The sequence below is a fragment of the Cnephaeus nilssonii genome (assembly GCF_951640355.1).
Source record: "Cnephaeus nilssonii genome assembly, chromosome: 6".
Classification (NCBI taxonomy): Eukaryota; Metazoa; Chordata; class Mammalia; order Chiroptera; family Vespertilionidae; genus Cnephaeus; species Cnephaeus nilssonii.
The window spans coordinates 33,379,812-33,523,990 of record NC_137077.1 but is presented as its reverse complement, the minus strand read 5'-3'; the positions used below and the strand labels follow the sequence as shown (position 1 = coordinate 33,523,990).

Below are 144,179 nucleotides of genomic sequence, written 5' to 3'. Positions count from 1 at the left end.
ATAATAGTAATACGTGAAAACACCCTTCGCGTTTTTAAGGGAGGAAGTGTAATAGATGCACGCCGGGCTTTAAAAACAAAACAGGTGTTTTGTGTACATGTGGAGTTCCTGTTTTGCTCATCTTTCGCCACCCCACCCTCCACACACTAACATCTCTTCCCCACCAGCTGTAAAAGGACCTCTGCGCTAGATACTCTTTTTTTTTTTTTAAAGAACTCCCCCAAATAAGTTTTGCCTGCCTTGAGGCCTGTTTCATTATCTTTTGAAATACAGACCCTGATTCTCTAGGAAGTCAGAAGGGTCTGCTCTGCGGTGAGCCAATTGCACCGGGGTGGGAGGGGGGTGGGGGGTGGGGGGTGGGGGGGTGGGGGACGGTGGCCAAGGAGCTGACGTGGAACCGCAGAGTTATCTGTCAGTGACTCAAAGCTGTCCTGGCTGCTTCAGGAGGCTTTCCGCAAACAGAGTGATCTTTTAGAGTTGAGTTTACTCTTCAGTATTTTGTAATGTTTAGCTTTTTAAAAGACGTTATTTTTCCAAGAGGAAGAGGAGAGAGGATGCAGTTGCTCACGTCGCAACCTATTCTGAAGTGGTTTGAATGGTATCCCTTAGTAACTTGCACTTGTTTAAACAGACGCGGAGTTGGGCCATTGTCAGAACTAAGTCAGGGAAGTGCCTGGGTGAGGAAGGCCAGAATCATTCTTAGTACATTTGCTGGCACTTTAAGAAACTGACCATGAATCAATTGACCCATCTTCATTATATAAATACTTACCTAGAGCGAGAGAGCATCTATTCCCACCCTGCCATTATTTAATCCATCCTTTTCCTAAGTTTTTATAATCTTCCTGTAAAAAAAAAATTAAGAAAAGGAATGTGCACTGAATCTAAAAACATACAAACAAACAAACAAAAAGAAAAGTCCAAAATGCTTTGTCCTTTATTCTGTTAGATCACAGAAGTGGAGGAAAGCATTAAACTAGTCAGTTTTCATTGGAAATGCTGTAAAGATTTGAATGAAGTCCTGTGAGGCCTTCCTATCTCCAAGTCTATGTATTTTCTGGAGACCAAACCAGATACCAGATAATCACAAAGAAAGCTTTTTTTAATAAGGCTTAAACCAAGACCTTGTCTAGATATTTTTAGTTTGTTGCCAAGGTAGCGCTGTGAGAAATCTCACTTGAATGTTATGTAAGGGGTGAGACACAACAGTCTATGAGTGAAGAAAATATCTGGGTCTTTTAGTCAGTTTGGTGCATTTGCTGCTGCTGTTGCTACTGTTTGCCTCAAACGCTGTGTTTAAACAACGTTAAACTCTTAGCCTACAAGGTGGCTCTTATGTACATAGTTGTTAATATATTCAATTAATGATGTCTGACATGCTATTTTTGTAGGGAGAAAATATGTGCTAATGATATTTTGAGTTAAAATATCTTTTGGGGAGGATTTGCTGAAAAGTTGCACTTTTGTTACAATGCTTATGCTTGGTACAAGCTTATGCTGTCTTAAATTATTTTAAAAAAATAAATACTGTCTGCAAGAAACCAGCTGGTTTAGAAAAATTTAGTATGTGAAGATAAACTACAAGTTACCTTGATATTCTAGTATTTTCAGCACTCCATAAATTCTATTACATAAATATTGCCACACTATTTTGTGATCTTAAAATTCTTACCAAGGAATAAAAACTTTAATATGCAATATGAGATTGTCTAATAATTAAAAAGACATAATGGATGCTCGATTAATTTTAAAATGTCTATGAATACAGGGATGAAAGTCATCCCGTTTCTCAAATATACAACTTTGTCATTGGCATGATATCACACGTTTCCAATCTCTTTCGAGCCTACAGGCTCTGGCTGTGTTTACCTGCTTGTTCCCAATGTATCTTAATGAAAAGTGCAAAAGAAACAACTACCAATAACTTGTGTGGTTTGTTTATGTTAGCCCCAACTCGCTAATGTTTTTTAGGATTGGTGAATTTTTCACTTTTCTCAACTTTGACACCAGATAGCTTCTGTTGTAAAGATCTGGTACGTATCTCTTTCACTGGGACCTGTATAAATATGCTACCACGTAGGGGTGCTGCATTTCTCAGTGTATGTGAGCTCCTTAACCTTTATAAACTAAATCTCTTGTGGGGCTTCATCATGGAACTCAAATAACAGAAGTCATTTCTAGATTTTTCTCAGATTTATAATCAGACTTGTGATCTGATACCAACTGTGTGGCTGGTTGTCAATGTTTAGTTTCAATAGTGTTCTTCACCAGCCCCTTAATTGTTGAAAGGTGTTGAAATAATAGTCAAAATGTATGAGAGGCAGAAAGAGTGCTCCCTCTGCTGACTTGATGACAACAGAACTGCAAGTCATAGAAAGTGGAGCCGGAAGGAACCTCAGAGATGAGTTTGTCCAGCTCCTTGCATTTTATAACGTGAGGGAAATGAAGCCCAGAGATATCAGATATCTCCCAAAGTCACACACCTACCTGGAACTAGCTTCAGGGGCCAGATACGTTGTATCCCCCTTGTCAGCAAACCCAGCGCTGTATGCATCTTGAACCAAATAAATTCAATTTGGGCAGTATTCACGAAATGTCATGAATAAACTACAGGAACAGGTGAAATAAAAATTAGAAATCCAGAATGATAAAATGTTCCAACATTTGTATAACTTTCATGTAATAAAAAACCTTAGGGTTGGACCAGATATTCTAGGTTAGTTTAGTCTGAATGTATATATCCCTGCAATGGTGAAATTTTAGCCAAATTTCTTTATAGTATGGGATTTTTCAATGTAAGACAAATATGAGTCTTGAGTCAACAATCCTTCTTACATACAGTATTACACCAGTCAAGTTTACATACATCTATTTCTCAGCAAACTTTATAATGAATCGATAAATGGCCTTTTCCCCCAGAAGAGCTAAGCATATTTTTAAGACACTAGAAACCATAATTTAATGGCTATTTAAAGTATTTAGTCCTATCATTGTGAAAACTATTTTTCATTTAGTTCTCTGTGGCCGGTGATGCAGGCCAAAACTTTGGTGACGGCCCATCAACTGAGATTTGTTCAAATGTATGTAAAAGAAGCCTCAGCCTGTTTCTATGTCAAGGGTCAATTTTGAACTTCTCGGTGGGAGGTGATTGGCAAATTGAGGGTCTAGGAAGGCATGGCTGGGCAAACAGACAAAGACCTTTTACTTCGTAGAAATGTACAGAGCTCTCGTGAATGAATTAAGACCATTTGAATGAATTAAGACCATTAGAATGCCAAAAAGCGGCTGTACTATTATGACAATAGTATTTCACTTCATATTGCAATCTAATGTGTTTCCTTAAAATCTGTTGGCCCCTCAGATCAATATATTTAGGCACACCCATTGTTTTGTGTTGTTTTAATGAAGTTCAAAATCATCATACAGTGCATATTGAAGTCCAATGAAGGTTCCAGTTTTGCATAGAATTTAATAGGGGGCTGACATGGAAAATTATCACATATTTTCTGTGAGGAAGGTGGGGTTTATACTAAAACCATGTGCAGCATGTACTATAAAAATATGCTCTTAGAAAGGAGTTGGACATTTGTCTTAACCTTTTGCACTCGGATGTCGAGTGTGACTCGACACGGTTAGCATTAGAATAAAGGAATCGAGAAAAAAGCAAGCGAGTGCAAAGGGTTAAAATTAGATTTCTTGCACTTGTTTAGTGATTCCATCTTGAAAACTCCAAGCAAGTATAAAACTAGACCTTGTTTAAAGTTGGCACTAAAAAATTCTCATTTTAGTAATGCCTAATTTATCTGACCTCAGAGAACGATACGTGCCCATGAAACACTGGTTCAGACATTGAACTTTCTGTGTTCAAGTGCCAACATTGTGGGGTTTTTTTTTCCTTCTTATTGTAGTGGAAAGCCTACTGAAGTATGTTACACATATATCTTACACTATGTCTTAGAAAAAAATACCCTGTCCATAGTTAACCTCTCTCAATAATTCAGGGTCGTCATTATAAACATCACTTTTGTACTCTGGGTGTCATCTGGGAGTATTGGCACCTGCATTAAATTCTTTTTTAGTTCTTCTATCTGCTTTTTATAGGTTTTTCAGTCTCTACTCATGGTCAGGCTCCCAGCTGTCACTTCTTGATGTGTCAGAGAGCCTGCCTCTAACTCTTATCTAATTTGCCACTTACCTCTGACTTACTGAGGCCTGAGAAATCATTTAACCAAAACCACACCCATCTAAAATATGTCTAAAATTAGAATAAATAGACTGTAACAGAGAACCTGTTGGGCACTTCTCTAAATTGTGTGAGCTTGCAGAAACAGTGAAATGTTTTTCCTCTCAACCTTTTTTTCTTCATTTCTTTTAACTTTCACATTCTTAGCAGTGTTCCATTTCAGAACACTATGCAAAAGCCTTCAGATACTTTATATTTTTTTGGTCATTTTATTTCATAAAAAAAAACAACACACAACAGCTTGCTCATGGTTTTTTTCCACAACTAACCACAAAATAAATTTCCATTCCAGAAACAAATTATTTGATTTGATGAACACTTCTGTCAGGTTAATCGGAGTAGGAGACTCAGGATCATTAGTGAAAACTGATTCAGCTCTCACGTTGATTCATGGATGGCCCTGGACCCTGCTTCTGGTGTGTAATCTCCACCTCTGGGTTTTGGACATCTTGATTGGCAGGTCCAGCGAAAGCATTCTGGGGAACTGGCAGGGAGGGTGTGTAGGCCCAGATGCTGCCTCTGAATTTAGACATACTCACTGGCCAGCCTCTGGTGAGAGGTGTCATACTCACCCCCCCCCCCCCCGACTACAACACACCCCTTTTCTCCTTGAGCCTGTAAATTCAATAAATGGGTGTGAGTTACAGATACATGTTTTGCTCCTACTGTAAGTGTTTTGCTGTGGTCAGTGTTGAAGAATAAAATATTAATAATCTCAGAGGATCTCCCAAGTCTAGTGGGGGTGACAGACCCACACTAAAATGGATTATAATGAAACATGGTAAGTGGTTATTTGGGGGTGAATACAATACTTGGAAGTGAGGGTAGCTAACTTCATCTGGGTGGGTCAGATGAGGCTGTTAGAATAGCTGGGTTTTACAGAATAAACAGGTAAGAGTCCATGGGGCTCTCCCCAAGGAGAAGGCTCTGGCACACTCTGGTCCCGTACTAAGAACCAGGACAGTTTAATTGATTGTATTTTGAGTCTGAGCAAGGATCTCCTAACTTCTCAGTCTTTAGAACTTGACTGTCATACTGGTTCTCACCATCATCTTCTCCTGAGGATCTAAACCATAAACTTGGCCTAGGGGGTCATGGTATGTCCTATTGCAAAGGATATAGCATTCATAGGAAAAAACAACAGTATCTTGAAAGCAGCTGTCTCACCTTATCCACCTGTCTTACAAAGAAACAAAGGTGACTTCTTTCCCTTCTAATAAGGGGAATAACATGATGATCCATGTTCTCCATTCACTACCCAAAGGGGGGTGGGGGAGGGGGGGAGGGAGAGAGAGAGACCTAGATCTAGAGAAAGAAGGAATCCCAAGGCCTGTTTTCCAAAATCTCTTGGACAAAACTGAGGCAAGCAATTTAGCCCAAGGTCACAAAGCTCAGTAAGTAGCAGAACCAGGATTGGAACCAGATTATTTGGTCCTGAGTCCACTGGTCTTTATTTATACTGTTGCCCCATAGTAATGGTAACAAGGAGGGGGCAGGTTGAGGTTTTCTCAGGGAATGAGTTCAGTTAGTCCACGCCAGGTCCTAAGAGGCCAAAGTATACTCTGTTGGTGGCAAATGAAAGATTATCAAGGTAATGGCCTTTCGAAATTATGGCATAGAACATGCAATGATTATGACAGAGAAATTCTGGAGTAACAATTTCCAAGGTCCCCTACAAAGAACCACATGATTTTACTGTCTACTCACTTTGGAGATACCCCGAAATGTGCCTTCCCTGGGTTGGAAGTCCCCACCTGATCTGATGAGCGGTTCACGTCTACCTCTAGCCCCCCTCCCCCTGTCCCTCTCACCCACTCTAAAGGTTCTCCAGTAAAGAAGGGGTCAAAACAAGTTAAGGAGCTGGACAGAGGGAACCTTTAGAGGTGAGGAAGTAGGAAAGAGAGCAACTTGTCGCAGCTTCTATGGAATATTGAGGGTACTATAAAATTAGCTACGGTTTCCATTGGAAGCCTTTTACAGAAGGATACGCACACGTGTATACATAGAATATCAAATGCTTCGCCACGGAGGTATTGAGTATCTGCCACATGCCTCTTTACTATGGCCACTGTACAGGCTCCACACTGTGTTTCGAAAATTAGCTTTAACAGGGAAACTTCAGCCTGGATCCGATCCCCGAAGATTTGTTACACGGAGTAATCAGATCAGACTCTGTAACATGACATTTTAAACTTCTCTTTCTGTGATCCCTTAAGCAGAGCTTGGTTTGCAAGTCTCTCGTTTTGAACAGGCTCATCTGCACCGCTCGAGCACAGCTGTGTGATCCGCATATGACCGGACAGGTGAAGAACCCTGGCAGCACGCCCGCACCCTGGCCAGCCCTGCAGACACACGTGGGCGTGATGGAGGACCTTGTTCAGAGCACTGGGTAGGAAACCTGCTCGTTTCAAAGCTGCTCCACCAACCCTGGCTCCCTAAATCGCACTTCCAGCGCGGCGCGCGGGGGAATTAAAGCAGAAGGGGATAATACCAGCTCGGAGATCCTCCAGGAGCTCCGGGGTTGGAAAGAGAGCAGCATGCTGAGGTTGCCTAGCGATCCGTCTACCCGTGACATTCTCCGGGAGGCCGGCCTCCCCCTCCCGCCCGCTCCCAGCCCGGCTTTCCTTCCTCCCTCCCCCCCACTTCCCTCTCCCACGCCGCCGGGGTTCAAAGTGCTGCCGCGCGGGGTGAGGGAGCCAGAGCCGGACGCGGCGCTGTCACGTGCGCCCGCACATGCTGGGGTGCACGCTGCGCGGCACGTGAGAGGGGGCGGGGGCGGGGGCAGGCGAGGGGGGGGGGGATCGAGGGGGTGCGGGCTCCCGGTCTAACGCGCGTGCGCGCTGGCCCCCCGCGCCCGCCACCCTGGGGACGCGGGCGGGGAGGAGCGGGCGGGCTGCGGGGACGACAGGGTCGGGGGGTGGCGGGGCTGAGGCCCGGGCGGGGCCCGGGACCGGGACGGGGACGCGCCCTCTGACAGCTGCGCCACACCCTGTCCCGCTGCGTCCTAGCGGGCCGGCCCGGGATAGTCATTCCTCCCGAATTAAAGCTGGCTCCCGTCGGGGCTCCTGGGGCCAGCCTGACGCAGCAGTTTCTGAGCCACCCTCCTGGGCGCGGGTTAGAGGAAGGTCGGCCGCCCTGGGCGGGCCTCGGGGCGGGCACTTCTCCGAGCCGGGGGTGCCAGGCTGTGCTGCACCCGGCGGCCGGCGCCAGGATGCGGACCAGACCGCGGTCTGTCTGGGTACCTGGACCACGTCTTCTGGAGAACCCCCGGCTGTGGGTGGGGGGTGGGAGGCTGTGCGAGAGCAGAGCTCTGTGCAAAAGGGGGAGCACTACCGGCTGGTGGAGGCATTGCATCTTTCACTGGTTTCAGTTTTGCACATTGAAATCCCACTGATTACGCACTAGGGAAATGATTTACTTGTGATACAATAGATTGGGACTTCCCCTGCAAGGTGTAAAGCAAAAGAAATGATTTTCTAGCACTCATGGATTCTGCATGCTGCAGGAAAGTGGAGAAAATTAGTGTAGTCGGGCTGAAGGATGGATTTTTTTAATTTATAGATTTAAAAAAAAAATGTACAAACCACTTCTCTTAGGAAAAAGGATCAAGCCTGACAGTAACTTTCTGAAGTGGCCACGTTTTGTGATTTTGTAACACTTTCCAGAAACGTGCATGTTTATAAACTTATCTAAAATGAATAGATGGAATTTGGAGTTCATGATGCCCTTTAGTTACACCCAACCTTGTTACAAAAGTAGAGAAGCGCCACCACCTGCAAATAGGGTTTTGGTCATGTGATGGAAAGCGATCTCGGCGTTGCCAGTAATATTTAGACAGGTCAGGTGCCAGTATTTGCTAAGATAGAGTGGTTGTGAACTCTCCAGTCTAAAGGGCACAGTGAATGCCGCCCTGGAGACAGACTGCTATAAGCTGACAGACCTTCACAAAACACAGGACAAATGCATTGCTTTTTGTTTGTCTTTTAATGATGTGTATGCATACTGCCCTATGACTGAGTTTGAATAATTCTCCCATACCCCCCTCCCGGACCCCAAATGTTAGGCTGTTTGCAAGCGACAGCTTAGCTATTAATAATATCCTGAAAGTGTAAAAAGGAAAGATAGACTTCAAACATTCACTCAGCAAATAGATATTGATCTCTCACTAGGTGCCAGGCATTGGGGATACAGCGGTGACCCATACAAACAAATTCATCACTCATCATGGTGCTTAAAACTCCTCGTAATCAAGCTTCACAAGTTCCCAGGCATTTGCCAAGCAGTTGTTATTTATGTCAACTAGTGATCATATCCCTCTGCACTGTTTTTTGTGTGTGTGTGTGTGTTTTTTTCCCCAACTGGTGCATTTGAAGAACGCCAGGTGAAAGGACTGAATCTCCAGTCTTATCAATTGCCCCGCCCTTTCTCTTTCCCCCTCTCCTCTTCCCTCACCTCTTTGGAGCCAGCTAGCCTTCCTGCTGGCCTTCTAACAGGAGAGGCTTGATCCTTTCCCAGAATAGTTGTACTTGCTCCTCCATCTGTCTACAACACTCAACCCCCAGATGTCTGGATGGCTGATTCCACCCCCACCCCCCAACCCTTTTTTTAGGTCTCTGCTCAAATGCCACTTCTTCAAAGAGCAGCCCATAGGCAAAATATAAAATACCACCCCACGACATCATTCTTATTTTTACTTTTTTTATATTTTATTGATTTTTTTACAGAGAGGAAGAGAGAGGGATAGAGAGTTAGAAACATCGATGAGAGAGAAACATCGATCAGCTGCCTCTTGCACACCCCCTACCGGGGATGTGCCCGCAACCAAGGTACATGCCCTTGACCGGAATTGAACCTGGGGCCCTTAAGTCCACAGGCCGACGCTCTACCCACTGAGCCAAACCGGTTTTGGCTACTTTTTTATTTCTTCATAGCAGGTATCACTGTGTGGTATCATGTTGTGTGTATATGCATATATAAACACACACATATAAATAATTAGTTGATTGCTCGTCTCTCTCACTAGGATGAACAGGGACTTTGTTTTGTTTATCACTGCTTTGACCACTGCTAAGAATGGTGCCTGGCAATAAACAAGTATTTATTTGCCTTTTATAAACAAACATGTATCGATTCTCAATACATATTTGCTGGATGAATAAGTGAATATCTCTGACAGCACTTTGGCTTGATTGCCTCACCAAAGGCAACAGCACAACTCAAAGCGCCCCGCTCCATATTATGAATCTATTTCCTCAGAACACACCTGCTATGTTTCAGGCACTGTGTGACCTAGAGATGTCAACCGTGGCAAGGAGTCAAAGGCAGTTAACATCCCTTACCTGCAAATGGGAAACGACTTAAGAGTGATCTGGAAACAGAATGAATTTTATTGTCGCAATAAAATTATAGATATGTTACTTAAGCATTAATAGAATTCTGCTAACAGTCCAAATGATTACAACTTCAATTGTCCATTTAACTGAAGTACCTTCTTTGAAATTTAAATGAAAGATTCTGATCATTCCCCATCCTCTGAGTCAGACCGCACAAGCTGCAGTAGCCTTGTGGAAGTGAGTTTCAAAACAGGTTGGAACTCAGCTCCCAGATGGCCCTGGGCCTGCGTAGAACTGAGTGGGACCCTCTGAATGTGACCCATAAGGGAATACACAACACGTGTAACTAAGGCTTGACAATCCCAGATGCTTCAGCTCTTTGCTGGCTCAGCCAGGTGTGGTAAACTTTGTCCCTTCGTCAACGATTTTCTTCAAGGCAAGAGCTGGTATCTGTATTTATCAGTGTATCCACAATGCCTGGTACACAGTAAGCACAAATCCCTATGTGTTGAAATCCAAACCTCCTCTCCATTCCCACAAACATTGTCCTAGTTGCAAGCTGTATCATCCCTCACCTGAATTATTGTAAGAGCCTTCTCAGTGGCCTTTGTCCAGTCTTGGTCTCCCCAAGTATTGCCCACACCACTGGCACAATTAACTTCCTAAACACAGATGGTATGCTAAAGAATAAAGACTCCCCATGAAGAAGGCATGAAGGCTTAAACCTTCCCTCCCAGTTCCTCCCTCTTTCTACTCTCTCCTTTCTCCTGTACCCACCCACCCCCCCCCCCGCCAGAAAATGGGCCTCGAATGCCCTATTTGCACTGAACTACCACAAGTTCCTGAACATGCTTTGCACTCTCAAATGCTTGTCTTCTGGTGGAAAAACCACCTTTTGGAGGCCTCCTACTCGTGCTACAAAGCTCAGCTCAAATTACATCTCCTCTGTGAAGTTCCAAAAACCCATCTTAGTCAAAACTTTACCTCACCCACTTCTTTACTTTGTGTTCTGTTAGCCCTTTCTGTAAATCTCCACTTGGGTGTTTAAAATCTTATTCCACAAATGTGCATGTGCAAGAAGTGGTATGTGTCCTTATTTTCCCTCATTTAGTCTAATTTCAAGCTGCATCCCCAAAGGCTGGTAGAAAATCATCTCAGTCTCTGCAGCCTCCCCCACTCCCACCCCCTTTAGGATTTCACAAGCCAGGATAGCGGGGGAAGGGCCCCTTCATTCTTAGACTGTCCCAGGTAATTGTCAGTGTCCAAGCCTGCTGCTTGGTATCCTGCCTCATCTTCTGTTTTCTAGGTAGGAGTCCTGGCTGAGGCTGGAAGATCTAGGCCTTCGGGGTATCGGGTCCCCATTCCTCTCTAGGCCTTTGCCACACCCAAGGAACTGCAGACCTGTGACCCACGGCCTATTGCTTCTCTCTATTCTTTTCTCCTAACATAATTTCCAACTTTAGAGACGGTTACAGGGATCAGGCAGTTAACCTAAATGAGTGGTTTTGGCTCCGTGTAAGACCAGAGAGTATGGTAAGGACCACAGTGAACTGGAGGCTGTGCCCCCTTAAAAGGGGGCAGACGTTACTCAGCTCCAACTAATGGTAGCCAGGTGAACATGTAGCCCAGTATTGCCAGGTCATCTGATTTTCCCAGGAGAGGCTGAAATCTAGATTCTAATGTGAAATCTACTTTCAAAATGTTGGCAGCTATTTTTTAAACCTTCAATATACTATTCATTACAAATGAAGCATATCTGTCCAAGTATTAGCCTGGAGGAGGCCACTTTGGGGTCTCTGCTTGAAAAGAAAATGCCAGGCAAAAGGTTTCTTTCAAGCATTGAACCCAAAACTTCCCCTGAAATCCGTCTTGAAAGTGGGTGGAAGGGAAAATGCAATGTGAACAGACACAGATTCATGTCTCAATAAATTATCGTGTCCCACGAGGACTCTTCACGTTGCATTGTAATTAACTGTGTCTCTCACCTGGACACCCAAAGCCCGTTGCTACTGCAGCTGGCACCACCTCCAGCCTCTGCTTGGCCCTCTCCGCTGTGAGTCTGACTGTTTACTTGTCTTAGCTCCTTCTCAAGTTTCCTTAATGCCTCTTCCAGACCTCTCTCTCTCCCACTTACCTCAGAGACCTCTGCTTATCTCCAGACTCCGCACTCTCCGGAAAACCCCTACTTCATCAAGAGCATTCAGCCCACTCAATCTCCCCGAATCTCAACCCTTCCTACCTACCTCCTCCCACACCCTCCTGCTCCGTCCTACTGCTGCCCAGCGAAAGGTCGCCCTCCTGTTCAGAGCCAACTCTTCTTCTCTCTGTGCCATTGATGATGTATTAAAACTGTCTATTAAAACTCCACTTTCCTCTCCATGCAGTGAGACTAAATCTCGGTTAAGGAAGTGTTGTTACTCATTCATCATTGTGTTCCTGGGGTACAGTACAATGCACACTAAACATTTATTGAATAAAGGCTTTTCTTTTTTTAAATCTGGGGCTGTACCACAGTTCCTAACAATTTTTCTAGAGACATAAAACAAGAGTTGACACCTGATGCGTTGTAGGTTATTGATCTACAGAGAGTAGTTTCCCTTGACTCCAAGCATGGGCTAAATTTAGAGGAGATAATCCAGGAGGGAATGTAGCTGGCAGGCTAGGGAGTTCTCCTGGGTCAGGTTGGTGCCATCCAGCTGTGAGTTTGCTGTATTAATACCTCCTATCTGTGGTCTCTGATTACTGCTGGTGAGGCTGGCCTTTGGCATTGCTGAGGGGAGCAAGAGGGAAGCCTCTGTGACCAAGGTGTCACATTGCTCTGTCCCCTTAGGTTCTACCCGAAGACACCACTGCTTGTTCAGCAGATAGTCTCTTGGAAAAAGACTGATAATTGCCAAGCCCTCTTACTCCTTGTATGTTTCAAGAAATGTTTCTCTTCTCTTTTTTTCTAACTCAAAAATAATTTTTAAATACATTTTTATTGATTTCAGAGATGAAGGGAGAGAGAAAAAGAAATAGAAACATCAATGATGAGAGAGAATCATTGATCAGCTGCCTCCTGCACGCCCCCTTCTGGGGATTGAGCCTGCAACACAGACATGTGCCCTGACCAAAAATCAAACCATGACCTCCTGGTTCATAGATTGACGCTCAACCACTGAGCCACGCCGGCCAGGCCTAAGTTTTAAACTTTTAATATTTTTATATTTTGATGTTATTTTTAATCTATATAAATTATCTAAATATATTTATCGTGAATCCTATTCTCATGTTTTAAATAAGTATCTCATATTCTATTTTATATTTTCCTTATTGTTGGCTTTCAACAGTTACTTAATTTGAATTTAATCTATTTAAAATAATTTCATAACTGACTTTATTTTGATTTTAACAAGTTATCTCAACCTTCTGATTTTCTTTTAACTTTTATTTTCTTGCTCTAATCTTTATTTGGCTTATTTGATAGCCCATGTTGTACTTCTGTTTTATGAGTTTTTATAATTCTCTTGGTTTAAAATTTTGCCTATTACTTTAAGATTTTTTTATTTCTCAATTGTCAGCTTTTAATCGGTTTCAAGTCTTCCAGAATCCTTTGGCATCACATTTTAATCTTTATTCTCTCTTCCCTTCTTTGTGGCACTGTGACTTTTCATCACTTTTCTCTTGCTTGTTATCTGTCAATCAATCTAGTTCAAATAATGACTTGTAAGAAGCACATTGAAATTAGGAAAACTTCTCTGCTCCTGCCCTCCTTTCTGCCAACCATTCTGTAAGGAATTTTTTTTAATTAATATTGATTTTGATACATCATTTTATGCAACCATTATTGTCACATTGCCTATTTTTAAATCTATACCTTCTAATTGTTTTAATTAATTTCTTTTGGTTGCAAGGAACAGACTCATTCCAATTAGCTAAAGTGATGGGCATTTTATTGTAAGAATGAATGTGCAAAAGAGGAAACAAATCTCAGCCACTATGTGGGACAAGTATTCTGCCAGTCTTACAGGAAGTCCTCAAGAAGAGCTGGACTGTTGTGGATTTGGGCCTCACGGGCACTGGAACCAAAAAAGAAAAATAATCAGAAGCAGATGCAATATCCGTGGGGGACTCTTCACTCTCCACTTTGTTAATACATGTAACCTTACTAAACCTGAATTTCAAAGGTAAGAAGGGAACCAGATGGACACCCAGGAAGAAGAATAAAGCCACCCAAAGGGGGAAAAGTCCCATAGCAGGTAGCTCCAGATTCCTCCACAGCAGAAGACAGAGAAATAAGGTTTATACTCGGAAGTGTGGCCTATGAACCAAGCAGCACTGACCTCACTTGGGAGTTTGCTAGAAGCGCAGAATCTCAGTTGCCATTTCATACTCATTGAATCAGACTTTCAAGTGATTCCTATGCACATTAAAGTTCTGAGGGAACAAAACTGCAATTTTTAAAAACCCACCCAAGGAGTCTCTAGTGTAGAGACAACAAATTAACATTCTCAAGTCCGAAATAACTACAGCAATGGTTCTCAACTCAGGCTGATTCTTTGAACCTTGCTTGAAACTGTCTTTGGTCTTTTTATTTTCTAAGAGAGCCTATTTATGTAATTTCCTTGAGATTAGAGATATCTGTCTGCCACATTAGAACCACTTGAGAAATTTTAAAAATTTTAATGCTGTTGCATGGATCACACCCTTAGAGAACTTGATTGAATTGGTCCAGGATGCATTGTAATGACCTTGGAAGTTTCTGAATAACTATACGCTGTCAAAGTCATTATAATATGCAGCTAAAATCCAGAATCACTGAATCAAGGGAAACAAAATCCATGATCCCTTTTTGAAAAAGTTACTGAAAGATGCACACCGGACAACAAAGAAATGAATCAAAATAAAGAGCTAAAGATGAAGAAACTGTGTTGAGTGGTAATTATTGAATTCACTTAAAAATAAACTGCAACTAAATAACTTGGAATTTTGGTTAAAGAACACAATGATAGAGCTCTAGAAGGCAAATATGCTATTGTCTGCCCCCTATATTTGTTTTTTTATATATTTTTTTATTGATTTCAGAGAGGAATGAAGAGGGAGAGAGAGAAATATCAATGATGAGAGAGAATTATTGATTGGCTGCCTCCTGCAGGCCCCACACTGGGTTGATAAAGCCCAAAACCCAGGCATGTGCCCTGACCGAGAATCGAACAGTGACCTCCTAGTTCATAGGTCGGCGCTCAACCACTGAGCAACTCGGGCCAGGCTGCCCCCAATATTTGTATTAATGTTTGGTGCACTCTCCCACAAAACCCATTACTTTCTGTGTTTTAGCCTCATTAGTTCTAGGGTTCCACACAGTGATGGTTGCTGCATGTCCCTCCTTTTGCCCACCTCACCACAGGCAGACTTTTCCTCAGGTGGGAGACTTGATCATGAAAATAGTGACTTAGCTTGTCATTCTGCTCTCAGACTGAGTTTCTGGAAATATGGAATAGGAGACGACCAGGGAAAGCCTTGTGATGCTGGGCCAGAATTAAAGGTATCACCGTGAACTCATGATGATATTTATGTGAACTGCACAGCTCCTGCCTCTCTGGGGCCTGCCTCGCCCTCGGGTCTCCTCTTCCTCAGCTCGGAGGGACTGCCCTCTCTGCCTGAATCCCAGACTGCTACGCAGCAGTCAGGGCATGTTCCCCAGGCCGAGGGCCAGGCCCGTCATCAGGTCCCTCTTACGTTTCCCTGCCTCCAGGGATTGATTGCAGTCTTTCATTGCCTACTCTGCCTATGTTGCTTTTTCTCCAATGTCTGAAAACACTTGCCTGAAGCATTTGTCTCGTTTTATAGTTAAGGCAAGAGGGCTGCTACCAGATACTCCATCATAAACAAAAGCAGAAATGCTGCTTTTGTTATCTCTTACTTGTTATCTGTCAATCGATCTGATTTTTTAAAAAAACCTATATATTTGATGTTTATTTTGATTATATTGTTAAATTATTGAAATTGATCATTATATTGTGATTACAAAAGAACTTTTCTTCGATATATGCTGAAGTACTTAAGATAAAAAGTTACATTGTCTACAACTCACTCTCAAGTGGTTTTGTCAATAATATGAATCACAATAATATGTGGATATATAGAAGGAACAAGAGAGTGATAAAGAATATGTGACAAATGCTATCAGCTGCAAACCTAGATGGGGTGTAAATGGAAGTTCATCACACTGGTTTTTGTTAACTCTTCTTCTAGAAGTTTGAAACATTTTCAGAATAAATAGTAAATGAAAGTGAGCTGGATTTAGTGATTCACATCCAAAGTTAGAGTATGGAAAGGAAAAAAAAAAAGTAACTTTACAATCAATGAAAAAATCTGGCACACACCACCTTTAACTAAGTGATCAAGGTTAACATCACTGGTGAGAAGTCATGTGGTTATTATGTACCCACTTCTATAATGTGATAAACAGATTTTCTTACTCACATTTACAACACAAATTAAATACAAATGAATACCCGTAACTACACCATTCCTTAAATACCTTTTCAGATTGGGTAAATGTTAGATATTTCACTTAATGTCTGCCTAGTTTCAACAGCAACTATCTCTAGAGAAATGAGGATATGTGTTTATTTTTCAATTTTATTCTAATATAGTCCAGAGAAATTTATGAGATTTATAGAATACACTAGAGGCTCAGTGCACATATTCATGCATGGCTGGGGTTCCTCTGGGTGGTCTGCGGGGATTGGGCCAAAACCCGCAGCCCAATGCTGCCTGCAGCTCCTACTCATCCCAGCCCCACTGCTCCTGCCACAGCTCTCGCCCAATCAGTCCCAATCGGGAGAGGCTTGCACCTCTGCAGCCTCGATCACCAGCGATGAGCCCTGCCTCTGGCACCCTCCCGAGGGGAGTAGCCTGCAGGATGGGGCCAAAACCAGCTTTCTGACATCCCCCGAGGGGTCCGGGATTGCAAGAGGGTACAGGCCCGGCCGAGGGACCCCACCAGTGCATGAGAACAGCAAGTGCAAAGGCCCTGCGTTCAGAGCATGTACAGCATGCCCAAGGAAGAGCAAGGAGGCCAGCATGGCCAGTACAGAGTGCCTAGGAAAAGATTCGTAGGAGATGACACCAGATCAGGAGGGCTTGCCTTTTCTATTGATCTCTGAGAAATTAGGTGCTCGGGCCACTGTCCACCACTGCCCACCACTGCCCAACTTCATTCATGCCAGTGAGTGTGAAGCCACTCACTATTTGGCTACTTCACCTTTGAAAGCCCACTCTCATATAGTCGACTGAGCTAGAACCCACATTCCTCAGTTTCAAGGAGCTGGTTATCTGGCCACTTTGAGGGTTAGTGTGGCTCTATTTCTTTATAGTCAGCTCTCTAATACCTGCCTGTGGAGACGAGGATTCCTTTCCTGGAAAGTTGGTTGAGGTAAGAACCCTGATGTGCTGGTGTTCCTCACAGGATTTAGCATCAGCCCTCAAGACATCTAGAATTTTTAATATTCAACTCCCCTCCACACGTGTGGCTTTAATCATGTTACCTTTCTGGCTGTCAGGGAATATCTGTTTTAGCAGAGGTTAAGGTGAATGGCCAATCTACATCTGTCAAGCTTCAAAGCACCCAAGGCCATGTTTTAGGAATCTCTTTCCTTCAATTTGGATCTAGGCCTATCATAAATTTTGTGATTTATCTTAACGTTGACAGTTTCTGCCCGAGGCACATGTGGTTGGTTTAGGGTACATGACACCCCTTTCCACACACTGTGGCAGAATATGTGCCCTCCAGCTCACATGAGAACAAAATAATTGAACCAGAAAAAGATAAAAATAACATATCCTAAATTCTAGTTTTGCATTTTCCTTGGAATTCTCCAGTTAAGATACTTCTAATAGTGACATTTCTTGTTCCTGTTCATAAAATGATATTGATGTCAAGGGTGTGTTATTGTGTTTTGGTTAATTATTAATTCAGGCATCTCCAGTATCTAGCACCATACCTAGCATTCAGTAAATATTTTTTTAAAATTAATTAACTCCTCTATTCACTCAAAATGACCCTTTAAATTTTGAATGTCTCCAGTATTGGACATAGGTAAAATTTGTTGGTACAGACCATTAGCTATGTAGTTGAGAAAAGCATTACATTACTTTTAACATCATGGGTTGAAAATATTTTTGCAGAAGTCTTATCTCATGAGAATAATATACTCTATATTTATTAGAAGTTGACAATAAATTAAGAGAAAGTTAAATTTTACAATTGAACCTAAAGGGATAAACTGGAAAAAAAAACAGTGTTCTAAATGCATAGATTCAGTGCCCTGTAAGGTGAGAAATGAGGTAAAACGTGTGAGGTAACTGATCCCAGTAACTCTTCTTCCTCTTGTTGCTGAGGCCTCTGTATGATTGCAGACATTACCAAGCTCGCAGAACTTCTCGGGAATCCTGCCAGAGTTATGAGACCAGTCAACACGGTGTCTCAAGTGCAGCTCAGTAGAGTGAACCTTGACAGAGATCTATATAGGTTATTTCCTTTCTCACACTGAGCTTCTTCTCAATCCAGCTACCCTCCTGCCAACTCAGCTACCGTTCTTTCACCAGACCTTCTGAAATCCATAACAAGCAGCAGGTAATTAGATAAAAGTAGTGGAGTAAGTCTGAAAATGGCATCCCCCTAAAAAAATGTGTATCCTCTGAGAAGATGGAAAGTTCCCATTGTGTGATCCCCTTCTGGGTCTTGGCATCATGGACAGATAGTATTTGCTTACTAACCCTGGGGAAGGGGGTTTCCGTGTGGACCTGAGTATTCTTGACATGTTACTTCAAGGATACTGCTTAAATCCAAAAGTGCTTTCTTCAATACTCATCTTCAACAGAGGAGACATTTCCAGATTATACAAACCCACATATCATCTAGAGAAAGGTAATATATCTAGAGTGGACAGTTGCAGTAATTGGGATGCAGGTTGTCATCAGATAATTCTATTCATGTAAAAGCAGTGTCTGGGCAGACAAAGGAAAGACAAAAACAGGCTAAGGCCCTGACCTCAGAACTCTTTCCCTTTCAACTGGGAACTCAGCATAGCTGGCTCCATTATGTTTCACTCCATGATGTTTGAGCATCCCTATGGTAAATTCTACTTCGATTCAAAAGACCTGGGGTGCAAATCCTGGCTCTGCTACCTAGTTGCATAAACTTGGGGGAACCACATGTATATATTTTGTCTGCTTCCTTATCTACATAATGGAAATTGTGATGAAATAAGGTCCCCGGGTGTTGGGAGCTTCGTGAATGTTAAAACCCTAAACAAACATTGGTTGTCATTTGTTCCTAGGAAACCATCGAGCAGAGAGGTCAAGAGCATGGAATCCGAAGTGAGATAGCCTGGTTTGAGTCTCACTTACCAGCTATGTGACCTTAAGTGTTATTTCTCTAAATCTGTTTCCTTGCCTATTAAAAGGATGGTTTTAATGAGATGGGATAGTTATGAAGATTACATGACATAATCTAGAATCCCCTTGTATTTGCGTTTCCTGCCGGGCGAGTTCAGTGGCCATGTAATGCTGTGGAAAGAGTAGGAGGAGGGAGACAGATGTAGCTTCCATTTGGTATATGGGCCTGCATGTCCCAGCTGCATTAGGTCCTTTCTGGGGCCATGAAACCGCTGAGTTCTGGGCCTTGTCTCCTCCCCCCAACCCCCCCCCCCACCCCAATTCAATGTATTCTACGCCGAGGCCCCTGTGAAATGTAATGGCTCTGCTCTTCCTGCTCCCCAGACAATGTGACCAACCTTTAGCCACCTGATAGGTTGTAAAACTAGTTTTCTTGGCGGTGTGCCACCTAATCACTTCTCACGTGAGTTTCTTTCTGGGTCAGAGGAACATGAGTTCTTGAGTTCACTGTGGTAAGAGTCAATAGCCACTGATTAGGAAGTTGCTTCCCTAATGAGATCATTCAGGATTTCTCCCTGAACTTCAGTCTGTTGCTGGGTAACAAACCCCAGTATCTAAAATCCACATAGCTTTCCCATTTTCCCCACTTGAACAATTAAACATAGCTTAGTCAGAAACATCTTAGGGTTCCCGGACTGTCAAACACTCTGAATTACATTTGGACTGGTTGGCATTTCTCACATCGAGAGCCCTGAAGTACTAAGCAAGTCACGTGGCTGTCTAGTCCACGTGATGGCCTGCCTGTTAGGCTATTGTTCCCACGAATAGTTTTCATGTTTCCAGTATGGAAAAGAGATATGCTAATGGGTATTTGCTATTTGCCTCTTACTATATATGCTGAACACTGTACTAAGCATGGAACATGAACTAATTCATTTAATTTATGAGGTAGGTGCTGCCATATAAAGAAACCCAGGCACGGAGAGGTCACACAACTTGTTCCTTAGTCGCACAGCCACCCTTCCCTAAGCTGTTTTGCTTTTTTGCTATTCCATACTTTATTTTAGCAACCAGTCAGAGGGAAGGAAAAATTGTTTCTAATAATTACAGAGGATCATTTCTTTTTATTACTAAATTTGCTATATAAAATTTGATTCCAGCAGTCATACATAAGAGCTCTAACAGGGAAATAGTGTGGTGATTGCCCAGGGGTGGGTGTGGGATGGAGGAAGGTGGAGGAGGATGAAAGGAGACTTGGCATGGGCTGGTGACCATACAATGCAGTGTACAGATAATGGGCTGTGGAATTGTACACCCAAACCTATATAATTTTGTTAACCAGTATCACCCTAATAAATTAAATTAAAAGGAAAAGAAAAAAGGAGCTTTCAAAATGACTAATTTTACAGTCATATAATTCTGATTCTTAAAAAATGCGTATTTGGGTAAAAAATAATGAGATCCTCACCATTCTAAGAGTTTTTTCCCTTAATAATTGTTTTATTCCCCCTAACGTGATTTTTTTTTTAAGTTTTAGCTTTATTTTTTCTTGCATAGCTACGCTGATTTGGCTTATTGGGACTTAACCTGCCTGATATGGATGGGATACAAATACATGCTCCCAAACTCTCCAGTTGAAAATTTCACCCAGTCAGTTGTTTTGTCACCTATTGTAATGTCCTTGTTAAACCCATGCTTGTTTGGTCACTTTCCAGAAAGAGGTTTTCTTTAGGTTATCAATGATTTTTTTGTGTGCTATTTGTGTGCTATTTTTGTGTGTGTGTGTGTGTGTTAAACTATGTGTTTAACAGCAAAATGCCTTACACCTAGTAAGGACTTAGTAATATTCAATGAATAAATAAATTAATTAATTTGTACTTTTCATAGCCCTATATTTACATCCATATCACACAAGAATGCTCAAGTTACAACTTGCCAGAGAGTCTATTTACCATTTCTTGTGACTGACCATGCCTTTCTGTGTAAATGGCAGGGGTTGGATAGGGAGGCGGGAGGAATTGTGAGGGGAGCCCCCGAAGTCTTGGCTCTCAAACCTATGAGGCCCAGAGTCCCTTTCTATAATAAAGATGCTCCTTCACTACGATGAAATGAAATCTATATAATATAGTATATAATACACATATTTTAAAATATGTATAATTAATGCCAGACGTTGGGCGCCATTTAACGCCGGTGGTCTTGATCCAGCATCTAGAAGGGTTCAGGAATGCGTAATTAAATAAGAGTCCAGAGCCGAAACCGGTTTGGCTCAGTGGATAGAGCGTCGGCCTGCGGACTCAAGGGTCCCAGGTTCGATTCCGGTCAAGGGCATGTACCTTGGTTGCAGGCACATCCCCCGTAGGGGGTGTGCAAGAGGCAGCTGATCCATGTTTCTAACTCTCTATCCCTCTCTCTTCCTCTCTGTAAAAAATCAATAAAATATATTTAAAAAAATAAATAAATAAATAAATAAAATAAGAATCCAGAGATGAAACATAATTTTGAAACGCATATTGGCGGGGGCAGAAGAGCCTGGCTAAAGAAACCAAGATCTCCTTGTCTCAGGACCCATTGCTATTTATTAACACAAATTGTCCTAAGGCAGAGGTCAGCAAACTGCGGCTCGCGAGCCACGGTTTGCCGCTCTGTTGACTAATGAGTTTGCCGACCACTGTCATATACTACCCTTTACCTCTTTGCACACAATGTGCCACAATTGCCTAATCCTCACAGCTTTCAACTACATGGTAACATTTAGTCTAGCAGTGGTCGGCAAACTCATTAGTCAATAGAGCGGCAAACTGCGTGGCTTACGAGCCACAGTTTGCCGACCACTGTCCTAAGGCAAGGTGGAGATATATACATCAAAGGGTAGGGTTTCGTACAGAATCCATTGTCAGATTGGGGAATTACCTTCGGCTGTTCAGGTGTTTGGCCAGTAGGAGGCAATAACATGTAGATTAAGATGCCCTCAGCTGTCTGGCAGCAAGCAATCATCCTTTTCGGGTTTGGGGAAATGCCTTTAGCCATTCCAGCAGGAGATAACATATGTGACTCAGCCCTTGGTGAGTCCCCAAGTTCCATCAACATTTCCATGAAACTCTTGCAATTATGACATGCTGGAATTGGCTTCCGGCATATAATGCCTTCACTGTAATATAAAGGAGAAATAAGAGAAATAAACATATATTTAAGTATAGTCATACTGTGGAACACAATGAGATGGTCAGGTGCTTATACTCAGAATGAATATGTTGGAATTGAAGAGATGCAGGAATATCTTCAAGTTGATTCTTACAGACTGCTGATGGTAAGTTCTACTGGGGACTCAGTTCCACAAACTGAGATGCAGCTAGTGACACGATCTCCAGAGACAGTTAACAATTCTTCCTGGTCAAGGTCTGAAATGAAATATAATAAAGCGTAGTCTTCCTTGCGCTTACCTGGCAGTGATATGCTTGGAACACTCAATGTTATTAAAACCATTCTAAAAATGATGCGTGCTTATGTGTAAAATAGATTTAGTGCCTAAGCTTTAAAAATTACACAACAGTTTCTCACCTTGTAAATTTAAGGCAGGGCACTGAAGGCCGTGAGAGATTGTGTGACCGTCCTTTTTCGTTGTTTGGGGCTGCCCTACGCATTGCAGGGGGTTTCCCTGGAGGTTTGTGATAAGCTGGGATAAAAGGAACTTTTTTACTTGTTTGTCAGAGTGTCTGGAATTCACAACAGTGGTTTCCTAGCATATTGTTTCATAGAACTTTCAATTCACTTTGTTATACAATTTTTATTTGGAAAACCTTGTTGGAAGAACTGAATGCAATACTGCAAGTTATGTTTGATCCAACTCGTCTGGAAGGTGATGCTAATCTCATCTTTAGGCTAACTAATTTTCCATATCTTGGCAAATATAGTCACCTTTGCAAATTATTTCCTTTAAAATATGGACTTCCAGATTCTTGTTTCTGTTTAGGACAGTCTGACTCTTCAGCAGTTCAAGACAAGGCAAGGGACTGAGTGTGGGTTTTGTAAAGGTGAACTAATTCCTCGACTTGGCAGATTCCCTCGGAAACCGGCACACTGAATTGTCGTCACTTGATGAGCTGTTACGTGGCCTCAGTAAAATGAGTTGTTTCTTTTGATCAAATCCGTAGTAGATAAAAATGATCAATCACTACTAGGCCGTACAGAGAAGCGAAGTCTAAAATGATCTTTCAGACGATGAGTCATAGAGTGAGAGAAGATGAAATGTGTTCACTGCTACTTCTTCTCAGGCAAAGAAACAACTCAAGTTTTTGTAGTAAGAGGCCCAGCTCCCGCCCTCTCTCCTCTCTCTCTCCCCTTTAAAGTACATTTGTTTTTTTAAATATATTGATTTCAGAGAAAAATGGAGAGGGAGAGAGGTCGAAACATCAATGATGAGAGAGAATCATTGGCTGACTGCCTTCTGCACACCCCCTACTGGGGATTGAGCCTGCAACCCGGGCATCTGCCCTGACCAGGAATCTAACCTTGACCTCTTGGTTCATAGGTCGATACTCAACCACTGAGCCACCGTGGCCAGGTGAGGCCCAGCCTCTCTTAAAAACAGTGCAGCAAAGCAAATTAATATAAAGATGAACAGCAAACTTCTTAGGTAGTGAGTCTATTCTTCATTGTCTCAGGGTGTCAAGTGATAAATCACACCAAATCTGCTGCTTTGGAGCCTTAAGAGGTTTGCAAGGGTAGCTGCTGCCCCCTCGTGGAGGACTGGTTCCTGCAGCCGTTGGGCTGAAATAGCCAATGCCTGGGGAGTGAACAAAGGTACTTTGTAAATGATGCAGGTAATTGAGGACTTTTTGTATATCATTCTCTTGGCACAAGAAGTTATAACACTTTGTTGTAATTGCCTGAAAAAGCAGTCGTTTAAATATTTTCCTGCCATTGCTTTGAGTTTGACTTTCTCATCATTTTCTGCCTTTCCCACTTCAGGGCTGGCTGTCTGATTCGCAGGGCCCACTGCTCCATGAAAACGTGGGACCCCCCCTAGTAACAAAACAAGAAAATAGTGCCATTGGAGGTGCTATAATACCTTTTCCTTTCTTCCACAATCTTTCTCTTGACTTGCTGTGGTATTTTTATTTGCTCTTGTGGGGGCACCAAAAAATGTAGCTTTTCTCCCACATTCTAAGTTCTTCTCTCTGGGATAATAATCAAGTGAACAGAGACAGACTAACAAGAGAAAATGTCCAAAGTTTATTATACGAAGGTACGTTCTGGGGCCCATAAGAACGTGACACTGAGGTGTTGAGGCTTACATGCCATTCTGGACCAAGGAGAAGGGGACCCGCGGCCTGGGATTCCATGGGAAAGGACTTAATTTACAGGCAGGACAAAGAGCAGACGCACAGGAAAAAAATTCTTGCTGGGACAGGCTTTGCTAGATTTCTTCCTGTCTGCCACATACCTGCTAACCCCTACATGCTAAGGCTCCCTTCCTGAAGCAGCTTGTCCATCGGAATTCCTTCAGGCAGGAAGAGGGAGAGTCCAAGGTTCTTCCGGAATCCTCTGTTCCTAAATAACCAGCTTAAAATCCACATCTCCAGAGGCACATTTCAACACTTTGGCCCCTTCACTACTTAATGTCATTCTCCAGTAAAAACACGTTAAAACTTTTAAATATTAGCATGAATTTTATCCTTCATCTTTTATCTTGTGCAATGCAAATTATTCGTGCAAATACGAGAACAACTATGATTGTATTAGGGGCAAATATAACTCATACTGTGAAGTTACTGAGATTACACGAACCATATTTTGCAGTGCCTACATGTATACTAGTGTGTCCATTGTTCTTTCAAGAACAGTGAATATGCTGAACAGCAGTATTTCAATTGTTTTTATTGCGCTTCCTGATTCGTGCACATTAAACCAACACTCTCTCCCTTTGCCTTCCTGATAAGTAAGGACCGAAAGGTAAGGGGACTATGGGTTTCCCTATCTGCTCCTTTTCTTCTGTGTCAAGAGAGGCAGCAGAAGTGGCTAGCTAAGTAAAAGGAGTAAGAAAGACGATGATGGGGTTTCTTGGTCATTTGTTTTCCTTAAAACACCATTGCCTTCTATCTGCGTTAGAAACAGGTTGTGGTTCCAAAGGCAAGGCCGGCCTCTCGCGGCTCCAGTTCCTCGTGTACTCAGTCACAGACGCCCCACACCAGCCTTGTGCGCGCTGGGAGCCTTGCTAACTCCCTGGCGGCGTGGGCCCACTGGGGTTCTGTGCTCACAGGACGCGTGAATGCTGCGGGTGGGTGGGGAAAGAAGAACTGGTGGACGTGCATGTTAAGCGCATCTCCTCTGCTCACACACTCTGTCTCTCTCTTCCGTCCTCTCTCTAAAAACAATACACTTATCCTCGGTGAGGATTTAAAAAAAAAGAAGGAAGAAACCAGGCCAAGTGTCATTCAGACTCCACTCCCGCCCTCCACCTGGGTCTCAGCGTCCCCGGCCAGCCGCGGCCGCCTGATGAGAATCATGGATCCCAGTTCTGGATGGTGGACAAATGGTGGTAATGCAGGTCCAGCCCTCTCTGGTTTGGTCCTGGGCATATCATTGTTGACATGTACACATAAGGAACTGTTCGACATTGAGACTGGGACTCAAAAGAACTGTTGGCCCAGAAAGAAACTCACTACAGACTGATTCATTTGCCTCTCAGCATAACCATTATTGCTTGTCTCATTTTCGGTTCTTACAAGTGTATTTCTTGTATCACATGATCTCACTCACCTAGGGGAAATAATGAACGTAGACTGATGAACAAGAACAGACCCGGAGACAGGGAAGCATGGATCAGACCGTCAAACCTCAGAGGGAAGGTAGGGGAGGGTGGGGGTAATGGGGAGAGGTCAACCAAAGGACTTGTGTGCATGCATATGAGCCCAACCAAAGGACACAGACAACAGGGGGATGGGGGCATACGTGGAGAGGGGTTTGGGATGAGAATGGGGGGATGAGGACAAATATGTGGCACCTTAATCAATAAAGAAATTAAAAAAATAAATGAGAAAAAGGACCAAAAAAAAAAGAGAGAGAGAGAGAATCATGGATCCCAGAAGAGAGGCGCCCCCAGGGGCAGAGCCAAAGGAAGGCGAGGGTGCGGGCTGCAGCATGAGCCTCAGTAAAAGGGGGGAAGCTCGCCCCGCCCACAGCGCACCACCAGCCAGGACGCCACCGCCAAGGGGGTGGGGGTGGGGGAGGTGGGGGTGTGAACCACGGCGCGAGCCCAGGCCCCGTGGATGAAAGGTTCATCCCTCTGTGTGGATCCATGTTTCTAACTGGCATCGTTTTCTATCTGCCCGAAGGACTTCCTTTACCATTTCGCGTCCTGCAGGCCCTCTGGTGATGCATTCCTGCAGCTTCGTTATTTCTGAAATCATGTGCCCCTGTTTCAATGAAGTGGTTCCCACTGATCCTGTAGCCTCCGCCCAAGCATCTACCACCGCAGCTCCGAAATAGGCATGGCTAGGCTTGTATTCGGTTTCCCTACAATGGAAGCCTTGGCGGAGTTTGCTCAATTTCTATTAGATTTTATGAAGCAAAATTCTGTCCCTTAATTATTAGAAACATTACATAATTGAACTCGTGAGTCCAAACAACAGGACCGTAAGAGAATGAATCCTAGGATCCTATCGTCGGATCTCTGTTCCACGGCCACAAATATTCGTATTCTACAGATAAGAAGGTAAAGCAATCATGTAAGAATGAAGTTTATTTGCTGCATATTTACTACAGAAGCCGTGTTTTATGTACCAAGACCATGTTCCTCTGCCTTAGATTGTTTGCTAACAGTGAGGAGTGTAGATTTCAATATGATGTCCTTGAGGTCAGTTTTAGAATAGAACAGGGGTAATGAGGAGTAGGCAGCAGCACATTAACTTCTAAACACACAGGGACATTTTCTTTTAGCCTTCGTTACAAAGCCCAGTGTTTGTTTGTCTTTGTATTCATACCAGTGAGCAGAATGCCTGACACTGCTCAATAAATGTGTTTATTGTTGGGTGCTAAAGATTATTAAGTATCATCCCTGGTGAAGAGATTGATGCAGGATACTAAAAATACTACAGAGTGCAGAAACATCTAAATTATAAATCATTTCATTGTAAGGGGACAATGAAAAAAATTGATTTTTGAAATTTAAAAACGTGACCACTATGACTGTTCTATTGTTTTTCTTGAATGATCTCTATGTAAAATTATTGATCTCTGTTTAAGAGAATACGGCAAATACAACAGAGTTATAGATATGACTATAAAAAGGAAAAAAAAAAAAGACTAGTTGGGAAATGAAACCACTTTATATGACTTTTAAAAGAGGAATACGTGTTACTATTCGGAGGTGAGCAATCTTCGGAGCTGAAGGAAACCTTGGGAACCACCCTGGCCAGCCCTTTAACTTGTCAGGAGATAGCACTAGAGCCCAGAGGAGTGAAATGGCACTTCAAGGTCACACGATACATAGCAGAAAACGAACCCCTAACCTAGTTTATCCCTCCCCACAATCTATTTACTCTTTAACTCAGCCGGTCCTTAATGTTTTCTCTTCAACATGGGGGATCAAATAAAAATATAATCTTGGAACAAAAATCCAGAACAAAGGGAAACCAAGTTCTATATGCCAAGGTGTTTTGTTTTTTTTTTTTTAAAAAGTAAATTAAAAATCAGAATATTAATATCCACGTCAGACCCCCCTCCTTCAAATGTGAAAGTCTTCCAAGCACTAGGGTTTCTCAGTGGAAGTAGAAATTGTGGTAACATGAGCACAAGTCCCCAAGTTTGAACAGGAATGTGAGGGTTAATTAACGGTAATATTCACAATGTCACCAGATCAAGGGCAAGTTTTATCAAGACCAAAGGAGCAAAGCTTCAGAGAGCTCTGGCTACAACAGCCAAAACAGAGTCCTCCTGCAGAGGGCGTCAGATGACCAGGCAGGGGAGCCGGGCTTGGTCCGGTGAATCACCCTGGGAGGAGAAGCCCTTGAATCACACTGACAGAGACCGGACAAGGCCTATGGCAACTGGAGAAGAAGGGACCTCGCAGCGTCAGGCTCTGAGTGCTCTGCGCAGGCAAACATTCCCACTCGGCTGCACACATTCTCCGTGCTGCAGGCTGGTTTGGAGAATTAGGCCTTTTAACAAACAGTTCACCCAGGGTGAGCAAAGTCTATTGAGAAATCATTTTCTCTTCGTTGTGATAAATAGGACGTATATGTAAGAGAATCATTAAAAACCGTTCAAACTTTGAGAATTTGCTTTGATGACATTATAAAGTGATGAAAAATAGGTAAGGTAAACGTATTTACATTTGGGCAGGAGTGTTTATTCTGCTTATCTTAAATGAGAGATATTAAGCTTCATGGACTTTTGAAGAAATAATTCAATAAGAGGGAGTTGTGGGCTTGGAAGAGAGAGCAGGATAAGACAGAGCAGATGGAGCGGACATGGTGAGGAATGTAGCCCTGGGCAAGAGAAAGGAAATTGAGGCAAGGGACACCTGGGCTCTGGAAATGGACCTGGAGCTTGGCATGGGTGGATCAAGGTGACCTCTGGTTATATATGTCAAGGATCTGGGCAGAGATGGGATTTCTGCATTCGGAAGGAGAGGTGAGCCTCAACTGAACCCATAGGGAGAAATACAAATACCATATTTTCCCAACTTGGATGTTCATGTTCTGGAATCCATGATATAGATGAAGGCAGATGAGAGGTGAGAGGTCATAGTAGTGAATACCTCACTATGGTCCTCCCCGTGAGAGTAAGAACAAATGCAGACGTCTAAGTAGGTGCCGAGTGTATCGGCATAAAGTATATACTGAGCATCGGTGAACAAAGAAGAGCAAAGTCAAGTGAGAGGGGACCAGGGCCACAGCCATCTATTGTCATCGCCGTGCCTGCTTCCCCCTCCTTACCTCCCCCAGCACCTGTGTTAGTGCAGGAGAGTGAGGTCTAGGACACCTGGAGTGAAGAACGTATAGGCCGTGGAGCCGGTGCGAACAAACCTGTGTTTTTGTTATCTCACTTGTTAATGACTTGACTCGGCTAATGAGTCTTCATCTTTCATATGCCAGATGGAATCCATTCATTTGTCTTTTCAATCAATTATTATTTAATACATATCATATGCCAGGGCCTATGGTAGGTACTGGGAATGGACGGGTAACAGTCATAGTCCTTTTCCTTGTGGTGTGTACAGTATAGTGACGATAGATGTTAAGTAATTAGAAAATCACCCTCTAGTTATGATAACTGCTGTGATAGGAGATAAAGGACACTATCCTATATAATAAAGAGCTAATATGCTAATTAGACGAAACAACAGAATGACCGTCCGGACGGCCTTCCAGACAAAGCCGGGGCTGCGAGGGCCGAGCCCCTTGCACGAATTTCATGCATCGGGCCTCTAGTTAGCATATAATAGGTGAACCTAATCGGGGAGGGAAGAGAGGATATCAAATAAAGTTTTTTAGCTAAAAAACTGGCTCTAGGTCTGAGAATTGGAGACACAGGGGCCTCTTCATGCAGGATCAATTTTTTGTTTTAATCCCCACCCAAGGATATGTTTTTATTGAGTTTTAGAGAGGAAGTGAGAGAGAGAAAGATTGATTGGTTCCCTCCTATACACCTGTACACGTCCTAACCCATGCTCCTCAAGTCCAATTTGCCCTCTGTTTTGCTGGCCTGTTATCTTTAGAACATAAAGATCCTTTGCAGAGCAGTCTACTCCTATCTCAAAATTCTCTTCACTCACCACCCAAAATCACCCACATATAAACATTAGCAATTTGCCATCCCAAGAGGTTAGGAGAGTCCAGATACGTGATGCTCTTTTCTCCTCTCTGGGGCTGGAGGCCGGAGGAGCAGGGAAGGGTGACACTGTCCATATTCTCTAGAAAACCTGGAGTTGCTAAAAACGAAAGCGAAAGAGACTGAAAATTAAAAGACATTGGTTACATGTATCCTCCTATCACCCTGTAAGCTAAATGCAATTCTGTGTAGTGTTCTATGCACCTGCTTTTAATTGGCCCTTCTCCCTAGATTTCTGTGGATTCCTCATGGTCTCCCTCTTTGGTCTCTTCTGTCAGCCTGGAAATGCAGATGTCTGTCCAGCTGCTGTTGCCGGCCCTCTTCCTGGTGTCCTCCAGCATTCCTCCAACTTGAACGTGCAGATGAATAATGCGAGGACCTTGCCAAAATTCAAATTCTTATTAAGTCCAGGGTGGGACCTGAGACTCTGCATTTATGGCCACTCCTGGTGACACCAAGACTGCCAGTCCTCTGACTATACTGAGTAACACGTGTTTACACTTCTCCCTGAGAAAATTTACCTCTTCTTTATTTTAAAACTAGAGGCCCAGTGCATGAAATTCGTGCACTGAGGGGGAGGGGTCCCTTAGCCCAGCTTGCACCCTCTCCAATTTGGTCCCTCCCAACTGCCCCACAGGGATCTGGCCTAAACCGGCAGTCAGACATCCCTCTCACAATCTGGGACTGCTGGCTCCCAACTGCTCACCTGCCTGCCAGCCTGATCACCCCTAACCAATCCCCTGCCAGCCTGATGGACACCTAACTGCTCCCCTGCTGGCCCAATTGCCCCCAACTGCCCTCCCCTGCAGGCCTGGTCCCCCCCAACTGCCCTCCCCTGCTGGCCTGGTCACCCCCAACTGCCCTCCCCTACTGGCCTGGTCGCTCCTAACTGCCCTCCCCTGCTGGCCTGATCGCCCACAACTACCCTCCTCTGCAGGCCATCTTGTGGCGGCCACGTTTGACCACATGGGGGCAGCCATCTTGTGCGAGGGCATAAGGGTCATTTTGCATATTACCTCTTTATTATATAGGATATATTCATATATATTTTTTTGGGGGGAGGGGTGTTTCTTCTGAATTTTTAACTATTCTTTTGGTACAAATAGCTTCTATATGTCCATCTTCAGCTCTGTGTCCTTCTCAAGCTTCAAATCTGTATGTTCAAATGCTTCCTGAACATTTCAGTGCAGATCCTACCAGATCTCAACAGGACATGTGCAAAACTTGACTCACATCCTTTAGCTACATCCTTTCCCAGTGGATCCATGTCCATTAAAGACATCACAAAGTGGTAGAATTTCAGAAAGATGTCCACCAGCATCCTAGCCCTAAACAGACCCCACCCCCAATACCAAATTCTTCTATTTAAAAGAACCATGGATATAACCTTGAGGTAACAGCAGCTGTAAAAAAGTGACAATCTGGTTTGGAAGCATTCTCTCTGATTTGATGTGTCATAAAGAAACTGTCCAGGCAACAGGCGACTCATGGCGTGTTAAACAGTTCTATGTGAGCTGCTTCCTATAAAACAGATTTTCAAGAACTTGTCCGGACTTTCGTAGCTCCATTTGAAGTTCCATTTGCCACGTTGCAGAGGGAAGCCCTCCATGGGCATTTGCGTGGAGAGGACCCTGTAAATTGCTGATCCACTATGTTTTCTCTAACTCTTTAAGTTTATTTGGTGTTGAAGCTCTTGGTATGAGTGTTAGGGTCAACTAGCAATGGCAATATGGCAATTCCAGTGGTTTATTTGAGCATTCTAGAGACTGTACACAGTGGTGTTCAATAAGAAGAAAGGTTTTTATTTGGCTGCTATTATATGCCTTATAATCTAAATGTTATGTACATAACATAATGTATATATAGATATATACACATAAATACATATGCTCATGTTTGTATATATATATATACATATACACATACATATACACACATATATAGGTACATACATACTGTGATAGTTAATTCTATGTGTCTACTTGACTGGGCCTTAAGCCAGATGCCAGGCTTTGGGATTTTTGCTGTGCCATCGTTTGGGCAATCCCTCTGTATTTGTCCTTGCACAGCAGTCTAGAACTTCCCCAATTAGGCCTAGCTGGTGTTTTCTCATGGGCTATGTTAGACATATGCTCAGGGAAAAATGGTGACACAAAGTGAAGAGTTGACAGTGGAGGAGAGTTTGGAGGGGATGGGAGATCAGGACAGTTTTCATAGCAGGTAATTATGCAGTTGTGTTACAGCTGCCTCGTCTCCTAGAAGCAATCTCCTCTAACTGCAGCCCAATCACTGCGACTTTGCTACAGTATACTCTGTCTAAAGCAAATCTAATCTTCAGGGTCTTTTGACCTTGTTGGGCTCTCCACTGCCTCCTAGATGAAATTGAAGGTTCTTCACAATATGGTTCCATCTATCACTCCCTCCTCATCTTATCCCCATTCAGTGCACTCTCTACTTTTCTGTGACTTTCCAAATGTCCACAGTGGGAGACTCTATACAAGGAGCCTCAGGAACCTTCCTCGGAGCCCATGGACCTCAAGTCATAGACTGTAACATTGATCACTATATAGTAGAGCACCTGACAATGGCTTGTTTTATTTAAGATCTTGAATGGAAAAATAGTTATCTTTAAGTTTTAAAGCTGCATTAAATTTGGAGGGGATGTCTAGCAAAGTAAAGCATCTTTAGACCTAAAGATATTCCTGTAGCCAGGCCTTTGGAAAATAGAGTAGATCAAGTTTGAGAGAAGGGCATTTTCCCTATGAGTTTCATTTTAATTTGGGAAGGATTAAGGGTAATTCAATTCAGACAAAAAATTTAATATCTCTAAAATGTCCCCTCTCTTCACGTTATTTGATTTGAGAAGATTGATGGATTGAGTGATTGGGAGGAGGGGTTACTGGCTCACAGCCAGGAAAAAGCCTATGCATTCTGAGTCAGTTGCTTGGAAACAGGAAGCCAGGCCTCCCAAACCTTTTTTTGCCAAAACAACATGGGCTGTGTCCAGAGAGCTCCCTTTCATTTCTGCAGGCGAAAGCTTCCTCCAGGTCTTCACTCCAACGTCACCTTTAAGAGCGGCCTCCCTAACTCACCTTTATAAACGTCCGGCACTTCCTGCTGCTCTTTGCTGCTTAATATTTGTCTCCTTAGCTCTTACCCCAATACAAAATGCTATATATTTCTCTCTGTTCCAGTTTTTACCTCTCAAATAGGAGCTCCACGTGGGCAGAGAATTTGGTCTTTTTTTTGCTCACCGCTGTATCTCCATGTCCACCGCACAGGAGGCATTCGGTAGATCGGACGGAGTAGAGGCCCGTTCACTCTCCCGGAGCTGAATGCAGCTCCTCCGTGGAGCCTTTCCTACTTTTCTCCCTCACCTCCTGTGTGTGCTCCTGTAGCGCTTTCCCTCGTCAAAATTAAACTCATCACTGATCTGACATTAAAGCTCGCACCTTCCGACTGGGATTTATTACTTTCAAAGTGTTTGGAGATGATAAGTATTTTGATAGTTTCCTAAAACTCAGTTACACCTATACAAATTAGTCAAGATTTCAATGACAGCCGAATGTGAAAAAGACAGGATTTTTAGTGAACAAATCAGCTTCAAAAAATGAGTGAGGTTCGAAAAAAACGAACCAACCAGCCACCCACCCTCCCAACCCACCGAGTTTCTGGCTGCGTAACAAAGTGAATCAAGTTCCTCAGGGTGGACCTAGTCCAGTCTCAGCGGAGCTTTGTGCTCAGTCCTGGTGCCACGCTCAGGAGTGGTCTGCAGCACGCTCAGGAGGGGAGACCGGAAACAACACTATCAGGAAGAATTGGGAACATTTAGCCTGGGAACGAGAACACTAGGCCCTAGTGACTAGGGGATAGAATGGATGTCTTCAGAGAGCTGAAGGACTGTCCTATTGCTGAGGAACGGTTTCTTCTGTGGTCTTAAAAGTTGGAAATTACAAGGAAATCTATTTTGGCTCAATGACGGTGCAGTCTTTGAGGGTTCTGATGCAGGCTGGGTTGGGGCAGGGGGCAGCGTGCCACAAGTCCTATCGGCTGGGTGGATGCCTCCTGTGTCCTCCTGGCTGGGGGCGGAGGGTGGCTCCTTGTGTACATCCTGCACACATCCCTGCTCTCCTCAGCCTCGTTGTGTGATGCTTGCTGCCACACAGCATCTTAGCTCATTGTGTCCTATGCTTAGAGTGTCTATAATTTACTTTATGTTTGAAAAAAATCATTTGTGCCAGGCCAGCGTGACTCAGTGGTTGAGCGTCAACCCATTATGAACCAGGAGGTCATGATTCGATTCCCAGTCAGGGGACATGCCCAAGTTATGGGCTCGATACCCAGTGTGGGGCATGCAGCAGGCAGCTGATTAATGACTCTCTCTCGATGTTTTTAGCTCTCTCTCCCACCTCCTTCCTCTCTGAAATCAATATAAAAATATTTTTTAAAAAATAATTTTTTAAATCATTTGTTACTAAGTATTCCGCTTCACTTGTTTGACTTTCACACTGCCAGCTGTTATGGGAAATTTTTATATATTGGCTTGGCATAGACAGAGATGATGTGAATGGTCCACTGTTTTCACTTCCTTTCATTCTGGACCATGGTCAGATCCTTCTATCATTTTGGACACCTATTCATGGCAGATGAATGATAGTGGTTGATATCAAACACAAAGTCAAGTACAATGCTGGAAAACGGGATTCCAACATACCAAAGGCTGAGTAAACCTGGTGCTGCCAAGAGCTTTTCAAGTCCATGATATTCTTGCAGGAAAGACTGCAGGAGCTCTCTACAAGGGGAGAGCCCCTCCCGGCCCCCCAGCACATGGAACAGTGTGACTACTCACCCAGAGACCCCCAGTACCATCCCCACCAGCCTCTTGAGGCTGTGGATAGCTGTCAAACACCTGGGGCTTCTTCAGTGCTTCTATTTTGCCCCCACCATTTAAACATCAAGTCCTTTTGTTACTGTCTACTTAGGAGGTCTACAACATTTTTGGTTCTTGTCTTCTCCAAGCACAAAGTAGATGCTAAAAAAAAAATTTGTGAGCAAATAAAACCCAACAGCTGCTTTCTTAGTTCAGGTTACTACAGTGATTTACAAGCAGTGTGGCGCGAGAATTTTAAACATGCAATACCTGACTATTTCGCCAAGGGCATAGACCTCTTTTCCTTTAGATTGCCAAATAAATTTTAAAAAATGACAACAGCCAACACAACAATTGCCATCTGGTGTGAATGAATCAAAATTACACTTTTAATTTTTTTTCGTCAGTTCGGCAAAAAATGTATTTTTGGGGTGTGCTACAGAATTTTAGTTAATTAGTTTTTATGTGCCACGAGATGAAAAAGGTTGAAAATTGCTGTGCTAACCCATATTTCATTACCGTATTTAAAAGTCTTCCATGGCATTCAGGATCAAGTGAAAGAAAGGTCCTCACCACGGCAACCAAGGCTCTTCATGATGTACCTGCCTGCTCACCAGCCTTCCCTGGCCCTTCGCCGTCTGGTCAGCCTCACAGGCTCATCTTTGCATCTTCTAGTCTGTTCCAGATAGCACTCCCTGGCTCACATCCCTTCTCTCGGGTTTGCCAACACCGCCTGGCGTAGAACCCTCCTGGTGTGTCTCCCTGGCACTCTGCTCTGGTTAACAGTACTCATTAGAGTGTAATTTCTTGAGATGCAAAGCAAATCGTGTTAATTTCAGTCCAGTGTCTGGCCAACAATAGGCTCATGTCTGCAGGAAGCATGGAGTTGTGTGTGGTGCCCATTTCACAGGACTCCCTTGGCAGCACAAATATGTGGAGTGGGCAGCATGGGAAGCGTCAAGTGAACAGTTTTTATTTCTTCCTCTGCCATTAACAAAACATAAGACCTTAGACGACAGGAAGAGTAATTAAAATTCTACAAGTCCCCCCAACTAGGAGATACAATAATATTTTGAATTATGTTAAGTTTCTCGTTTAATCTTTGATTTTATAACTATTATTCATATATATAATTTCTTGATCAAGATCTAACTTCTATTAAAAACTACATAAATGATGCCCTGGTTGGTGGCTCAGCAGGTTGGAGCATCATCCTGTACACCAAAAGGTTTTGGGTTCGATTCCAGGTCAGAGCACATATCTAGGTTGCAGGTTCTATCCCTGGTTGGGGCACATATGAAAGGCAACCAATTGATGTTTCCACACTCATGTTTCTCTCACCCTTCCTCTCTCTAAAAAAATCAATAAACATATCCTTGGGTGAGGATTAAAACACACACACATATAAATGACAATTTATATTCTTCCACGTTAAAGAGCGATTAAATGCAGAAAATGGGCAGTGGTAAGCTTATGCAGCTTTATCGTAGAATGTATGAAAGCACCCTGGTGTCCGAAAGGTACAGATTCAAGGCCATGTAAACTACTCCTCAGCTGTGTGATTTGGGGAAGTTCCCTGGGGGGCTGAATGTCCCTCCTAGTGTACCCCGACCCAGTAGGCAGTAAAGTGTTAGTTCTCTTCCTCTCTCTCATGGTTTTGGAGATCTGGGAATACAGAGCCTGAGTGACAAGAATTTTTCCTTTTCCTTTTGAAATTAAAAGGGAGGCATTTAGTTTCTTAATTCAGTTTCACTTGGATGAAACAGTTACCTTTGCAGCAATAGATATTTTTTTAGTTATATTAATATTACTTTTAGAAAAATGAAATTGTGTAACCGATATGCAGACTTACTGTCTTTGGCATCTCTTAAAGGAAATAAAATTGTATTTTAAAATATTAAACACATAAGAAACAAGTCAGCAATGTAATGCCCCAATGAATCCTGAAAATTTATTACTTGGGAGAATATCAGATATTGATCTTTTGTTTTACAGCTCATGATAATAATCAGAAAATATACATTTTGAAGTGAAAGTCGAAAGAAAAGAATAATTACATATAATATACAGACTACAGATATTTTATTTGTACATAAGCAAGGCAGTACTAAAAGCATATTTATGTGTCCACAATTAGTGAACGCGGTGATTTTCTGTTTAAAGCTGCAGCAACTCAAATCCTCCTGGGGTCAATAAAGAAAGACAGATTGAGAAATACATTTAGGGCTATCACTGTGTCTGGTTGTAAACCTTTTTAATCTTTCCCTTCCCCCCATATATATATGTATATACTTTATTGCCTTTATATTTCTGCTGGTTTAATATAATTAGTATACTAAATAGTTATCTGCATTTATTTGGTTTCTAAAAATATATAAAATGCATTGGAATAGAACTCCTGCAGCTTTCCAGCGGCCACTGTCCTGGCATCGAAAGCTCTTCTGGAAATGTAAAGCAGCAATTCTGAATAAATAGTGATTGTTCTGTCTTCTCCATACAGCTGATGGCCTCTACCCAAAACTCAACAATACTGTAGCAAAGAGTATAAACATGCAGTTAAAAAATGGACATAATACAAAAGTAATACTTATGAGTGAAATTTTACACAATAGAGACTAATAAAGACAACTTTGTAGGTAGAAGGGGGATGTGAACACAGCATTGCTATTTACATATAAATTAAGGCCCAATTTTTCAAAGGCAGTGCACATGGGGAACTGCCCATCTGCCCACACCCTTTGCATACCTGAAATCAAGAGTTTTTGCTTTTTCTGTATTATTTCCTCAATCCATTATTATAGTTCTAATTTGGAAAGACGTTCACAGAAAAGGCTTTCACACAATTTTTTTCTAAAGACTGTTTTGCTCTTATTCACAAAGAAAATTTTTTTTTTTTTTGGAAAATTTTCTTTTAATGCAGGTAAAAAATGTATGCTCTGGAAGCAAATGCTTATTTGCTCTTATTGAACACTGTTAAAATTCACATTTCATGTCATCCTATATTTTTATTGTGTCAGTGTTGTCTAAGCTCTAAGTTTATGACTATGACTAATTTGAAGTATGAGAACTGATGGTTAGTTCAGTGATGACTGGGGGGAATTGATTGGGTAACTCCTATTAATACCAACCAAAGTCTCACATGTAAATTCTCTGTGCATCAAGACAAAAAAACAAATGCTAACAAGCCAAAGTTATCGCCTAAGAACAACAAAAGGACTCTGGCAACCCACTACAGATCATTCTAAGGACAATAGATACTTAAAGGGTCATATATGTACTAATGCTATTTCAAATTATTCCTTGGTAAAAAACTTATCTTCCAATGTATTTAATACTTATAGAAAACTGCAATAAGAGAACTTGCGGTATAATAAACAAAGAACTTGTCATCTAATTTAGTATTTAGAACCTGAATATTCCCCAGATTCCAAATTTTATATTTGGTGTTTTTGTATACTATTGCCCAGCCCCCACCAATGTATCCAAAGATGTGGCACTTAATCTATCTCATTTGTATTCACAGTGGATAAAAACGATTAGGAACAACTAAAGTGTTTTTTAAGATGTTCTAGGGAAGTGAGTTTTCCTTGCACTATTTTAAAAACAGACTTAGAAAATATTCCTTAGAGGCGTGCTTCCAGAGGTACTAGAACTGATTAAAAAACACAGCTGCTTAATGCATTCATCAAATTCATGTTTCTATCTCTCCTCATCTAGGAAATATTTTTATCTGTAATTAGATCTGCAGAGATTATTTGGCCGCCTGAGAACTCAGATGCAAGGCTGGGGGACCCAGGGCCCCTGCAAGGTGGAAGGTGCTGCCAGTCTCCCTTTAGTTACTAGATTAATACCGGTAAGAATTTACAACAATTAATTTGGTACTGACTTTGTGTTTCTCACGGCATGCCAAGCATCTTTACCATTTATAACTGCAAAGTTTAACATACCTTTTAACATTTTTATTTAAATAGAATGTGACCAATTTACAAAAATATTTTTCTTTGTGAATAAGATCACAATTTCTCTGAATAACAATAACAAATGACTCTTAGTATAGGATGGAACCCTTTAAAAATAAGGCATATATCGGGCATACATAAATCATTATTGTCACAAAATCTACAAATTATTTTGATTTTTTAATTCTCATAATTTTCAACCATATGTAAATATGAAATAACTATTATAAATTGAGAGCAAATGTGTATAGGTTGTGGTTATTTAGGTAAGAATCAATTATTTCTCAATTCATTTGCAAAATAGTATCATGGCAAGGTCAACTCAATAACTCCAAGAACCCAAAGAAAGTAATACCTGTAGTTGAGGTCTGCCATTTAGCTGGACTAGAAAAGGCAACTCTACATTTTACTTTCAGTTCTCTAGAAGCTTCTATATATTTTCATAGCCATCCTTATAATTTTCCATTGGAAATCTAAATATAGCAGCATTCTCAGCATTCATTAAACCAAAAATAAGTCAAATGCATTTAAAACATCCAAAGTTGCCCTCATGCATAAGCTATAACTTACATCTTTTTATTTTTACCATGGCATTAATGTACTAATTCACTGTTACTCTGTTGCATGTAAGAAATAGAGAGATGTATTTTCCTCAGAATTAAAAACTAGAAATTTCAGAAAAAGATCTTAATTATATCAGAGGGAATGTAAAAATGGCTAAGAGGTATCTGACCACATCCGTTTAGATATTACTTGTGAGTCTTAAGTTAATCACTACTCATGAAAGGGGTGCTGACTCATTTTTGGTTTCATAAATAAAAATATATATGTACAAATGGAGATTAATGTCCTATAAAAGTCAAGCTCAAAAACGAAAATGAACACTGAATTTAACTTTATTTTCCTTGGTAAAAAGTACCTAACTCCAACCCACTTTCTCACTCTCTAAGTGACTGGAGAGATCACAACAGTCTACAAGGTACAGAGGAAATGATGTGCAAGTACTACCTTCCCCATGGGCGCTTACACCAGGAGACTACACGAATGAAGTGGGCTATGTTAAAATATATCACTTAAAGCAAACTTCCTAAAGTAGACTGACCTGAAACCTCAGATATCTTATTTATAAAACCTCAGATATCTCTAACTTATATATTATGGCAGCTCTGAGGACCCAGGAGAGTAAAAGGATAAGGCGGGGCAGGGACATAACATAATGTATCAGGAACCCCCTTGCCTGTTTGAATCGATATTCAGCATTCTTTGTCCTACAGTGTCGAAAGCACTGCAAACCTTTTAAACATACAATTTACCTCACAAAAATATCTCTGTTCTGGTATGTGGTCCTTCATGTACTGAAAATATTGTAAAGAAAAAATATTAAACTGCAGATTAAAAAGAAATGCTGAGTTATTTCAACCAATTAAGCAATGGCGAGGACACGTCACAAAGCAAATCCAAGGGGGTTCCTTCGGAGTTCGTTTCGATGGTGGAGCGCACTCTGACACTTGTAAGTCAGCATTCTACGGGGTGGGTTGGGGGGGAGTCTGGCCACATGCGCACAGTCATAATCACAAGTATGTAATGTAATTCGGTCACAAGGTAAGTATTAATAAAAAACAGTAAAACACCAATATTCACACATTAATTGGTTACATGGAATAAATTAAACTAAGCCAGTCACATACTTCTTTTCATTCTTAAGTCACTTTTTTTTTTAAATGTATACACACAGAATAATACTTTCCTAATGCTCTCAAAAGGCTACACATAAAAATGAAGGCTTTGCATTACAGCTGCTGGATAAAAATGTCAACACTGTTCATGTGTGGAAACAGTTTCTTTGTTCTTTAGCATCAGTGCACAGGGTATGGCTCCAAGTGGTATGCGATTTATGACAGGAAAAGATATGGTGGCTTGTGAAATACATCTCTGTTTGTCATTGGCACAAATCAAAGAAAGAATCTTTACTGTCCGTGGTACCTTTATTGGGTCTCTCCCCCAAAGACAGATACTGTTATACATATATGCCTTCAGGATTAAAACCAGATGAGATAGGATTCTGCAGAATCCGAAGATTAGTGGGGAGTTGCCGGGATGAACCAGGCCGCTTCAGGGAGCCAGACTGGAATGCTGCCTCTAAACAGGAAACAAAGAGTCATCAGATGTACTCATCAGCTTGAGTACTTAGCAATATGAACAATTAGAACTTTTTCTGCCCCAAGGAATCCAAGAATACATAGAGGCAATTACAATACGCTGTGGGTACTGGGTAACGAGGCTAACTCTGCTGGCCCCTCTCAGCTGATACACCAAGTTTCAGTGATTTGAGCAGTTACTGATCTTTTAAAGAAGATGAGCACTTTGCTTCTCTTTCTTGGTTACTCAGACCACATTCATATACTGATTTAGAAGTGTCTTTTAAATATCAGGTCAAATTAATTAATTTTAGGAGAGGAAGAAGGGGCATTAGGAACAGAGAGAAGCTAAAACTCAAATAGACTATGACTCATACATACTTCAGGAAAAGGATATAAGATCTGGTAATTTCATGCTCACGCAAGTCAATAAATAATCTACATATTATTGATTTCCCCCAGAAACAGTAAGTACATAAAAAAAAAATTTAAAAATGGCCCAAGAGAATTAGCTTTGAATGGTTAGGATAACACTTTTACTGAATGCCAAACGTTTATGCAAAGTTAACAGGTGAGAATAAAGTCAAAAAACAAAAACAGATTTCTCAACATCTTACCCCTTTCTATGTCTACGTGTGAGGCCTCTACTTCAATGGGCTCCGCTGGCAAAACGGTCACTTTCGTCCCTGTCTGCTGGATAAACTGCTGGAGATTGACTTGCCGCAGCTCCTTCGTCAGCTGCTCCAGTTCCTGTTCTTTGTCCTAGAGGGAAGTGAGAGTGTTATTAACTGGAGGTTCAGCAGTGGCCACCCATCCTGCTGACAGTCCGTCTGCTGCAGGGCTGAGGTGGACGCTGGCTGTCACAGGAGCACACCGAACAAGTCAGGCCTAGAGCTACCACGGTACAGAGGTCACTTTCTGTGTGGCCTGGGCCAAAAAATAAGCAAATAGAGGACAGCCTGGACTCTTAAATGTGATGCTTTCCTCTGCTAGGATTACACTGTGTACCCGATGAAATAAGTGTAATAGGTCTATACACTTTCACCAATAAAATACTGACTTCCACCATCCCAGCTCTTACAGCAAGCTTGCTAAGCTGTTAACAATGAAATGTCCCTATCATCCTCTTCATAACTGACTGCAAGATGAATAGCCCTTTGGTCCATGAGAGTCAGGGTTCTTGTTTTCTGTAAACTGTTGCCCCTCCCTGCAGCAAGGATCAGTGTGGCTTTAGTTCCCATGAGGTCCGTTACTGAGATTTGTAGCATAGCAGGAGGGAAGCAAGGTTCCCACAGGATTCTCACTATGGGGGTTTTCAATCTCTGAAGAAGGGGTTTTGAGAAATGAAGAGCCCTAAAGAAAGGAGATCAAGTCTGGACAGCTAGAAAGGTCTAAGGCAAGGAGAGCATTCTGTGATTTAAATGGATTTTCTCTTTCTCTCCTTCCCTGCCCCACCTGGGCTGGGGGTGCCTGAGGACTTGGTAGGGCAGGGAAGACACTGTAGGAAAGAGTGGTTGTTTACTTACTTTGAGGGTAGGACATACTTGGAGATGTTACTAGTTTACTAGTATTAGGTAGTGGGATTTACTAGCAATGATTGTCATAAATTAGTGTTTCCTGTAAGTAATATCAAAGGCAACACAATTTCCAACTGTGCCCTTAAGTGTCAAAATGAATCCAAAGAGCAAAATACTGGCACATTGGAGGTTAACCTTCTACAGAGTGAGAAATTCCTGATTTTCAAAATTGGGGGGAGGGGTAGTTTTACCTCACTCTATAGTTAATGACAGAGAAATCACATCAGTTCTACCTGGAACCTTAGCTTTCTCTGCTTTTGGAACGGTTCACACTAACGCAGCTCCTCTAGAGCTTCAATGTGCACAGGTACTAACTGGAGACCTTGTTATAATGCGGATTGTGAATTTCTAACAAGTGTTAGGAGCCGCATGGACCGCACTCTGAACAGCAGGCTTCCACACCAGCACTGTCCAGTACAGGAGGCACTAGACACATGCCGTCGAGCACCTGAGATGTGGGCAAATTCCACTAAAAACAACCTTAAATTCACTTAATGCTTGTAAACAGCTTTACTGAATATTTAATTTAAATTTAAGTAGCCATGCTATAATCAATGGTGGGTCTTTCTCACATCAACTTCCATAACATCACCACCTTGTCTTTTCAAGAATGGATATCCAAGGAACCTAAGTTGAGCGACCAGGGTATATGTGAAGACATGTAAGTGCTCTTAGACGGAGACCGGAGAGGGGAAAGTCAGAGGTGCCCTGCTCCTCTGGAAAGCTCTGTGCCCTGCTCCTCTGGAAAGCGAAGGAGAGTATCGGGGAGCAGGGAGAAGGGAAGGGACTATTTTCACCCCAGGAAAGAAGATGGGGTTCGCAACAATGAAGAAGCCACAGGTAAGCAGCCAACTGGCCAGGCAATCCTTGGTAAACCAATCCTTGGTAATCTCTTTCGGCTCTAAAAGAAACTAGAGATTCACTATCGCATCATTAGTGCCCATTCCAGCTGAGATTCTATTCTCCGATATCCAATTACCTACCGCTGCAACCGCCACAGTGAGACAGCCCCTCCCTGCAGCAAGGATCAGTGTGGCTTTAGTTCTCTTTGGTTTCATCTCACATCTAAGCTTTATGGTTAAGTCACAAGAATTCTAAAAAAGTTGTAAACTAAGGCAGGTGCCTAACTTTAAATTAAGAGAAAATGGACACTCATCAGAGATGTCAAAAATAGACGCTTTTAAATAGATGATCATTCTCTTTGTAAAAATGTGCCTACCTGTAAGCGTTTGGTGGCTTGTCCGAGAGATCTTTCCACAGCTTTAATACCATTTTCCAGCCTCAGACTCTGCTGTCCTTGAATGTCAATTTCCCCTTTGACCTTACCAATCTTTCCTTTAACCTCTTCTTCATTGACTTGTGCCTCCTGGACTTCCCGTTGCAATTTTTCTGCCTCAAGACCGTTTTCCATAGTCTGGATCTGGGCCAAATAGTCCTTTAATTTGCTCTCGCATTCTGTTATTTTCTGTCTTATTTCTTGAAGTTGATCCTTCAGCTGTTTTTCATTTTCCTGTTCAATCTGCAATTCATTTTCCCAAAATTCTTCCTCTTCAATTTCTACATCATTTCTTTTGATCTTCTGCTCCAGGCGGACAATTTCCTCTTCAAGGTTAGAATTATACTTTTGCTCCCAAAACTGTATTTCTATTTCATTTGATTTCAGCTCTTTCTCAATGGACTGAAGCTTCTCCGTCTGCAGGCGGATCAGCTTCTTTAGCTCGTCTGCTGTTGTTCTACAGTTATTCAGCACTTTTTGCTTAAATTCAGTTTCTTTACCTTTTCCAAAAATGTCCATTAACCCTTTGGCACCGCCTGTAAATGTTAACGATTTCCTCTTAGGTTCTCTCCGTTTGATTGATTTGTCCACCTGAGGCCTCAGTTTGGCTAAGGGGGGCAAGCTCTGCCTGTATAGAGTTCTTTCAGGAATTCGAGCCACGCTATCAGAAGTGGGCCGCTCACTGAGGGACGGCCCTGTCCGACGTAAAATAAGCTGCACGTCACTGGCATACTGCCCCCACTTGTTTAAGGATATGATGGGATTTTCGTGAGGTGCCAAATGTCTTTCAGTATCTCTCCATTTTTCTATTAGAGTGTACCTTCCAGTTCGACCTAGGTTAAAAAAAAATAAAGATATGAACAAACTGTCGAAATGGCACGTGCAATACCTAAAATAATGAAATAAATGAGGCTATTCTCTTTTTGATTAGCATCAAGGTTCAGTCCACACTGCCTCTGAAACTTTCACTTGAAGACACTGAACTCCTTAACATATGTAACAGCATCAACTTATACAGGATGTGAACTGCATATGCTCTTCAGACGTGCTATGAAATTCAACTTAATTCTTTACACCTCAGTGAGAATCTTACACTTTTGTCAAATATCTGGTGGCCTAGACCTTCCTGCCGGGGCAGGACCTGCAGCTGAGGCCAAGGAGGACAGTAGATGCCCCACTGGAAGCCCTGAGGACCTGGTCCCAGGGACCAGGCAGAACTCCGAAACCTGAATAAACCTCCACTTGGTAAGTCCTCTGCGTTCCCTGCACATCAGGGCCTGCGGAGGTTGGAGGCCCACTTCTCCTCCTGAAAGGAGACATGAAGCCGGCTGGACAGGTCTTTCCTGTCCCCCCGCGAGGCTGGCAAACCCACAGTTCACACCGCGGCTATCTCCCTGCACACCTGCGGCAAATAAAATAAATCACCTCACTAGAAACAACCCTTCAAAATAGTTTCCCATGAAAAGAGGGGTCTGAAGAGAAGTCTTGTTCTGTTTTGGTAGTAATAGCTTCAAAGACTTAAAAACAAATTTAAAAGGCAAAAAAGGTATTAAAAGCAAAAACAGAATAAAATCACATTTAAATAAAAAAATATATACTGAGCCTAGCTAGAAATTATGGAAGGTAAAAGTTTCAGAAGACAATATAATGCCATTAGCTTGAACAGACTTCCTAAATATTTCCACTTAAGGTGAGTGGTTCAGAAGGATTATATTAATTTTGTTAAAAGTGTCCATTAGGTGACACTTGAAACTAATATAATGTTATATGTTAATTATATCTCAATAAAAAGAAGTGTCCATTAGCAGTTAATGTTATTACAAAAAAATAAACTAACCCTGCCATCTAGAAATTATGCTTGCATATATAGCTATTGATTTATCATCCCTGCCTTCTTTTTTAATTTCATGAGCTTCTGAACCAATAGTAGTATTTTCTCAATTACTGTGTCATTAAATGGAAATCTGCATATGTAAATACGAACACCCATGCATGCAATTCAGAAGCAGCACATGAAGAATGATACTGCTTTAAGCATGTGCAATGTTCTCCTTTAAGGAAACCTGAATGGTGGGAGCAGCTGAAAAGTTGGAGCTTTGGAGGCAAACAGACTGGAGACTTACTTCTGGGTAAATTACCTACTGGAAGTAGCATAACTTTACTTCTGTATGAGGAGAGTAGCAGTTCCTCACAGGTTATAAGAGTCAGAGTCAAGTGCAGTAAGCACCTACTACCACACCTGGCCCACAGTAGGTACTCAGTATGTGGTAGCCATTATTAAAGACACTAGAGGCCCAGTGCATGAATTCGTGCACGGGTGGGATCCAGCTGGCCTGCCCCAATGGGGGCCCATCAGGGGTAGGGCCAGCCAGGGGGAGGGGCCGTGGGAGGGCTCCAGGACGTGTCCGGCCTGTCTTGCTCAGTCCTGATCAGCGGGACCCCAGCAGCAAGCTAACCTACCAGTCAGAGCATCTGCCCCCTAGTGGTCAGTGCACGTCATAGCGATTGGTTGACTGGTCGACTGTCTGGCCCCTGGTGGTCAGTGAACGTCATAGCGAATGGTTGAGCGGCCTTAGCATATCATTAGCATATTCCACTTTGATTGGTTGAACAGATGACCGGACATTTAGCATATTAGGCTTTTATTACATAGGATGGTTAATCACATAACATTAGGGCTGAGCAGAGACCTCTATTAAATAGGGATGTAGTAAGACAATAACCTGACTTTAAAAAGATCCTTAAACAACTTTCCGCAACTCCCAACCATGTAAAGCTGGACAGAGTAGAAAGAACAAAAGCTCCGGAGTCAGAAGGCCTGTGTTCAATCCGGCTCTGCCATCTACTTACAATTTGCATACATCAGTACATTCCCTTTAGCTTCAGTTTCCTCATCAATACAGTGAGAGTATTTTCTTACCTGGCAATGTTGTTGTGACAATCAAGTGAGATGTCAAATATAAAAATGTTTTGTAAAATTGAAAAGTGCTGCAAAATATTAGTTATTATTATCAAAATATCTGGGCAAACAAAGGGAATGAAAAAGAAAGCCTTAGCACATCGGATTGGCTTCTGACATCTAATTGGTTTGTAATGATTTTCAGGTTAAAAATTACCAAGAAAAGCCACATGACCAATCTGCAAGGAACACGCTGCTTCAAAGACCACAGCACTTTGTGTTCTTTCTCTCTCTCTCTCTCTCTCTCTCTCTCTCTCTCTCTCTCTCTCTCTCTCGACTAGATCAGTAGAGCCCCTCTAATTCCATCAGGCCAATGAAGTATGTTTAAAAAGAAAACGGAATCATTGTATTACACAAGCTAAATTAAAAACTTTAAAGACTCTAATTTAGTCATAATTAAATATAAAGCTGATTTTTCCAATGCTTAATGGTTCTACTGCCCTTTGAGAATGTCTTGGTAGATTACTTATTGCCAGCTTTCCATTTTTGTTAAATAATAACACATTTAGTGCAATTAAAAAAAAATTCCATCCAGCGATATAAAAAAAGCTTTTTAAAAAGACAAATGAATATCTTTGATTTTATTATAGAAATTGGGTTTTAGATAGTTTATGCAATTAAATCCCATAATCATTGTTGTTAATGCCTATACTTGGCAAGGCTCTACAGATCCTATTTAATTTAGATAGATTCAAATTTCTCCTGCAAAAACTCCTTTTAGTGCATTAAATGGACACACTTAGTTCTACCTTGCATAGCACCTTGGTGTGCCTTAAAACTACCAAAAAGGAACATCTATCAACCTGTTTGTGCCATTTGTAGTTTAAGCTGCTTTGGTACCTAAAACCAAGTAATGGTAAATAAAATACTGACTAGTCCTGGTCAGGTGGCTCAGCTGGTTGGAGTGTTGTTCCTTGCACCAAAAGGTTGTGGGCTTGTTCCCCAGTTGGGGCGCATATGGGAGGTAACCAATTGTTTCTCTCTCCCCCCCTCCCTCCCTCTCTCTCTAAAATCAATAAAAACATATTCTCTGTAAGGAATACAAACACACACTATATATATATTGACCCCACTCTTTTTTAAGAGAGACGAAGGGAGGGATGTGTGGGGAAAAGAGAGAGAAAGGGAAAGAAGAGGGAGGGACGAGAGAGAGAGAGAGAGAGAGAGAGAGAGAGAGAGAGAGAGAGAGAGAGAGAGAGAGAAAGGTTTTGATGTGAGAGAGAAACATTGATTGGTTGCCTCCCGCATCGTCCTAGAAGCTGTTTCACTGAATACCTACATTAGGCAAAGCAAGGGTGTAAGGACAGTAAACAAGCAGGACTCCTACTTTGGAGGGACTTTCAGAGAATAGAAAGAAGTGTTAGACTCCAAACGAAACTACAGTTCAGTGTAAAATGTGTTTGGAAACTGATTTTGTTGGGGCAAACTATGCGGAACACGGCTTCTTAAGGAGAAAACGGGCTCTACCCTGGGCTCTTGCCTCAATCCATTTGCTTTTATTAAATGCTAGCGTTGGCCTCAGTTGAAGGAGATACGGGAACAAGCTCACAGGACGTGAGAACAGAGGACAAACTGAATCACTGAACTTGAAGTGACACGAGGCCCCAAAGCAGTGTGAAGCAGAAAAGCTTTCCCTCAGTCTCCTTGACTTCCTCCTCCTCCTCTTTCCTCTCTAATCTTTTGTTAGCTGTAAGTTATTTAGAGAGAGAGGAAGGGAGAGGGGGGTGGAGAAAGAGAAACATCAAGGGGGGTGAGAGAGAAACGTTGATTGGTTGTCCTTCGTACATGCCCTGACCGGGGGTTGAACCCGCAACCTGGGCATGGGCCCTGACCAGGAATTGAACCCGCCACATTTTGGTGCAAGGGTGACACTCCAACCAACTGTGCCACACTGGCCAGGGCTTGTTAGCTATACTTTAAATTCTAAGCTACTTGAGGGCAGAAATACACTTTTTTATACTTTTGGTTTACCTTATTGTAAACGCAAATGCATTTTTGACTATATCTTGGACGGATGGTCTGCCAAAGGCTTTCTGCTTTACATAAAAATTTGAGAAGCAAGTGCACTCTGAAATAACGACATCTCTGGAATAGTTTATGGAAGACACAAGGTACAATATTTGAAACTGGGAATGTTTCAGAAAGCCGGAGAGCTATAGGGACCAAGCACACACAGTGTCCTCACGTTGGGCAGTTGAACCAATTCATGCCAATTAACTATTTCAATCATGATTTCACTTTCCGTCATTCTGTCTCTTGTCATTTCAGAATCGGTTCTATTTCTACCACCTAAATCTAACCTGTCAACATAGTCAAGGTCCGAGTAGAAAGTATTCTTTCTATACTACCAGTCACATTCAACAGCTTGTATCAAAGTATATTCTCTTTAGCTCCAGTTTGACTGGACTGCATAGGAGCACTGCATCAGATTACCAACTTGTGTACATATGTTCATCTCGGTGGTTTCCTGAAGTAATTTCAGCTGCCCAGAAAACTCAACAATCCCGAATCCAGAATATATGTACCATGCAGCCATAAAGCACATAGGTGGCCTTATACCCAAGACACTAGTCTTTTAAAGTTGCTTCACTATACATGTTTTAGAAACATGCAGCCAGTCTAGACTCTGCTAATAGTATAACTAAACTTTTACTGTTGTTAAGCTGCAGAAATTCTAGGGTTGTTTGTTACAACAGCAATTTCCCCTAATTAATAAACCCTCTATTATTTCTTATAGTAGAGATTAGGCCAAATCCTATAAAATTTTCATTTAGTGTTTAGACTGAATACCAGTAACTCTCATTACAAGACATATAAATATTTAAGTGCGTATCGCATCCTGCATTTGATGCTGAGGCGATCTTAGGCACGATGGAAGCAAGGATCCACAGGCCCTGGCTGGCTGCCAGGTGAGTCATCTCTTAGATGAATTCTTAATTCAATGAAGTATTTATGATACAGAAAGAGTTGTTAAGCCTTGGAGAAATATCATAAAACATCCTCATTCAAGTTGTCAACTTTTCAAAACAGGTCTGGACTGAGATATTGAGGAAGCAAAAATGGGGAGCAGATTCTGTTAAAACTTCTTTTCAGCTTGTTCACAAACAAGTACACTCTTGAGTGCAAACGGATGAACTCACACCTGGGACACTTGGGCATTTTCCCTTTGAAATTCTGTGCAGAAATGTGGTTTCCACGTAGACAAATGCAGCTTGCTATACTCCTCAAGTGCCATGCCTTTTGTTTTTGATGGTTTGTTTTTACTACTGTCCATGGCTTGATTCTCAAATATAACAAAGTTAGGTTTGACACTTTCTAATCCTAGTTTTCACTAAGGAAAAAAACAACAACACAGTAATATTTAATTCAAATAAGTTATGTGAAACTTTGAAACTTTTAAAAGGGACAATTACTAAAGTAAGTTGGTTGCAAAGAATATGAAATAAAATTAAATACCTGAATTCTCCCCTTTAATAGATAAACTTAAGTCCATAACATAGTATTAGTTCCAATTGCAAGAATGTTTTGTGAGATGTGAAAGCCTGGGATTTTCAGCATTGTTTGATATAGGAATGTGCCATATAGTATTTAAGGCAAAACCCAAAGAAACCCTCTATCTTTGTGTATGGCATTGCCAGCTTCTAACAGTGCATCTGCTGCAGTGCAGGTGGCGCACTGGTCTCTATAAAATGTTAAACTGGCTTGTTTCAACCCTGAGCTAAACTGACATGCTTTCAATATAAACCAGCATGACATAAAATAAACTTTTGATAAGAAGCTCAAAGACAGCCCTGACTGGTTTGGCTCAGTGGACAGAGCGTCGGCCTGTGGACTCAAGGGTCCCAGGTTCAATTCCGGTCGAGGGCATGTACTTTGGTTGAGGGCACATCCCCATTAGGGGGTGTGCAGTAGGCAGCTGATCGGTGTTTCTCTCTCATCGATGTTTCTGACTCTCTGTCCCTCTCCCTTCCTCTCTGTAAAAAATCAATAAAATATATTTTTAAAAAAAAGAAAGAAGAAGCTCAAAGACAAAGAGGCACCGAACACCTAGCATGGGGCTGAACACAGTTTCCTCTGAATACATGCTTGCTAAATAATGGATTTAAGATGCAAATATAAACTTGAACCCACATTACTGGCTTTCCCGATGTAGATGTTTTTTGCTTCATCATGTTCCAAAAGGGTTTTAGGCAACTAATAAACACTCAGACAATGTGATAAAGATAAACTGGGAGTAAATAAGAAGAAAAAGTGCAACAGGGTAATTGAATAACATGGAGCCAGTAAGCATATACTTGACAACTTCATCTTTATTATATGATAAGATTTTAAAAGTGCACATTACCTTTCTAGTAAAGAACCATGTTATTTAATTTGTTGCATTTTCTTTTCTAAATGTATACAGAATGAGCAGTAAATAGGATTTTTCAAATGAGGGGCCTGGGAACGAGGACTCTAGGTTTTTTGACATCTTTCATTCCAGAAACCATTGTTAAGGACAAACAGCAGAAGGGAAGACGGTACAGACTCTAGACTCAAGATCAGTAAAATGTGGGGGGAACCAGAGAGGCAGGGTCTTTACAGATTTACCTAAGCACAGGGGACAGTGATAAATAAAAGTGTGCGTGTGAGATGTATCATGAAAGCAAATGAACAAAACCCGTTAGAAATCAATATTTAAGACAAACAAACAACAGGACCCATAAATCACTTTATCTCAGACACCAGGGAATTCACTTACCTATCGCTTGAGCTAAGGCTATTACAACCTCCTGGCAAGTTGTGACTTCGGTGACCCCACAAACAATCCTCTGAACTCCATCCACCCATACTTTAAGTTCCATGGTGCACCAGCCCGTCACCCAAGGGCCCTGAGACTGGTCATCAATAGTGTCAGGTCATGTCTCTGGCTATGCAAACACGGAGAAGGCAGTCTGTGCAGTCAGCTAAAAAGAGGAAAAAACATTTTTAATAGAATGAATCTTAGGATTTCTTCTAGTATGCAACTATTACACAAATCAATTTTAATATATGATGATCCTACTACCATCAATGACCGTGTGCTTCCTTATTTTACAGAACTGAATTCAGCCACATGAATGCAACTGAAGCCACCTGTCATGACATTGTTTCATATTACTGCTATTTTCATAATTATAATTTTAATCATAAGGTACTCTCTGTTGGGTAAATAAATCTTATTTACTCAACTAAGTCCTAATGCTCAACATTTAAGCTATTTCTTTTTTTTAAAAAATTATTTCATTAGAATCATTTCTGAGGTTAAAGAGAAATAAAAAAAAAAAGTGTTTGTCATTTTAGGAATCATAAATAACGGAACCAGTTTCTACAGCCTTGGCAGCATTTGCAGAGGTGTGTAATAACTCCATGGCATTGCTTTGTTCTGTGTGTCCCTTGCCTTCCTCTTGTCCCCAAGGGACTGAGTGCCGTCGTCACCCCTGGTGCTTCACAAAGCACAGCACAAGGCTCAGGTGAACAGAGAATATTAGTTAAAGGAAATGAATTCCTTTGATGGCTGACAATTTCCCCATAGATGTCCTTTTCTCATTTACTTAATTAGGGTTTGACAAGTTTCTTAAATTATAAGTTATTCTAATAATATAAACCATAACCTTTTGTTACACTTGCCATTTCCCAGTGTTTGATTTTTTTGTTTAGCTGCACTGCATGTCAAGCAGAAATTTTTACATTCTCCTACAGTCAAGCCGAATGCCTTGATTTCTTCTATTCTAGTGTCATTATGAGCCTGCTAAAGATCAATTACACACGATTCTTTTTCCTATGGGTACTGAAAATCTCCACTCTTCCTGCATTAAATCTTTAATCAACTATGACTTGTTTGTCCATTGTCCTGTGATTGTCCAATTTTTCTGTGGTTTTAAAAAAATGTTTAAGTTTATGAGGTGTAATACACACTGATTTAATTAGAAAGAACAAGAAGTTGAGGTTTACAATAGCATTGGTGTTTCAAGATTAATGCCTTATTAAAAAGCTTATTTTAGAAACCCTAAAAATTTTTCTTGTAAAGTAGTATTTACTACAAACAGTAACTTAGTTATGTACATTCTCTTACAGGACCTAAGACAGTTCTAGGCCACCTGGCCACCTGGGTGAGTTGAAGGAGAATAAACCTAACAATACTCCTACTTTCTCTAGGGAAGTTACAAAAATAGTTCTTGTCATCCCGAAAACAAGAGGAAGGACTGACCGAATGTTAATTTCCCAGCACGTGCTTTAGCTCTCTCTGCAGTGCTAAGGCGGTTTCATAAACCCCATGCAATCAGAGAAACGGGCAATTGCCCATGACAGGCTGATTCCCGTAACTGCGTTCCTCAGTTATGAAGTCCTGTGAGCTGCTAAGAGTTTCTGGGGAAAAAGGGTTCTGAAACCAAAGAATTGTAAGAAACACAGTAAATAAAATTTTAAAAACTCCTTTAATGGGCTGGTGTGCACTCTACACTTCAAGTAAGAGGTTTCTATGCTATTGTCCCCAATCCATTTAGAGAACATTTAAAGAAAGGAAACAGAAGACTTAGGACTTAATACAAAATTTGTTTCCTTCTCTGCTAGACACTCTCTACTAGAATTAGGATATGTATTATTCTGTCTTGGAATAAAATTAAGTTTAAAAAATGGCCAAACAATATATATTGTGTTAAATTAACATATTAAATTTGAATTATTTTATTTAAATAAACGAGCTGAATTTGAAAAAACCTCAGTTGCATTAAAATCTATTGAATACCTAATTTCTTATCATTAAAAAAATGTAAACTTGGGAAACCTAACAAGAAAGACAGCAGATCTCATTAAAAGTCCCTCTCCCCACCAAGAAACCTGTCATTTCAAGGAAACTTACGAAGCACATTTTTAATGTCTACAAAGGTTTTAGTACACCACCACATATTTTCCTATCTAAATTACCACAGTTTCACCTTGAGCTTTTAATCATTAAGTGAATACAAATGAACATAAAACACATGTCCATCTGTTAACTATTACAGAGTTATAGTGATGTGGGAAAACACGGAGCACAAATAACACTGCCCAAGTTAATATCAACTTGCAGGGTATTTAACCACTGGATCAGAGACTTCCTACCACGGGTCACCACAGAGAAGACCCGAGTCTGTGTTTTTGTTTTAACACCACTAATATAATTCAACCTTGAACTGTTAAGGAGGGTAGGAAAAATGCCTTCATGGATCAGGTCAATGAACCCCATGGCCCACATTTTATTTCTAGAAGGGCCACTGGTTTTAGTACATGGCTCCTGTCAAGTTTGGGGCTGTACTGACAACGATCCCTAGGTTCCCTAGAACCATGAGAATCATTTAAAGACTCTATCTTCCCAGCAGAGGCCCCTACAACTCCCCGTTCTTTCTTTCAGACCCTCCAAAGCCCAACTCCGAAAGCTCTGCTCCCAGCCCCGGAGCTAGACAGGAGGGGAAAAGTCCTACATTGTAGGCGCGTGTGATGGACAGGTCATCTTTGGAACTAAAGACTCAGGAAGCAGACAGGCTTTGGAATCTCAGTTGGAATTTGGAATGGTTTTTGTCCATGGAAACCGTGATGCAGGTAGAAGTAAGGTTCTACTGTGAGGGTATTAATATAAGAAGTATGTGTTTTCATTATGAAGTTTCTATATTTAAAGCACTATCATTTTAATAATTTTGATAATAAAGAACTACGTTTGTTAAGTAACATGCTACTGCTGAGCAAGTGTTCTTTAACTAAGAACCATTTACTATATTAAAAGCCTGTTGGAATTAAGCATCTTAATTTATGGAAACACTTCCCCAAGATCAGTGCAATTACATTCAATCCTCATTATTCATGGTTTCCTTATTTGTGAATTAATCCACTCACTAAGATTTTTGTTGCTGTTAATCCTCACCTGAGGATATTTTCCCACTATTTTTAGAGAGAGTGAAAGGGAGGGAAGAGACACACAGAGAGAAACACTGATGTGAGAGAGTCATGTTGATTGGTTGCCTACCACATGAGCCCCACCCAGGGCGGGGATTGAGCCTGCAACCAAGGTATGTGCCCTTTACTGGAATCGAACCTGGGACTCTTCAGTACTCAGGCCGACACTCCATCTACTGAGCCAAACCAGCTAGGGCACTAAGATTTATTTTTAACCCCCAAACTAACACTTGTGGCACGTTTAGTCATTTACAGACATGTACACAGCAGTGAACAATTTGAGTTCCCAGCTGAGGCTGGACAAGTCATTGCTCTGCCTTCTTGTGTCTGCTTTCATACTGTCAAAAAGTGTCCTTGTCAAAGTCTATTTAGTGTTATGTTCTTGCATTTTTGTGGGTTATTTCACTGATTAAAATGCCCCCCAAGCATTGTGATAAAGTACTATGTAGTGTTCCTAAATGCAAGAAAGCTGTGATGTGCCTTAGGGATGTGTGTTAGATAAGTTCTGTTCAGGCACAAGTTATAGTGCTGCTAGCTGTGAGTTCAATATTAATGAATCAACATTATATATTAAACTAGAGGCCCGGTGCACAGATTTGTGCACCAGTGGAGTCCCTCAGCCTGGCCTGTGCCCTCTAGCAATCCGAAACCCCTCGGGGGATGTAGTAGTGCAAGAAGGGCCGACGGCCGGGGAGGAGCCCAAGCCTGGGCCAGGCGCCTTTCCTGCTAATCCCGACCCCGCTGCGCCTGCTACCACCGCCACCGCTTGGTAGCGCTACTGTGGAGGCGGGAGAGTCTCACACCACAGCAGTTGCGCTTGCCAGCCATGAGCTAGGCATCTGGCACCCGTCGGTCAGCTGAGCAGCGCTCTTGCTGTGGGAGCACACTGACCACCAGGGGGCAGACACCCAACATAGGAGCTGCCCCCTGGTGGTCAATGCGCATCGCGGTCAAATGGTCAACCAGTCAACCAGTCGCTTAGGGTTTTATATATATAGACTAAAGGCCCAATGCATGAAATTCATGCATGGGTAGGATCCCTAGGACTGGGCGGTGATCAGGGCCAATCGGGGCATTCCTTCTTTCCGTGCTGCCTCCTGGTGGTCAGCACATGTCATAGTGAGCGATCAAACTCCTGGTCTCCCGATTGAACTCCTGAGGGGACACTTTGCATATGAGGCTTTTATATATATATATATAGATAAGGTGTTTTTAAACAGAAAAAGATGTAAAACAAGGTGATGTATTGATCACTTGATAAAACTGTTGTGACCAAAGACTCTGGTGAATAACAAGAGGTGACTGCATACTTTTACCCAGTATAATTTCCTTTGATGGTAAACATCAAGCTACTGTGTAAATTCCATTATTTCCTGGACACTAGACACAAGCATACAGACAGATAGCTTATTGCCAATTTTAACATTTCCTTCATTGCTAGTTTTGCTCAAGATCTAAGGTTACTGCATACCATAGCTTTCTTTGTAAAACCAGTATACAGATAAACTGAGTTATAATAAAGTTCTCACAATCAGAGTAGCTACTTTAATTAAATGAAATGCTGATGCTAGCCACTAGTTGTTGGTTTTGTTTGTTTGTTTTGCATCACAGAGTGAAATTTAGCATAATGAACACAGTATATTCTGAATAGTAGTTATTAGAATTACTAATAATCAGATAGCGAAACTTTTCTCATACCCAGAAGTGTTAACCGACAGATCATAAAACAGTATCAAAACCTTTTAGAAATAAAGTGCTTTGCTAGGATGGTACTTATTTCTGAACTAACAATTTGGATAAATTCTGACCAGTCAATTATCGCTCTGAGCAAAAATACAGACTTAATTTGCAATAATTATAATTTTAAAAGCAGGTTCTTTACAATTACCTATATAAGAAAACAAAGATATAGGTTTCCAATAACTAGGGCTAGTCTCAAAAGTAAGGTCAGCTTCAAAATAATTCCTTTTACCAGTCTAATATACTAACTGACACCACCAAAAAGTCATTTCTTTCCTCTTTTGCCCCCCACCCCCCACTGCCCATGGTAACTATTTGTAAAATCATTCTAATACCTCATGGTAACACAAGAATATTTATTAGATTGACTTCATTTTTTTTTATGTCTAGCTCATAGAACACTAATAAAGCCAGTGTTAGTAATAAAGCCTACAGCATCATACCTTGGAACGAGTGACCAGAGAAGAAGGCATGGAGAGGTCAGAGAGCCCATGGGTAGTAGGTATGAAGGGATGTCACAAAAATGATGGAAAGGAAGCAGACACACACAATTCAGTCTAGATCAAGGCCTCCGATGGCCCTCACAGCCCTTACATAAGCCAATTCCTGACGGTCACAATCTCTCTAGTGGTAGTAGCCTGGGTCAACTTTAACAGGAAGGCCACATTCCATCACAAAATGCCACTAATCTTGCGTGGCACATGCAATTTCTCTTTTTACTTCCTTTCTACCATTCCAGCCTTGCCATATTCTTCTTCTCAAGACACAAGCCTACCAACAACACTAAAAAATACATTTTGTTCTACTTGGTTCTAAGGAAGCTGCAGATTCCTCACACCTACAGATGTCAGAGGAATGGGCATATGCAGGTCCTTCCTTCAGGCATGTAAAGATCACTCATTCCAAAGAGCGTCAGAGCTAGCAGCCCACTGGCCATCAACTAGTACCATCATCTCACTGAACACAGAAGGCTGAGGCCTGGCCAGATTATATCATTGGATCAAAGCCACGTGATAGATGCTAGCAGAGCCAACCTTTGGAATACCATATTAACTTAGATTATTCTGAAATCTGAAATTAAATGACTAAGCTTTACATATATTGAAATAAATCCAGTGCCCAGTACAGATGTTATTGAGGGAGTTGCTCTTGTAAAGAACTCTAGTTAAAACAGACCATAAAATGGGGGTTACCACTGGCATAAGAACATTAGCATAAAAAACCTATATGTGGTCTGTTCTTGCTAATTTTCTTAAATGTTTATGGTAGGTGGAACAGCCGGGGACCTTACAACTTAATTTTATTGGCACAAAAGTCTCTTAAGAAACATAAAAATAACAGATCACTGGGTTCCACTTCTTGCTAGAGTACTATAAAAAGCCATCTGTTTTGCAATTACATCTTCTGTTAGGTCCCAGCCTACTTTTTGGCCCTTCAGAAATAGTTGAAAGCATGTGTGCAGTCCAAGTTCTGTGATGTTTAACTCCTGGTAAAGCTTAGTATGACAAGAGACCACACTTTCAAAATCTTAACGTGAAAAATCCTCAACTCTGGCATCAATTATATTGTGCTTTCTGCTACATGTGCTATTTCGTGCTCTCTTTCAGAATCGGTAGGAAACTGGCAATAAGCAGATAATGTTATAATGTGCTTCTACTGGGAAAAAAATCAGTATAGGTGATATTTAAAAGACAGATTTAAGTACAAATAGATTTGTGATCTTTCTCTTTAAGTAGATGTATTTTGCTACCTTCATTGTAAACCAACACTTCAAAGGAAAACATGTCCTTGTTTTTTACTGAATCTAGCCAGTAACAATAGTAAATAGCTAACACCTACTGAAATGAACTTTTACTATATGATAGATGCAAAGGTAACTGTTATATACACATATACAGTATTTTACGTAATCCTTTCTATACCCATCTGTAGCTCTATGTGACATAAGCTATTGAGCTAAATAAGGAAACGGAGGTATAGACAAATCAGTAACTCGTCCAATATTACTCAGCCAGCAAGAGGCAGATCCAAATGTGATAATGCTCAGAGCCACTAAAAAGCTACTTATTTATAAGATAAAGTTATTGGTCAAGTCTGCAAGGACATTTGGAATCGCCAATCCTGGCTCAGGAGAGAAAGTAATCAAGCAGATATGATCATGGGATCTATAAATTCCAATACTACTAAGCTAGATAATATATTTGACCTAACTGTTGCCACAGAACTGGGATGTAGCAAAGAGCAGATGTTCAATAATCAAATCGGACTTAATGAGGCATCCCTGGCCCTTGAGGTTTCTGCTGGAATAGAGCTGGGATCTGAGGCAAATATCACCAGACCACTAGCGTCGATGTCCTTTCGACTACCACAGGCTGTCTGCAAGGCAGGATCATTTCTTCTCCAAACCTGAGTATATGTGGGCTACTTCATTAGTGATTCTTTACCCACTTAAGTGATAGCAAATCATGTTCAATATCTTAGACACCATTCAGGTATAATGAATCAGTTTCCTGATTTTAGTATTTATGGTATTCTGCAATGAAACCCACCATTTTACTTAATAGAGGATAAAAAGAAATGTATTTTTCATCTATGAAGTCAAAATCACCACAGACTTCTCACTCATAATATCATAAATATTGAGCCCATCAATTCTGACACACAATTTTTATAGTTACAATTATGTGTGTAAACTTTTCAAAAAAAAATTTAGCCACAATAGTGACTTCAAATAGCCAAACTTTATACATCAAAACATGTTCCTTAGCAGGTATATGTTTCTAAGCTAAATTAATAGGTAAACATTTCAAAGCCAAAATAAAATAATTTGGGAAGGAAATAGTAATAAAATAAATATATTACTAAAGGGAAATTTTAGCTCCTTGGATCAAAGGGGTTACCACACTATAAAACTTGTACTAACTTTAATTTTAAGATTTAATTAATGCAGTAAAGTAGAACAGTTTAAATGTTTTTTTAAAAAGATTTCATTACTAAATTTATTCAGTGGATAAAGTACTAAATGCTTTAAGAGTATGAAAGCCAAGATTATATCTGGCAAAACTAAAGAAAGATGCCTAATTCCTAATAATCTCTATTAAACTGGAACTATTTCAATTCATAGAAAACCAGTGGCTCTCTTTATGGAGTACACCCCCTTCTTTCCAAAGAGCATGCTTTCCCCACCCCCCAGCAGACCAAACCTCTCCTCTCTTTCATCTCTCAAGGCCTCTCTCCCCCGCACCCCTCCTCCTTTTGCTGTAACTTGTTTCCTGAGCCCATTACTTCTACGATTCACTTCTATCTCTGACTTTCTAAATAGATTCTCATAAAAAAATTTAAAAAGTATCCATTCAAACAACTTGAAAAGGTAGTTTCCCCTTACCCTTTAAATAATAATTTTGCTTATTCTACTTATTTCCTGAAGAAAATCTAATTAAGTAATTAAATCCCTAGATGATATGCAAAAATAGGTACATTTTTTGGTGATATTTTGAAGTAATAGGGCCCAGCAAGTGTGGCTCAGTGGTTGAGTGTTTACCTACAAACCAGGAGGTCACACTTTGATTCCTGGTCAGGGCACACACCTGGTTGTGGGCTTGATCCCCAATGGGGGGGTGTGCAGGAGGCAGTCGATCAATGATTCTCTCTCATCATTGATGTTTCTTATCTTTCTTCCTCTCTGAAATCAATAAAAATATATTTAAAATTCCTTTAAAAGTTATAGGTATTTTAATAGAGAGGTTAATTACTCAGTGTGACAAAACAAGTAATGCTATTATCCCAAATTGCCACACTGTTCCTCACCCTATCATTAGCGGCCACTCTCTTTAGATACTGTGTGCCCTCTGCATTTAGTTGGGGACGTTGTGAGCTTCAAATAACTTAGGAAGTGTTGCACTGTTTAGTGGGCCTTCAGTGTTATTGAAGAAGATAGATACTAAGTTTGAGATGTGTACTGAGAAATTTCAGGGCAAAAGACCAGATGTTTATTGTAAGTATTGTCAGTGATGCTGACTAAGGTGATACTCTACTTGATAGTATCCTATTTACTGAATCGTGCTGAGGCCTAGTCCCTGCCCTTTACAGAAACCACAGAACCAGGAGAAGATGGCTGTGACCTGTCAATCAGCAGTCAGACTGAACGAGGAAAGCTACACACCTAACCTGGAGCACATGAATAAATATAAAAGGCTCAACTACAGGGTACTTCTATTGAAGCAATTAATTGTTTAAAAATCCCAATACACTTTCCAAATCAAACTGCTTGCTTAAGGGGAAAACACCCTATTGTTTGTTATGTTTAAATAAATTTATTTGCACTTCATTAGCATATTTGATTTCCAACATGTGTTTATGTTTTATCAAGTCCTACATTTTCAGAGTAGAGAGCGAAGCTCAAGCACTGATAATCCAGTGATAATCCTGGCCAAAGGTCACATGCAGAAGTACCAACCCATGGAATGAAATGGGTAAAAAACACAGCCAAGAATTCCTCCAGGGGCCACTACCACCTGCCTCTTGCTCCCTCCTCAGCGAGAAGGAAAGCAGCAGCCAGGTAAGTCACTATTTAGATAGTGACTGGGGATGACACTGGGAGAGTGTACATGTCTAGGGCCATGGTCAGCAAACTGCGGCTCGCGAGCCACATGCGGCTCTTTGGCCCCTTGAGTGCGGCTCTTCTACAAAATACCACGGCCTGGACGAGTCTATTTTGAATTAGTGGTGTTAGAAGAAGTTTAAGGTTAAAAAATTTGGCTCTCAAAAGAAATTTCAATCGTTGTACTGTTGATATTTGGCTCTGTTGACTAATGAGTTTGCCGACCACTGGTCTAGGGTAAAATTGGACTTTTAAAGAAATGTTTTAACTGAAGCATAAAATACAATTAAGTGTGATGAATTTCAAACACACCCATCTAACCATACCCAAGATTAAGAAGAACTCCTCTCTGAGTCCCAACCCTGCCCCTGAAAGGCAACCATCATTCTGACTCTATCATCACAGTCTAGTTGCGCCTGTTTCTGAATTTTGTATGAATGAATGACAGCTTTCGAAGTGGTATCTGGTTTCTCTGGTCTAACAGTGTTTGCTGAGCTTTGTGGCTGCTCCTGTGCACAGTGGTTCATTCTTTCTCACTGCAGTAGAGCTATCATTGTATCAATATACCACAACTTGTTCACCATCTACTGGTTTGGGGCATTCGGGTTGTTCCTAGTTTGGGGCTATTATAAATAATCCTGATTTGAACACTTATAGCTGAGTGCATTTCCTGCATCCTGCACCTGCCTTCTAACTGATCCATTCCCCTGTCTTCCCATCCTGCCTCTCTCCCCCTGTGTATCCATTTTTACCCGTTGTTGCTAAAGAAAATCTTTCTTAAATTCAGATTTGACTCCACATTCCCGCTCAGAATCCTATAATGGCTCCTCATTGCCTCCAGGATAAAATCCAAACTCTTCACAGGTAATGGAGGTATGTATGACCTCTTGATCACCTTGCAACTGCTGCAGTTGCCCTGAACAATGCCAAAGCATTTCAGGTCTTTATGTATCATTCTCTCCAGCATCTCTGTGCTGCATATGCTGCTCCCCCTCCTTGGAAAATGCTTCTGATTCTTTGCACATCCTTCAAACTCACTTCAGCCTCCATCCAGGCATCCTCCCCCAATCTTTTGGCCTCTCTTCTGACCTGGAGGTGGCCACTCTCCCCTGAGCTTCCAAAGTACTGTATTTTTGTTTTATCTCCAAAGTTCTTATCTGCTTAACCCCTCTGATTCCCATACTACTGCCTGAAGCCTGCACAGTAGCTGACATATGTCACACCTTACGTGTTTGTGGAATAGCACAGGTGCTAACTGCACAGGACAGAAATGGACAGTTTGCATTTAACTGGGGAGAAAAGCACAGAACTAATGCAAAAGTGTCAGTGTGAACCCAGAGGTGACAAAATCGGTATTCAAGTGCTTTAAGTCTAGAAAAGCCCTGTAGTATGGATTTAAACTCCTGAATAAACGTTAAATCTTACCATTAGAGACACCATTGTAAATATTATACCACATTGTAAAATTCTTCAACATGCCCTAAGGCAATACTTAAAGAAGGAATACTATTGTTCTAATCTACAATTTGTGATTTCAGTGTGATCATAAATAAAATGTTTAATTGAAATAATTTGTATAGATATTAATTTTTAAATACTCAGTGAAAGAAAATGTGCAAGTAAATTGTACTTACGAAAAAGTCGATAGGAAAATGACCATAAAAAAATAATACTAATGTTGAGGAATTGGAAAAAATTCAAAGTATAAATTCTCCTGACACAGCTCTTTATCAACACTTTATCACTTAAGCAAATCTTTTTGCCTCCCTGAAACAAATTAATCAAAATAGGCTAAATGTCACCAGTCACGTGGAAGACATGTTCCACCCTAAAAACTCAGAGGGTTATAGTAAAAAGAATGTAAGGAATCTAATGAAATCAAAACAAAAGAATTGATAAAGTAAACAGCACAAATTTCTCAAGCTATTTTCAGATTCTGGTTTGAAAATTACCTACCTAAATAAATTGTCTAAGATTATGAAGACATATACACACACACTGCTGTGGTTAACATTCTCTCCCATTTATAGCTTGGGAATATACAGAGTAAACCCAACATATGCTTTTTGCCCAACTGCTCCTTCAAATATAAAATTATTTGTTTTCTCAGACAACAAGTTCTTAAATTGTTTGTTTAGCTCCTTTAGATGGGGAAAACATAAAGTAACCTTTTTGATTTATGTCTGTATTATTTCAGAAAAGAGTTAAGTTAAATAAACACATATCTCATTTCATTTTTATTTATTTAAAATATATTCTTATTGATTTCAAAGAGGAAGGGAGAGGGAAGATAGAAACATTAATGATAAGAGAAGCATTGATTGGCTGCCTCCTGCACGCCCCCCCCCCTACTGGGGATCGAGTCCACAACCAGGGCATGTGCCCTGAACAATGGGGAATAGAACAATGACCTCTTGATTCACAAGTTGATACTCAACCACTGAGCCACACCAGGTGGGTCCTCATTTTTTCTAAAAGTTTCAAACCATTTATAATAACTAGTAATTATTTTTCTTAGTATGATTCAGCCACAAATAAAAAGTTACTAATTAAGTATTGGATATTCTGAATTTGTAAAAGCAATAAACATTTCTGTAGAGCTACCCAGGAAAATTAGAAATTTGCATCTAGAGCTGAGAAGATGGATCTAACACATCCAAGTATCAGAGAGGTGACATAAAGCTATGAAACTCACTCACCTATACTCTAATTACACCCTTCAGCATTACTGTACAAGTTTACATCAGGGTGACCTGTAATTCCTTTTTAAGGCTGATCTAGACTTGCAATTTAGTATTTAGTATTTTAATATATGTACATATATGTATGTGTGTGCATATGCACACATGCATGCACACACAGACACTCTGTTTCCTTAACTATTGTTTAAATTGGAAGTCTGGGTTCCCTCCTTTCTTCATAACTGCTAATCTTGTGAGCACAGTACACACTCATTAAATTACTAAATTACCCAGTCGCTAACTGTTCAAGTTCTACAGCAATCCAGTGTCAAAGCCAGGAGATGTATGCATTTCTAATTGCCTAAATTTCCACAAATCCACAATAATATCAATGCGTCTAAATTATCAAAGAAGCAAAATAGTATAGACCTCTCAGGAACAAATTTAAAATGAAATACTCTAAAAGCTGTACATATGAACACTAATGTAAGAAATCCTCAAAAACTCACATGTTTCAATGTGATGGATAACAACATATTCAGGGTAAGAAGTAGATTAAATAATTAAATTTTAGACTAAAAAAATCACACAGAATAAAACAATGCAAATCATGGTCTAACAAACAAAAATAAAATATGCATGCTAGTTCTATATCAGTATATTTAGTGCTTAGAAAACAATAAAAAGTTGCAGTCCAAAAAAAGAGTCAGCAGTTTCCTTACTTATAAAATGGGAATCAAAGATTCAAGGCCTAAGCATTTACTACGGAGCAGGTGTTAAGGTGGGGGGCCGGAGAGGGACATGTAAAGAGGTTGCAGCATGGTAGCATGGGGTCAATGTTTCACAATCTAGAGGATATCTACAGACAGTCAACTGGAGCACTCCTAGAAGCATAATTTGGGCTCTTTTAGGAAGTGTTTGCACTGCTCAACATTTACCCAGTGGCAGAATGACTGAGAATAAAGTTGCTACTTTTTAAAAATTCAAATCCAAACAATCAATTATGTGTACTATTTGTTGCTACTTAACAAAAAAAAACAACAAAAAAAAACTTATTAAGGAGATAAACAATGTCCTAATTTCCTTTTTAAAAATAAAGAATACTAACATATTAAAATTATGACTCAATAACTATACAAGCAAAAACAATGAGACTACCAAAAACAAAAAGCCACTGTTGAAATAAATCCAATACTGAAATAAATTTGTGGAGAGAATGATCAAAGTCAAGAAAATAAAATTATGACTTAACTTTAAATACATGATGTAATTCACGTGCTCTGTTAATCACTGCACCACCAGGGTCAGACATTCAGCAACACGTGATTAAATGGAAAAAACAAACAAACCCATACATAACAAATATTTTTCTTTCTATAGTTATTCATTAAATCTAGGCAAATCAATTGACTTCTCTAAACCAAGTCATTAGTTATACCTTTTATTTAAATAAATCACTCAAGAACTAAATAAAAAGTAAAAGCAAAAGTAATCGCCTCAACTCCCAGGTCTCAGAGTGATTCCTTCAAAAGTAACAGGGAAAGAACATTGACGTGAAAATCGTCCATTACTAGTACTGTTTACACACCAGCAAGTTTTACGCAGTAGGTAACAGGTTGTAGTGTGAGAATCATTACAACTCTGAAATAGCACATTCTACTTTTTACCCTGAAAAATTCAAATAGTGTTGACAAGTGTTAGATAACTTATAAAACTAGGCAAAAAAAAAAACAAACAGTTAACAATATTTTTTTTGTAACAATCCCCTCACCATCACTATAAAAATAAAATTGAAACAAAACACCCAATAGCTGAGGTTAACTGATCTGTTCAAGAGTTAAGGTATAAAACTAGGTAAAGAACTCAGGTCTCTAATCTTCGGTCCTGTAACACCCAGCCTCAACAGGAGTCTACCACAGGACTCTACCCACTCAGACCCTTATCCTTCCCCCACTCCCCCTGACCACCAGATTTATCACAAGGAAACTATTAGCAGCGGAAAAACAATGAGGCCACTTTAACCTGCCTAAGCAAAACCAAGGAATGGAGATTATCCTATCTAACGTAGCAAAGCTAATTCTTCTGGGGATCCTATGAAAGTCACCCTAGGAATTCACCTTTTGAGCCCGATCTGTATGCTAAATTTCATAAGGAGAAGCCTCATTGAAACACAGGGCCTTGGATCATGTTCCCGCCCAATCACAAGGAACACCCACGATGTCCCTTCCAGTTCTGTTTCTAATGTCATTGAAATAGTTATTGTTTTTTAAAAGACAACTCAAAATCAAACTTCAAGAATGTAAACATTTTCTAGGAAAATAATGGGGGAAAGTCCTACAATTATGTAGGAAGAATAAACATCTGTGAATGTTCCACAAATCTCTAAGTAAAAAAGACTGACATAGACCTGAGAGATAGGAAGGACATGTCTTTAAAAACAAAGGAGTAATTTATCAGGCCAATAAATTCATTGTGAAGACACTAAAGTCAGATTAAATAAAACCAATGAGACAAAGCAATGTCCTAGTTTTGTGCACTGGGAGTTGAGGCTTCACTGAGCACTAATTATATCTAGTTGGAAATGAAGCAAGTTAAATAGGTTCTGTTTTAAATAGTGCTTTTTTAAAAAACAAGAACATTTTAAAAAACAAAGCATTTTGAATTATCTTCCCAAATTAATCTTGGGAATTAAAGAGTAGGTTATATAAGTAATTATTTTTCTAATGTTTCCTGGGTAACAATGATGAAGGTATATGCTGAAGATATATTTAAAAGCCAAATATCCAGCTCTATAGTTTGGGTTTTCTAACATGCCTCAATAGCTGGGGTTCTAAATACAAAATATAAAAACATAAGTAATGCCCTGGCCTGTGTGGCTCAGTGGGTTGGGCGTCATCCCGTGCACCAAAAGGTTGCCACTTTGATTCCTGGTACATGCCTGGGTTGCAGGCTCGGTCCCCAGTGGGGGACATGCAGGTGTGCAGGAGGCAGCCGATCGATGTTTCTCTCTCTCTTTCCCTCCCTTCCTACCTTTCTAAAAATCGATAAAAACACGTAAGTATGTAGCATCTAGGGTGCTCATAGTTGAGAATGTAAAATACTTTCAGGAAATTGTTACAATCACATATTTTAGTTTATTTATCTTTGTGGTCTTCGCTGCATTTTTAAAACTTCTAATCAGTTCTATTTCCAAAGGAACTGAGCATAGTCTCCTTTCAGACTTTGATCTTGAAACAAAGCTTGGCTCTAAGAACAAAGATATAAAACAGGAAAACATTATTCAGAAAGCAAACTATCATATTACAGTGACATTAGTTCATCCAAAACACATATGCTATGTACAACCTGTTTATAGACCATCACAGCTCGATATAACTGATAGTGAAGGCAGGTAACAGGGTAGAAAGACAAGGTACCGAAGAGGAGGTGAGATGGTAAAGATATTATTCGTCACAGGCACTCAAGCATAGTTCAAGAGCTGAGCTGGGCTTGGTGAATGGTATCTGCTTTTCTCTATTGGAAAAAAACTTTTACATTGTTTCCCACTCAGTCTGGCTGGGGCACTGGCTTCCTTTGGTCTCTGATTCTTGGGGAGAAACGCAGGTTGTGGTGGCTTAAAGGACAGCTTCCCTTTCAGGACACGGCCACCCTGAAGCGCTTTCCCTGCATCCCTTAGGCTCGTCTGAATGCATGTGCGAGCACACACCCCACAAAACGAAGAGGCGCCCACTGAGCAGTCATGCAGGTCCATCAACCATGTAAGGGCTGTCCATGCTATGAAATATCTTTGCTTTTGAAAACAGTTACCTAAATTTCTATGCTAATCTGATGGCTGGTTATAAAAGTCTAATAAAAAATAAGAAAATTATTAATAAAATACAACTTAGTAATAAAATGTTTAAAAATGGGGTGAAGATTTGACAAAAGATATAATAAAATGGAATCTTGATAATAAAAGTTATAAACTTACTCATGCACTTAACATTAAAAAAATAAGTGTTATTTATATGGGGAAAGGGGTGGAAACATCAGAAAGGGTTGAAAATATAAAAATATAAAGCCATCCATAATTTCATTCCTCTAACCCAGAAGGCTCAAATTCAGTCATAGCAAGTATCCTGACAACCTAGCAACCCAGTTCATTTCCTCATTCATTCACTCTTGAAGTGTGTGTGTGTGTGTGTGTGTGTGTGTGTGTGTGTGTGTGTGTCTGTCTGGGCTTCTCTTGCCTATATCCATCAATGTTCCTCACTGAATTTAGGATAAAATGTGTGTTCCTATCACTGCCCACCTCACTTCAGCCCCTTCCTGTTACACTTCCCCTGTGTGAGGTAGCCGTATCTCCTTGCCCCGCTGTGTACTGTCTTCTTTGCTTAGATCATCGTCCTCCTTCCTACTCACTGGCCCCTGCTTGATGAGGTGGTGATGGGGAGGAGGCACCAGCAGATGCCAATGCCAGGCACATATGCTAACTTAACCCACTGAACAAACGTTACTACTATCAAGCCCATTTTACAAATGAGAATGTAGAGGCTTTGAAAGGTTAACTTGATACAACTAGTACAAGATGAAGTTGGGATCTGAATTGAGTCTAACCTCAGTCCTTGCTCTTAATCTTTACCTGGAGGTGGCAAACCCCACAGCGACCTGGCAGGTTTGCATATTAAATGAAAGAAAAGTTTTCACCTTCACAGAGGAATATGCTTTAAAAAAACACCACGTGGCCCTTTGAGTTTATTTCTTTCTATGAAGATGGGTAATATTCACTTTCACCTTATCTCTGTCATAAAAAACCAACAGCCCTTTATATTATTCATTTTCCCTCCAAAATAAAAATTGGGATAATTATATAAATGCCATTTTTCTAAAGAAAACATTCATATTCTGGAAAATTTTAATGTGCTTTAAAATGAAAGTGTGAGATAATATCTCACTACGTGTGAAGATGGAATATAGTTGAAAAATATACAAGGTTATGGAAAAGCTCACTGTTCTTGTCATTTTATATTGCAAAAACCAAGAGTGTTATGAACAATTTGTGGTTTTTCTGTTGCAATGAGAAAGATCACTGGTTTTACTTAGAGCTTCAATATTTACATGAGTTGATACCAAATTTTTTTATTCAAAAAAGGTCCAACATCTTCTGTAATGGCCTGGGACCTGAGCCACATAGTTTTGGTAAGAACTGGATCTCTCACTGATCTCATTCTACCTCATTGCAGACTATCTGGGGTTCAATTGAATTCTTTAGCAACATTTAAATTGTCCTTAATTTATACCTTAAAGGAAAGTCAAATTTCAAGGATGGCTGAGGTATCTGATATATTGAGTTCCTAACACACGTCTGCTTCATCTGCTGTAAAGTAAGATCACACATAGACATTGCTCTCTGTAGTACATCTGTGGGTGAGAAGCTCTGTGAACTTATTATGTAATATTTTTGTTTTGGTTGTAAAAGATTCCAGATGTTTACCCTAATGGCTTTTGTAGACACGCGGGATTAATGTTCAACACAATCACTGGTGTTGGAACAGGGCCAATGTGTGTACAGATGTTGTTTAATTGTGTTGGCACCCCAGGCATTTCAAACAGCAACATAATTCCTCAGCTGATATTCCCATTACTAATTCTGTTTTATATAATTATAGAGTAGTAAGGAAATTGGGCATTGCACACACTAATGAAATCTATCTACTTCCTTTTACTTTTAACAGATTTGGAGATTTTATGGATTAAAATTCTCTTACACTACACACTGCAGGTAAATACAAAAACTTCCAGGAAATATTTCCTTCAAAATTCTTTGCTGAACACCAGTGGAGCAATTTCTGTATCCTTTTTTATTATTGTTCTTCTTTCAAAAAATTCACCTGTCCCAAGGGAACCTTTGACGCAGCCATGAAAGTTCCCCATGAGTCAGAGAACTTGCCTTGGGGTATGCGTCTCTGCAGAAACGGCTCTAGAGGTTTGTTTTGAATGAACATTCCAAAGCTCCTCACCCAGATGACTCTGAACAACCTGCTGTGAACCTAAAAGCATACACACGGGAGAATTATTTTATATTAATGACTCCAATTTCTCCCACTGCCTCTTGGGAAAAACGAGGCAACAATATAAAAATAATATTTCCACATCTTTTCCAAAGGACATTTAAAAGTTTCATATGTGAAAATAAAAGAGTAAATCACTACGAAAATGCATGAGCCTGGCTAATAAAACACTACGGACTATCTTAGAGGAAGGATCTTTTCAGGGAAGCAAGCTCAATGGAAAAATTCCTAATCCAGTTTTCCAGACATAAAATTTCCAAACTTCCCAAGACCATATGTTAGTCACTAGCTCTCCTGCGATAGGGGAAGTTTCCTTCACGTGCTGTAGGCCACTGCTATCGTGCACACACATTTAAACTATACACACAGAAATACATATTTCATTAAAATAGCATGTGATGAGAAACAAGGTACTTTGGTAAATTTGGAACACATGTGTAAAATATATAAAAGATACTGCAGCAAGCATCTTTTCAGATTTCTTGAATTTCTCTAAGAAATATTTTCAATGATAATGGGAACTGCTGTAGTTTTACATGCCTATCTGGGGGATGTGGAAATCTCTTCTCCCACCCCACTCTGACCACTGACTCCACTTAACAAGCACCTTTTAGAAGCAGACACTCATTTTCCAGACCTTTATTTGAAAATCTCTCAATCAACTGTTTGCCATTTTCACCACCAGTAGTTCAAAATCTTCATTATCGCAGGCACGCGCAATTTTATACCTGCTGCGCCTCTGGGCACCCACCTGGCTCACTGCCACCCAGAGCCCATCTCCCCTCAGCCTGGCTCAAGGCCGGAATGGACCTCTGTTATCCACACGAAGAGGTTTAACAAAAGGGGTTAATCTTGATCAAGAACTCTATATTGTTTTCCTACCATCATGATGAGAAAGGATGTGTTTCAAGTGTAACACAGAGCCAAAATACACCCAGATAATCCAAGTAAGTGATATAGCTAAACAAACAAACATAAAACCCCAAACAACTAAATCTTGAAGTATTGACATTTTAAAGGTTTGGTAGTAAGCAAAGGCATAGTAATCCAGAAATCTAGCACAATACAACTTCCTGAGTTCACATCTGAGGTTCAGAAATCGTATGCTGTCAAAATCAAAGTAATATGGAAAGGAGCCTAGCACTGTAAAATGCTTCATTGGTGTAGAAATGCCTCAAAAAATGGAAGAAAAGTCTGCAAGTAAATTAATTGGATACCTAGCTACTGGTTGTGAAAGAAAGCGTATTGCATTATTTTGTCAGGTAAGAATCTTCATTTATGCTGAAAGCAGCAGCAGATAGCTGGTCAGAAGTCAGATATTTAAGAGGATCCCTTGTATCTTCTACTGCTCCAACTTACTCTCTATGACCATAATGCAGGGGTCTGCAGGCCATGGCCTGCTGCCTGCTTTTGTAAATAAAGTTTTATTGGAACACAGTCATGCTCATTCATTTGTCTACTGTCTATGGCTGCTATGTGCTACAGTGTGAGAGTTGAGTTGATATGATGTGGCCAGCAAACCCTAAAACATTTATTACCTGGCCCTCCTCAGAAACAGTTTGCAGACCCCTGACTGGACGATAATATGGAAGATAACCCTGATGATGCCGTGGCTGTATACTTGCCATCAGAAGTGCAGACATAAGAGGTAGCAAAGAGGCCATTTTTTCTCTTTATATTAAGAGTATAAAGGATTTTCTAACAGTATTTGTCAATAGTGAATATTTTTGGTAAGAATAAGAAACAAGTCATTAAAATAAAACTTTTTTATTTAAAAAATTCTATAAACACAGTAGTTGGATGTATGCTTTCTGCATAGTCCATAGTATAAATATTAGAGAGAATATCTGTACTTTATAGATCATCTCCATAGTACTTATACTTTGTAAGAAAACACTTGTGAATATTGAGTAATTATTATATTGTTTTCATAACCAACTACTGAATATCTGTATTTTTACTATGGGACATAGTAAAATACCAAGTTTCTATAGAATATTACAATAGTGCATCATAAGTACTTTTGAAAAGAACACGTCTTAGATTATCAACAGAATAGTGGTAAATGGTCCAAGAAATGTAACAATTAAGCACAATTTGGCCTTTGACTGTATTGCTTTCTTTGTGCCATAGTTTGAATATGTTTTGTGATACACAATTAACCTTAAAAACTAACCACTTGTCTGTATAGTATGTGTGAGATGCTTTTTGAGTTCTCCCTTTATTTCAGACATTAATCTGGGTCTGCTTACCTATTAAAATCTAATTTTAGGAAAAAAGAAGAAATCAAAGACACTTATTTGGTTTACAAGAGAAGTGAAGTATTACCCATTAGAATCACACATTTTTCTACTACATTTAAAGTAACATGAGAATTTCTGTTTCAAACCAAAAACCTCAGCAAAATGCCTACGGCATTAGTGATAACTCTGTAGAGCATCACAGGCTGTAAAAACAACAATTCTGTGTATGACAGACAAAAATTCAACATTAGATTACAAAAACTGAGAACCCATCTTATCAGACCGGTGGCTTATAGAAGTAATCCTACTAACCTCACAGAAAGTTCTTTGAAAACAAGTACAATTATGCAGAATGAATTTATTTTTTTCTTATATTCCTTCTATTCAGGATTATGAAGCATGACAAACAATGTAGATTTAAACTGTCACAGAAATCCTCAGTTGGTTGGAGTGTTGTCCAGTACACCACCAGGCTGTGGGTTCGATTTCCGGTCAAGGCACATACCCAGGTTGCAGGTTTGATCCCTGCTCAGGGTGCATATAGGGGCAACCGATAGATATTTCTCTCTCACATCAATGTTTCTTCCTCCCCACCCCCATCTCTGTTCCTCTTTCTCTAAATATCAATAACAAATATATCCTCAGATGAGGATTTAAATAACAACAACAACAATAATAATATACTGTCACAGAAAATTTTAAAACCATGGCTCCTGAACAAAATAATTTTTTCTTGTCTCCTGAATAAGGTATTGTTTTGATCATGGGAGAAAACTACTAAGAACAATTTCATCATTAAGTGTAACTTCTACTAATCGCTATACCATGTCATTTACATATTAGAAAACAAATAGATTACAATTTTTAAAAATTTAGATATTAGCATAATATCACCGACCCTTTATAATAACCACCAAGGAGTTTATCCCCAGGGAAAGATGTTTTATCCCTTTTGCTTCATTTTTATTTTAAAATTTATTTTTATCTTTTTTATAGTATGCCTCTTTTTAAATTTCCCTAAATCCCTTTTAAACAAAGTAAGGCACAAAGAAACAAACCAGTGAAGATTGACATGAAAATAAAATTAACAATTTGGCTGCCATTCACTGACAGACTGAACAAGTAAGGATAAATACTTCTGAGGAAGCAACCCATTTAATACTGTACGGTGTTTCAAAGATAAATAGTAGCCAAAACTACATATCAGACAGCATAGTTTGAGACTGATAGTTTCTTTAACCAGCAGGTAGAACTGTTTTTCTATAATAATTACTTAAACTAATAGAAACATTTTAATTTTAATAATATAAAAGAGTACCAAGAAGACAGTCATGTTAAGAATTATGTATTCTGTTAAGAAAGTTTGGCCCTGGCTGGTTTGGCTCAGTGGATAGAGCGTCAGCCTGTGGACTGAAGGGTCCCAGGTTCAATTCCAGTCAGGGGCACATGCCCAGGCTGCATGCTCAATCCCAAACAGGGGGCATACAAGAGGCAGCTGATCAATGATTCTCTTTCATCATTGATGTTTCTCTCTCTCTCTCCCTCTCCCTTCCTCTCTGAAATCAATAAAAATATATTTAAAAGAAAAAGGAAGTATTTGGATCTAGAATTAAGGCCAATCATAAATACAGAGAATAGCTGATGAGTAACAAAAGATGCAGCATTTAAACATGGTGGCAAGAGATACTGATTTACTTGGAATGAGTATATAGGATATTATAAAAATGACAAAGCATGAACACATGTACACAATTTGAGCAGAGATCATTAAAGCTTTGTATCTCTTGAATTTGGGGCTTATCATTTTAGCCACCAGAGGTCACCCTTTCCCCAGAGAGATGAAAGCAGGGTTTGTGAAGCACAAGTCACTTACAGTGTATGCTATAAGGATACAACAACAAATCCATGTGTTTACAATATTCTCCTCTCTCCACCCAAACCATATCTAACAACAGACCCTCCCACCTTTCCCCTTAATGCAGACATACAGGTAATGGAGAACAGAACAGAAAACAGCCTGAGAGAGGCTAAAATGTGTACATACAAACAGTGAGCAACAGGCGGAGGGGGAACCAGTTCCCTGGGAGAAAAGAGATTTGTGCAACAGTTACCATGCTACTGAAATATAATGAAGAGAAGTGGAAGAAAGAGGTTTCAGGAATTTTTACTGGATATTATAAATACAATCATTCCTGGACAATTTTCAGCTTAAGACTGCAGTAAAGATTTATACTGCTTTTTAAATTAGCTTTGTACTTAAGTTCTAAATTACCTTTGTACAAATCTGGCTTTAAAGAAAAGGCAAATTAGCCAGGGCTCCTTCAAGGTTCAATATATATACATATATCTGCAATTAATTGGAAAGAAAGAGACTCTAGTATCTTGAACAAAATATTTGGTCAGTAAAAACACCTTTCCTCATTCACATATAATACAAGGAGCTGACAACCAAAAATTTCAACCTCTTTTGTTTCAATTCTATTGAGTAAGAGATGGCCCAATTCTCTCTATTCACTGCCACTTTACTGTAGCCACAGATAGAAATAAAATTCAAAGGTTAGCACAGGATTATATCATTTCATGTATGTGTATTACAGTAGCCAAGAGACACTTCAGCATAGACCCTTTATAATAACTACCAAGGAGTATAGAACCTTCTAAGACACAATCTTTCTTATTTCATGCAGCACTAAGGAAATCCCAAAGAAATGGGTATGTAGTAGCCCAGCAGAAGTCTTTAGCAGCTTGTGAAATATTTGTTCAGAAAACGTTGTTTTGTATTCCAGCATATTGGCAAATAAGGCTATTAGACATTATGTTTTTTGAATATCTAATAATTTTCTTTCCCAACTACAAAGGCAAAATGTGTTCATTACAGAATATTTAGTAAATGGAGGAAGGCTACAAGAAGACAAAATTACTTATAATCCCACAAAATATTAAGAAAGAGAATGAAGTTCTGAATGAAACATTTTTTAAATGTGCAAAAATTTAAATTTACACACGGCTTCAAATTCTAACAATTATAATTCGTCTCCACTCAGCTTATAAAATCCACTATAATCTGTCCACCCTTTACTTTCAACAAGTTCACCAAGAAACTCATGCTTGGTGGGGCCTATTTTCATATTCAGGTTACTCTCTCCTTATATCTCCTTTAATGTCTCTACTGCACTGGCACTGCTGGCCATTCCTTTGCAAACACTCTGCTGTCCTGGTTTCTTACATCCTATGTCCATGGCTTGTCCCACCCACCTGGTCATTCTCCAGTAGTCATCTAGGCGGCTGTTCTTGCTCAGGTTAGCATTAACTACTGAATTTCTGGCTTTGTCTTTTAAACCACTCATCTACACCCTCTCCCAAGTCATCAAAGTAATTCTCACAGTATCAACTACTGGCCACATGTTGACAGGATTAACACACAATAGATGCTTAATAAATGTTTAACTTTATTATTGACTTCATGACATTCAAATCTGATCTCCAGGAACTTCTTAGCAACAACGCCAGAACCACACAGCAGAAGCCTATTATCCACTACAGCTGAGAATGGTAATTGGCTAGAATCTATCTAGCTGCTAGATAATTGTAGAAGTGAGTCAAGCAGAGAATCATAAAAAAATGATACATACCTTACACTTTAATTTTAATCAAATTAAGTGTCCAACCACTTGCCAATATTTTTAGAGTCAAGGGCATTATATAATGCAATGGGTCAATTCACCAGGAAGACATAATTATATATGCACTAAAAAACAAAGCATCTAAATATATGAAGCAGCCCTAACTGATTTGGCTCAGTGGATAGAGCATTGGCCTGCAGACTGAAGGGTCCAGGTTCGATTCCGGTCAAGGGCATGTACCTTGGTTGTGGGCACATCCCCAGTAGGAGGTGTGCAGGAGGCAGCTGATCAATGTTTCTCTCTCATCGATGTTTCTAACTCTCTATCCCTCTCCCTTCCTCTCTGTAAAAAATCAATAAAATATATAATTTTAAAAACACACTAAATATATGAAGCAAACAGGTAACATGATAGTAGGGGACTTGATATCCTATGTTCAACAACAGATCACGAGAATTTGAACAACATTACAGATCAAATGGATCTAAAAAACATATAAAGAACATTCTACCCAACAAGAGTAGAATATATACTTTTCTCAAGTGCACATGAAACATTCTCCAGGATAGGTCAGATGTTAAGTCACAAAGAGTGTTAAATTTAAGATTGAAATCAAAACAAATACCTTTTCTAACCAGAATGGAATAAAACTAGAGATCAATAACAGAAGGAAAACTGGAAAATCCACAATTTGTGGAAATGAAACAGAACTCTCTTAACAACCAGTGGGTCCAAAAGCAAAAAGAAATTAGAGAATATCTTGAGACAAATGAAAACACAATACAGGCAGTCCTCGGGTTACTCAATGTACGTTGTTTCATGGTTACGTCACCATCTCCCATTTATTTATAAAAAAAAAAGTTCCGTCATTTTGACGTATGTACATATGTGCTTTATGTTTTTTATTATTTATTTACCACAAGTAAAGGTTAGGAATTATTATCTTTCTTTTAAATTTCTCTTACTATTTCACTTCATTACTGCTGTGTATGTGCTCCATGTGAGTGATGTAGGTGCTTATGTAGGTGGGGTCCGACTTACGGGGAAAATCGCGTTATGTTGCTCCCTAGGAATGGATCTCCAACGTAACCTGAGGACCTACTGTATATCAAAATTTATTGATGCAGCAAAACTGGTAACTACTAAGAGGGATGTTTATAATAATGAACACCTACATTAAAAATTTTTTTAAATAAACAACCTAACTTTTATGCCTTAAGGAACTAGAAAAAGAATAAACTAGGTACAAAGTTAGCAGAAGAAAGGAACTAATAAACATTAGAACAGAATAACATTAGAAAAAACTCAATAGTTGTTTTTTAGAAATTAACAAAATTGACAAACCTTCAGCTAGACTAAGCAAAAAAGAGAAAAGACTCAAATAAAATTAGAAATTAAAGAGAAGATATAAAAACTAATACCAACAAAATACGAAGTATCAAAGACTACTATAAACAATTACTTATCAACAAACTGAAGAAATAAATAAACTACTAGAAATATACAACCTACCAAGACTGAATCGTGAGGAAATAGAAAATCCAAACAGGCCAATATTGATAAGAAAACTGAATCCGTAATAAAAATATCTTCCAACAAAGAAAACCTGAACACTAGATAGTTTCAATGGTGAATTCTACCAAACACTTAAAGAATTAATGCCAGTCCTTCTCAAATGCTTACTAGTACCAAAAAACTGAAGAGAAGGGAACACATCCAAGCTCATTTTACAAGGCCGGCATTACTCTGATACCAAAGCCAGACAAAAATAATGCAAAAATAATAATAATAATAATAAATATATATATATTATTATTATTATGTATATATGTGTGTATATATATATATATATATATATATATATATATATGCCAATATCTCAGGTGAACATAGATACAAAAATCTTTAACATTATACTTGCAAACTGAATTCAAAAGCATGTTGATTATACAATAATTTCTTGGATATGACATTAGAATCACAGGTAACAAAAGCAAAATTAGACAAGTTGGAGTACATCAAACTAAAAAGCTTCTGCACAATATATGTAAAAATCAACAGAGTGAAAAGGCAACCTACAAAATGGGAGAAATTTGCAAACCATATATATATATATATATATATATACACACACATACACATACACATACACACACACACACACACACACACACACACACACACACACTAAAGGCCCGGTGCACGAATTTGTGCATGGGTGGGGTCCAGCCAGTCTGTCCTGATCAGCAGGGCCTGCCAGGGGGAGGGCCCGTGGGCAGTTGGCGGGCTGGCCACGCCCCCTGGTCGAACTCCCAGTGGAAGAGACAATTTGCATATTAGCCTTTTTATTGTATAGGATGTATATTAATCCTCACCCAAGAATATGCTTATTGATTTTAGAGAGGGGAAAGAGAGGGAGAGAGAGGGAGAAAGAGATTAATGTGAGAGAGAATCTCAACTGGTTTCCTTCCATAGATGCCCTGACCAGGGATTAAACCCACAACCTAGGTATGTGCCCTGACCTGGAAATGGAAAACTGAACCCACAACCTTTTGATATATGAGATGATGCTCCAACCAACTGAACCACACCAGCCAGGACACAAAGCATATATTTGATAAATGCTTAATACCCCAAATATATAAGGAACTCTTATAACACAACAACTAAACAAAAACAAAAATGGGTAAGGGACCTGAATAGATGTTTTTCAAAGATGATATACAAATAAGAAAAATATATGAAAAGAAGCTCAACATCACTAATCATCAGGGATACACAAAACCACAATGAGGTATTACCTAATACTTATTTGAATGGTCATTATTAGAAAAAGCAACAACAACAAACCAAACACCACAAAATAAGTGTTGATGAGGATGCAGAGAAAATGGAGTCATTGTGCACAATATATGTGAAAATCAACAAAGTGAAAAGGCAACCTACAAAATGGGAGAAATTTGCAAACCATACACACACACACACACACACACACACACACACACACACATACTAGAGGCCCGGTGCACGAATTCGTGCATGGATGGGGTCCAGCCAGTCTGTCCTGATCAGCACTGCTGTAAAATGTGCAGTCGCTAAGAAGCAGTATGGAGGTTCCTCCAAAAATTAAAAATAGAACTACCATATGATTCAGCAACTCCACTTCTACGTATTTATCCAAAATAATTAAAATCAGGGTCCCAAAGAGATATTTGTACTCCTAAGTCCATTGCAACAATATAACCAAGAGCTGAAAATAACCCAAATGTTCATAAATAAATAAATATAATGCAATCAAAAATTATTCTGCCATAAAAAATAAAGAAATCTTGTCATATGTTACAATATGAATGAATTGGGAAACCAATTATATTATGTGAAAAAAGCCAGTTACAGAAGGACAAATTCCATTATGTGAGGAATGTGTCATAGTCAGAATCATAGAAGCAGAAAGTAAAAAAGCGATTGCCAGGAAATGGGGGAGTTGCCATTCAATAGGTATAAAATCTTGGTCATGCAAGATGAAAAAATTCTAGATCTGTAGCATAACATTGTGTTTAAAGTTAACATTACAGTAATGAATACTTGGAAGTTTGTTAGTGTAGCTCTAATGTTACTTCAAATTTATTTATTTATTTATTTTTTAAAGAACTCCCTTTAGGATTACTCGCAAGGTGAATCTGTGAGCAACAAATTCTCTCACGTGTTTTTGATGTGGAAGTCCACAGTCAGTTTTGATTTTGAACCAAAATCAAAGTATCATCAGGGCCTCACTCCTTCCAAAGGTTCTGGGAGAGAACCCTCTTCAAGCTTCTGGTAGCTCCAGCATCCTTGGCTTGTGACCTTATCACTGCAATCTCTGCCTCCCTAGTTCCATTACCTCATCATCTTCGGTCTCAAATACTCCCTCCGTCTCCCTCTTGTAAGGACAGATATGATTATATTAGAGCCATCCAAATAATCCAGGAAAAAATGTAAGATCCTTAACTCATTTCTTTTGCCATATAAGGTAATATTTACTCTTTTACCATATTATATGACAAGAATATACTTGTGATATGCACTGAATGAGATCCTTATGTTCATTTTTTTCCTGTTACATCTTAGACAAATGTCATAAAGCTGCAAATTTTAAACTACAGCTCTGAGGTACCTCCAGAGACACAATTTAAAAATCATTATAAAACAATAAATATCCAGAAAATTAAATTCCCCTTTATAAGAGAACTAGAGGCCCGATGCACGAAATTCATGCAAGAGTAGGCCTTCCTTCCCCCGACTGCTGGCACTGGCTTCCCTCCGGCACCCGGGACCCAGGCTTCCCTCACAGCCCCGACTTCGTCCGGCCGTCTGCTCTAATTAGCATATTACGCTTTTATTATACACTAGAGGCCCAGTGCACGAAATTTGTGCATGGGGGGGGGGTGACCCTCAGCCCAGCCTGCACCCTCTCCAATCTGGGACCCCTCGAGGGATGTCCGACTGCTCATTTAGGCCCGATCCTACTGGGCAGTTGGACATCCCTCTCATAATCCAGGACTGCTGGCTCCCAACTGCTCACCTGCCTGCTTTCCTGATTGCCCCTAACTGCTGCTGCCTGCCAGCCTGATCACCCCCTAACCACTCCCCTGCCAGCCTAATTGATGCCTAACTGCTCCCCTGCCAGCCTGTTTGCCCCTAACTGGCCTCCCCTGCAGGCCTGGTCCCCCCTAACTGCTCTCCCCTGTAGGCCTGGGTCCCCCCCAACTGCCCTTCCCTGCAGGCCCCGTCGCCCCCAACTTCCCTCACCTGCTGGCCTGGTCACCTCTAACTGCCCTCCCCTGCAGGCCTGGTCCCCCCTAACTGCTCTCCCCTGTAGGCCTGGTCCCTCCCAACTGCCCTCCCCTGCTGGCCATCTTGTGGCGGCCATCTTATGTCCACAGGGGGCAGGATCTTTGCCCACATAGGGGCAGCAATCTTGTGTTGGAGTGATAGTCAATTTGCATATTACGCTTTTATTAGATAGGATAGAGGCCTGGTGCACGGGTGGGGGCCAGTTGGTTTGCCCTGAAGGGTGTCCGGATCAGGGTGGGGATTCCCTTGGGGCATGGGGCAGCCTGGTGGAGGGGCCTGTGGTGGTTTGCAGGCTGGCCACGGCCCCCGGTGACCCAAGCGGAGGCCCTGGAATCTGGGATTTATTTATCTTCTATAATTGAAACTTTGTAGCCTGGAGTGGAACCAAGCCTCCTGCTCGCTCCATGGCCGCAGCCATTTTTGTTGTGATTTATTTATCTTCTATAATTGAAACTTTGTAGCCTTGAGTGGAGGCCTGGGCCCACCAGGGTGTGCAGAAAGCTTGGCTTCCTCCATCTCTGAGGAAACCCAAGCCTCTTGCTCTCTCCATGGCCTCAGCCATCTTGGTTGGGGCTAATTTGCATACTCGCTCCTGATTGGCTGATGGGCGTGGCTTGTGGGTGTAGTAGAGTGATGGTTAATTTGCATATTACTCTTAAATAGGATTATTTTTAAAAATCAGTAAAAAATGTGGTGTTAAAATCTTAGTACATTTTTACTTAACCCAAGCATTCCTTTAAAAGAGCAATAACTCAGGGCTCTTCTGTATAAATATTTTTCTATAGTCAGAAACTTTTAAAAATTAAAACTAATTTAGTAACACACACACACACACACACACAACTCACACACTCTTCTACTTAGGCCTATGCATGAAAAACATTTATGTTAGTCTGTCCTGGGAGGCAAAAGTTTGGATTTTGCCGCACTAAAGGCATTTCTGAGAGTTATGGGTACAAAGTAATGATATTACACTTTTCTTTAATATGTAATTTCATACTTCACATGCAAATGGGTACTGTACCCATTAGTGTAGGCAATTTGAGAAATATATACTTATTCATATTTTGCTACTTCTCAAACTATATTTGGAATCCTTTTAGAAATTTCTGCTACATCAGTTTATTATATACCCATGTTGTATTTTTAATGGCCATACTTACTTTAAAAAGCATGGGTTTAGCATCCCTAAACTACTCATAATTATTATTCATTGAACTTGAGAGTTATCTCTAATTTTTTATTTTTAAAATATATTATTTATATTTGATAGTATCACAGATATCTCCCATTTTCTCCCCCTTTCCCACCCATGTTTCTCTTCAGAATGCATAAATCTTTTGCCTTTTACCACTTATTTTTAAAAAGCAAGCTTACCCCATGTGACAGGTTTTTGCTATTACTAAGATTATTTTAAAAGAACATACCACAACAGAGTATATGCTGCTCAAGTCGCATGAAAAGGCTAGCACCGGCGCTGGTGCACTGTAAACTGGAACCAACTGTGTCAAGCAGATCTGCTGGTCACACTGGAGACACTGTCCAAGGCACAGTTATGACCACCACATGAAAGCCTGAGCCGGCCAGCTCTCCAGTCACCCTGCGTAGTCCATCCAGTGGTTCAAGGGCAGCATACCATGTCACCACTATGGCCCAGCCAAACCAGGGAGAACACAACAGTCTCACTTTGCCATGATGCAAGAGTAGTTCAGATTCACCAGAATTTAGTCCAGTTGTTAAGAAAAAAGGGCTTATTGGGCAGTTTGGGGTGTATCTACTTAAGCCATTCATGACCTAGTTATTCTAAATAACTGACTACAGAGAAGCCAACATCAGACATCAGGTCTGGGACCGTATCTAATTTTCCAAATCCCCTGAAAGGCTCCTTGGTAGGTAGGTCAACATCCTTGGTTTGGCCTACCATCCGCTCAATGCCCACTCTCCTCTGGGAGTGGGCAGAACTGGAGCAACTGGTCCACCTACAGATACTTTCCCCGGTTCTCCCATACTCTGTCCTCCTTAGTGAGTTCAAGTTTTGAATAATTTTAAGTGTTCAGTTTCCATGCATCTTTATGATTCTCTAAGAAATTAAAATCATGTTCTCTACTTGGCTACTCATGCTGAGATACATACTTGAGTTTAGAAACGTTTCCTTTTTTTAGTTTAGTTTATTTTTTAGCTCATGAATTTTATTTGTCAGTAAGACACATTAAAGCAGAATGTTATAAAATTTCAGTCTAGTTATATAATGTCAAGAATTTTTAAATAAGTTTCCAGAACTATTTTCAAAGATACTTTAAGCAAGAATAAAGTCTTCAAAGGTGGCTGACAATTACCCGTGTAACATTTATATGGACATTTATATGGATATAGGTAAGAAGCATGATGAAATGAAGCAACACTTTAAAAAAAAAATAAACAAAAGTTAGCTTTTAAAGTGACACAGACATTCTTAAGTGTTCCTCACAAGAGTAAAGGTATGTTCTTTACCTTTACAAATAAGAAGTATTAATACATTACATTAGAAGTTAAACAAATTATGTCTAACAATTCACATACCTCGTACAGACATTTTAGTGGAAATGAAGTCAAGCTATCGCATAGATTATTGCAGTCCATGGGGAAGGGAAAATGTTTTTTTCTCATGAATGACCTCACAGGTTGTGTTGGTTATTATTGCTTCTCAGCTCCAAATTAATCCTTTTGGCCTGTTCTATGAAAGTGGATCTGGGTCCTTACGTATCTTTCCTTTGACGATTGCACCATGTCAAGAGAGGGCACTGGAGAGACGCACTAGAGAGGGCCAGAGGAAAGGGCCTGCTCCTGTGCTTCCCCAGCAGCAGCTCCTGCGGCAGGGCACAGTGGCTCCGTGGGCCGGTCCTGCAGCAAATGCCCAGCTCCTGCAAGTGCAGAGAGGCCAGCAGAACTGGCAGCTTCCCAGCACCAGCTTTGCTGGTTTCATAGGATAGTGCTTCTGGTAAGATACCTACTCAACAAGTTCCAGGAGGTGGGTTTCTGGTATGTTCCATCAAGGAGGCACCCGGGGAACCACAACCAGCTTCTTTGCAACAAGGTCTGAATCTCCGTTCCCAGAGGCCTTTTCTTTGAGTATTCTATCTCTGCCTTGGATAGAGTAGTAGCTATAAAGATAATATTACACCTGCTATTTATGTATCCGATAGAGGTCTCTTTATCTCTTATCAACCTCTTACTTACAATCCTCTGTTATAGTTACAGTCCTTTATAATAATCTTTCCCTGTTCAAATGACCATGCAGTTCCTCTCTCCTGACTGGACCTAAACTTAAACTTGTCCAGCAATAGAAAGCATTATTTTCCAATTCTTCTTAGGATAAAATATCTCTACTAACAGTTAACAATACTGAACAATACTGATGTAATAAAAAGACAAAACCAATCAGAAAAAATATTTTATTTACCTAATCCTACACAAATTTTCACTCCTATATGAACCAAAGAAAAACAAGTAAGAAAGTTTTCTCAGTTAATATTATTCATCTTTAGGATAAAATATTCCAGTTGAAATATTAATATTGTGAAGCCAGTACTTTCATGAAAAAAAAAAATACTGGTCTAGTTTATGCATTGTACATAGCAAAGGGAAAAAAATCAAGTAAATTTTACAAACCACTAGAAAGAAAAGGGAAAGGTCTCAAGTAATAAATGAGCTTCAGATAATATTTTCATGATCTATCCTGTCTTGTTAATATGAGTAAAAAATATAAACGAACATCTATATAACAAATACAAATAAATAGCAGGAAACAAGAGGTGAAGAAAATATTTTCACACTTCATTAAATGGCTGACATGAACAACTGCCAGCAAACATTATAAGCAACTTAAATTCTAAAAATGAGTTTAATGCCCTAGGCCTAGTCGGTTTGGCTCATTGGATAGAGCACTGGCCTATGGACTGAAGAGTCCCAGGATCGATTCCAGCCAAGGACACATACTTCGGTTGCAGGCTCCATTCTCCGGGCGGTGTGTGAGGCAACCAATTGATGTGTCTCTCCCCCTCCCTACCACTCTCTCTAAAAATCAATGGAAAAATATCCTCTGGTAAGGATTAACAACAATAGCAAAAGTTTGTTAATTTTATATATTATCTTTGTAACTACCTAAAATAATTTTCTCATTCTATTAAAAACCTGCACAGAATTTTGCAATTTATAATGCTTTCTCATAGATTGCTTTATGTAGATAACAATATCAATAAAAAAATTTCTCCTAAAATGAACTATCACAAAGAGAAATAAAAAAAAAACCATTTATAACTGCAGCAAAAAGAGTAAAATACATAGGAATAAATTTAACTAAAGAGTTGAGAGACCTGATCATCAAAAACTATAACACACTAATGAAAAATTGAGGAAGATAGAATAAATGAAAATATATTGTGTTCATAAATTAGAATAATTAATAGTGTTAAAATGTTCATAGTACCCTAAACAATCTACAGATTCGATGTTATGCCTATGAAAACCCTAATGACATTTTCACAATAATAGAAAAAACAATCCTAAAATCTGAATGGAACCACAAAAGACCTTAATAGACAAAGCAATACTGAGAAGAAAGAACAAAGCTGGAGGCATCACAATCCTTGATTTCAAATTATATTACAAAGCTATAGTAATCAAAACAGTATGGTACTGGCATAAAAACAGACATATCATTGAACAGAATGAAGAGCCCAGAAATAAACCCATGCATATATGGTCAATTAATTAAGACAAAGGAGCCCAGAATATACAATGGGGAAAGGATAGTCTGTTCAATAAGTGGTACTGAAAAAACTGGATAGCCACATGCAAAAGAATGAAACTAGACTACACCCTATACAAAAATTAACTCAAAATGGATTAAAGACTTGAACGTAAGACCTGAAACCGTAAAACTAGAAGAAAATATAGGCAGAGTAAGCTCTTTGACATTGGTCATGGTGATGAATTTTTTTTGGAAATGGCTCCAAAAGCAAAGGCAACAAAAGCAAAAATAAACAATTGGGACTTCATCAAACTAAACAGCTTCTTCAGAGCAAAGAAAACCATCAACAAAATGAAAACACAACCTACTGAATGGGAGAAAATATTTGCAAATCATATATCTGATGAGGGGTCAATATCCAAATACTCATACAACTCAAGAGCAAAGAATCAAACAATCCAATAAAATTTAAAAAAGGGCAGAAAATCTGAATAGACATTTTTCCAAAGAAGATGTACAGATGACCAACAGGTACATGAAAAGATGCTCAACATCACTAATCATTAGGGAAATGCAAATAAAAACCACAATGAGAGTATCACACCTGTTTGAATGGCTACTATCAAAAAGAGAAAAAATAACAAGTGTTGGCAAGAATATAGAGAAAAGGGAACCCTTGGGCACTGCTGGTGGGAATGTAAATTGATGTAGCCACTATGGAAAACAGTATTGAGGTTCCTCAAAACATATTAAATACTTATGATCCAGCAATTCCACTTCTGGTTATTTATCTGAAGAAAGTGAAAACAGTAACTCAAAAATACATATGCACCCCCATGTTATTTACCCCCTCCTATCCTATCTAATGAAAGAGTAATATGCAAATTGACCATTCCTCTGCCACGCCCACCAGCCAATCAGGAGTGCGTATGCAAATTAACCCAACCAAGATGGCTGCAGCCATAGAGCTGCAGCAAGCAGGAGGCTTGGGTTTCCCCGGCAATGGAGGAAGCCAAGCTTCCCTGCTGCCCTGGCTGGCCCAGGCCTACAATCAAGGCTACAAAGTTTCAATTATAGAAGATAAATAAATCCCAGATACCAGGGCCTCTGTTTGGGTCACCGGGAGATGTGGCCGGCCTGCAAACCACCACAGGCCCCTCACCCAGGCTGCCCCACGCCCCAAGGGAACCCCCACCCTGATCCAGGACACCCTTCAGGGCAAACCAGCTGGCCCCCACCTGTGCACCAGGCCTCTATCCTATCTAATAAAAGAGTAATATGCAAATTGACCATCACTCCAACACACAAGATGGCTGCCGCCATGTGGTCAAAGATGGCTGCCCCCATGTGGACATAAGATGGCCCCACAAGATGGCCAGCAGGGGAGGGCAGTTGGGGGGACCAGGCCTGCAGGGGAGGGCAGTTAGGAGCAATCAGGTTGGCAGGGGAGCAGTTAGGCATCAATCAGGCTGTCAGGGGAGTGTTTAGGGGGTGATCAGGTTGGCAGGCAGAAGCGGTTAGGGGCAATCAGGAAGGCAGGCAAGCAAGCAGTTGGGAGCCAGCAGTCCTGGATTGTGAGAGGGATGTCCGACTGCCTGCAGGCAAGCAGTTGGGAGCCAGCAGTCCTGGATTGTGAGAGGGATGTCCAACTGCCCGTTTAGGCCCAATTCTACCTGGATCGGGCCTAAACGGGCAGTCGGACATCCCTTGAGGGGTCCCAGATTGGAGAGGGTGCAGGCTGGGCTGAGGGACAAACACCCCCGGGCACGAATTTCGTGTACCAGGCCTCTAGTTATTTATAATAGCCGAGACATAAAAACATGGATGAATGAATAAAGAAAATGTGGTTGCCAGAGGTAGAGGGTGAGCAAGATGGGTAAAGGGGGTCAAAAGGTACAAACTTCAAATTATAAATTTAAAAAGTCATGGTGATTTAATATACAGCATGGTGACTATAGTTAATAATACTGTATTACATATTTGAAAGTTGCTAACAGAGTAGATGTTAAAAGTCCTCATCGCAAAAAAAACAACCCTAAAACTATAACTATATAAGGGGTCAGATGTTAACTAGACTTATTGTGGTTATTGTTTCTCAATAAATACAAATACAGAATTATTATGCTGTACATGTGAAACTAATATAATGTAAAACACCCTCCTTCTCCCCACGCACCCATGCTATCCCTCATATCCCAAATTGTGACTTCCTTGAACAGACAACGAGGATATCAAATCAGATAATATTACAAGTAAAATCTTGGACATGTGAGCTACGGTGTAACATTACTGGGAAATCTTAAAATCTCAGGTCAAGTAGAAGCTAATTCTTAACCTGAAGGACCACTATAAGTGAAGCAAAGAAAAAGCACCAGTTAGACTTCAGAACCAGGGATAGTCATTAGACAATCCAAAAATAAAATAAAACAAAGATACCAACCAATTAATCAATCAAGCAAACCCCCAAAACAACCCTTAATCACTTCCAGGCTTTTAAAAGTTTAAAACAAATCAAAATGAATAAATTTCCCATGTGTTTCAAGGGAAAAGAGGCCCTCCTGCCTCTAGTTAAACTCTATAGTTGAAGGTTCTGATGCTCCAATTTTGGAGAATACGACTGCTTGACAGGCAAAATACAGGGTGAAAAAAAGATAATAGTAATTTGGTAACAAATTATAAACTCCAACTGGCCACCAGCACTTCAAAGTAATCATTAACTAGAGTTAGTGGGGTCTGTGGTCACAGTGTTACAGAGAAGTACTGTCTCTTGCTTTCAAAGTATAAACAGCTAAGACCCTATCGATAAAGAAAAAACAGAAACGTATTACTGAGAACAAGCAGAGTGACTGCAGAAACACTACTGAGTTATTTCTCTTAATTTTATTTGTTTTTCCAAAAAGCACACTCAAATCAGCATTTCTTTCAACACGATAATAGATCATCTACCGTTAGGTATTATATAATTTCTTCTCCTTACTACATCAGTACAAAAATAAGTAAGGAAAATTTTCATTTCTTTTCAAACTGAGATAAATAACTTAAAGTATAATGTTATTTAACTTTAAAGATACACGTAAAATATAAGCAATTTTCAATAGTCTCACACATTAATTTGGATTAAATCTCACCTCAATCTCTATACTGGTCGGTGGCCTATCTTTGAAGATATATTTTGATATAAATTACTTTTCTATTTCTCAGTTTTGTGTCTCAGATTTCAGAGAGAAAAAAGAACACATTTAACACATTTCTAGAAATTTCGACACTAAGCACAGGCAGGAAGACAGTTTATTATTATAGATATGACTGCTCTTTGGCTCAAACACTGCAGCCCTGGATCCTGTGCCAAAAGTTTCTTCAATAATCCTACAGTGGGTGGAGCCCTTTATATCAAAGGGCCAAGAGAAACACTGGAAATCTATTTGACCATGTGTGAATTTTTTAAAGCGTTATTTTCAGTTGAAGTAGCAGTAAGGTCTGAAAGAAAAAAGGACTGAAATAAAAAAAATAAATAAATCGAATCCTAATAAATTTTTATTTTCACAATTGCAGCCATAAGATAGTTTTAAATTTAATTCTTAAAGGGTTAATATTTAGATCTCTGATAAAATTTAATGAAGACTTCACAGTCAAAAGAGTTTTAAATTTAATTCTTAAAGGATTAGTATTTTGATCTATGATAAATATTTAATGAAGACTTCACAGTTTCTGCTTTCTGTATTTAAAAAAAAATAATTTCATTATAACAAATTTTTTTTTATTTCAAATATCCATTTGAGAAAAATTTCAAATAACTAAATATTATAAATCAGTAATCAACTTGCCTTAGGTTTTTGTTTGTTTTGTTTTTTTTACATGGAGATGACTTTTTATGCTATTTTAAATGAAATTTAACCTGCATTAAATTCAGTTATCCAGACCAATCAAGACTTCTATAGAAAAATATTGCATGCCTGTTTCTGGTATAGAACATGCAATTATTTATTTATTATTTTCTTTTCTCTTTTAATATATTTTTATTGATTCAGAGAGGAATAGAGGGAGGGAAAGAGGGGAGAGAGAGAGAGAGAGAGAGAGAGAGAGAGAGAGAGAGAGAGAGAAACATCAATGATGATAGTGAAGCATTGGTTGGCTGCCTGCCGCACACCCCACACTGGGGATTGAGCCCACAACCCGGGCATGTGTCCTGACTGGGAATCAAACAATGACCCATGACCTCCTGGTTCATAGGTCGATGCTCAACCACTGAGCAATGTCGACTAGGCTATTTATTATTTCTAAAAGCAAATAAGCTCAATTTAAACACACACTAGAATTTAGAAGAAAGTTAATACAGACACATTTACAGTCAAGGATAGCACATATGTTTCATCTTGCTATGACGTGGCTGCCTAAAGATGCCAAGAATGCAATGCCAAAAAGGATTATCAGTATTATCAGCATGAAGATGCACCACGATCAATTAATTATGTCTGCCATGGGCACAGGTACCATACACATGACATACTTTGCCATCCCTTGTATGGGAGCTGTTGGTCATGTAGCCCTGAGTTCAAATCCTGACCTCTCAATTTAATGACTGTATGACTTCAGACAATTTACTAGTCTCCTTGGCTCTAAAATGGGAATAATAATCCTTAAATTTGTCAGAGCTAAGTAACAATGAGCATAAAGACTTAAATACAACCTGACATACAATAATTACCTAATAAAAGCAGCTATTTAGTATTACCACAGGACTTTGGGTCTTTCAGAACTCAGTAATGATGATCACTGAATATGATCTTGGAACAGACAGGTTGCTGTCAAAGTGAATGCCGCTGGAATGAATGAGCTCTCAGCATGTCACTGGACATGTGGCACCAGCCAGCTGTGGCTGCATCTGCTGAGCAGAGAGGCACAAACACAATGCCATGAGCAACAAAGGTCCACTCTCCCATATTCCTCAGTCCAATGCTACAGGTCTGAGTTTGTCCACGCAACAGAGAAATGTGCCATTTGCTTAGAATGAGGTTTAGAAAAATAATGGTTTCAAAAATAGAACCATTTTATTCTTCCTGAGACCACTCACCTACCTAGCAAGTATAGGATAATAACTGGTAATTACACTCTTCCAAGAATTTCAGAAAGAGTCTTAATCTAGGTCTATTCAACACTAGCCACACTGAAAGAAAAAGAACATCTATCAACATGAAATCTACTTTAATGACAAAGTGTACATGTAATGAAAAAAAACAAACACCCATCCTCTAAACTTAACCTTTAAAAGTTAGTTAGAAACTGCTTATAATACATAACCAGGAAGAATGAACACTATAGCTAAAAGGAAACTAGATCCTTTTATTATAAAAAGTGAAATTTTCAACAGTTAACAACAGGGTTAAATCTTAGGATATTATTTGAACTTCTAACTCTGTGATTATACTTTCTGATGAACAGGCGGCTTGGCTACTAGTCCAGGTCCCATGACAGGCTCTCAGTGAGCTCGGTGACTCTGGAAAGCAATAAAAGTGGAAGGACACAGGATTTCAAGAGTCAGCGGACCTGGGCTCACTGCTAATTTTAACCCTGTATCCCTGAACTCCCTTAAACTCAGGCAAGGGCATTTCTTCGTGTGTAGAACACTGATAAGAATATTTTTCTCATTAGTTTGCTTAGAAGCACCAAACTAGACTCATCTATTTAAAAGAGTTTTATGAGCACTAAAGAGCTGTCCTACCAGGTGGCTCTCAACAGAGAAGCCACGTTTTCCCATGGTTTATCAAATATACTTGAATTACTGTATATAAGGAAATGAGAGAAGCTGGGAGGGAAGTTCTGTGGGCACACCACACAAGGAGAACTCTGCTCTTTTTATAGGGTGAACATTGCCAAGCTCCCTGAGGATGAGCTCATGTCAACAAAGAACGCCATGGGTAACGTGCTGCTGACTACATGGAAACCTCATCATCTTCTTACTCTGGGAGATACACTCTCCTTCATCTTGATTCTGTAAATTTGGGTGGAGGTACAGAGCGCAGAGATGGAACTGCACAGCTGGAAAGAAGACATCATGGACACAGAATGTCCAAGAAAAAACAAATGTGGATGCTAACCACAGTCCTCACACATTTTTAAAAATTCAACTCACATAATTAGTAATAATATAAATAACATACGAGCACAGTTCTTTTTAGGTGTCAAGAGTGATAGACTGATATGAGACCAGATGGGAAGATTTCTTCTATTCTTCCATCTTCAAAAATACATGAAGCCATTTCCAGCCACTGAAAAAAAGGCTAAATAACTGCAATTCACACAATCAACACTCAAATATTCATTGGCAATTATAATGTTACTAGTAGCCCGGTTGCACGAAGATTCGTGCAATAGACCTTCATTCACCTGGCTGCCTGCACCAGTTTTCTGCCGGCACCAGGGACCCAGGCCTTGGCTGTGGCCACTGCCTTCTGCCTTTTTCAGGGTCGGGGCTTGGCCCCAGGCGGTGGCCTTGGGCTCAGCTGCACTCAACATCCTTGCTAAGGATCGCAGGAGCCAACCCCCAGTGGTTTCCTGCGATCGGTGCAGGCTCCCTGCTGGTGCCCAAGGCCCGGAAAGCCTCGGCCCCTGGGACCCCCGGGAGCGGCGGGAGGGGTGGGATGGGCCCGGCCAAGCCCCCCCAGGTGGCCGATCGCCCCCCGGGACCCCTGGGAGGGGCGGGAGGGGCCGGCCACGCCCCCCTAGGTGTCCGATCAACCCCCGGGACCCCCGGGAGGGGCGGGAGGGGCCCGGCCACGCCCCCCCAAGTGGCTGATCGACCCCCGGACCACCGGGAGGGGCGGGAGGGGCCGGCCACGCCACCCGGGTGGCCGATCGCCCAGGGACCCCCGGGAGCGGCGGCATGGGTCTGGCCACGCCCCCCCGGGGTGCTGATGGGCCCGGCCACGCCCCCGGGGTGCCGATCGCCCCAGGCACCCCGGTAGTGGCGGCATGGGCCCGGCCACGCCCCCCAGGGTGCCGATGGCCCCAGGCACCCTGGGGAGCTGCGGCATGGGCCCGGCTATGCCCCCCCAGGTGCCGATGGGCCCGGCCACGCCCTCCCGGGGTACCCATCACCCCAGGCCCCCCCGGGGAGCGGCGGCATGGGTCCGGCCACGCCCCCCCGGGGTGCCGATGGCCCCAGGCACCCCGGGAGCGGCGGCATGGGCCCGGCCACGCCCCCCCGGGGTGCCCATCGCCCCAGGCACCCCCCCAGAGCGGCGGCATGGGCCCGGCCACTGAGCACCGCCATCTTGATCTTCTCAACAGCAGATATGCCACCCGGAGTCCCGCCCCCAGCCTCCTGCCGGCCCAATCGTGGGCATAGCGTAGGTGCGGTCAATTTGCATGTTTCTCTATTATAAGGTAAGATTTGGGGAAGAAGAACAGATTTGGTTTTCTCACTTTTTAAATATTAAATGCCTGACAGCTAATCTGGCTGTCATTGGTAATATTTACCATTTTATTGGTAATATTTACTAAGCACTTACCATATGCCAGGAACTATTCAAGGTGTTTTGCATGTATCATTTTATTTAATTCTCATAATAATCTCAAGAGGTAGATACTGTTATTAACCCTACTCTTAGAAAAAGAAACCATGACAAAGAGAAGTTCCAAAATGTGCCCAAGATCACACACCTCATTAGGGGAAAGCCAAGATCTGAATCAAGGCAGTCTGCAATCAGAGCGCAAACCTTGAACTAATATACTCTCCCATTTAATAAACAATTAAGCAGGATATGCATTACACTTAATTGTTTCAAGAGCTTTAAAGATGCTAGATTATCACTGAAGTTCATGGGTCAGTCTCAGTTAATTAATCGTGTTATCACATTTACTTGATTAGCTCAGGTGTTTCTGGGACTGAAGGTGAAGAGGAAGCAAGGGCCTGGAAGAGTAACTAACATTATCAAAAATTATACTGCTCATCAGGATGAGGAAAGCTATTCTGGGAAACATTTGACTAATATTTTTGGAAAAGAGGTTCTGAGGAAATTGCAAGGGCCTCTTGATTATGTAATACTGACCAAAGTCAAAGTCTACCACTTTCAACGGGGACTTCTTTCCATGGACACATGGCTGAATCAGCTCTTAGAAATGGAGCTGACACAAACCAAAATGCCATCAGGCCTCACCCCAAAGAAACTGCAATAAAAACTTCTGTCGTACTGCTACCAGATTCATTCATACGTGGATGCAATATATAAAGATATAACTTTTGCAATGAAATACCAAGATCTAAAAAACTAGGCTCATTATTTCTTCCATAATTAGTCATACACTTCTTGCCATTCCAATTCTCACTGTGAACCACTTTAACAGTTCACTAGGCTCTTCCTCAGTCTCACAATCATCAACTTCCTAATTATGAAAGAATCACTGACCATACCCCCAACTACCTCCGTCCTTTCTAAATGTGCCTGCTGCCTGCCCCTCTGGACACCTCCTCATGATGGAAGTTCCTTAGAGCCATCTTTGTACATCTCTCCCCACTATTCCTTCAGATGACTACTCATTTGTACAAATTTGGTCCTAAATGTTCTTCCTATGAGAATCTGTCAACTCAAATAACAAGATCAAGACAGGCCATGGTTCTCTGTTATACCTTTCCTGCTGCAGCTCCCACCGAGGGACAATCATAGGACCATGTGACAATATTATTCAGGACACAAAGCCAAGGAATTCTCTGGGTCCTGTGCATGTTGCTGTGGGCTTTTGATTTCTTAGGGACACAGATGGCTAATTCCTTAGATGACCTCAGGAGATCTTTCTCAGATTGCACTGGACAGAACAAGAAATTCAATTCTTAGGATTAAAAAAAAAAAAAGCAATAAACCTCCTTTGGATTCCAAAGAGGGAAAGACATGATGGTACTAGGGTACTTAAAACACTTAAAAATAACAAAAGTACTAATCTGGAGAAGGGCAATTTCTAGATTTCTAGTTTAGTCTTCATAAGTAGGACTGATTCCAACCAGTCTCCCCCTTTATCTCCCTGTTCACTCTCTCCTGCTTCTTGGGTAACCAAAAGTCCCTCATTATTACCCTTTGATTAGTTGTCCAAAGGCCCCAACCAATCATTCCCCCCTCTGTCCCATCACTAACAATGAAATTGTGCATCCAAGAACATTTTTTTCTTCTTCACCAAGTCTTCCTCATGTTTGTTAGAGTCACTTAAGTCAGTAAAATATTAAGGAGAGAGGGGAATAGCATGCTAACTAAAGCACATTAAATTAATCTCAAATTGGTAATATAAAATGAGATAATTAGGGCAAGAGAGCTTTTCTATTGCCCTTCCTTGTACTTTCTTTTAAATATGTTTTTCCTGATTTTTAAAAATTTATTTTATTTTATATTTTATTTTTTTAGAGGGGGGGAGAGACGAAAACATCGATGAGAGAAAAACACTGGCTGCCTCCTGCATGCCCCCTACAAGAGATCAAGCCCGAAACCAGGGCATGTGCCCTGACGCAGAATTGAACGAGGGACCTCTTGGTTCTTGTGTTGATGCTCAACTACTGAGCAACACTGTCTGGGCTCTACTGTCCCTTAAAAAGACTAGAGTGGCCCTAGCTGATTTGGCTCAGTGGATAGAGCGTCAGCCTGCAGACTGAAGATCCCAGGTTCCATTCTGGTCAAGGGCACATGCCCGGGTTGCGGGTTCGTTCCCCCGTAGGGGGCGTGCAGGAGGCAGCGGATCAATGAATCTCTCTCATCATTGATGTTTCTCTCTCTCTCTCTCTCTCTCTCTCTCTCTCTCTCTCTCTCTCTCTCCCCCCCCCCTCCCTCTCCCTTCCTCTCTGAAATAAATAAAAAATATATTAAAAAATTAAAAAAGACTAGAGTGCCCATTCTCAGGGCCAGGGGGACAAGGGAGTGGCAAGCACGGGTGTAAACGTAAGGAGGCATCATTCTCAAGTGCCAACACTGTACTTGCATGACTCTGAGAGTGAGTGCCCTCGTTCACCCTGTGCCCTGTAGGAGCCTCACTCTCCTTATTCTACAGGCCCTGGGCCATTCTGCCTACAAGTCAAATGGTTAAGAGGCCCCGGTGAACAAGAAGGAAAAACTTCAGCTGTTTTCAAGTCACTGCCCAGGGAAAAACAATTGGTTCTACCTTACCTTCTAATTTTCCACTAATTTCTAGTTCAGTTTCTGGCTAAAATCTAAGCCCTTGGCTGGTGCCTGACCAACTTTCCTAAACAAAAAAGGAATAACACTGGAGAGTGAGAAAGTCTTCTGTTCTCCAAATCAATTACATATCAGTCAGCTATTCCAGGCTATGGCAAGCCAGATGCATGGGAAGCTACTAGTGTGGTCACAGGAGCCCCCTCATATCAACTTCAATGAGCATCATCACTCTCCCCACTGATTTTTACACTGAAGCAGAGAATAAATAGCTTTATTATCCATCTTAAGACAAAAACAAAAAAGCAAAATAGCTTTAGTTTTATTTTACTTCCTCTACCAGCTATCTTTCATTCTTGTTCCATTTCATTTTCTCACCTCTGACCTCTATTGAGCTCATTCCTGTTAGGCTCTCACCTCTATCACTCCACTAAACTATTTTATGAGGATGACCAATCACCTTCATGTTGCTAAATCTAAGAATCAATGTGTATCACTCCATGTTCCTGACGCACTTTCTTCATTTGGCTTTCCTCCAACCTCACTAGTTAGTAATCCTTCTCAATCTCCTATTCTCGGTGCTTTACTAATGCTTGAGTATTCCAAATCTCAATCATCTATATATATAAAAGCCCAGCGACTGGAATGGCAGAAGGACCGGAACGACCAGTGGCTATGACACGCACTGCGGCAGCCAACCAGCGTGATCCAGGCAACATCTTTTTGAAGCATGAGAATATGTTACATATTTAATTTCTTGAGATTGATCAGCCTGGCTGGCCTGGCCCCCAATCGGCCACCAACACTCCGATCGGGGGCGGGGCCAGCTGGTCAACCGCCTGCCCCGCCCTGCTGGCCCAGCCAGATGGGTCCCCATTGGGATGTGCCAGCTGGACCCCACTCATGCACGAATTCATGTACCGGGCCTCTAGTTAATATATAAGTCCTCTAGTATTTTCCCTGGTGATTTATTCAACTTGACCATAACTTGAAATACTTGACAATTCCCATATTTATATTTCTAGCTCAGACCTCTCTCTGACTTCAACCTCACATTCAGATACCTAGTCAACCTTGCCCCTTAGACATCCAGTAGACATCTCAAACTCAGCATGTCTTAAAAGGAACTCTTGATCTTATGCCCTTAATCTCTTGCACCCACACTTTCAGTAAAATGTTATGTTCACTGTGGTTTTTTGTTAGAAAAGTAGAGTGGATCATTTTTAACTCCACTATGTAGGACTGTCCTGTTCACAACAGGATGCCTGGCACCGGGCCCCATTCACTAAATGCCAGGAGCATCCCTTCAATCACAACCTGCTCTCACAAATTTCCCACCTGCTTAGAAACAGTAGTCTACAAATAAAGCCTATGATCCTAATGCAAGTTTTGACTCTGTGGTTTTATCAAAAGAAGTGTGGTCCTGGCCGGTTTGACTCACTAGTCAGAGCATCCCTTGGACCAAAGGGTCACGGGTTCAATTTCCAATCAAGGTACGTGCCTCAATTGCAGGTTTGATCCCCAGTCCTGGTCGGTCGGGGTGCATGCAGGAAACAACCAATAGACGTGTCTCTCTCACATGGATCTCTCTCTCTTTTTCCCTCCATCCTTCCCTTCCTCTCTCTCTAAAATTCAATGGAAAAAATATCCTCAGGTTAGGATTAGCAACAACAACAAAAAGTGTGAACAATATACTGAATAGCACAAAGTGCTATCCATCGTTGAGTGTGGAATTCTACTTCATTCAGGAATACCCTAGCATTGCCATTGGTTCTCAGCCCAGATAGTCCTCTTGTCCTCACATATTAAGCTTAGATTTCTTGGGGGGGGAGGAGGGTTATGATAGCTGGCAGCTCTGCATTATACATAACTTGAAACCTTGGGAATGCTGCTGCTTTATAAATCCATTTTGCAGTAGTAAATCAGAGGAGAAAGTACCAGGCTAGGAAAGAACACTGGACTAATTGGAAGTAAAAAAAAAAAAAAAGAGTGTAATTCAGGCTCTGAGAATAAAGAGATATATTCACCTATTTGATCTTTATCTACTTGGCTAGGCACTGGGTCCACAAAGATGAGAAGAGTTTTTGCCCTAGAGAATATATTTAGAGGAAGCAAACCAGTCTCCAACTCGGTCTTGGTTTCTTTAACATCAAATCCAAATGTTCAAAGTGCTTTCCAAGTGAAAAATAAAATTAAGATTTTATGTATATGCTTGGAATATGTGGTGGTACAGCACTGGGGAAATACAAAATTAAGCAGGCAAAACAGTACTAGAGCTAAGGTAAGACATCCACATGACATTATTTTATTTTTCACATTAGAATGTAAATATTTCTAGATGAAATAACTATTTTATTAAGAGCAAAAATTACAATTTACATTTCTATTCCTTGATATAGTAAAAAAGATTGAGAGTATACATTCTAACAATCTTTGGAAGCAAAGTGGGGAAAAAATGGCAGTAAATATCAGTCTGTTTTTCTAAAGCATTATTTGCTGTACAAAAAAAAAACACAATCTTTAATTATTTCATCCCCCACACAATTCACATTCTGGTAAGGCAAAATCTGCAAAGAATCTGCCCAATGAAAGTGGCTCGAGCAGCTCACAGGAGAAAATATTAACAAACTGAATGGGACATTGAGTCAACTTGCTGGAAACAGTATAGCTTTTAATGTTATTTATTTATATCTAGTTTTAAATGTAAGAACAGTTTAAAGTAGCAACATCTTTTTGAAGCATGAGAATATGTTACATATTTAATTTCTTGAGATTATACACAAATTATCAAGAATAAAAAGTGTGAGCAACTTTCTGTTTACAGAGATATCTCAAGTTTAGGTTACTCCAAATCATTAATACTTCTACTTATCCTCCAACTACAACTTTGTCTACTTCTAAATAATTTTGATCCTTTCAAGTAATTACCATAATTCCCACACCCAGCTGTACTTGTTTGTCCCAAACACATCATGCTCCTATGTTCCTTTCTAGGCTTTGCCAGGCTGTTCTAGGCGGCCTTCTCCCACTCCTTAAAAGTCTACTCACCTTTGAACACTTGCTCAAGTGATATCCATAAGCAGCCTTCCTTAACCTCTACCCAGTTAAAGTGCTCCCACAGCACCTTCTTCATTCCACTATTGCATAATTTATGACATGACTATAATTAGTTACTACCTGTCTAACTCCCAGTAGATTCTCTGCAAACCTAAAGACAGCAGTACTAGGTGTGAATACAAATGTGCCAATAAAGAGATCTATGGAAGGTGATGGTGAAAAGGCTTTGATCCTTTTGCAAATGATCCAAACCTTGAGGTCTATTACTTCCTCACGTTTTGTAGAATTAGGACTTACTTATAATTTATAAGAAAGACACATTTGGTATGTATATTATCAATTATTCTACCAATTTTCAAGGTGCAGTTAGACTTTTCCCCTAAGGAAGTAAAACAGCTCTACAGCGGATGCACAAATGTTCTTGATTCACACAGTCTACTAGATGCATATAAAAATTCATACTTGAAATATTTACCAAAAAATTTCTCCTATTTAGATTATGATTCATCCAAAAAACAGGAAAGCACAAAGGAAAAACTGCATACCACAGGAGAGTTTACAGGAAAAAGTGGGTGTGGTTCAACAGTATCACTCATGCCTTTCAATGCCAAAAAAGTACTTAATTCAAACAATATAGATCAACCCTCCACTGTAAACTGAGGAACCACATGTGCCGTGAGTTATGATCACCAACTACAATGTTAGTCCAATGGACTATAAAGATCCATTAAGGAAGTATGAGAAGTAAATACATAACACAGCAGAAACATCTACACATAAAACTTACCCAATAGCCCAGCTGAAGTAATTTATACAGACAGAAAGAGAATTAACTGGTGTGAAATTTCCAGATATATTAAACATAGGGACACAATGCTCTTTATCATTCCCAGGGATGCTGGGCCCCACATTCCCAGGAAGCACGATACCAGATGCACAGGTACACACCACAGTCTAATATGAATGGCAGCCAGGAATGCAGTCTGTTCAGCCCTGCCCAGTGACTCTGCAGATGCCTTGTTAATTTCTGCGTATAATTCATCACAAAAAATATGTCTTTACAGTAAGTACATTCTTTTCAAAAAGGTATATAATGAAATATTAGATATTTATTTTTTTAACCTGAATCCATTTTCAACTTTCTGAATATAAATACATTTTAGAAAATCTGTAATAATAATTTAACGTTAACAAAAATTATTATTGTCCTGTAGTTCTTAGAGATAATCATTATTAGTACTTTTGTATACGGCCTTCTAATTTATTGTCTATATAAATATGCTTTAAAAATATGTGATATAAGGATATTATAATTCACACTAGAGGCCCGGATGTGTGCACCGGTGGGGTCCCTTAGTCTGGCCTGTGGGGATTGGGCTGAAACCGGTTCTCCAACATCCCCCAGAGGTCCTGGATTGCAAGAGGGCACAGGCGAGGCCAAGGGACCCCACTAGTATGCATATAAGATCTTTGGTTAATCTCTTCCCACTCTCCCCTCCCGCTCTGAGATTCATCAGCCTGTTTCATGTTTCCATGCCTGTGGTTTCCACTCCTGCATTGAGCGTCTGCCCCCTGGTGGTCAGTGCATGTCATGGCCATCGGTTGGCCGGTCAGATGGTCAGCCGGACTCTTAGGCTTTTATATATATAGACTAGAGACCCAATGCACGGTTTCATGCACCAGTGGGGTCCCTTGGCTTGGCCGGGGAGGGACTGCAGGAGGTTGGCTGGCCAGGAGGGACTGCAGGAGGGCTCAAGGGCGTGTCCGGCTCATCTCTCCCAGTCCTGATCGGCCAGACCCAGCAACAAGCTAACCTACCGGTCAGAGCATCTGCCCCTTGGTGGTCAGTGCACATCATAGCGACTGGTCGAACAGTCGAATGGTCGGATACTTAGCATATTAGGCTTTTATATATGTAGATTATGTCCTTATATAGTTATTTTTTAAGTTACTATTATTTTTCCATTTAATTAAATAGTTAAACAAACTAGATAAGTAGGTGGGTAAACAGGTAAACAAACTGATTCTGTTATTGGCTACAGAGTAGTCTACCTTCTAGTTGCATTATATGAACACTAGAGGCCTGGAGCACAAATTCGTGCACTGGTGGGGTTCCTTGGCCTGGCTGGCAATTGGGGCGGATCGGGGGGAGGAACTGTGGGAGGTTGGCTGGCCATGGGAGGTTGGCTGTGAGAGCACACTGACCACCCAGCTGGCCTGGGGGAAGGACTGCGGGAGGTTGGCCGGCCACGGGAGGTTGGCTGTGGGAGTGCACTGACCACCAGGGGCAGCTCCTGCGTTGAGTGTCTGCTCCCTGGTGGTCAGTGCACGTCATAGCGACCAGTCTACCGGTCGTTCGGTTGACTGGTCGTTCAGTCAACCAGTAGCTATGGTCGCTTAGGCTTTTATATATATATAGACTAGAGGCCCAGTGCATGAAATTCTTGCACTGGGGTGGGAGGTCCCTCAGCCCAGCCTGCATCCTCTCACAGTCCGGGAGCCCTCGGGGGATGTCCAACTGCTGGCTTAGGCCCGCTCCTTAATGCTGCCATGGAGGTGGGAGAGGCTCCCACCACTGCTGCTGCATTCACCAGCCCTAAGCCTGGCTTCTGGCTGAGCAGCACTCCCCCTGTGGGAGCACAATGACCACCAGGGGGCAGCTCCTGCATTGAGCATCTGCCACCTCATGGTCAGTGCATGTCATAGTGACCATTTGTTTCACCATCGGGCCGAAACTGGCTCTCCGACATCTCCCGAGGGGTCCCAGATTGCGAGAGGGTGCAGGCCAGGCCAAGGACCCCACCAGTGCATGATTGGGGCCGGGAAGGGATGCAGGAGGTTGGCCAGCTGGGGAGGGACCACAGGAGGGCTCCAGAGTGTGTCCGGCCTGTCTCACTCAGTCCCGATCAGCTGGACCCCAGCAGCAAGCTAACCTACCAGTCGGAGCGTCTGCCCCCTGGTGGTCAATGCACCTCATAGTGAGCGGTTGCATGGCCTTAGCATATCATTAGCATACTATGCTTTGATTGGTTGAACCGCCAACCGGACACTTAGCATATTAGGCTTTTATTATATAGGATAGATTCTTAACTCTCCCACTGCCAATATTAGGAATTATATAGGTCTGCTTATGTGACATTTTACGTATAGGTCATATGCATGTTTTTGAGTCTTTAATAATATAACACACAAGATATAACATTTCTTTGTTAAATATTAATATTAAACAAATCTTTAGGTCTATATCTGTTTATTTTCTTTATTAAACTGTCTACCAAGAACTACAAAACTAATTTTTAATTGGGCATTGAGTATTTTCTTACTAATCTGAAATAATTCTTTACATATAGGACCTAGGTATTATATACAGAGAGAATACTTTTAGTGATTTGGCATACGCTAAATTTGTTTTATTTTCAATGCAATTATATATAAATCATTCCTTTTTAACCTTTGCTACTGCATTTTAGTTTATCTTTTCCCAAATCCAGCATATATTCATGGGCATTCTCATCTGGTATATTTATTACTATACTTTTATATTAATTATTTATAATGGCATTTTATCAATACAACATTCTTCTGAGCTTTCTATTCTCTTCCAAATATTTGTTTGTTTAATAACATCATACTATTTTTTATTAATATCTAGCATTATATGTTCTCCTACATTATTATTCCTCTGTATATAAGCATTTTGTGGCTCTGATTTTTTTCTATGAAAATGAAATTCAGAATCAATGACCTGTAAAAGATTACTGCTGAGATTTTGATTAAAATTATATTAAACTTACAAATATAAAGAGAATGAAAATAATTAATTAACTGTCTTTGTATCTAGAAAGTGTGTCCACATCTTCCCAGTAAAGTTTAAGTTTCCTTCCTACATGCCATTCACATTTCTCACAAAGTTTAATCTTCAGCATACTTTTTGTTGCTACTATGAATAGGCTCCTTTTTTCCTCATATTTTTGAGCTGGTTATTACTACTATATAGGTCACATTACATTATATATAATGAAAACTTACTACACTCTATTCATTTCAGTTTATCATCTTGGTGACTTTTTTATTAACTATAAAATTTATCCTTTCCAATTCTCTCTTTCAGTCCTTTTTCGTTTCTTAATTCACTATCTTAATATTTCAACGCCATTTTAGTTAGTAGTGATGATAGCTGGTTATGCTGTTAATTCTAACAGAAGATAAAATTCTAGTGTTTCACCATTATTAGTATTTTTGCTATTGACAGCTTGATTCCAATTCTGTTTAAAAAATTACAGATACTTCTCATAAAATATTAACTGAGGAATTTTTTAAACAGTGAGATAATGGGTGATTTTATTTTCCTTTACATTTTGCAAGTGAATGGATTGCTTAGGCTTTCTAAATATACCTTTATACTTTCTAAAATTTAAATTTTGTTAATTGATGTTTTTAAAAGAATTATTCATTTGATTAAGATTCTCATATATAAGATTATTAACACTTTTTATCTACAGTTACATCCCATAACTTCTAATTTTGTATAATTTTTTTATTAGACTAGCCACAAACTCTTCCAATTTATTTTCCAAGTTTCCTGAAATGAATGGCACTCACACCCTTACCTCCTATTTCTCTTAACATTCCTTACTCATGGAGAACAATTTTAACTGCATATTATCTTAATAAACAGTATTTTGCAAAAGGCAAGAGAGAAGCAAAACAAAAAAAAAGCTTTTTCTTTAGAAAAAAAATTCTACTATTTTCTGTGAAAGATAGCCCATCTAAAACTAATATCTGGATACAATTTCTCAAAGTAAACTCATTCTGCTAATAAAAATGATATCTCATCTTTTTTATTTAAGTACACTTGTGCTTAAAATAATAACCCAAAATGACATAAAATAAAAATATTAACAATTTGACATTAGGAAAATAAAAACATTCCCAGATCAGCATTCCATAAAAACCAGATTCCAATACTCTTAACATTAGCCTTGCATTTAACAAATGTATATGGCAATTTTTTCAAATCCTGGTTTGTTTGTTTTTCTTCATTAAGTAACCATATATTGAACCTATCTTGCCACCTAAAATGAATTTGAGATTATCCAAAAAAGTCAACTTCAAATATACAGCTAAACTTTTCTTTTTTACTCTACCAGGGAAGTTTCAAAATGCTAAAAAATGCAAACTGCTACCCATGCTCTAAAAACAGAAATGAAATAATGAGGTCACAATAGATGGCTCCTTTCTTGGAAGAAAAAAAAAAGGATGATGAATGCGATTGGAATGTTTATTGTCACTGAAATTCTTCAGGCCTGGATTCCAAGTACGTGTCTTGATGCAGGTTACTATGACAACTTAAATTACAGAAAATGGCCCCCCTTCTACCAAGCAGTTTTCTCCCCAAGATCATTTCAAGCCTCCTAAAATCTGTGTGCATGAATTACCTGTAACAACAATAAATCATCGCTTTACCAGTTTTACTCAGAAATGTCCCAATCTGAACCAAGAATAAGCAAATAAAAATAAATTTCATTAAGTCTACATGGGACATAAAACCTAACCTGAAAACACACACACACACAGCTTAAAATATAAAATGTGGAGAGTATTTTGAAACTACTCTTCATTACCAGGGGCAAAGTATATTACCACCATATGCTTCATCACAGAAACTATGGGAAATTACTTGCAAGGCCATTTTGAAAGAAATGCATAGAGCTAAATCCTGTTTATTGTTATTTCCCCTCACTAATGGTTTTACAGGAAGGTACAAGAAAAGGGGATTGGGGAAAGTTCTATTTCAAACAGAAAGAGAAGCAAATAAACAATATGTAAAGTCTTATTGTTTTATCCAATCTGTCTTTTTTTAACAGAAAATACGGTTTTGCTCTCATAGTTTCAAATTTATAAACCTAACAAAGATGCCTTGTAATAAACTGAATTATTCTCTATCATCATGCTTTAAAAGAATAATGGCGGGGAAGATTGCATCTTTATGGAGAAAATGTGATTTAGTAGAGATAATCTGATTGCAAGACATTAAAAATTTAAAGTAAGTCCATGAAAAAAACTTAAAGTCGTTTACAGTATAGCAATACCGAGAATTACAAGCTGGTTTTGTTGCTCATCAAAGTTAGCATGTCTAAAATTAGACGCCTCATTCATATAGTCTTGGGGAACTCACATACCCTCCCCTCTATGAGTAAGCTGGGTTACTTCAGTAACCAGCACAGGCAAAAAGTTTTATAAATTTCATGCATAGCTAGCTATACCCTAGCCTAGGAGCCCTTCATTTATGTAAAACAAACAAAACTTAATTTCAAAAGGAAAACAAAGCAGTGTGCTAAAGGAGCCTCTTTGCACTTGAAGTCAAGAATCAAAATCATTTAATTTTTAGTGTACTGAGCCTTTGAGCAGAAACAATGAAAAAATGAACCGAGACCGGTTTGGCTCAGTGGATAGAGCGTCGGCCTGCGGACTCAAGGGTCCCAGGTTCGATTCCGGTCAAGAGCATGTACCTTGGTTGCGGGCACATCCCCAGTAGGGGGTGTGCAAGAGGCAGCTGATCGATGTTTCTCTCTCATCGATGTTTCTAACTCTCTATCCCTCTATTCCTCTCTGTGGAAAATCAATAAAATATATTTAAAAAAAAAAAAAGAAAAAATGAAAACTCTTCGGGAGCAAACTCCAAGCAACTCATACATCTCCTACCTGTATTAGCGGATAACTAGTAGTTTTCAAAAAGAAACAAAATAATTAAATTGTTCAAACTCAATGTACACAATCCCGCAATACTAAACTTGAACTGCAATTCCTTCTTGGTATAATTTAATACTATATAAATCCACCTGAACAGAAATAATTGATGTATAAAAGAAAGATTTCTGAAACAGCTTTATCAGCAATGGAAGCTAAAACTAAAATTTAAGTGCCTATCCAATCATGGAGAGAACTTTAGTCAGTTTAGCTACATAATACTTTTTTTTTTCTTATGCTTCTTTAGACTGTATTACAAAAAGGCGCTACAACAACCAGGGCTCAACTAGGATTTTGACTTATTACAATCAGACTATCATTGACTCTCAACACTAGTGGCCTAGTCCTGGTTTCCTCACCCACAAACAACGCAATAGAGTCCAGAACAAGTGAATCAATGAGAATACAGACTTGTGCTTCCAGAAATCCATTCCTTCCACACAGTCTAGTCATTACTAGAAGGCTCTAAGGTTATACTTTTTTATTCCATGGGGGAATGAATATATGTGAGACCCCTGAAATTCATTATCTAGGCAAAAATGCATGCACATAACTTTTGCAAATGAGGGACTAAGGAATTTATGAGACAGCATGCTGGTTAGTACCCTTACACAGTTTATTCACTTGTAAAATGTGAACACAGTTTATTCATAAGTATTTCACTTACTACAAACAAAGTCAAATTATTTTCCCTCCTGGGACCAGCAAGTCACTTGAATGTTCAAGAGATAAGAGATTACACACATCAAACATATGAAAAGCAAGTGGAAAATAATTTAGTTGTGTATTCTCACCTCCAAGGATTCTATGTGCCTTTTGCTTAATGGAGCCAACTAGTAACACTACTAAAGAGATGGAAGCTCAAACATAGGATATATTTCAGACTTATTGAAACCTTCTAGCCTTTCACTGTTAAAAATGCGTAGGTCTCTGGTTTATAAGAGACTGTCCATTTAAAGTAGGGGTGGGAACCTTTTTTCTGCCAAGGGCCATTTGGATATTTATAACATCATTCGTGGGCCATACAAAATTATCAACTTAAAAATTAGCCTGCTATATTTGGTCAAACATTTAATTAACTCAACTCTAATGCCTTGGCAGGGCTGGACCAAATGATTTTGTTTTGTTTTGTTTTTTTGTTAATCCTCACTCGAGGATATTTTCTCCACTGATTTTTAGAGAGAGTGGAAGGGACGGGGAGAGAAACATCGATGTGAGATGGAGCCTGCAACCAAGATACGTGCCCTTGACGGGAATTGAACCTGGAACCCTTCAGTTCACCGGCCAACACTCTATCCAGTGAGCCAAACTGATTAGGGCTAGACCAAATGATTTTGCGGGTCTAATATGGCCTGTGGGCAGGACGTTTCCCATCCCTGGTTTAAAGCATTAGTAGAATAGTGTTCAGGAAGCCCAAGAGTGGTAATATAATTTGTAAAATTTTGCCTCAGATTCCAAATTTGAAACCCAATGCTAGCAGCGTCAACCCAATGTGAACCTAGGATTCACATTACAGTGGCAAAAGATACCGCTGTTAACCACATTGACACTTACCTAAATAAAGGGCTTACAAATGACGATTCTTAAGAGTTCACAGTGAATGCAATTCTTAAAAACTTTGAAAAAAAATTTTTTAAGTCCCTGTAAGGGGGACTCTTCTAGGATGCAGTAAGGAGCACAAACTTACAGACTCACCTTGTTGAGCCGAGTCTGTCCTCAAGCGGGAAGCGTGTGAGGTAGTCTGGAGGGAGGGTGGAGCACCAGGCACAGGCACCTGAAAAGGTACACAGCGTTCTCATCGGCCTGGCTAACTTTTATCTTAAAAATGCTAAACCACCCCGTTGTAACGTATCATCATTAAAGAGCAAAAATACACAAGCTTTCAGCTTCAAATAGTTTTCCCAAGAATTTTTCCTCCCCTTGCTGACCCTCCCCTTTAGACATCTGAATTGCAGTACTTGTGGGGTGGGTTTGTTTGGTTTGGTTTCAATTAGTATTTTTGTGCCTTTGGGAAAGGAATTTCAGTTGTTTCTTAAAAAGGTCATTTGGTGGGCCTCGGGTGTTCTAGGAAAGACTTCCTGCCTTCTTTTTCTCCTGACCAAAGCTCCCTGCGATCCCACAATAATTTCTTGAAAGCAGTTTAACAGACATTTGGAAATTTGCCTAAGGACAGGGCCTAAAAATGAAGCTGAAGGAGAGAGTCAAGCTTTTGGTACTAAAAAATACAAACAAAAAGCACGCCACACTTTTCCTTGGTGAGTACAAATTACAACCACTGGGTAGCAAAGAGGTAACTTGGCACCAGTTGTTTGACCACTCTATGGCCTAATGCTGTGAGAATGCGAAACTCTGCCATGATGTTCGAGTTAGAAAGAAAGCCTAAGAAAGAAATCTTGGCTACACGGCGAGAATTGACGCAATTCTTAGGTCTGCTACATTCAGACTATGCCCTTCACAGATGTTTCTGCATTTATTTATAGAAAGGTTTACTTTAGTAACAAGACCATCTTCCTTCAACCATTTTTTTTAATATACCAAGAAACTGAACTACTTTTATTACGAATAGAAAATGCCACCAAAAAGTTACAAATTCTTAGTTATAAAATAATATGAAATATCAAATTAGAAAGTGTAAAAAGAAAGAGCTGGAAGCCCCCAAATCTGATGCAAGCTACCATAAAATGTATGAACTTCAAAGACAACTGAGGAAGGGAGAAGTGAGTCCAGAGCGTCCCCTTCCTTACCTGGGCTCTCCCTGCTCAGCTACTATAACCCTCACTGGAGACATTGTCTCCAAATCTGGTTACTAGACTAACACTTCATATAACTTAATAGTTTTTATAAAATGCCATTCATTTCCGTATTACTTTTTTACATAGTGTTACAGCTGCAGTGCAAAGATGCCTTACTGCATGCTGCCAAGTTTTACAAGAAAAAGAGACCAGCAGTCACATTAAATTTTTTTTCTAATGAAAATGAGTAGGCTTGAAGCCAACTAGATATCACAGAATTCCTGTTTCACCCTCTCACATCAGATGGGCTAGAGCCTCCTGGCTTCAATGGACCTACTACTTATCTCCTAAAGAAGACAGAGGAGCCCGGCTGGTGTGCCTCAGTGGATTGAGCATCATCCCAGTCACCGAGAGATCACTGGTTCGATTCCCAAGTTGCAAGCTCAGTCCCAGTGGGGGGCGTAAAGAGGCAGCTGATGTTCAGGGCATATGATATGCCCTGACAGGGAATCTGTGGCCTCCGAGTTCATAGGTCGATGCTCAACCACTGAGCCACGATGCTGGCCGGACTGCTCTTGAGTTCTTAATCATCCAGAGAGGGAGGGAGAGAGAGTGAGAAATAGAAACATCAATGATGAGAGAGAATCATCATTGATCCGCTGCCTCCTGCACACCCCACACTGGGGACTGAAGTTCAGAAAGATGAGGTGATTTGATCAGAACCCAGTTCCTGCCTTTAGAGAATAGTAGGCACTCAGTAAGTGCCAGGCAACACTGCACAACTCAGAGACTGCTCACAACCTTGTGAAGGTAAAAGCCTAGAATACCCTCTTTGCGGATGAGGAAACTAAGATTTCAGAAAGATTTCTAGGCTCACATGGCCAGCGAATGGTGGAGCCCTGATTTGAACTCAGGTGTTTGCTTTCTTCCTACCAGACTCCCGTCCCAGGGTAGTTCACATAACCCATGCTGTTCCCACTTTTTCCTGCACCTTTCCCTTTTGGGTTCATAAACTGATCCATAAACCATAGGAACTGAAATGCATTGCTAGTCTTACGATATGTCATTAAATGTCATGCAGGAAATCAAGAGCAAAGGAGAAAGATAAGACAAGCAAATGATATGATCAATTATTTTTAAGTAGCCACACAATCATTTTTGTTTAGACCAGTTTGAAAAATACATGTCCTAAACTTTACTAGACCAGCTATCCATTGATTACTTGGATGGGGTCCCCTTTCCCTGGCTAACACTTTAATATCCCATACACCAGAAAGCTGTTTTCAGAGTTTTGATAAATGTTCATCAAATAAATGAGGTGTCTTTATTGAAGATCTGTTACTCCAATTTGAGTCAGCCAAAAGAACCACTGTTAAGTGCATATAGATTAAAGGACAAGATAACCATATTAATAGAAGCTGTATTTTCGTACAGAACACACATCAGACAAATGCAACATTGGGACATCAAGCAAGCACCGAGAAAGGAATAGCATGATCTTTGATGTGATCCAGTGATAAGAAAGAACACATGGCGGGGCCAAAGTTTTAAGAGAAAACATCAAACTGATGGTAATGTTGGGAGAGAAAAAGACCTGAAGAAGAGAAAGGGAAGAAGGTGCCTTCTGCAAAGCAGACATTCTAAAGCTGCCTTTACTGTGGCTCAGAGAGGGCAGGCTCTGCGGGGGCCCGGTGCATTGGCAGAAGAGTTTTGGTAGGGTAAGTAGAGCTGCTCTCTAAGACCAGGGAAATTTAAAAAGTTAACTGGTCTTTAATTTAAATTAAGTAAACTACAAAGGTAATAAAACCAATGAAGTTATAAATAGTGCTTCAACAGATAGTTTTTCTAAACATAATGAAAGGACACTGTTTTGTGTTGTGTGTGAGATCCATTCCCCTACTGTACAATGAATCCCGTCTCATTTCTTACAGTCGCAGCACCTAGCACCCACTTTGGCACCCTCAGTAAATGAAGGTGAAGGATGGCCAGGAGGAGGGTCTAAATAAAGAAGGAATTGACATGCTATTCCATGTGGTGGCAATGCAGGTAGCTAGGTAATACAAATTTCTCTTTTCCTTCCCCCATACAAGGAAGGATTCATTGGGGGATAGGAGGACAATTTTTTAAAATGAAAAAAAAAAATGATAAAACAAATAAACTTGTGGCTTTAAGTTGTATTTTTTTATTAACACAAATGAAATCCTAAATATTGATTTTCCACCACTTACCTGAGAAATTTTTCTAAGTACTAAACGTTACTCTAGTTAACCTTTTCTCAGCTTATCAGCTTTGATTATCCTGCTTTATTGCTGTCAATTAACCATTGTTCAATACTGCTACAAGACGGTAAGAAAATTCCCAACACTGTGGTTAAAGACCTGGCAGTTCTGACTAGAGGTCGTCTGCACGGATGTTCTAAAATTCTCCCCGATTTTTCCTAATGGTCTCAGAGAACTAGTGTTAAAAAGACTCTACCATAACAAAGAGTAAGTTCCAATGTGAGGAAGAGATTCATTTTTAAAATAACACTAATTTCTAGTGACAATGATTTTCATTGTCTGTTTAAAACAGAAGTTGATGGGAAATTTTCAGCATACATTAAAAAAAAGCAAAAAATATAGAGCAAAGATTCTACTACTGAAGTTGAAAAATACTACAGTATGTTGGCACAGTCAAGCATGCTTTAAACAATTATCTAATTCCTAAATTGAGCTGTTTCATAATGTATGTTAATCTTGAATAAATGTCCTCATTTCAGTTCAAAGAAAAGCATAAGCAATAAAGCTACCTTAAGTTGAAGAAAAGAGTATCCTTATGTTTAAACACTATTTCTGCCAGGCACTCGTGCAGATTATACTTTACATATTTCTGAAACCTTATCATTTCCTGTCTTAGTGCCTGAAGGCAGGAAAGTCCTTAGATGGTGTCTGGAGTTATATGTAGTCTACCACAGTTTTTGGTTTAGTTTGGTGTACTCTTTCCCATTGCAGGTAGCATATGAAACCATGTATTACGGATTTCTATCAGTTCATACCATGTTCCAGTTCATCCCAGTTCACTGTCTAACAATGGCTCTAAAAGTCAGGAGTCCAACTTCTGCCTGGCCAATGTGGTTCAGTGGGTGAGCGTCAACCTCTGAACCAAGAGGTCATGGTTTGATTCCCAGTCAACCAACATACTTGGGTTGTGGACTCAATCCCCAGTAGGGGGCATGCAGGAGGCAGCCAATAAATGATTTCTTTCATCATTGATGTTTCTATCTCCCTCTCCCTTCCTCTCTGAAATATATATATTTAAAGGTTGGTTATCTTCAAATGGAACAACCCATCCCAACCTGGTTAAAACAAAAACAAAAACAGTCTACTCCTAAGCCCCAGGTACAGGGAAAATGGCACAAACACATATGGGCCAGTGTATAAGAATAAATAAGGGGGGAGGGATAACGAAAGGAAATTATTAAAGCAAACCGAAGGGAAGTAAGTCAGAATCATGGGAAACACACAGAAGCCAATGGACATGTAATCCCTGCACAATTCAGAGAGAAACTGTGTTAAGAGGAGTGGCCAGCAGAGGTGCTCACAGAAAAGGCACGCTGCCCTGGCATGATGCGGAAACTGGCAGCAGCCTGCACATCACAGGTCCCAGGGGGCACACTGAACCCACGAGTCTCAATGGCCCAGCCTACATAAGTGTGGACCCTGAGAAAGAAGATAACTACTAAGGGCTCCTGGTGGTTAACTGGGCTCAAATTAAAAACAAACAAACAAAAACAGAGGCTAGTAGCCATTTCTAAATAAGGGTCTCTCATGCAAGTTGCACTTCGGGGAGAAGCCTGTACTGAACTGCCTGCCGGCACTGTGTTCCTGCCATCTGAGCCAGGCCTTATAAAGGAGTTCCAGAAATTTTATTTCAACCCATAGGCCTGAGGCATTCCCTGTCCAGTCAGAGTTGTGCAGCTGTATTCCCATCAGCATCTTCACTGACCAATCAGAGCAGCTCCATTATAACCAATCAGGACAGTGAGAACCAAACTGTGAGGATTAGGAGTCCTCATTTGCACAAGACAGACCAATCAGAGGTCAGGGGCGGGACATCTCTCTCTATAAGTCAACTCCCCTAGGCTCAGGGAGCACACTTTCCCTTTCCACTGAAAACAGAAGACTGCATTTCCCATAGGAAAGAAGTCCTGCCAAAGCAGAGCAGGCAGAGTGGGGCAGACAGGTGCAGGGCAAGGCAGAGAAGCGTATAGGAGCAGGTGGAGCAGAGCAGGGCTGCCTCACAGCGCGCTGTTCCACAGCCGTGGTGCTTCATAATTGAGCTGTAACACAACTGAGCTGTTCAGCAGTCAGGCTGTATCACACCTGAGCTGTTTGAACTGAATCAAGTTTCCTTCTTCACTGCACCCCAAATTGGGGGTTCCTGTTGCTGTTGAATTGGTGCCAGGGACCACAAGTTGACGCAAGAAATGTGAGTTCATTCACATTATCTGAAATCAAGGTCCAAAAAGAAAACTGGCCTTGTCTTCTACATGTTCTGGAGCAGCACAGACTCCAGACAAACAGCAAACTCCTTCATCCCAGCTCTGTTGGGAAGTGAATTTGGGATGGTCATAACCTCCTTGACCCTGTTTCACACCTGCAGAGCTCTTGGAAATAAGTGCACCTGGTGCATCATTTTAGTAACTGACAACAGCTCTATGGCCTTAGGAGATGCAGGGTCTTGGAGGATGACGACCTGATAAACAAAAATCATCAGGTCCACTCTGACCTTGGGATGCTGGGGAAACCAGCCTGGATATACTATCTCACCCTTTAAGAGGACTGTGCTACAGGGTCACAGAGACAGGTGAATCAGCTGCTACAAGCCAGAGCTGGAAAAAAATTTGTCTAAACACTTCATTTAATAGCACTTTCTATGGGTCAAGCCACTGTTCTATATATTTTATGCATGTTAATTCATTTTTCATTTTCTGATGAGGCAAGAGGCACCGGAAGATTAAATAACCTATGACCCAGGTTACCAGCTAGTAAATGGCCAAGTCTGTACATGAGCCCAGCCCTGCCTACTGCAATCTGTGCTCCCAACCACCTGCAACACTGCCTCTAACCGGGACTCACAGCTCGCCTTCCTGGCAGGAAGGTCTTCTCTCCCCAAAATTTAATTTTAGCCACCCCTCCCTAAATTCCATATCTGTAAGAGGGGACAAGATCACTTCCTTCCCAATGAAAAAATAGTATTTCTGTGTGAAAATGCCTAACAAACATATGAAAAGATGCTCTATCACATATTATCATGAAAATGCGAATTAAAACAAGGAGATTCTACACACCTATTAGAATGGCCGAAATCCAAAACACTGACACCCCCAAATGTGGGTGAGACTGTGGAACAACAACAAGAAATCTCACTCACTGATGGAGGGAATGCAAAATAAAAGACAGTTGGCCAGTTTCTTACAAAACTAAATATACTCTTTCCAGCAACTGTGCTCCTTGGTATTTACCCAAAATACAGCATAGATCCTTGAAGTTGGGATTGCTACGCCTCCCTTACATACCACAAATTAAATTTGATACAGACATAAGAGTAGTCTAACGTTAACAAGGAGAATGCCTTGGAAAACTATGGTATAGAAACAATCAATCGTGCTTTATATGGTGCTGACAAGTAAAACCCTGACTGCAAGAGCAAATATCCTTCACCAGTCACCCTAAGGCCGTGGTCGGCAAACGGCGGCTCGCGAGCCACACGCGGCTCTTTGGCCCCTTGAGTGTGGCTCTTCCACAAAATACCACGGTCTGGGCGAGTCTATTTTGAAGAAGTGGCATTAGAAGAAGTTTAAAAAATTTGGCTCTCAAAAGAAATTCCAATTGTTGTACTGTTGATATTTGGCTTTGTTGACTAACGAGTTTGCCGACCACTGCTCTAAGGCAACGGTCGCCAACCAATGGTCCACGGACCACTGGTGGTCGGTGAGGTCCGAAAGGTTGGCAACCGCTGCTCTAAGGTGAGGGCTGGGTTAGCCTATCTTCAGCAAAGCAGTGTTCAGCTCAGTCAGGAAGCAGCAAGGTCATGCAGCATACCTGCCTGACTCCACCTTCATGAGAAAGGGACCAGCAACTAAAACACATTACCATTATCCAGTGACCGACCCTGTACTTTCCCACCCAGGAGGAAAGGCCCTATTATGCCAGAACGAGGGTGGACCCAGGAACCAGGACATATGTCACCCTAACAACACACCTTTTTTTTCTCTTAATAAAGCAACTGCCTCAGTATCTCCTAATACTGCCCATAAAAACTACCTATTCCCTGCCTTTTTCCTACTGGACAAAATCTAAATTTATAGGATAATTCGCTAATAATATCTTTCAACATCCCCCCTCAAACGTTGTTTAATGTAGTTTGTTAAAGCAGGTGGTTTGAACGTTTTAATTGACTTTTAGTTATATAAAAACTCACTGAATTAAAATATTTCCTAATTTTAAAAATTAGCTTGAATTTAAATTATTCTTTCAACAAGACTATCAAAACAGTCTGACATCTGCATCTCCTTTTATGCAAAAGTCAAAATCAGGGCATTTATAACTACCGGCCTTGCCTGCTCAGTAGTAGCTGGCTGAGGCTACCAGGTACCAAGAAATCCTCTCTCACAAGCTTAAGAGCTTAATACTACCCCCACCTACACTCCCACCAGCTAATAGGAAGACACTGATACAATTTAAAAACAAATCCATAATCATAGTGTTTTTGATGCTTTTAAAATGATGGAAATCACCCAAAAAATCAAAATATATAACTTCTCTGAAAAAAACTTGAAGATTTGCCAAAAGCTGGTCCACCCACATTTCCTAAGGGCAGTAATCATCAGGAGCTGAGTGGGGACCGCCCCCTTTAGGTAATTCAAGTACTCTCTAATTTGCCATAGTCCTAACCACTCATCCTTTACAACCAACCCACTTCACCCCTTAATGCCATCTGCCTTGCTGTGGTAATGAGTTTGCAAACACTGTCATAAAGCATCTGTAAATACCACCCACTCCCCTGTATACACAGCAGGCTAAACATACCCATGAGAAGCACATTGTGAACCCAGAGCCTCAGGGACTGTGGCTGATTGATCTGTCTGATGTCTCATTCTTTTGCTCACTTGCACTGCTCTCCCTCATCTCTGCTTTTTCTCCTTATGTAGGCCTCATACTCGGAGGCCAGCTTTTCCCACCAGGTCCTTAAGTTAGCTTTCTACAGTGAAAAAAAAAATCTCTCCAAGCCTATTTTCTCACTCATTAAAATGAGTAAATTTACCTTGCAGAGTTGTAAAGATTAAATGAAAATGTGGGTAAAGGACTTAGTACAGCCCTGCACATATGATAGCCACTTAGTTATTTAAGTAAAAAAAAATTAAAAAAAATATATATATATAAAACCAATAGTGAGTCAGTGCAATAACAATAATAATAATGACAACTTTGCCAGGACCGGTTTGGCTCAGTGGATAGAGCATCGGCCTGTGGACTGAAGGGTCCCAGGTTCGATTCCGGTCAAGGGCATGTACCTTGGTTGCGGGCACATCCCCAGTGGGGGGTGTGCAGGAGGCAGCTGGTCGATGTTTCTCTCTCATCGATGTTTCTAACTCTCTATCCCTCTCCCTTCCTCTCTGTAAAAAAAAATCAATAAAATATATTTAAAAAAAATAATGACAACTTTGTTTATGGAATTTATTTTTAGTTTTTAAGTTATAATTTTCGCCCTAGCTGTTTTGGCTCAGTGGATAGTGTCAGCCTGCAGACTGAAGGGTCACAGGTTCAATTCCAGTCAAGGGCACATGCCCGGGTTTCGGGCTCGATCCCCAGTAGGGGGCATCCAGGAGGCAGCCGATCAATGATTCTCTCTCATCATTGATGTTTTTCCTCTCTCTCCCTCTCCCTTCCTCTCTGAAATCAATAAAAATATATATATTAAGGAAAAAAAGAATAGGTAACAAAACTATTACACATACAAGAAATTATAATAAATTCAGTTACATCACATAACCACTTAGTAGAGAGGGGATCTGAGGCAGTCCCTGAGAAGGGGCCTGCAGGACTTCCAGCACTCCCTTGCTGATTTCCCTGTTCTTATTTAGGCAACTATTTCCTTTCTTATAAGGTGCTTTCAATGAAAGGCACAGAAATGATTACAGAGGAAGGGTCTTTCCCACTCTATAGAGGAAGCATAATAGTGTCAACGTAAGAATGTCCAAACCTGTAGAGAATTTTTACGAGTTTATTTGAGCCAAACCTGAAGACAATGCTGGAAAGCCAGATCTTAAATGCTCCACAGAATGGCAGTCTGCAGCTTCTTTTATGCATTTGGAATTAAGGGGGAAATTTAAGGAAGATTACACATAGGTTGGATTATAGGATAGTTAAGATTATGTGTTCACTAGAGTGGTTGTGCCTTCAAGGGGTATTACTTCTGGCATTTCAAAGGTGTGTTAAACTAGATTCACAAGAACAATGGACAGGGCTTAAAAACCTTTCACTAAAGAAGTTATTGGCCTGAGGTGTGACTACGCACATGACCTGCCCAGTTAGGAATTTATGATTATAGCAACCCTTTTCATCCACAAGTTACAGCATTTATTTTTTTAATTACTTTTTTTAAAGCCCAAATTACTGCCCATTTTGTTGTATATATGTGTGCTTTTCCTTAAAATAGAATATGTGAGGGAAGTCTTTGGTTTCCCTTCCCTAAATAGAATGCTGCATGTAATTACATTATTAGTATTACAACATAATGTCCCACCTAGCCAAAACAAATAACAATAATGTGTTCATATTTGTGAGTTAAATAGGACAAATTCACTGGAGACTTTTAAAGACCTGGTATATTTGCTTAAATTAACAGGAGTTGTGTGTGTGTGTGTGTGTGTGTGTGTGTGTGTGTGTGTGAATCCGGGGAAAGGTATTTAGAAAGTTTAATGAAAACAGGAGTAGACCTGGTGAAATCCAGCTTCTCATACCTAATTTTTTTCAACCACCACTCTTTTTCATCTTCATTGTTGAAAGTATTACATAGGTCCCCTTTTTTCTCCCATTGATCCCTTATTCAACCACCACTCTTGAATTTTGCCACTCTGAATCTCAGTTTAAAGGGTCACCTTCCTCAAGAGACCTTCCCTGATTCCTCCCTCCCACCTCCAACAATTAAAACCTGGCCACTGCTTTCCTATGTCCTGCCTACCTGCGATATACTTCCACCACAGCACCGAAAACTGCACCCCAGGCCCCACAAAGCCCGGACAACAGGGCATGGGGGCTTCCTTAGTGTGTCGGTGTAGGCGAAGCCCCCAGGCCTGGCAGACAGAGCACACTGCAGGGCATTGGGGCTTCCTTCACATGGCGCATGGCGGAGGCAGGCAGAGAGCGGAGAGCAGGGCATGGGGGCTTCATCTCCATGGCTGCAGCAAAACCTCCAGGCCCGCAGAGAGCAGAGAACCATGGGAGTGGGCCTAAGCCATCAGTAGGACATCCCCTGAGAGCTCCTGGATTGTAGAGGGTGCAGGTTGGGCTAAGGGACCCCCGTGGACAAATTTCATGCACCAGGCCTCTAGTACATATATAACTTAGTTGTTCTTAATCATGACTTTTGAAAGGCCAATTCTGGCCCAGCTGGTGTGGCTCAGTAGTTGAGCATCAACCTATGAACCAAGAGGTCCCTGGTTCAATTCCCAGTCAGGGCATAAGCATAGATTGCAGGCTTGATCTGTGCAGGAGGCAGCCAATCAATGTGTCTCTCATAGATGTTTCTATTTCTCTATCCCTCTCCCTTCCTCTCTCTCTAAAGTAATAAAAAAATATTTTTAAAAAAGGGAAAAAAAAGAAAGGTCACCTCTGTTGCTCTTGGCAAAGATAAGCAGTATATAGCTGACCCATGAACAATGTTATTTTGAAGCCACCTATATACAATTTTTTTTTCAGTCAACCCGCACAGACAGTTCAAGCCCACATTGTTCAAGTCACCTGTATTTGTTAAGCAAGATTCTTAATTTTTAAAACAAATATTTGAAGTTGTGCACTTAACTTAGTAAGTCATAGTGCTTAAAAATGATTCACAAAATTATTAATTACTTTGTTAACTTGCTGAATATCTGAAAGATGAAAAACAACATTCCTGCTAAATATATGAAGTCACGAATACAATCTCCAATGATAGGGTGGATTATTTCCAGGAAAACACACACACACTCCAAAAATAATCAGTTGAATGAAAGAGGCTTATAAGAAATTAGGCTGTTCCTTAAATGGAGAAAAAATAAGTAACAAGAAGGTTATGGGCAAACTCCCATAAAGGCCAGTTAGTTTCTCTGTGTAATGATTATAGATAACCCATAATCTCAGCCATTTCAAAATACTCAAGTCACACCCAACAGGGAGGAACCTATGCAAACATCTCACAGATACCATAACTGCATGGCTGTTGTGCATTCCTTGGTTGTCAGAATCACTGAAGTGGAAGGCCCCGGCATAATGACGTAATGGAGGGACTGGAACCCTGGACCCTGAAGGGTCCTGAAGTTGCTGCTTCTAATCTCACCTTGAACCCTCACTGCTGAACGATCTTCGACTATTCGTTTTAGACTTTCTTGAAAGGCAGAGGCCAATTCCTATCTTCGTAAAACCACCCACAGCAAGTATAATTCCTTTTGACACAACATGGGCTTTATAAATGTTTGTGGACTGAATATAAACAAGGTGATCTCAATACATTGAACTGGAAGACACTGAGTAGTACTCCAAGCCCCAGTTAATTATAAAACCATCTCAACATTTCCTAATGTAAAATCTGACTAAGTAGACATCTTAATTCAGGACAGAGACAGAATAACTGTGCTCCTCAAACCCAATCAGCAGAAAGCTAAACAAACTTTAAGACAATGTGATATCCTTGCCCCCCCTCCTCCACCGCCTCCCCCCCCCCCCCCGCCAGGGAGGGGGGATTATTCCACACCCTGGCTCCTTCCCCACCCCACTGCTAAATTTAGTGATATCAAGACTATTTGCAGTTCTTCAACAGACCTTGTCCTCCTTATATACTGTGGCTTGGTGCCTATTGTTTTATCTATATGGAGTACCCGCCCAGAAAATGCCTTTTCATTCTCAAGTCTTAGCTTGAGTGAATTTCCCTCTTAAACCCGACTTAGGAACGTGTTTCCAGAAGCTCTCACTTCCAACCCCACCCCAGGAACGCACATCTACATTTTATCCATTATCACATTCCAAAAAGTATTTCTTTAAATGCATGACCTAGATAAAAAGTATCTGGGAGATAAGACCTAAAAAAAAATTTTATTTGTCATATCCAGCTCACAGGCACTCAACAGATACTGTTTGAATGGAACAATGATGAGTAAAGGCGCCACCCAATCTACCAACATCTTTTATCTACAAATAGCTAACCTCTCCACATTGGGTTCAAGATAGAGTGCTTATCCCTCACTGTGTTTGGAAGAGGCAGGCAAGCTTGGAGTGCAGCCCCAGCAGTTTTCACCGCATTTGAATATTATTCCCATAGAAACAATACCAGCAATGAATGGAGTTACAGGCTGGGCCATCAAGCCCTATACTATTTAAAGCAAGCATGTCAAACTCAAAGGCTAACACGGGCCAAATAAATGAGACATGTGGTCCTTGGGCCGCAAGTTTGACATGCTTGATTTAAAGGATCTAAAACTACTAGTGATTGTAGGGACTCTCAGAGTTAGAAAATATTAGTAAAAGTTTCCTGCACATGTTATAGGCTGTTGTGGTCTAGACTAAAATCTTAGCGCTGCCTTGTAGTGTAAATATCCTTGGAAAAAGATATCTGCAGTTCCAGACCACCATGGACTCCTGTAACACTCCCATTGACATTTTAAATCAGGTGATCTCAATAGTGACAACACAGCCTTTGAATAGTGTTGTCTTTGTAGATTAGGCATTCCTCATGCGTCAGTTGGGCTTTCCTTCTTCCTTTTTCTACCTATTGCATTGGTATGATCAGGAAAAACTGGTTTAATGTTAGTAAAAATAAAACATAATAAACAAATACCCTGGGAGGAAAACCAACATACCACACTGACGTCTTCGCTCCAACCTCAGATGGGCCTTAGCACTGCTGAGCCTCCTCCCTCCTCCCCGGCCCCTTCTCACTGAGCACCTAGGGCTGCCTGCCCCAGAGCTTCTCTGCTTTGCTCAAACCCCCACCTCAAAGCCATGTGCTTTCATTTACAAATAACCAACTCGCCTCATTTCAGAGAAAATTAATGGCAACTGGACATAACTTCCCTCCCTGAGCCCCATCCTCTCTAACCCAGATTTTTAAATAAAGGATCTCACCATCTGGCAGACCTTCCCACTCACTGTCTCAAGTTAATCCTCATGGCCAAGTATCATCTCAGGATGATACCATCACACCCAGCTGAAGAATGGTTGAGCAAACGGAGGATCAAAGGGACTGAAGGACTCGTCACAGTCCCATGACTACTGAATGACAGAACAGATAGAATCTTGCTCTCCTGCTGCGTTCACACTGCACTGCAGTGCACAGTCCAGCACAGCCCCAACTTACAGCACTCTCCTTCACGCGTCGCATGGTCTAGCCGAGGTGGCCAACTGAATCTACTCAAGCACTTTACAAACAAACTTGCCTTTGCCTCTTTAAAAAAACAAACAATCTTTTTGGTTATAAAACACATGCTCAATACAGAAAATTTTGAAGACATTAAAAAGATGAAAGTGTAAGATTAAGTCATCCATGAGAATGAACAATCTACAACTATAAGTAATATGGATGAATCAGATAACGTTGAGTGTGAAAAATCAAACACAAGATAGTACATGCTATATGAGTCCATTTACATGATTCCAAAATTACAGAATGCCATTAGAAGCTAGGAACATGGGGGGGGCGGCCTGTGGGAATGCAGATAATGTCCTATTTCTTAACCTAGGCACTTGTTGCATGAGTATGTTCAGTGTGTGAAAATTCAATGAAGTGTATAATTATGATATGTACATATATATGTACATACAGGGTGGGACAAAAGTAGGTTTACAGTTGTGAGTATGAGAAACAGTTTATTCTTGTGTTATTTATCAATTATTATATTATTTTCCATATGAACAACTGTATACCTACTTTTGCCCCACCTATATTCACATATGCATAGATATACACATGTGCACATATATAATATCATATACTTAAAGGAAGACACATATTTATACTTTGGTGTATTTTCTTCTGGGTGCTTTTTTTCCTTGTGGTATGCCCATTTAAAAAAAATTGTGGTCACACTGTATAAGCTTATATTCTGACACTTCACCTAACATAGAAGTATATGAATTTACCCAAACTACTGTAAATGCTCCATAACTCTTTTAATGGCTGTATAACAGTCAACTGGGTGCCTATACCATAATTTACTTAACCAGTGCCCTGCTATCAACCATTTACATGTTTCCAATGTTTATTATTATAAACTAGAGGCCCAGTGCACAAAAATTCGTGCACTTGCGGGGAGGGGGAGGTCCTTCAGCCTGGCCTGTGCTCTCTCGCAGTCTGGGAGCCCTCAGGGGATGTCCAACTGATGGCTTAGGCCCGCTCCCGGGGGAAGCGGGCCTAAGCCGCAGTCTGGCCTCCCTCTGCAGGAGGCAACTGGGCAGGCCAATCAGGGGCCGGCGCTGGCCGGCCTTGGCCCCCGCCCCGCCCCAATTGCCCCTCCGCTGCCATTGGTCACTGCCATCCCTTGATCGCCATCCCCTCCCTCTGCCCGCTGGCATGCACCTTGGCTGGCCTGGCGCCGCCTGCTCGCTGGCCCCGCCCCCCACCAACTGGTCGTTCCGCCATTCAGTCAATTTGTACATTACACTTTTATTATATAGGATACTGTTGTAATGAATACTTTTACCCTTTAAATCACTTAGCCATTCTCTCCTCATACTCTGCTTTATATATTTACTAGAGGCCCAGTGCATGGATTCGTGCACTGGTAGGGCCCCTCAGCCTGGCCTGCGGGGATCGGGTCAAAACCAACAGTCCGACATCCCCCGAGGAGTCCCGGATTGCGAGAGGGCGCAGGCCAGGCCAAGGGACCCCACCCGTTCACAAATCCATGCACTGGGCTTCTAGTATGCATATAAGATATTTGGTTAATCTCTTCCCATCCTCCCCTCTTCCCCCTCCCCCCTTCCTTCTGAGATTCATCAGTCTGTTCCATGTTTCCATGCCTGTGCGTTGAGCATCTGCCCCCTGGTGGTCAATGAGCTTCATAGTTGACAGTTGAACGGTCAAACGGTCGCTTAGGCTTTTATATATACATAGATAAAATTGTATACTATAGCATATTTATAGCATTCTCATTGCTCAATAACCTTTCCAAAATCACAGACCACATCACCCCTCCTCGTGTCCTCCACAGACCCTACTCTTGAACATGATAGGTACTACTATTTGTTGAAGCCAAGTAAAACCTAACCATCTAAAGTTCAGTACCACCTCAGTCGTCCATGTAATATGAATGTTTTAGTCAGCTGTATTCCCAACTCTGTTTAGTCTGCACAGCTAAATGCTTGGAGGTAGTGTAGCCTGGTTCCCCTTGAGGTTATAAACACCAGCTAGCACAACTAACAGTGCCACACTCCAAGGATCCAATGAGAATCAGACAAGCTCCTGCCATCAAAGAGCTAAAAGTTGGTGGACAATTAAATATGAATCAGGCTTCACAAAGTCCAGCAGGAAGGGCAACAGGAAACAAAGCCTGACCCTTCCACTACGGAGCTTCCCAATCACAACTGTCCAGATGGGAACAAAGACCCGCCTCAGAGCCCAGCTCTGGAAACTCCGCCTGGTGAATGCCTTCATGTTCCTCAGTCTGTGGATGGATGTGCTTGCTGTATTTAAAATATGTTTTAAAGTATTTTACAAACATTACTAATCCCATCATATCTGATAATGCAAAAGTATGGTACATGTTTAAAGTGCTAATAAAAAAGAGACAATTATGATAGAAGCAAAAGAAGAGCTTTTACAAATAGTTGAGAGTGGAGAAAATATTTCTTTTTTATTTTTGCATATGCAGTAAAGATTGGGAAGATCCATGCAGAGCAAAGGATGAATGGGGCTGAGGGTGAAAAAAGGCTAACCGATACTTATTATAACCTAGCACAAATAATCAGTCAGAACAGAGAAGAGAGATCTTTTTCCATTTTGAATATACAACAAAATGATCAGGGCCAAAAGGTGGAACCTTGGCCCAATGTTAGTTTAGATAACTGTTCGCGAACACAGCCAGGGCTGAGCCCACTCAGCTTCTGCAATTCAAGGTGAGGAGTGAACTTGGACACTAAGGGGCTCCCAAGGGCTCCAAAGAGACCATAAAGGAGCCACCTGCCTCCGGAGATTTTTAATGTTGACAAAGCTGCTCCGCTTTAGGAAAAGGTGACCTACAGAACATCCAGCAGCAAGGGCATAACTGGTTATAAAGCTTCAAAGAACCAACTTATGCTCCTTGAACTGCATCGGGGGACTGCAAGCTTAAAGTCCTCTTCGTCACTTTGAACTTGTGAACAAATGAGCTTAAGAAGAGCCTTTCAGAAGCTCACCTGTTTGAAGGAGAGAGCTTCTGAAATTTAAATGCACAGGGAGAAGGGACATATGCATGAATATGGTATAGGAAGAAGGCAAGGTGGACTCCCAAGGGAGTGAGCCCCTCCCCAGGAAGAAAGGAGAGCCAGGCTGGGATTTAGAGCTATGTAGTCTTTTGTAGGTAAGGGAGAGGCTGAACCACATTTGTGCTTATACACCACTGGCAAGAAAGTAAAATGGTATAATCACTTTGGAAAACAGTTTGATAGTTTCTGAAAGAGCTAGACATACAGCTAACATGATCTAGCCATTTCACTCCTAGGTACTTACCCAAGATAAATGAAAGTATATGCCCATGCAAAGATTGTGTGCAAATGTAGCAGCTTTATTTGAAAGAGCAAATAATTAGAAACAACCCAATGTCCATCAATAGGTACACAGATAAATTGCTGTACATATATCCATACAATAGAATACCATTCAGCAACAAGAAGTAAACTACTGCTACATATATCAATATAAATCAATCTCCAAATTATTATTCTGGAAGAAGCCAGACCAAAAATGAGTACATACTATATATGATCCCATTAATTTAAAATTCTAGAAAATGCAAACTACTCTTTATACACGTGTGTGTGTGTGTGTGTGTGTGTGTGTGTGTGTGTGTGTAGTGATTTGAAATAGAGAGGAAGGGAGAGGGAGAGAGAGAAAGAAACATCTATGTGAGAAACACTGATTGCCTGAAACCCTGGGCATGTGACCTGACTGAGAATCGAACCAGTGACCTTTTGGTGCATGGGCCTGGCCAGGGCCAAGCTACTGTTATAGGGGCAGGGATAATGAAAAGGAAACAGTTTATAAAGGGGAGTGGGGAAATTTGGGGAGGTTGCTGGTATATTCACCTTCTTGATTGTGATGATGATTTCATATTTATATACATAGTCAAAGCTTCTGAAATGATACTTAAATGTGTTCAGTTTAGTGCATGTCAACTATATCTCAATGAAGCTATTTTTTAAAAAAGAAATACAAGGGGGAAAGTCATTATATTAAAAAAAAAAAAAAAGGGGGGGGGGAATATAGCACAAAGAAGCCACTTTAGGTTTCCTGACATCTAAGGCATCTGGAACTAGAACTTGTTCTAGAAGTGGCCAAATGTTACCTTAAGCATTGCAAAACATTCCCAACCTACTTTTCAATAGTATTTCTACAGTAGGGTTTCAGAGATCATAAATCTGCACCAATATTTTAAGCAAAAATAAGAGTAAGAGTTTACTTTTGTGTCCAATATCTATCCATTAAGAAGGACACACTAATTTTTTCAATGTATATACTTACTTATATCTGGAAGAATAATTTAATTTTAAGTGATTTTCCCATAATAACATTTTTGGAATTAAAGGTAAAAATGACTTAGCACTCAGAAGCCAGTGACAGTCAACAGGAGTGACAAGGTCCATCAACCCCATGAATAAAACCTGGTGGAAACAATCACCACTCTTCTCTTGTTACAACCTATCTGTCTGCTTTCTTATGAAAACAAGGAGTAAAACATAAGCTACTGAATAACAAAGTATTTTTTTCTATTTATTTATTGTAAGAAAAGGTTTATTAATCGAGAAGGTGCCAACCAAGAAGATGGGAGACCTAAAGGTGCCTCAAACCCATGTTGCTGGAGTAGGTTAAGGGTTTTTAAGGGGCAAGGGGAACAGATATGGGGGAGTGCTGGTGGGGCAAGTTTTAATAGGAGGACCTCGGAACTTGGCATTTATGACAAAGGGTGTCAGCCCGGGATCTTTCTGGACAACGGACCCTTGGCTTCTGAAAGAGTTCCCGTCTTTTAGTTCTGGTTAGGTTCTGCATGTGTGGGGTGGGCGTAGGGGGGCAAGACTTTGGTTCTGGGTGCAGCTGGAGGTCAAATTTCTCTCACAAAATATTTTTCTAAATACATAAAACTTGGACAGCACTGGAATTAATTGTAATAAGCTTTATGAAATACCTGAATGTGACAAAAAAAATTGCCCAAAACAAGTCTTATAAATCCTATAACAAGGCTGTGAAATAAATAGGTAATATTATTGGTGCTAAAGAGCTTCAGGCAACTTGCACAAGGTCATCCAAAGTAACTACTAAGTCCTATGTACACGAGGGAAAAAATAACCAGCGCTCCCAGCTATAACTTTATTTCCACAGTGGTGGCTATTTGTGATGCAAATGTCCTGGGGACATGCACAGAGGCAAATCATATGATGTGCCCCCCTCTAGCCCCACTCCCAAATTTTTATACAAATAAAATCAGGTCTAAAAAAACACACAAAATCAGGTCTAAATAAACACCAAGGCAGGGTAAAGGGTCTGGCTAGAGAGGACATCTCAATCTTGTCAAGCCTTCCTGACTAGAAAGCAAAGGGTGGGGGAAATTAGGGTATCATAGGAACAATTTCCTTGAGTGAAGCAAATGTATGAAAAGCTTAAGGTTCCTTTTTATTATTTTGACCAGGTGAACTACTCACTCATCTTCTGTGAGAACATTTGCCCAGAGCTCAGCACATAATAGGAGCTTTAAAATGCTGCTTTAATCCTCCTGTTTTCCCAACCGAGAGGCATTTAGCTCCTGGCTGGCAAAATCTCAGGGTCCAGACCACTCAGATACAAATTTTGGGGGAAATCCAGAGGTTGAGTGCAAAGATATAAATCCTGAAAGAACTAGAATCAACTGCCAAGTTCCCTATATACTTAGTGATCTACAAGATACAAACTAGAAAATAACTGGGATTATCCTCTAAGGGTGTGCAGAAAAGTTCTAAAAGGAAACAAAAGTCCTCAAAAAACAAGTCAAAAGAAAATGTGGGTGATTATGTAAGAACTAGAGACGAGAAACATTAGTAATAAAGACAAAAGTACTTCCGAGTTATAGTGCATCAAACTAATATTGTGTAAAGAGCAAGCACATGACAAAAATACTCAAACAAAGCTTTAAACCTTCTTTGGCCTTGTAAAGTCATGAGACTTTTTGGCTAAAACAAGGAATGCTTTAGTTAGTGAGAAAGGGAAAAAGAACTTCCAGACCTCTAGGTGGCTCCCATTTTTAAACAACTATAGTACTCCTCTACCTTAATGGTCGAAAGAAATCTATTTCCGCAAGTCACATCAACAGCTGGACAATACTAAAATCCTTAGAGCTGTAACTTTCATTTTTCTACTACAGTTTTCCCTACTTTCCTTTGAAACCAGTCAATAGCTGCCGACTAATGTGTTATCACATGACATGTGTAATATGACATGGTAAGAATTTTTTCTTTCAGTAATCCTGTAATGAAAAAAGCATAATTACTTTAAGGATGTACTTAGTAAAAGGATTATCTACAACAGAAAAATCACAAGGGTAACACTAATTTAAAGATGTCTCAATTTATTATTATGAATATTTTCACAGAATCCAAATGCATTAATTTTACCTAGCATCTGCAAAAACTGTTTCATATTATACATAAAACCAGTCTGGCCCTAGCTAGTTTGGCTCAGTGGATAGAGCATTGGCCTGTGGACTGAAGGGTCCCAGGTTTGATTCCGGTAAAGGGCACATGCCCGGGTTGCGGGCTCAATCCCCAGTAGGAGGCATACAGGGGGCAGCCGATCAATGATTCTCTCTCATCATTGATGTTTTTATCTCTCTCTCTCTCCCTTCCACTCTGAAATCAATAAAAATATATAAAAAAACAAACAAACAAACAAAAAATAAATAAAACCAGTCTAGCTTTTCTGTTATGAAAAGCAGATTTAATAGTGCTAAGAAGGCAATCAAATCTCAAATATAAAACTGATGTTACTAATCTTATTATAACAATAACTATTTATTGCATACCTATTATACACACACACACACAAAACAGGCACTGAGTACAAACTGGTGAATAAACCAGGCATTATTCCTGCCCTCAAGAACAAGAGAGAAACATTAAACAATGAAATAATATATAATTATAAATTGTGGAAAATATTAAGGAAAATGATGATTGTGCTATGAGGGAGAAAATCAAGGGGTTCCAAGTTACATGATGCTAAGGATGGGCTTCTCACAGACTTTATAAAGGACACGTGAACCAGCATTCAGGACAAGAAAGTACTCAATGAGATGGTCATAAGATAGAAAGGCCAACAGCATGAGCAACAGCCCTCAGGTGAGTCCGCTGGATAACTGCCAATGTGATGAGAGATAAAGGCAGCAAGCAGGGGTCAAATCACGCAGGACCTTGTAGGCTTGACGAGAATTTTACATTTCATTCTAAGTATAGATGTGTTTCCTAAGAGCTTTGACGACTTTAAGCAGCAAGTGACTTTTTTCTTTTTCAGGATGTGTGGGAAAAGGGATGGAAATGGGTGTAGAGTGCGTGCAGGAGGCCTCCAATGGGGAAAGATAACGGTGGCTCGAACTAAGATGGTAGTATAATGAAGACTAAAAAATCAGACAGGTTCGAGAGAGGGTTTGCCAGAAGAGTGGATAGGACTTTGTGACAAACTGGTTGGTTGGGGGTCATAGAACAAAAGAGAGAGTGAAGGATAATTTTAGCCTTCTGGCCTGAGCCGAGTCACTCTTTGGGTGGATGAGATGAAAAAATAGCAGAAACAATTGGAAAGGTTAGGTAATCAACTATGTTGACACTGAAGTTCTGGGGACGTCTGAGATGCTGCCATTCATTGGCCATGATGTGCCAGGCACTGTATTAGGTGTTCTACTTTACCCAACATCCCTTTTAGTAGCAATATTCCCATTGTACAGAGAGCAAACTGTAGATCACAGAAGCTGAAGTAGCATAGCCAAACTCAACCAGCTCAGAGTGACAAAGTCATACCTGCCGCCCAAGTCTGGCTGGCTGGCTGGCTGTGGGGTAAGCACTCTTTCTACTATACAGAGTTCTTGGAAACTATCTCTACACTTTGAATTTTCAAGACTATTTATGGTTGGAGCAAGCTAGCACCCAAGGAGAGTAAACAGGTGCTTACTTTTAAATTTTTTTTAAAATCCAAATCCTCAGATTTAATGCATAATGTTTTCCTCTCCCACTCCCATCCCTATTCCACTTCTACATGCAAAGAGTCTTGTAACAGTTTGGATACTAGCAAGATATCTAGGACCTTAATGTTTTACCATAAATAGCAAAGCCATTATGCCAGGAATCAGCCATAATGAAAAGAGAAAGAATATTCAGCAGCAAATAATATTTTTACTCTCAAGTCATTACATACATCAACATAAGATAGGTCAATTAATGAGCAAGAACTTGGAAAAACTAATCATTTCTCAAAATGACAAAGGCATTCAAGTAGAAAATGCAAGACACCCAGGACAGAAGGCTACAAAAGCCAAGCATTGAGATTCACATAAAAAAATAAAAACCTTAAAAAAAATTAGGCGCCCTGGCCGGTGTGGCTCAGTTGGTTGGGTGTTGTCTGGTGCACTGAAAGGTGGCCAGTCCATTCAGTCAGGGCACATGCCCAGGTTGTGGGCTCAATCGCCAGTAGGGGGCGTGCAGGAGGCAGCCGATAGATGTCACACTCTCACATCAATGCTTCTCTCTTCCTCTCCCTTCCTCTCTCTCTAAAAATCAATTTTAAAAAATCTTTATTAAAAATTAGGCAAAAAGAAATAATACCACAACCACGTAGAATTTGAAATCTGCAATTCCCAGATATCTTAATCAAATGCCAAATTCAGAGATCTCAACCAAATGCTCCTAAAAACTTAAACATTCTCTCCTTTTCAACTGCCTTCCCCTGCATGTTGACACTGAGTGTCTTCCCTGTCCGCACATGGTTTATGCTCCCCCCCCCCGCCCCGCCCCTGAGCTCTCTGATGTCCCCCTCAAGCTACTGAAACCCAGAAATTAGGCTTGATCAATGAGCCTAGAAAGAAGGAACTCGATGCATTACTGCCAATTGTGTCTATTACTGAAAGTACCCGCTAGAGACTCTTAAAAGGAGAGAAAATGAGGGAGGGAGATTTTTGAAAGGTTTCATCATCTACATTACGAATTACATTTGGTTGGGTCTGATTCTTCAATAGAACAGACATCAAATTATGTTCAGTCTTCTTAAAGTGGGGTATGGTCACATGTAATTTCTATGGCTTGGGGAAGAGTTCTCCATAGAGATAAATAAAATTAAAAAGTACCATTAATATGCCCACTAAAAGATAAATACTCACAAACCACTCTCCTAAATGGCAGTGCTGTGTCCTGCGCCCCGATTCTTGTGTCCACCTCTCCCTGCAGAGGGCTAGCTGGCATTCACTAAATGCCTCAACCACGCAAAGGACAGGATGCTGAAAATCCATCAAGAAATCTTCCTATTTTCTGTTCCTTCAAAACAGGATCACTAACTCCTGGCAACCCAAGGGTGAAAGAAAAAGAAAAAGAAAAAGAAAACCTGAGGTCTCCTACCAAAATGAGTACTCAGTCCTTAACCGACAGAAAAACAGAGATCCATACATATTAAAAGACACTTCCTGGGGACACAACAGATCTAATGAAATGCTGAGCCACCTTATACTGGAAAATCCTGGCATCGCCAAGCGGTAGTAATTTTTTTAATGCAATGCTTTGACGTCTTGACAGGGCTAACCTGACGGATTTAAGCTATGAGAACGTGCGCTGCATGTTTATTTCCCTTCTCAATCCCTGAAGATCAGGGGCAACACTGACCCGCAGTTCCATCCGACGCCTGCACAGCTCGCTGCCTTTGGATGCTGAGAAAGTAAGTGGTTTAGGCAACACCCGGCGGCTCTGCGATGCTAACCTAACCACGCAACGCCCGACTACCAACCAGGTGCTCGGCTGGTGAGACACAGCGCCGCGCAAGGACCCACGTCCACAGCTCACGTCCCTTCAGGTGGAAGCTTAAGTTTTCTGCGATTTACCCTCTCCAAGTTTCGAGTGTGCAAAACGGAATTACTTTGAAAGTCACCGCTTCGGGACCCCTCCCTACACAGATCGGCGGCCCGGAGGGGGGGGGGGGGGAATAGAGACGGAGGAGGGTTCATCGTTCAGACAAAAATTTTAAAACCTATAAACAAATCATTGTTTCAGAGGAGAAAAATAAAGCGTTTCACCAAACCGCCACCCGGCAAGCGAGCATCCGATTTCCATTCGGAGGAAAAAAAATAGGAGAGAAACTAGACATACATTTTCCTTCCCAACAAAAGTGGCCTCTAAACTCCCCTGCCAAGGACACTGGGAGGAAACGGAGGAGCGAGGAACAAGCGCCCACTTTGCAGGCAGACGCGTGTGCGCGGCGGGGAGGTCGCGCAGCAGGGACCCCGCGGGGAAAGGTGAGCCGGCGGGAGCGGGGTGGGGGCGGGTCGGACGGAGAAGCCCCAGGTCTGGAGAGGGAGCGGGCTCGGGGGCTCGGGGAGCAGGCGGGAGGGGGGTCCCGGACGCTGCCCAGAAACCGCGGCCGCCAAGGAAAGTTCAGACTCCATACTCACTCAGTTTCGCAACTGCGCCGCCCCCGCAGGCCGCCCGGCCCGGGGCGCTGGGGACGCGGCGGCGGCGCCCGGAGCCCGGAGCCCGGCGGCCGTCCCCGCCGCGCAGCTCCCGCGCGCCTGGTTCCGCGGGCCGCGCGCCCCGCACCGGACGGAGGCCCGGGCGCCCTCTCCGCGCACCTCCCGGCGGCGCTAGGTGAGCGAGGACGCCCCAGGCGGGGCTGCGGGAGTGTGCGAGGCGCGGGCAGCGACGCCGCCGGCGGGAGCCGCCCCCTTGCACCGCCGCCGCCGCCGCCACCGCGGGTTGGACGGGCGAGCGAGGCCGGGCGAGGAGCCGGGCGGCGGGCGCGGTGCGGGCACCGGCGAGCGCGGCAGCGGACTTCGCGGCCGGCTGGCTCCTGCGGCCGGCGTCTGGGCGGGGGGCCGGGCTGGGGGCCGGCCGGGCGGCGGCGGCTCCGCCCCTTGGCCGTGCCGCGGGCTGCGCGCGCGAGAGGAGCGGTGCGGGGGCGCCCCCCTCGGCCGGCACTCGGGTTACAGCCGCCGCTCCGGTCCCCGGCCCGCGCCTCGCCGGTTCGCCGGTCCGCCGGCGCCGGGGGGAGACCTTGTAACGGAACTGGGACGCCAGCGCTGCATTGTGGGAGCTTTGGCAGCGGCGGGAGCGCGGCGGGGCCGCTCACTCCCCGGGCCCCGCTCGTCTGGCCTCGCCGCCGCTGGGCCCGCCTCACCCCCGGCCCCGAGGCCTGAGGGCCAGAGGCCACCGTGGAGAGGTGACCGGTGCCGCACTGACTTTCAGGAGAGCAAAATCTTCCCTAGCCCGGGGTGACTGGTAAAACGGCCCTCCACGGTCACCCCGGAAAGTAGGAAGCTCTTCCCGCAGACGCTTAAAAAAAAAAAAAAAGCCCTTCCAAGCCCCAAGGACCGGGTTTGAATTGCTTTCGTCTGGAGTGGCAGTGATTCAGCGACCCCCTTCTCAGCAGCGGGCAATGACAGAGACCGGAATCAGAGAAAGCGAATGAATCAGACGTGAATAACCAAGTTTAGAAAGAGCTGGGCTCAGATTCAGGAGCACCCCCTCACCCTCTCGCCCCCCCCCCTTACCTCCCTTTAAATATAGCAACTAGATGAGAAAGGAAAATAGTGCTTTCATCTAGAAATGCATATATGTATGTTGTTTCCACTTGTGTGTGTGTGTTGGGGGGCGGGGGGCGGGCACATGCAGTCACTCTACTCACTGGACAAAATTCAGCCTTTGGTCCAGCTTGTGCTCACACATGCCCACACCTCTGCAACAGCTATTAATTTGGAGGGAGGTGGGGGTGAAGATAATGGGTGAGATGCAAGAAAGCATTCCGGTTATAAAACGCCGCTTTTAATTCTCCAGATACTTTTTTTATTAATCATCCAAACCAGGATATTAAATTTGAAGCACAACTTGTTACAGCTCATCTTACTCGGGGCCTGATCTTTTTTGTTTGTGTTGAGTTTGGGTTTGTAGTAGGCCTTTTGTTTCTTCCGCTTGTCTTTCGACCTTTAGTTACTGCGCAGCTCATTAGTTTCCTCTACCTCAGAGGTTAACTGAGGAGAGAAAAATGGTAAGACTCACATTTGGCTAATCAACATTTGGAGGGTTTGGGGAGGAGAATTCTCTTTGATTCAAATGTGAAAACCAAGGGAACTTTATTTAGAGATGACAGGAGGGCATGGATCCTTTGCCCAGAGTTTTCCAGCCTTAACGTTCCCATTTCCTACGCTCTCATTCCCTTGTCAGCCTTTCACTCCACTGAACACCAGTCACCACCTAATTGCCAAATCTAGTGGGAAATTTTAATCTCCATCCCGTGCCCTTTGTGGCATTTGCAATTGTTGACTTCTCTCTCCTTCCTTCTTGGAACTTCCCCCCAACCCCACCTTTTTCTTTTTGCTGTGATAAGTCATCCCTGTTTTTTGGTGATCTTGAACCAGGCAGGAGTGTGTCTGGTTCAACCAGGATTCTAGATCTTACCGAGTAGAAAAACCTTGCTATAGTTTCTGTGATCACTAGTAGGGTCCTGAGGTTGATTTCAGCATGCATCCGGAGGTGAACAAGTTGACTGACTGATAACAACCAGTTCTCATGTGACCAGCCTGTAAATCAGGATGAAACTTACTATGAGTGAATAACCATGGTCACTATTAAGGAGAAGCATTACTAGGGTCAAGGCACTTGGGGCGGTATCCCCACCTGTAAACCAGAGTGTGCCTTACGGATGGCTATTGAAGTCCGTGAACGTACCCCTGTCCCGTCGTGGCTAGATCCAGATAAATCTGTTACCTACCTAAGCCCCATGTGGTTAACGCATTCTTTCTTCAGTGCATAGTTCAATTTGTTTTAAGCTTTCTTAGCTATTTTCACATCCCTGTTAAGCCCTCCTGAGATCATACCAAATGTCCTTAATGAGAGTTGTAAACAACTCTTGTTTCTAGTTTCTAATTATATCCCCAAAAAGTAACCTAACTAGAAATCAGTGAGTGCTCATGCACTTCAAGCCCTGTGACATAATCAGATTTGATTTTCAAGAAAACAATCTGAGAGGATAGATTCAGAAAAGAGGAGACTACCAAGGGAGAGAGACTTATGTGGAAAGCAGTGGGAATGAAAGGGGTGGGAGATAGCACCTGGAGATATGTAATTACGTATAATTGCTTTCCTATTGCTAACTATAAACAAGTTACCACTAACTTAGTGGCTAAAAGGAACAAGAATGTGTTACCTTACAGTTGTGGAGGCCAGAAATCCTAAAACCAAGGTGTGGGCTATGTCCTGGCTGGAGGCTCTAGGGGAGAATCCATTTCCTTGCCTTTTCCAGTGTCGCGTGATGCCATCTGCATTTCTTGGCTTGTGGTGTCTTCCACTATCTTCAAAGCCAACAACATAACATCTTCAAATCTCTCTTTGTCACCTCTGCTTCATGATTAGGGAGCCATCTCTTAATCTAGAGGCAAAGAAAATGAGAACAGGTGTTACCACATTTCTAGCCCTCTTTGTGATGAACTGAATTGAATTATTTGCAGGAAGAGATGCTAGTCTCTATTACTAGTCAAACCATCAGTGGAATTTTAGTGCTGCAGTGGTGACGCATTAGATCAGCTAAATCAGCGACTTACATATGTAACTGAAACCCAAGGTATTAGTACACTAAGAAAAACAGGTTCACATCTGCAGTCCTTGGGTATAAATCCCTTTCTCTGGAAATCCCTGATCTTACCCCCAATGACCCTCCCCTGCTGGCCTGATCTCACCCCTAACTGCTCTCCCCTGCCAGCCTGATCACCCCTAACTGCCCTCCCCTGCCGGCCCATTTGGTTCTGATTGGCCGGTTTCTATGCCAGTCAGCATCAAAAACTCTGCCTCCTAGGCAGCCATTGGCTCCTCACAGTTCACCCAGATTTGGTTCTGATTGGTTGGTTTCTATGCCAGTCAGCATCTCTGGGCCTATCTCCGGGCCTGATCAGAGAGGCGGGCTGATCAGCAGCCCCCCAACGGAGGCCCGGAGAGAAAGAGGGGTGCTACTGCTGGGGAAGCCTGAAGAGAAAGAGAGAGGCAACAGCTGCCACGGAGGCTGTGGCTCAGACTCTGCCTGTCTCTCTCGGCCTCTCTCCCGGCCTGATCCGAAGCCCCCTTGGCAATCAGTGCTGAGTCGCCACAGCAACCCAGCACTGACTGCAGGACTGACTTCCGGTGTTCAGTAAGAGCCTTCGGTAGGTCGTTACTTATTTATATGACCAGGTAAAGGGGCTTTTTAGAAACAACCAACAGTTCTCAGATCTGTAGAAATTTTTAATTTAATGATAGTTTCTTCTTTAAAAAATGTTTAGTTACTAAATTTTAAAGAACCCCTTAAAAGACCCTCCAATAATCTGATGGGGCAGGAGGGTGATGATCAGTATATTTTGTTAAACAAAGAAGTGCAGTATGGAAAGAAAAGAAAGTGTAAGTTATAAATGGAAACTGTTGTGGAGCGGATGCGAGTGAATAACCACTGGAGCCCAGACCAAATTAAAATTTAGGGAGCCTTTATTAGCCGGGCGGCTGGGTGACCCGGCGACTGCTCTGCCATTCTCCACACAGGGAGACCAGAGAGCAGCAGCGACCCTTTGTGTAGGACCGCTTTTAAGCACATTAACCACATCCGGTTTTTGCAAAACAAGTAACCCAAGACAAAACAGTTTTTCCCAAGCAACGTCAGGATCATGCCAATGACAACCATGTTATTCACAGGGTCATCCTGTTCTTCAGAAAGCTGACAGTGTTCTATGAAAGAAGGCTACGTGCTGGGAAGGGGCCATGAGACCATATCTCAAGGCCTGGCCTAGTGTCAGCACTGACAATTCTATCTGGGGCATAGTCCACGGCCTCAGTAGTGCTCAAAAATTCCCACTCTCCAACAGAAACTACAACAGGTTCTACCAAAAGGAATACAACCAAATATATTCAGAAATAGGATTTAAAATAGGATTGGGTCTTTTTTAGGTGGATATTTTGGGGGAGGATAATCCCATGAAAATGGAACAATATGGTTGGGGTGTGTGTGTGTGTGTGTGTGTGTGTGTGTGTGTGTGTGTGTGTGTTTATAGGCTAGACCCGTGGTCGGCAAACTGCGGCTCGAGAGCCACATGCAGCTCTTTGGCCCCTTGAGTGTGGCTCTTCCACAAAATACCACGGCCTGGGCGAGTCTATTTTGAAGAAGTGGCGTTAGAAGAAGTTTATGTTTAAAAAATTTGGCTCTCAAAAGAAATTTCAATCGATGTACTGTTGATATTTGGCTCTGTTGACTAATGAGTTTGCCGACCACTAGGCTAGACGAATGGACTTAGTTAGCTGAAATTAACTATGGGATTCTACCAGAGCTTATACTAGGATCAGTATATTGGGAAAATCAATGAATGTGGTACTTGATGTTATAAAGACATGGAGTAAAATCTGGTCTAACTGGCATTCTTTCAACCTGAATGCCACTCACCAAACTCCCTACACTTCTCAATACTATAATTGAGGTTTATAATGATGACCCTGATATGACTTCTGAATCACAGCAGAAAGATTATATTATCTTCTGTGTTGCTTTTATGTACTTAATTATATTTTTATTAATTGCAGACTGGAAATTTGTTCTGTTTAATGACACCGCTAGATTAATCAGAGCCTCCTTATTAGGGACCCAGCCATCCGCAGTAGCAGATTCTGCAGTTCATGTGGGGCAAAAATACAGCTGATTAAAAATGTGAGATTTATATGATCATAGCAAGAATAATTATTGCAAAATAATTTAGGATCATTCAGCCACATTTTTAAAAATTGTAACAAATGTATTGATGAATAGCAAATGCTACATAGCAGGGTAAGCTCTATGAATGTTAGGAAATTGTGGGATAGACCCAGAGAGGCTGGGATGGAACAGGGACTCTTGGGTAAAGGCTTATGTCTGAGGCTCACCTGCTAGTCTCCCCATTTCAAGTCTTCCTCTGGCAGTAGAAATAGTCTTATCTACTTATCTTTTCTCTGCTGGTCTCTTTCCTGCCCACCAGGATTTCAATCTCCACTGGCCTCCTCTGGAGCCGTACTTAGAGTCTGCCTTCAAACAGCTTTTCTGCCTCTCTTCATATAACAAAGATTCATGTTCAGCTTCTCTGGCATTTTCTAGTGTTGCAGAAAACCAGAGAAGAACCAAGCAACACTTAGAGCAGTGATGGGCAACCTTTTGAGCTTGGTGTGTCAAACTTCGCCAAAAAACTGAGCATAACTCGGGTAGTGTGTCACTTTGAGGAAAAAACATTATTTCGCAAATGTTTCATCCTCAGGAGCAGCAAATGTTTCATCCTCGGCATGCGGCCGCCTCAGCGGCCGCGTGTCATCAGAAATGGCTACGTGTGTCAGTGCTGACACGCGTGTCATAGGTTCGCCATCACTGACTTAGAGAGATGGAGTTACATTTATTACGCGCGGGCCCAGAGGAAAATATCTCTCAAATTCTGGACCCCAACATGGAGGAACTTTCCCTATTTATATGTTTTTACCTTCTTTGTATCCCAAATATGGGATGTTTCCGGCCCCCTTTGCAAGTTCTTAAAGAGCCCCTATGTGCTGGGGCCTTGAGACCTCAACCAAAGGCCTGGCCTGGTGCCAGCACTGATAATTTTGTCTGGGGAAGGTTTAATGGCCTCTCTGAAATGGGAGTAGTCTTCTTTTCCTTATTATTTAAGCAAACAAGCATTTACAGAAGCCAAATAGCAGGGTTAAAATTTTAAACAGCAGTTTTTATATAAGATTGATGCTTCACTAGTAGTTTGATAGCTAAATATTATGGTGTGTGGGGGGGAAAAAATAGAGTAAAAATCCTTCCCATGTTATTCTTCTTCCCAAATTTAGCCCAATGGGCCAAGCCCAGCATGGATGCTACTGGTGGGTCTTTGGGAAAAACAGAGGCCATGGAGCTGATTCACCTGCATCTATCGGTGCACCCAGAGGTTGTCCTGGAAGATTCTGAGTGAAGGTTCTGGGGTGCAAGGCAGGGGTGAAGGAGGCAGACAGCTCCAGAGGAGAAGCAGGAATGGGCAGGTGGTACAGGAGCAGAGACAAGGCAGTGCATGGTGTTCCTCTAACAAAATAGACACTTTCCTTCCCTTCCCTCCCCTGGCCCGTTAGTCCCAGACCTCCCACTGAAGACATCATTTTAGACAAATGGAAGAGAAGTTGATGACTGGGAACAAGGGTGGGGCAAGACTGGTGAGATACTGCCTACTGCAGGCTCTGAAGGAAGAGAGAAAAATCACATTTTTTTTTTTTTAATCTTGGAAAGAAAGAGACATTCCCTGTACCCTACGGCTGAAGTAGAAATAAATGATGGCAAGAACTACTGATATTGAAATGATAAATACTGCCACTTTGACCAGAATCAGAACTCTGTACTCAAATAAGCAAGGGGTTGGGGGTGGCCTCGAGCAGTACAGCCCAAGTGGATGCTGTGTGGCACAGAGGAAGGCGGGGTGGACGGGTTAAGATACTGATAGTGTGGTCATTCCCATGCCTGACACCTTCCAGGAGAGACCATTCCCTTCCGGCTGCTGCCCTTCAGCCTCTGACCTATATGGGAGGCACGGCGATCCACTTAAATAAAAGAACTTGAAAAGAACTCTAAGGCTCTTTTCTCAGAGAGATTGAAAAGACACCAAGACAGACCTTGGTTCAAGTCCTGACTCTGCTTCTTACTACCTGAATGACTGTGGGCATGTTATTTAAGTTCTCTGGCTTTAGTTTTCTTGTCTGAAAAAAAAGCAAACAAACAAAACAAAACAAACAAAAAAAAAACGAGGGCCAGGAGAAGAGAGAATAATATTAGCCGCACACAAGGAATAGTTGTGATTCACTAGTGTAATGTGTGTGTAAAGCATTCAATACAATGCCTGGTACATAACTTGTTTTTATTATCTTCAGGCTGTTGAGTCAGAAGATACTTTCAACAAAGCCAAAAATTTTTCTTTTTCAGTATACTCTGTGGCAGGCTCTGTTCTAAATGCTTCTCATATATTAAGTTTTAAATACAACAGCTGTACCAGACAGAGACTTTTATTATACCCATTTTATCGATTAGGAAGTCACAGCACAGAGAGATTATGTAATTTAGTCAAGGTTCCAACATTAGATAGTAGCAGAGCAAGGATTCAAACCCAGGAAGTCTGGCCTCAAAGTCTGCATTCTCTACCACTGCAATATGTAGTCAATAAAAAGTGAGGCAAGAATTAAAAGTAGCTGAGGAAATGAAGCATAGGATTGGCACAGGTTCAAGTTGAAAAGATTAGAGTGAAATCGTGAATTGTGATCTGGGTTCGGCAGGTTCCTTTCACCTGGTGCCCAGAGTGTGCGGAGGGTGTGGGATGGGAAGGGAGGATGGGGCTGGCCCAGCAGCGTCAACACCCCCCCATTATGGGCTATACACTTAACAAAACAAGTTAGCCTACTATTTTAGGATGAATGATGTTTCCAAGGTAATTTACAAGCCAATTGGGAAAGTAGCCCACAGATGACTGTGACTAAGATAACTATGTGCATTTTATTTTTATTTTTATTTTTTATTGATGAGAGAGAGAGAGAGAGAGAGAGAGAAACATTGAGTTATTGTTCCACTTATATATGCATTCATTGATTGCTTCTTGTATGTGCCGTGACTGGAGATCGAACCCACAACCCTGGCGTATTGGGACTGTTCTCAGCAACTGAGCTCTCAGGCTCAGGGCAACTATGTGCATTGTAAAGACATTGCTGGATTTCTGTCTTTTACCAGGTAAGAGGACATCCTAGGAAGTGAGCCAGTGAGTGCTAGTTCTCCTACTTAAATGAACTTTGTGGCTCTGGGCAAGAACCTTTGCCTTCCTTGGCCTCTCTAAGATAGAAGCATGATCTGCCAGTGGTTCTTTGAACCCCAGCATTAACGGGCAGATCTGGCTGCCTAATGAGAGTCTGCTTCCACGCCCCCTGTCTCCTGTGTGTCCCCCAGGTGTGGTTATTCCGAGAGGCCGCGTCTCCATGGGCGCTGCATTGTTCTTGTGGCAAGGCTTATAAAATTACCTCAAATGTCACATCTGCCTCTAACATTCTGAATATATGAATCATGCATTAAAGTAGTTGGTGCCATTGAAAGAGAAGAGACATGGCAAAATAGGCTTGCTCCAGCAATTCAAAAACCAACTAAAAAAATCCAGGAAAAAACAACAACAACAACGAAAAACGTAGGCGAGGCTTTAGGATAGTATTGCACTAGGAACATAATGAGTGAATATAATTCTATTACGTATTTTTACTTTACTTTGTGACTTCACTCCTTGCATTTATTTTATATAGTATCAATTTCTGAGCATCAGTTTCCAAAAAAGTCGTTATCCTATGTATTCTACGAGACATTGGAGCTTTATAATAAATAAATGAACCAAGAGTGGCTACCCTAAGAAGAAATAGCCTCAAGTTACTGGTTGCCCTAAAAACTGGAAAGTCCGTGTACTAATAGGGGTCATGACAGCTTGTCAAAGTGAAGAAAAAAACCGCATAATACTCCAGTGATTCTAGACGGAAGTAGATAATCAATTCAGCCCTGGGTAGTTTCAGAGAGGAAACCAAGAAAAGGAAATCTTGTTCTTCTCCTCAGGGCAGAGATGTTTTTGTTTTAATTTTAGCACCTGGTGTTCCCTAGAGACGTGTTGGCTAAAACAAGAAAACACTTTATTAGAATCCAAGTGTTAGAAATTAATCAAAGGCGGCGGCAAGTCAGACGCCCTTCTCTTGTAATAAGTAATCATGATTGTACGCTGGGGTCCTTGTGGGTAAGGCCTCTAATTCTGTCTGACCATTTTATGCAGGAGCAAATAAAGGAATAAAAAGGAGTTCTTAGGAAAAAATTAAGTTAAATTAAAGCAAAACAAGCATGACACAATGATATATGGGAACCTAAAATGCTAGACCTTGGCAGTGCACACCCAAGCGGGAGGGCTGTGTCAGTCCAGGCAGGTGACCTTAATTACTGTCTTTCCAGTAGGCTGGACTAGGAAAAGGGAAGAAGTGGTGATTTGGGTGAGGAACTACTTTGTACATAAATATTTATTTTACTGTGAGAGCTCAAGGACATCCTTGGGTCATATTTTAGAGGTAGTGCAGAATTCACATGAATGATTCAAATTCCTGAAATTGAAAGAAAATAGACTATAAATGATTTCCTAATTTTTAAATATAGGCAGAAAGTAATATAGGCAGAAGGGAAGAGGCATTAGAAGGTAACATGAATGTGAAATGGGTTTGAAAGGCTTCATGTACTGGGTTATAATCCTCCTAGCTCATGGACAACATCTTAAGAGTTCTTTTCTGATTTTCCTTTGGGAAAAAAAAAAGTTCTTATTGATTTTACAGAGAGAGGAATGAGAGGGAGGGAGGGAAGGAGGGAGGGAGGGAGGGAGAGAGAGAGAGAGAGAGAGAGAGAGAGAGAGAGAGAGAGAGAGAGAGAAAGAAAGAAACATGGATCGACTGAATGGAACCGGCAACTCTTCAGTGCTTGGGACCATGTTCAACCAAGGGAGCCACTCTGGCCAGGGCTTTGTTTTTTTTGTGTGTGTGTTTTTTTTTTCAAACCTACTCTTCCGTCAGTTCAGTAGTTACTATGCATGTAAGAGGTGCTTGAGTGAGTCTTTTTTGTTAGAAAAATGAAAAGCAAATTAATACAGTTTCTAGAGCTCTCTTCAGAGATCCGAGCCTAAGTAAGGACAATTCTAAAAAAGACAGAATATTTGCAAATGAAACATATTGAAGTCTTCTAATGCTGTCTGTCAGTTTAAAATTTAACCCTTCTTCATACTCCTGGCTACCCTACCCCCACCCTTGATGGCAAGATAACATGTAAATGGCTGCAGGCAAACTGTGAAGTGCATGGATTAGCATCTAGAGTAGGGATGGCGTTGCTGGCTTCCAGGCAATTTATTTAATCTGTTTAGACATCAATTTCTGCCTGTGTGAAAAGGGATGATGATAATGAGTGTTTACCAAATGCACTGGTTGAAGGATTAACTGTGTCTGACCTAGAATAAGCCTCAGTTCAAATTAGCTCTTGCCCTTAATCTTTCTACTGAAATCAGAAGTTTCAGGCTGGAAGCCTGATCTTTTAGCAAGATGCTTTCCCTTATGTGGTGCACCAGAAATCACTGCCAGTACCAGCTGTAGCGCTTAGCTCCAGGTGGGTGAATATTAGACAGAAACGTTTCTCCATGTACAGTTGTTTTTGTTTTTGGTCCATTCTGCTGATAAATATCCTGTGAGAATTCTGTCCAGCAGGGCAGAGGCTGAGCAGGAGAATAATAGTGAAGGGCTGCCCTGGCCGGTTTGGCTCAGTGGATAGAGCATTGGCCTGAGGACTGAAGGGTCCAGGGTTCAATTCCTGTCAAGGGCATGTACCTTGGTTGCAGGCTCCTCCCCCGCCCAGGCCCCGGTCAGGGCATCTGTTTCTCTCACATCGATGTTTCTCTCTGTCTTTCCCTCTTTCTTCCACTCTCCCTAAAAATCAATGGAAAAATATCCTCAGGTGAGGATAAACAACAACAACAACAACAACATTGAAGGGTTTCTTGTTTGTCACTTTGTAAAGTTGACTTAGTGTAGTCAGTTTGTATTTTTTAAAAATATATTTTTATTGATTTCAGAGAGGAAAGAAGAGGGAGAGATAGAAACATCCATGATGAGAGAGAATCATTGATAGGCTGCCTCCTGTATCGCCCCCCTCCCCCCCTCCACTGGGGATCGAGCCCAAAACTCGGGCATGTGCCCTGACTGGGAATTGAACTGTGACCTCCTGGTTCATAGGTTGATGCCCAACCACTGAGCCACACTGGCCTGGCTCAGCTTGTATTTTTGAGTCACATGGCAGCTTTTCAAAAACTCTCTAGATGTGGACACAGCATTTCCATGGCCTCACCCCCATCCAAGTGGCTTGTAACAGAAGGAATCAGAGCAGCTGGGAGGACCACTATGGCATAGGCCTGAAGCAGTATGCTGCATCTTCGAGTAATCCAAGACTGCCAATAAAGTTTCCTGTCACAGCACAAGTGAAGCCAGAAAATTTTGAATTATAGCCTATTGAGCTGGAGGGGGTCACCTCATCCAATCCTTTCAATTTCCAGTTGAGGAATCAAATCCAGAGAAGTCTAAGGACCTGATTAAGATAATGCAACTAATTAGACTCAGAGTTAAGACAGAATACGGGGGGGAAATTCTATTTAAACTTTACATCATTTCTACCCTTTGTCTCATTAACTTTGATCTCTCTGCAAAATAGGTAACACAGCAATTAGCTGGAATAAGAGAAATTTGTGGGTGAAATTGTGCTGACATGTTTGGGTTTGTATTAATATTCCCGGAAACCACAAAGAGCACTTATTAAAGAGCTTGCAGCCAATTTGAGAATTTATGTTTAATTTCAAAGGGTGCGTTCATTTTCAGAAGTTAGAGCAATCTTTGTTCCGTGTTCAGGCTTTAGAGGCTGGGCTCTCAAAACCCATGGCGATGGTTCCTTGTTGCCGGTGCCACCGTTAGATCAAGTACTGCTTGGGAAGCAATTGGAGGCAATTGTAGAGGAGCTCAGTGGCACGTCTGTGATTATTACAGTACGTGCAGTTGTCAAGTGAGAGGAACCAGTATTCCTTGGTGACTCCCACCCTCAGTGGGCTGTGAGCAGTCGTCAGATGCACAGAGAGCAGCCCTCCACTGTATTTAAGGCACCGGACTTACACCCAGATCAAGCTGCTCCAATTTGCCTTTTTTGCTCAAGATCAAGCATCTTCAGAAAGTCATATTGTAAGCACTAGGGGAACCGTTACGTTGTACTGAAATAGAACAGCTAGGAAGAGAAAACAAATGTGTACTTGAAAGATTAAAGGAGGCTTATACTGGGTATAGTCATAGGGCCCCTGTTCAGAAGTATCTTTTCGGCCATGGAGATTCTTCTCATTTGCATCTTGGTATGTTTTCCCTTCTTCATTTTAAACCATGAACTCTCCTTGTGCCAATTAAAAAAAAAAAAAATAGCAGTCAGTCACTCCCTAAATTCCTCTGAGCTTGTGAACATTCTTTCTCTCCACGTGGTCACTTGCTGCCTCTCCTAATCCAACCCCAGACCCTCACTGCAGGCTGTAATCAAATTCCTGGAGGTGGGACCAGGGAAGAAACGTCAATCCCAGACTGTTCTCATCCTTTCCCACAAGAGATCCCGCATCTGTCAGTCTTGCTTTCTTTCCCCCTGCTTATCTCTTCCTTTACAAATACTTGTAGACATGAGCGCATGAGACTTTTACTCCCTTTCCCTTCTGTTTCCTGTGGATGAAAAAAAGGGGGTTCTATGGAAAGTAACCTCAAGAGTAATCTGATCATAAATTCCTAAGTGGGCAGGTCTTGGTGGGTAGTCAGTCACACCCCAGGCCTATAACGTCTTTACTGAAAGGATTATCTTCGCCTTAATTGCCCTGCCCATTGTTTCTGTGCACTAGGTTGGTACATCTTTGAAATGTCCCCTTTCAGAACCCTCCTTGTAATACCTGACCACCCTTTCAGACCCCTCCTTCAAAAGTGTGCAAGTTAGCACTTAATCTTAACTCTCCTGTCATCATTTTGCTTTCTCCCACTTTCCTGTAATCTTCCTTACGTCCCCTCCTTAATCTCAAATGCATACAAGAAGAATTTATCTCAGTCCATTGCGATCCTGCTTCCAGGTATATCCTCTGTTTGGCTCAAATACATTTTTATAAAAAAAATTCTTTACAGCCCTGGTCATGTAGTTCAGTTGGTTAGAGCATCATCCCAATATCCAAGGTTG

The 144,179-nt window shown here is 41.1% G+C and overlaps 2 protein-coding genes across 5 annotated transcripts in view; one reads left to right on the top strand and one right to left on the bottom strand.

The window, feature by feature from the left end:
* BHLHE41 (basic helix-loop-helix family member e41) overlaps nt 1–325 on the top strand; it is a 4,832-nt gene extending 4,507 nt beyond the window's left edge. For both annotated transcript variants that reach the window (XM_079773829.1, XM_079773830.1), the window contains one exon: nt 1–325. This exon is cut by the window's left edge and continues 1,137 nt beyond it. The gene's annotated coding sequence lies outside the window, so the exon portion shown is untranslated.
* Nucleotides 326–39,505: 39,180 nt separating this feature from the next.
* RASSF8 (Ras association domain family member 8) lies at nt 39,506–131,223 on the bottom strand. Of its 3 annotated transcripts, none has more exons than XM_079774032.1 (6): nt 130,807–131,223; nt 106,675–106,753; nt 51,317–51,521; nt 43,560–44,449; nt 41,381–41,525; nt 39,506–40,764 (listed from the first exon to the last, which is right to left on the bottom strand). In XM_079774032.1, the coding sequence occupies exons 3-6, from the start codon at nt 51,417–51,419 to the stop codon at nt 40,643–40,645; spliced, it is 1,260 nt and encodes a 419-aa protein (XP_079630158.1). In that variant the 5' UTR covers nt 51,420–51,521; nt 106,675–106,753; nt 130,807–131,223; the 3' UTR covers nt 39,506–40,642. The 3 variants fall into 3 exon arrangements, with proteins under 3 accessions (XP_079630158.1, XP_079630159.1, XP_079630160.1); XM_079774033.1 differs by lacking the exon at nt 130,807–131,223 and adding an exon at nt 129,529–130,762; XM_079774034.1 differs by lacking the exon at nt 106,675–106,753.
* Between the last annotated feature and the right edge of the window lie 12,956 nt (nt 131,224–144,179).

Coding starts and splice junctions, on each gene's coding strand:
- RASSF8 (XM_079774032.1), bottom strand. CDS start 51,419: ATGGAACTTAAAGTATGGGTGGATGGAGTTCAGAGGATTGTTTGTGGG. Junction 44,450..51,316: donor AGCCTTAGCTCAAGCGATAG/GTAAGTGAATTC, acceptor TTTTTAACCTAG/GTCGAACTGGAAGGTACACT. Junction 41,526..43,559: donor AAGCCACCAAACGCTTACAG/GTAGGCACATTT, acceptor ACTTCCCTCTAG/GACAAAGAACAGGAACTGGA.